This window comes from Lissotriton vulgaris, chromosome 1_1 (genome assembly GCF_964263255.1).
Source record: "Lissotriton vulgaris chromosome 1_1, aLisVul1.2, whole genome shotgun sequence".
Classification (NCBI taxonomy): Eukaryota; Metazoa; Chordata; class Amphibia; order Caudata; family Salamandridae; genus Lissotriton; species Lissotriton vulgaris.
Window position 1 is genome coordinate 538,310,170 of NC_141685.1, and position 144,179 is coordinate 538,454,348.

The following is a 144,179-nucleotide window of genomic DNA, read 5'->3' on the forward strand; positions in this document are numbered from 1 at the left end:
ATGCTGTCGGCATTATATACCAGAACACCGCCAACTGTTCCTGACAGGCAATATCCCGCAACCACTCAGCAACCCGGGGAGTTATAGGGGCACCCCAGCATATGGCTAGTCTACGTTTTGCGAGTAGGAGCATCATGGCCACCAAAGGCTGTCATCAAACTTCTGAGCTGCCAACTTCCCCAATTGCCCTTCAGCCAACTCCGTGCCCACTCCCAGACACCAGATTGGGCACAATCATGAACAATAACCTAAAACACATCCATCTGTCAACTACTGTTGATGTCTGCAGATGCCATCATCTATTGCTTAATATTGCTTGTTCTTGGTCAGATTCCTGGGTGATAAAGTAGCTAATATGGAAGATGGTTGTGAATAACCAAGAAGCAATAGGTGGGGTATAACATTAAGGAACACAATTCAAGTTTATCGTCCATCCAGTCACCCTATCAAGGGCCTCAAAAAATGCCTTGGAGGGGCAGTTACCTATGAGCAAAGACCGGAGACAAGTGGCATTTGCCACTCCAACAGGACAGAAGTATTGCCGAAGGGTCCTTGATAATTAACACGGTTACCCACAATTGGATCAGATATTGTTGGTCCATTTATACAGTAGGGATCAAGTACAACCCTGCGTATATTAAGCACCTTCATTATCTGCAACCGTAATAATTGATACACAGATATCGAAGAGGTTTAGTTGTGTGTGGAGCTTACAGTCAAGGGAAATACCTAGACGCCTGACCGAACATTACTTTACATCCCAGGTACAAATGTATAGTTTTTGTTGATTGGTGGAAAACAGTTGGCATGATTTGAGTCATAACATCCAACTGGTTACCATACTCTAAGTAACATGACTGGAAAGAAATTGAACATGTGTGGACAAGGAGAATATTGTATTCGGAAATGACATGCCCTAGACTGTAAGAAAATCTTAATGCATGGTAACATAGTTAGCCTGTCAGCTTGTGCACACCTCAGCGCGGCACTTTAACTCATGCCTGCGAAGTCTGCATATGTCCATTTAGAAGGAATGCGACAAGTCCTTCGTGAGAGTATGTAATATCTAAATATAGTCAGGGAAAGTTCCACCATTTGGACAGCAATGTTAACATTTTCAGTCAAGAGGCATTACTCATATACTAAGCTTACGCCATTTGTTCAGAATGCCAAAGTCTGCTGCTAGGAGAACTGAATCTACAGGAGTTTGAAGTTGTAATGATGCAGTTAAATATTATCAGGTGCAAACTTAGTGATGATTGAATTTTGTTTTTAATTTATAGATGAGATTTCTAAAAAGTGTAAATAACGGATATCCTGCAAGTGTTATTTTAGAAGAGGTAATTTCATTAATGTTTTTAGACTACACATAGGGTGGTGCCCACCATTACTATAGTTATTTTGTGTGATTAACTAAAATCACACAACACCACAAAGTATTGATAATGTTAGTAACACTATAAGGATTACGTTACTGATCCTCTAAGCATCTGTTCTTGGCATGTAGTGCTGTAGATTCACATATGCATGTGTAGATTTGCTCATGCGAAAATCTGAGTGTTTGCAAGTTTACTTTCCCTACAACCACTTTCTCCCAAATCTGGAAGGTGTACATCTGCCATTGTCAGGAGTACATTTCTAACATTTCTCAGGATGCGAAAACATTAGAGAAGAGTTGTTGAAAACCCTTAAAACATGCAAGTTTATTAGATTTGCACAGACACAAAAGGACATTCTAACCTTGGAACTATTGCTTATAACAATAAGAGTCTATATCACAGCTCTTATATAATGAGATTGCCACCATAGTTTGTCGCCGCACTACATGGCAGCAAAGGGACAAGTGGATTTTGTTACAAGACAAATAGCTTTATGAAGCAATCTGCCCCATGGACAAGTAGATATTTTATTAAATTCCACACCCCTGTCCAATGCACTATCCTATTTCCCACCCTATACCTGTCTCAATATATCTTCTACCTCAGCTTTTTGACTCATTTCAAACCTCTTTTCACTAATCTTTCCAATTCACTACCCTATTTCTCACCCTATACCTCTATCAATATATCCTCTACACCCACTCTCTCATTCATCACAAACCCCATACCACTACTATGATCCCAAAATAGCCCTTTCTAGATTCTCCCCTACTCTACCACTCCTTACACCATCTGACAGCTTTTACTATACTGATCCCATAAAAAAAGCTTTCCTAAACTCTTCCCCTCCACATCCCTTTTTACTCATCCCAAACCTCCCAATACTACTATGACCTCCCCCCCCCCAAAAAGTCAAAAACTTTCATTTTTCTATCCCTTTCAAGCTAAATAACTGTCCATTTCTCAAACTTCATATTTCACTATACTAATTCACCACTAATCCTTTATGGATTCCGGAGTAGTTTGCTGCTCGTCGAAAAAAAGCTTTTCAACACCTCATTAGGGGTAGCAAGCACTATATTAATGCAAACCTTTCTTACCCTCTTCTATCCCTCTGCTACCCTTCTCAATCCAAATAACAGACTAATATCTACCACTCAAATTGCTTTCATATTTCACTATACTTACTCACTACTAATCCTTTATGGGTTCCGGAGTAGCGTGCTACTCACCGAAAAAAACATTTCAACACCCCATCAGGGTTAACAAGAGAGATATGTATAATGTACACATTATGTATATATATATATATATATATATATATATATATATATATATATATATATATACATATACACATACATACATACATATACACACACACACACATAATGTGTATATATATGCACACAATGTGTGTGTATATATATATATATATATGCAGATTATGTGTATGTATATACACAAACACACACACACACCTTTGTCCCTCTTCGATCCCTCTACTACTGTTCTCAATCCAAATAACTGACTGACTAACATATACACCACTGAAATTACTTTCATATTTCACTATACTAATTCACCACTAATCCTTTATGTGTTCCAGAGTAGCACGCTACTCGCCAAAAAAACGCTTCCACACCCCATCAGGGGTAACAAGCGCTAAATAAATACAAACCTTTTCTCCTCTATCCCTCCACTATCCTCCTGGATCCCAATAATAGACTAACCTATCCACCACTCACATTACTTTCATAGTTCACTATACTAATACAACACAAATCCTTTATGGGTTACGGAGTAGCGTCCTACTCAACGAAAAAGCACTTAGATGGTTCGTCAGGGGTAGTAAGCGCTATATAAATGCAATTACAATACAATCAATCAATCAGGGGTTGATGAAGCGCGCTACTCACCAGACCAGTGAGGGTCTCAAGGCGCCAGGGAGGGGCGAGGTGACGTGGGGAGGTGGGGGGAGGACAGGGGGAGGGAGCTCCGTATCAGTCGAAGAGCCAGGTCTTGAGGTCTTTCCTGAACATGTGCAGGTTCGGCATGTGTCAGATGTTCACGGGGAGCTTGTTCCAGGTCTTGGCTGCGATGTAGGAGAAGGCTCTCCCGCCTGTTCTGTTTCTGCGAATGCAGGGGACCTCTGCCAGGGTGAGGTTCCTTTTGGGTACATGGAAGGATACTCCCTTGTTGAGGTATTTGGGTCCAATGTTGTAGAGGGATTTGTCGGCGTGGGTGAGGAGTTTGAAGGTGACCCTCTTCTCGACGGGGAGCCAGTGGAGGTCTCATAGGTGTTGGGTCATGTGCTCCTGGCATGGTGCTCCTAGGATGAGTCTGGCTGTGGTGTTCTGGATGGTTTGAAGTTTGTGAAGTAGAGCTCTGTTGACTCCGGAGTATAGGGCGTTGCCGTAGTCCAGTCTGCTTGTTATGAGCACGTCAGCGACAGTCTTTTGTCAGTCTGGGTGGATCCATTTAAAAGTCATGCAGACGATGCGCAGGTAGTTTAAACTGATGGAGGAGACAGCATTGATCTGGAGGTTCATGGTGAGGGAGGAGTCGAGGATGATGCAGAGGTTTAATGCATGGTCAATCGGAGTAGGTTGATTCCAGAGGGCGGAGGGCCACCAGGTGTCGTCCCAGGCAGAGGTGCAGGGTCAGAGTATGAGGACCTCGGTCTTCTCTGAGTTGAGCTTCAGACAGCTGTCTTTTATCCAGGCGGCCACGTTCTTCCATCCCTCCTGGAAGCAGAGTCTGGTGTCTTCGGGGTTTTTTGTGAATGAGAGGATGAGCTGGGTGTCGTCGGCGTAGGATACAATGCTGAGCCCCTGCTGTCTGACGATGGCAGCAAGAGGGGCCATATAGATGTTGAAGATAATGAGGCTAAGCGAGGATCCTTGGGGAACGCCGCAGTCGATCTCGGTGGGGTCGGAGAGGAACGGAAGGAGTCTGATCCTCTGGGTTCTGCTGGGGAGGAAGGATTGGATCCAGTCGAGAGCAGTTCCCTGTATCCCCGCTTCGGTAAGTCTGGCTGCGAGCATGCAGTGGGAGACTGTGTCGAAGGCTGCAGAGAGGTCTAGAAGGATGAGGGCTGTGGTGTGTCCTTGGTCGAGTAGCATGCGGATGTAGTCAGTGGCGCTGAGCAGGGCGGTCTCGGTGCTGTGTTTGCTGCAGAATCCCAACTGAGAGGCGTTGAGGATGGAGTTCTCTTCAATGAAAGTGATCAGCTGGGTGTTCACAAGTCTCTCTGGGACTTTGGCCGTGAAAGGGAGGAGGAAGATGGACCAGTAGTTTTTCAGGTCAGTGGGGTCAGCCATGGGTTTCTTGAGGGGTTTAACCTCCACCCTCTTCCAATCGTCTGGGAAGATGCGGAACCTGAAAGAGGCGTTGATGGTCAGTCCTAGTTCAGGTGTGATGGCGGCGGCAGCCCTGTGGAAAATGTGCAGTGGGCAGTGGTCCGTTGGGGATCCGGAGTGGGTTTTTTTCATGATAGGTGTGATGTGTTCAACGATGGTGGGATTCCAGGTCATGATAGTTGGCTTTTCGGCATCGTTGGGGTGGAGTCCGGCATGTGTTCGCTGAAATTGTCGTAGAATACAATACTTGCTTTGCATACTCCTGCCATCTAGTGTTGGGTCCGGATGTTTGCAAGTTGTTTTTCTTTGAAGTCTTTTCCAGTCACAAGGTAAGGTGACGACTCCCATCAGTGCTAGCACGGGTGGGAATCAACTCCATTGTAAGATTGTTTTCCTGCAAGAGGGTGAGAATGGAGTAAGTGCAGTATAGAGCTGTCCATGAGTGTATGATGTAAATAATAAGAACTGCAATGCCCATTAGTGTCCGGGAAGGCGGATGTGAATCTACAGCCCTACATGACAACAGGTGCTTACAAGGGTAAGTAACATACTCCATTCAAGGCCTGTGTGCTGTAGATACAAATGCTTTGCATAGACTGTATAGAAGTACTCTGTCAAAGCGGTGGCTAACCAGTGGGTGTTGCAGCTGTTTGAAATAGTGTTTTTAGCACTGCTTGTCCTACATTTAGCCTGTTGACATGCTAATACATCCACACAATGTTTGGCAAATGTGTGTGGTGTAGACCATGTAGCTGCTTTACAAATGTCAGCTGTGGGAATCTTGCCTAAACATACCATAGATGCTCCTATTTTACTAGTAGATTGTGCTCTAGGAGGTATAGATAAACTTCTTTTAGCTTTAATATAACATGTTTGGATATATTTAACAATCCATCTAGAAATACCAGATTTAGAGATAGGTGAGGGGGAGCGAAGGCAACAAAAAGTTATTTTGCGAAAATCTTTCGTTCTGTCAATATAACACAATGTTCTTTAGATATCTTTTGTATGTAGAGCTCTTTCTGCTAGCGAATCAGGCTGAGGGAAGAAAACAAGTAACTCTGAATAGGGTTGGGATAAGAAAACAGGTAACTCAATTGACTGGTTAATATGAAAGGCAGAAACTATTTTTGGACGTATTTTTGAGGTTGTCCAAAGAACTATTCTATCTTTATGAAGTAGAAAGAATGTTTCGTCTAAAGTAAGTGCCTTAAGTCACAGACACGGGTCCTAAACGTTTTGAATACAAAAAGAAGTGATAAACATAGACTTGAATAAGGACTATGTTGCTTTTTTTGACCAATGTCCAGCCAGACAGAGGAGTATTTATTGCCAGTATTAAATAACGATTAACAAGTAACGTGGGACACGACAAGAATCAAACAACTGGGCACAAGCCTGTACCAAGTAACAAGAAGACAGTACAGGGGAAAAAATTATTAACAGGCAAATAGAGTGGAGAGAAAGGTGGTTTACAATACAATGCAATCTTGTGTAAGCTCAAACCAACTACTGCAACACCAAATACATAATTCACAAGTGTAGTATAGTTTAAACAGTTGACGTGACGTTTAGACCCCTATCTCCAATTAATGACTGGGATCATCTTCAAGACTAACATTAATACTTTTGCCTGAGTGATTTGAGAGGCCTGTGAAAATAAACAGGAGAAAGAAAGGGGGAGAAAAAACATTTTATCTCGTCAGCTTTATTTACACTTAAAAATAGGCATGTCAGACATACTGCATTAAACTGTGACAGTCCGTGACCATGTGCTAAAGTGGGAAGTCATATCCAAGTACTGCGCGGTGAACTAGTGGGCAGAGTGTGTTGCGTGTGAATCAATTGTCACGCAGAAGTGGTAATTACTCGAAAGGGCACAGTGGTTATTGTGCTCATATTTCAACCGGTGGTGAAGTGATTCAGATGCAACGCAAGGGTGGTGATGATCGTGGGGCACAGAGGTTGTTGTGCTTAGATCTCAACCAACTGTGAGATAGTTTGTGGGATTCGGCAGCAAACTTGGATATATTGCGACGTGCCCCGCGTGGTTAAGGGGCGAAAAAGACCGTGAAGTGGTTTCGTTTCAGACACGGACCTTATAAGTTCAAAAACCATGACAGTTCGAAAGTGCGCGGGAACCCGGAGTGAACGATACAATGGAACCACGGGTGTAAGTGATTCGAGTCGTAGCCATGCTTTGAATGGCGATTGGGGCGGGTGGCCAGCTTCAACGAAGGGACAAAGTACAAATAAAATATTACCTTTCGGAATTGGGGCCTTTTTTTGGCTCGGTAGTGGGTGCGATCGAACGTCTGGTAAACGTTCTTTGAAGGGATTCAGCGCCCTGGAGGGAGAGAACATTGCGTGGTGAGCCGGAATGGTGACTGGGAGTGCCGGTCGCAGCTGGCAAGTGAGGGGAGCATTACCTGTGCGCGTTAGCATAGGAGCCAAGTCTGGTAAAGAACGATGGAGCAATGGCAGTATGCGGCTACAATTAGTTGCAGTCCGGTGCTTTAGACTCCTGTAATGGAGAAAAATAGCGGGGAATCAGTCTGCTGTCTCGCGACTGTCTACGAACAGGCAGAACAGACTCGGGAGAGATTCTGGGCAAGCTTACCTTAGTGATGTCTCGAAAGCGGGCGTTGTGGGTCCCTTCTATGGCAGCATGATAGCTGGTTCTGTTGAGACAAGGCTATGGGGAGCCATATAGTGGCGTGACTGGTGAGTTGAGTGAAAACTAACGAAGGACTAGCGGTGATCGATTTGTGTGGGCGCCATTTTTGGATGGTAACCAAAATTGGCAGACATCTTGGAGTGGGTGACGAAGTGATGAAAGTGGGTGCAACAAACCTTGAACAATGAGAATTTCAAATATTTTAACCATGTTATTGTAAAGAAATTGAAATTCTTACCTCAAACCTTAATGAAAGCAATAGCATTGCTTAGTTAGGTCAAAAAAGGGAACCATTACAGTTACATCAGCAATTTTACCAGACTTGTTGCAGAGTGCACTGGAACGATGGATACAACAAGTCAGGAGGTGTCAAGAGTCAGAAGAAGGGGGGCATCCACCTGTTGACCATGGTGGGATGAGGGTTAAACCAAACTGGTCCAATCCTCAGATCTGTTCAGGCCATCCTGTGCAGAATTAAACTGGATGATTGATTTAAGCTCTTCCTTATTGAGCAGTTGTCCCATGTTGCCACCTCTTGGCGGTAGTTACACAACCTTGGGAACTGTCCATTTATATCAGCTTCAGTATGTTTGGCAGCAGCGTAGTAGTCCACCAGTGGTGCATTCTGGGTGCCGCATCGAATGCGGCTCCTGTGTTGTCCAATTCGGATCTTGACCTTTTGAGATGTTTGCCCTATGTATACTTTCATACAGGGGCATTGGATCAGATAAATCACATTTGGTGTGTTACAATTGGAAAAAGAATGACTGTGGACAGTAATGTTATTGAATGTAAAACATTTTCCTTCAATTGTCAAATCACAGTTGTTACATCCACCACATTTCCAGTGGCCAACAATGGGGGACAGGCCCCATGCGGCATCAAGAGTAGAAGAAGATGGTGCAGATGGTAAAGCGGCCCTAACCAGGTGGTCTTTAAGATTCTTACTCTTTTTGAAGGCAAACAGGGGTTTGTCAATATTTAAGATGCCCGAGTTGATAATGGGCCATTGTTTGAGTATCGTTTTTCGCAACGGATGTGAAATGGGTGAGAAAGTGTTAACACATGCAATACGGTTCAAGTCTTTTTTTCAGTTTGGGGGTTAACAGGACTTCCCTGGGGCAATACCATGCTCGCTTAGAGGCGTTTTTAACAATTTTCTTGGGGTAGCCGCGATCTTTTAGTTTAGACGCTAAGACCGAAGCTTCTTGGAAGTAGTCGCTCTTGCATGAACAATTCCGCCGTATTCTCAAAAATTGAGAATAGGGCAGGGAGTCCCTTAAGGTCCTGGGATGATTGCTACTGTACGCCAGAAGGGTATTTCTCTCAGTAGGTTTGTGGAAGAGCCGCATTAGGAGGCATCCCTCACTGTGGAAAATAGTAAGGTCTTGGAACGATATTGAGTCATTGTTGATTGTGATAGTAAATGATAGTCCTGAACAATTGTTATTCATCCAGTGAAGCAATTGGAGCAGGCAATCGACGTCCTGTTTCCAAATGATGAAAATGTCCTCGATATACCTGCACCAAAACCCTATGCCTGTGAAGAATGGATTGGAAGGTGTGAGGATTACATTAGTCTCAAGTTGGTCCATGAAGAGTACGGCCAAATTTGGGGCAAAAATTGCACCCATGGAAGTAAGTGCCTTTGATTTGTTCATAGAAGTTATTATTGAACATGAAAAAGTTCTTTGTCAGATATATTTTGAGAAGTTGAAGGATGAAGGTAGTGGGAACAGGATGAGGCCGGGGGCGTTTGTCTAAGATTCTTTGAATGACCAGAAGTGCAGATGTCTGGGGTATGTTTGTGTAAAGAGACTCCACGTCCATGGTGCATAGAGTCTCTAAAGCTGGGTCAAAGGGGTGATGTTCAATCATATTGGTCATATTCATGGAGTGTCTGACAAAACATTGGGTTTCTGGAACAAACTCTTTTATGAAGAAATCAACGTATGAGCCCAATGGTTCAAGGATTGAACCACAGGCTGAGACTATTGGTCTCCCTGGTGGGTTTGTAGAGTTTTTATGCACTTTGGGAAGTGTATAAATAACGGGGATACGCGGGGTCTTCACATTAAGGAAATTAAATTCCTTTTTTGAGAGGAAACCAGAGCTCAATTCCTCTTTAGTAATCCTAAGGATCAGTGCCTGTGTCTCTTTGGTGGGATTGTGAGCTAACCTTTTGTAATGCTCTTTATTGTCAAGCTGACGGATCTCTGTGATATAGACTGTCTTTTCTTGGAGCACTATGCCGCCCCCTTTGTCAGCGCTTTTGATTATCAAGTTATCATTGGTCTTAAGTTGGTCAATGGCGCGCTTTTCTGTCAATGAGATATTGTAGGGGATGAATTTTTTCTTATTTTGAAGGTTAGAGAGTTCCTTCAGAATTACTTTCTCAAATGTCACCACTTCCGTGGGGATCATCCCAGCTTAGGGCAGAAAGATAGAGGGTGGGCGAAAGGGGGTATTCGCGTTGGTCTCTGTTGTGGGGTGCAGCTGGAAAAAAGCCTGGAGGCGTATGCGCCTGAAAAACCTCATGAGTTCTGTTTGTAATTCCATGAAGTTGGGTGGGACTGTAGGGACGAAAGATAAGCCCTTTTTGAGCAGAGAAAGCTCGTTTTCTGCTAGTGTGTGGGTTGAGAGAATAAAAATGGGGATGGCATTTGTATTTTGTGGCAAGCCTGCTATCACCATTGGTAGTAGTTGTTGCTTGTCTTCCGCTCGCCTGGGGGATTGTACCATCTCTGGGTTTTCTTTACTCAGTTGTGGTGGGTCCTGCGCTCCTCTCGCTAAAAAAGTATTCTGATGTGCACCACCCTTTCTAGCGGCACTGCTGCCTTCCCCTGGGTCTGAGCTGTCAGACGAGTCTGCAGATGTATCCGAAAAACCTACAAGATTTTGTCGCTTGTTATATCTGCCCCAAGGGCGACTGTTTTGGTATCGTGCGTAAGCTTTGTTTGTGTAGAAATCTTTGTGCAAATATGGGTATGTGGTCTCTATGTTATAGGATTTCAAGTCTTTTTTGATTTTATTTGATTTTTTATTTTGTTCTATACGATGGAAGTCTGCGACAGTTTTGTCAATCTGTTCCAACAGTTTTTTGGCGTCAGGTGTGGGATTAGAATCTTGTATCTGTTTTAGAATGTCAGCAATTTCTACTTCTAGGGATTTCAAAGTTTCTGTGGCGATATCAATGCCCAGGACTAGCCAATGGCGTGAGCAAGTTGTCCCTATGTAGCTAAAATTTTGGATATATTTGGGGTTGTCTGTAAAAATCCCTGGAATGTTGCTGACTTGTAGGCCCAAAGGGATGACTTCTGCTTTTAAGTAATCCGTCAGCATCAAAATCATAAGTTCTTGGCGGACCTGCTTTTTCTTAAGCTTTTCGAGCTGGTCAGGGATAGGAGTGTTTGCGGGAGTGGGTGTGTCTGGTGTATCGGAAAGCAGTGATGGACGTAAACAAAGTTGTTTAATGTAGTCGTCTGTGTACAGAGGTGCATGGGCTGACATGCTGGAGTGGTTGGAAGAGGGGAGAAACACAAGGGATGCACGGAGGAAAACATAGTGCTAGGGTTGGCCCACCCCGGGTAATTTAATGTTTGAAAAGAACCGGGGTCCTAAACTTTTTGAATACAGAAAGAAGTGATAAACATAGACTTCAATAAGGACTATGTTGCTTTTCTTGTCCAATGTCCAGGCGTGGACGGCTTCAACAAAGGCACAAAGTACAAATAAATCTCACAGTTGGTGGAGATATGAGCACAATAACCACTGTGCCCTTTCGAGTAATTACCACTTCTGCGTGGCAATTGATTCACACGCAACACACCCTGCCCACTAGTTCACCGCGCCGTACTTGGATATGACTTCCCACTTTAGCACATGGTCACGGACTGTCACAGTTTAATGCAGTATGTCTGACATGCCTATTTTGAAGTGTAAATAATGCTGACTTGAGATAAAATGCTTTTTCTCCCCCTTTCTTTCCCCTGTTTATTTTCACAGGCCTCTCAAATCACTCTGGCAAAAGTATTAATGATAGTCCTGAATATGATCTCAGTCATTAATTGGAGATAGGGATCGAAACGTCACGTCGACTGTTTAAACAATACTGCACTTGTGAATTATGTATTTGGTGTTGCAGTAGTTGTTGGTTTGAGCTTACACAAGATTGCATTGTATTGTAAGCCACCTTTCTCTCCACTCTGTTAATTATTTTTTCCCCTGTACTGTCTTCTTGTTACTTGGTACATGCTTGTGCCCAGTTGTTTGATTCTTGTCGTGTCCCACATTACTTGTTAATCGTTATTTAATCCTGGCAATAAATACTCCTCTGTCCGGCTGGACATTGGACAAAAAAACCAACATAGTCCTTATTCAAGTCTATGTTTATCACTTCTTTTTGTATTAAAAAAGTTTAGGACCCCTGTTCTTTTCAAACATTAAATTACCAGAGGTCCTCAACTACCTACACGGGTCCCCTTGTTCCTGATACTGTTAAGTCACAGACACAGCTTAGTGAAGTGATAGAAATTAAGAAAGCAACTTTCCAAGAAAGGAATTGCAGTGGGCAATTGTGTAATGGTTCAAAAGGTGGACCCATAAGTATTGTTAGAACAATATTCAGCAGTTTCAGGCAGAACTTTAGGTGGCATTTTTCTTTAAGGCCTTCCATAAAGGCTTTAATGGCTGGTACTTTAAATAGAGATAAGTAATGCCTAATTTGAAGATATGCAGCTACTACTGAAAAGTGTAGGAGTATGGGTGTGTAGGCAAGGCCTGCACATTGTAGATGCAATAGATAAATGATTGGTTGTACAGAAGCATCTAATGGGTCAATAGTTTGGGTATTACAGTATATAACAAATCTTTTCCATTTTGCTGTATAGCATGCTCTAGCAGTAGGCTTTCTTGCTTCTTAAAGAATTGTCATGCAAACTGGTGGTAAATTTAGGTATCCAAACTGCCTTAAGGTTCTAAATAGCTACGTTTTGCTTCTTGGGGTTTGGGTGTCTGATTTCTCTATGGTTCTGAATAAGGTTTTGAGAAAGGTGAAGATTCTGGTGTGGAACTACTGAGAGTTCTAGAAGTGTGGTGAACCATGGTTGTTGAGCCCATGTGGGAGCCACCAGAATAAGAGTGAGGGATGTTTGCCTGAACCAGATATAAAAGAAGGGGGAAGAGGCAGAAAAGGATAAGTAAATATCCCGGAGCAGTTCATCCATACGACATTGCCTTGGGATAGAGTGTCTGAGAACCTGGAGGTGAAGTTTGGGCATTTTGAGTTCTCTGCTGTTGTAAATAGATATATTTGTGGAAGTATGGGAGGAGAACTTGGGGATGGAGCGCTCACGCGTGAACTTGATGCCGCATCATGCGGAGGAGGCCGGCAAATTCGTTGTCAGTCCCCGGAAGGTTTTCTGCAGGCAGTTGGATTTTGTGATTTTTGCCCGACGCAAAATGGTCTGATAGAGGCGTGATAACTGTAGAGAGCGCCGCCCTGCATTTGTAAATAGTATATACCTGTCATATCGTCCATTCGGACTAAGACAACATTCCTTAACAAGTGAGGTAGAAATGCTTTTAGCGCAGGATGAACAGGTAGAAGCTCTAGGTAGTTGATGTGGAGAGTTGTGTTTGGTGTCCCAGAGACCCTGAACTGTTAGGACTTGTAGAAGGGCACCCCACCCTGTAGAGGATGCCTCCGCTGTGAGCACTATCTGTGGAATCGGGTCAACAAAGGGCTGCCATTTTGATAAGTCTTGGGTGTTCAACCAATGCAGAGAGCAAGGAGTGCAGCTGTCTATCAACACTAGATCTTTTAGTTGACCCTGTGATTGATTCCACTGAGGTGCTATGCATTCTTGAAGGGGACGCATGCTTAATCTTGCATGAGGTACTATTGCAATGTATGATGCCATCATTCCTAAAAGTTGCATGAAAGTTCTCACTATTAGGTATTGGTTGCTTTGGAATTGGTTGCTTTGAAATTGTACTAGCAGGATTTGAAAATTGTGAATTCTAACTGCATTGAGATAGGCTAAACTTGTTGGAATCTTTAAGATAGCTCCGAGATAGGGTTGACGTTGTGCAGGCTGAAAATGTGATTTTCACACATTGATTGTGAATCCCAATTGATGAAGATTTATTGTAAGCTGAGTCTGCTCTAAACACCCGGGATGTGTGTTGGCTTTGATGAGCAGTCATGTAGATATATGTTAGACATGAATTTGTTGTCTCCTTAGATGAGCTGCTGCTGCCACTACTACTGCTAGACATTTGGTGAATATTCCGAGTGCAGTAGTTACTCCGAATGGGAGAACTTTGAATTAATAGGGTTTTCTTGCTATCACATATCTGAGGCATTTGCGATGTGCTGGGTGAATATGGATGTGAAAGTAGGCGTCCTTTAAGTCTAGTGGTGACAAAGTCGCTTTACTGTAAAAGGGGAAGCACTTGTTGAAGTGTGACTATATGGAAGTGTTCTGACAGTATGAGTGAATTTAGATGCCCAAGATCGAATATTGTTCGTAACGAACAGTCCTTTTTTGGGATTAGGAAGTAAAATGAGTACACCCCTGATCCTTGGTGTTGTAAACGAAAACTGGTTCTACAGCTCCTTTTGTTAGAAGAGCTTGTACTTCTTGTTTGGGAAGTTGTTGGTGCTCTAGAGAGTTTGTGAATTCTGGGAGGATTGTTGGTAAGCTTCAGGCAATAACCATGTTGGATAATGTCCAACACCAATTTGTCTGATGTTATTTATTGCCAAATGGGAAGAAATTGATGCAGTCTTCCCCCCGACATGTGTATATTGATCAGGGAAAATTGTTATTAAGTCACTGCTTGTTGGGAGATGGAGAGGTACGTGTTGGTGTACCTCTACCGCTGCCTTAAAATAGTTTCTTCTGTAACCACCTTTGTAAAATCCTCTACAGGGAAAGGATTGATTTTTTGGTTTATAGGTAGATGTGTTGGCATTAGTGGAGGCACTTTTTGAGCCTCCCCTATAAAATGAGCAACGAAAGGAGCCTCTGTTATAACATGACTGTATTGCTTACATAGATTTTGCCACTTCTGTGTCCTTTTTCATTTTCTCAAGTGATTCATCCACTTGATGACCAAAAAACATATGTTCCTTGTCAAATGGAGTATTTAGTATTGTATGTTGTACCTCTGGTTTAAAACCAGAGATTCTTAACCATTGCGTGTATTCTGAGGAGAACACTGGTGTGGACTTCTCTGGCTGCTGTATCAGCAGCCTATAACACACCTAATGGAGGAATTAGATATTCGTTCTTCCTCCTATACTAATTACTGTCCTTTTTTCCTGTGCTCCTCTGGGAGATATTGAAGTAAGTCTTCCATTTTGTCCCAGTGGGCTCGATCATACCTAGCCATAAGACCTTGTGCATTGGCAATACGCCAATGTTTGGCTGTTAGTGCATCCACTCTTTTACCTAAGGCATCTATTAACTTGGACTATCTCCGGATGTGGTGCATCCCCTGTAGTTTGTGAATTTGCTCTTTTACTAAAGAATCTAAAGGAAGACAGCACTTGATAAAAAAATTGGGTCAAATGGTGAGAATTTACATTTTTTTTAATCCACCCTAGGTGTTATTATACGTGCCCTCGCTGGATCTCAGCATGCCTCATCATACCTTCTAACATAGGTAATGATTGTGTTGTCCTATGCAGGGTTCCTAGGGTTTCAAATAATCTTCTTCCAAAGATTCCTTGTGCAAACTAACTCCAACGTATGTGGCTGCTCTGGCAATTACCTCCTGATATGAGGTGTTATCGGAAGCGGATGGTTTAGCAGGGTATAGATCTGGGTCTGTATCTACAGGAGGATCTATATATAGTAGTCATCCCATGGATCTGGTGGTGGTTGTTTGCAAGTGTCATCCCCATCAGGATCTGTAGCTAGAGAGTGCTGTGGTGTAATGCCTAGTGGGTCTGATGGAGGGAAAATAGGAACAGACAAGGAGGGTGGAGGAGTTTGAGGAAAGTGGTGGTGAAGGCAGCTAGTAGCGATGTCCTCTTTCTTTTTAAGAACGGTTTTATATCAGAGTCCAGTGGTTTTGGAGGGTCTTCTTCGAGGGAAATGAGACAGATGTTGCAGTCTTCTTCCTTGCTCAAGAGACGAGGTGAACTGGAATGGAGTCTGTTCCATCAGCAGATTACTCAATGTTGGTCTTTTGAGTGAAAGAAACGGGCTAGGCCCGAAGGCTGCAGTTGGAGTTTTATCAATCCAACTATGAAAGTGTGATTTTTCAACAAGCACGCAGAGGATGGGAAGACGCGTCTGAAACAATACCGACGAGGGTATAGTGGGTTGCGAACTGAAGGGATCTCTCCGAACGGTCTCGAAATTGAGCACAACAAACCACACCTCTACCAAATGGCAGAAAAACAAAACAATCTAACAATGGAGTCGATGCCCATGCGCACTATCACCAAAAGGGGGAGTCACCTTATCTTGAGACTGGAAAAACTTTGAAGAAAAACAACTTGTAAGCATCTGGGCCCAACACTAGATGGCAGGAGTATAACAAAGCAGGTCTATCTACTGCACACATGTTTTGAACATGATTATACTTAAGAGTGTCCAGGTGTCCAGTTGTCCCATTTAGAGGGGTTTTGACACCAAGGCACTTTTAACACAGCAAACATGAGATCCATCACTCTGAAGAAGATGCCCGCCTCTTCCAAACTCTAAATAAGGCTTCAAGTGTTTGATGGTAAGTGGAGGATAAGTGATGCTTAGGCCATGAATCTGTACAGACAAGAAGAGTTGTTGCGACTCCATTACCTGCAAAACGATATAATCTGTTAAGCCCTGGTTCTGAAAGGACACTCCTCTCTCTAGCTTTGTTAACTGAGATTTGGGGGGAGTGGGGAGGAGCAGTAGACAAGCGGGCCTCCTGGAATGAACTTGGAGATATTGCCGATGAGACAAGAGAAGGGAACACTTTGGATAAAAATTGTTATCTGAGAGCACAAATTTAAGACTAAAATTCACACTCGAGGGAATTCACCTGGATAATGAGAAGCACCACACAAGTAGATTAATTACACTAAGCATCAATTTTAATCTGTTATCTAAACAGCCGGGACATGCACACAAATCTGTTCACACATCAGTTTTTGAAGTACAAGCATGGCCTAGTTGAAAGTCCTAAGCAATCAAAGATGTCGACTTGGAAGTCTGAGTGGGTGTCCTAAACAATTTTAGTGTTCAGAAGCACAACTGATACACACCTGGAATTCAGTCAATAACAGAGGATGGCAATAGGTTTTAGGTCCCATGTAATATGGGGGCTATCCCATTGTAAGCAGAATAGGTGGTAAGAAATATAACTCCCATGATGAAGATGATGAAGCATCTGATAAAACCATCAAAAGATCCGATGAAGAAACCTGTGCGATGTAGTCACAAGTGAATTTCTCCCATATATCCCCCTACCTAAACTGTAAAACTGAGCTAGGGGATTTTAGACTCCGAAAGATAAAGATGTGCCTCTACTGGGTTCTACTCTACATAAAATGATCCCTAGGTCCCTGGAGGACAGAATCCCCCCATTGAACTTTTGCAAAGCCATTATCAAAGTCTTGTTGAAACTTAAACGTGCTGATCGATTCTCATCATACAGACCAAACGCTCTCCTCAATACCTAAACTAAAATGCTGGTAAAGGCTGTGACTAAAAGGCGTCATCCGCTCCTCGGTGCATAAAGGTCAACGAGGTTTCATGCCTAGGAGATCCATGAGACGTAACATCAGCCTTTATAATGCATTGGCCCTTGCTCATAAAATAGGTGGGACGGGGGTCGGAGAGTTAGGGGCTAGGGATTGGTTATATTTGCAACCCTCCTCTGACTCAGTAGGTTGTGACTATTGCCTTGAAGTGGGCTCCAGGCTCAGAAAACTACTATTTTGCTTTATTCTAACTTCCCATTAACCCCTTGCATGCGTTGGACGGCTGGGAGCGTTCCGATTTGCGCACGCGTGAAATTCGCCCACACGGCGGGGGAATTCCAGCTGTGCCCAAAGGGTTAACGTTGTTCCTCTATTGTCCCCAAAAATTGAGAGCATTGGATTTGTTCAGAGAAATCAATGGCCAGCTGGTGAACTGGTTTAAGTTGGCTGTTTAGCCAGTGATGGAGTCAGCTGCAGATGTGTACTCTACTTCAAAGAGACAAAGTTTCAGATACTTTGTATGTTCATGAACAGAGAATCATCAGATACTGACCAGCAGGGTGTGGGCTCGAGGGCGGTCTTGGGGGAAATAGAATTCCAATATTAGACTTTAGGCATGAATCTGGACATTAGAGCTCTCTCCCTAGTCTATCATGGACCGCACAGATGGTTAAAACACTCTCTCTCTCTCCCATATTTGCCATTCACCATTCAGAACTATTCAGTATATCCAGCACTTTCTTATTCAGTATAGAGTCTCTTCTTAACACCCCACAGCAATCATCAGAGATCCGGTCTCTCTGCCTATGTTGTAAACCCCTCTGTGATCAGCAATTAGAAATGAAGAACATTACAATATTCAACCCTGCCTCGCACATGCTTATCTCGCTCCCAGTGTATCCAGCTTACAGAACAGAGAGGTGGGCAATGATCCATCTACTGCACTATTTGTTCAGAGGGAAACCTTACAGTCATGTATTGTAGTCACTTAATCTGAGATCAGATTATGGAGAAACACCCTTTGTTCTATTCATTTGGCCCACAGGTTAACCAGAGAAACTCTGCTGCAGTTTGGGACACTACTTCCACGGGTTGCTGCACTTTAAAAAAATGAATAAATACAAATTCCTCGATTCCCTCCTATATCTTGCAGTATTGCAGACACTAGGACACAATAAAGTTAGTAAAATTAGTTCAAACTTTGCAATAATTGTGGTGCAATGTGGCTCATTCCCAAAAAAATATAGAGCACCATTTTGACATTTCTAATCATGATAAATGGTATTTAAGAACAAATCAAAATGTTTTAGAAGGTAATAGATCAAGAGCAACATGAAGTTTCATTCGGTAAATCGTTTTTTAAAAATATGATCATGAGTACAGAGACAATTTTGAAACTGAAGAACTGTCCTGGATAAGGATTACTACCTCTGCTAAACAAATTACCATCTCCCCCTTCCTTGCACAAAAAACAGGCAGGATACATGTTTTCAACAATTATGCAAACACTAAGGAGAACAGCTAGTAACCTCGGCTGCTTAGACTGGTGTGTAACCTGAGTCACTCATTCAAATCCCATCAATTTGCCGTGGTATTATTACATCATTTCCAATAGCAATACAATGCATTCCATACTAACCAGACATTAAAATATTTTCAGTAACATGGATAGCAAAATGCTTGGGTATATTAAAGCTACAGACTGGAATGTGAATCAATTCCATTGTCCTTAAAATAGTATTTTTTGTAATGCCGATATGTAATTCACATTCATTTTACACCTAAGAATACTAAATACTGAATATCAACAAATGGGTTTAGGCTAATTTGTGAGATGCAAAATTGAACAGACACTTGGTGTGTCTTCAGTGGAGCTGGTTATTTAAAACGCACCGTGACGGAGAGCTCTAGGGTTGAGGCTCAAGGCAATGAGTTTCTCATGGTGCCCATCAGTGGGTCAAAAACATGATAAAAAAAAAATAACATGTATGTACCCACGCTCTCCGTTTTTTCTTTTTTTTACCTGAATACAGTCAGCGTAATGGCACCTCATGGACCCTCAGCCATTTCCGATCTCCAAATCCAGATCCAGATCTCCAGATCTCCAATCCCAGGGCTGGTCTCATGCTGCAGATGAGTTGCACCACGATTGACTGGAGCCTCGAAGCTCCAGCAGGCACTCGGGCCTGTGCCTGCTCTCCTAAGGCAGCTAGGTGGAGAGGTTTAAAGTGCACATGCGAGGCTAGCCGTTGCAAGGCAGACAGCCAAAGTGACATGCGCACTTTAGGCTGGAGGGAGCATCACTCCCCTGCTACCAGTCAGCAGCAATGGCCCCGCTCTGAAACTGCTTGGGCTAGAAGTAGTGAAAATAAAATGGTAATTAATTTGATTTTTCACCTTTGCTGCACTGGGGAGACACACATCCGCCCTAATGGGGGGAGGGTCCAACAATGTGTGTCCAGCCTTGTACGAAGCCGCTGACAGGAACAAGGATGAAGAACAGTGTGCCCAATTCTTCATGCAAGACGTATTCAATGGCTGAACTGATGCATGTGGAAATTAACAGTTTTTCCTTGTGTGGGGAAGCATGGCAATTAGTAACCAACTGGTATTTCTGTGATTCTGAAGACATAGTGAAATATTGCTGGCTTTTTATCACTTTAACTATAATAAAGTGGCAGGTTAAGAGGCACATCCTTAATTGAACAACTTTCAAATATACAAAGATATTATAAAACACAGAAGAGCTTTATTGCTTGAAGAATACAGCATATGAAAAAGCACACAAACTTCCAAAAGGATATGTTACAAGAATCTGACCAAAACAATTACACCATACATACTGGGTACAACAGCAGACGTCTCAACTCTGCATTAGAAAACTAAGTTGATGGAACAATACTTTTTTCTAAGCTTTAAAGATAGACCATTTTTAAATACACAGTGTAAAGGTAGGAATGATACAAATTAGAAAAGCCAACACTACATGAAAAAGTGGCTCACTGTACTTGATATTACTACCTTTGGTGCGGAGAATTTCACAGAAAACTCCATATGTCAGATCCGTTTGGGCCAATTCATGCAGAATCCACTGTATATATTTAACAAATAAAAGAAAAGTGTTCTCCCGTTACTGCATTAGATGTATTCAATATGCAGGTTGTCTCTTCGCTAACATTCCTAAAACGGCATCAAATGTTGAACCACCAAAGGCATGCAAACTAAAAACTCGTACTACTTACTATTCAAATGACTGACTTGCATCACAAATTAACTGTTGCGGCCAGAGCCTTAATGTAAGTTTTGTTCCAGTGGTCTGTCACATTCTGCAATGGTCTATTTTCAGAAAGTGATTTGCCACTCTGTGTCAATTGTAAGTAGCTTTAAAACAGCAGAAGATGAGTTTGTGGGTAGCAATTATTTAAGTATAAGTGGATGAGAGTAGTCTTCAGAAGCGAGATTCTTCAGTCGAAGGGTACTCCAGGCAAAGCACAAAGAGAACTTGTGATCTTCCTCTTCCTTTCCCAGTAGCATTTTATTTCCTCCCATTGCCTCGCTGGATCCTTTTTTATTTGGATTCAAAACCCCAATCAGGAAAAACCTGCATTTCAAACACTATGTTCAGGTGTGTCTGCATCCATGGTCTACATGGTATACTGATGGTAAAGCTTCATCAATGAGGCAGGTAACTCCCTTGAGCCCACAGTCCCTTTCCCAATACATGGGACAAGATAAGCGGGCTGGATTTCCGATATGGTACCAGTGCCACATCACGCAGGAAGGCCTGCTTTAAAGGCAACAGTACTCACACACCAGATGGGAGCTATAACACGGGCAAGTCGGCTGAAGTAGAAATGTCTAGAGGAAGAAAGTAATTCTCACTGGCATTCTCCATGTACTTTTCATCATGCCTTTAACTGCAACCAGGACTCCTATTTTAAATGAGAATATCGGTCTTTTTCACTGCTACAGTTACAGGCACTAATCAAAAAAGGGAATACAAGGATAGCAGGCTCAAGGTGGTGGCTAAACGTTTGAGTAGTTTCACAGCAAGAATCAATAACTACTGTACACAATTATTAAACGGAGATCACACTAGCATAACCAAGCTTGCAATGTCTGCTACCAAAAGTCCCCTGGGCAGTGGCACTGCCTACGGACATCACCATATATGTTTTAATTGATGCTGTTTTGGTCCACCAGCATGAATGGGCAGAGCAGATTTGTGAACGAAGAGCCCATACAAACGGAAATACTAATTTGCCTACCTTCTTTAATTTTAACACAAATACTATTTTCTCAATTTTAAAGGTCACTGCCTGTGGTGCCATTCAAACATGTTGAGTGCTTTAATAATACAGTGAAACCAAACTACTAACTAAGCAAAAAGAAAAAAAAAGGTTGGTTGTGCCATTGCTTAGGTCAATTAATAGAAAGTAGAAAAAACGCCAAATCAAAAAAAAATAAAAAGAGCCAATTAAGGTGATAAAAACTGAAAAAAGTGTGCCCTGTGTTTACTGTATATATGCTCACTGTCTTGCTCCCACCTTTAATGCTAAATTGTTTACAATTCCCAATGGAATCAATTCTGCTCCACCGAGGTCCAGCTATACATTTGAAAAACATTAGCATGGTAAGCATAAGCATGCATACATAATACCATCAGGTATTCAAAGAAGAGCCTGCCTTCCGAAATGGGTTCGCATTGAAACGGACACTGCCTAATTATTTCCAGACTAATAGATACAATAATAAAACACTGTCACTCCAATATAAAGAAGAATGAAATTTCTACAACTCTTATTTAACATACCTCTTGATAATCTGGTGAACGGCTCATTTATTTTCACAAATGTAGTAATGGAATATTTATTGCCGCATGTTATATGTATACTTATAGATGTACATTTATTACATTTAAAAAAAATGGGCGTTTAGAAAACTAAGAAGTCGAGCTAGCCTTCAATAACAAACTTCATTGATCAGATGACAAGGACCAGTTTCCTTATCCCACCCAGATCCCAACCCACAAAAATGAAATAATTAAAAAAGTTCCCGATGTAAGATTTTATAGTTTAGTTAAAAGGGAAGAGATGTGTGAACGTGTGTAGAGCTCCTGTATAAATCTTACTATATTTTATAAACGTGTATATTGAATGTGGTGTAACACTGTTTTTTTATAATCAAACAAATGACTCACTGCTATCTAAAATTTCCATAAAGACCATTAAAAATGCTTTCCCTGAAAGGATCCTAACCCTTCAATTTGCATTAGTTCAAAAGGAGAGTTTAGCATGAACAGCACGACAGCTGAGACTTAACAGTTGACATCCCTAGAATACCAATGGCCACTCCACCAAGATGCATAAAAAAATGACATAAGCATTCATGATTTCCTTTTTGCAAGAAAAAAAAAGTTGCAGGAGTTTAAAGAAATCCAATGGTGGAATTTCACATATCTTCATCGTCCTCATCCTGAGAAGATCCTGCTTGATTCGATGCGCTGGCAGAGGCGGCTGCGAGTTGGGCTTGTTGGGCTGCTTGCTGCATTTGTAGCCACTCTTGTTGCGCCAGTTCTGCTTGTTGCTGTCTTGCCTGGATAATCAAAACAAAATTATAACTAAAGACGAATGTAATTTCCCACAATGAAGGCATGTCGAATACAGGCACTTCCACCACAGAACACTGTAATCACCAAAGGCAAATATACAAGCTTGTGGATCGCATAGTACCACAAATCATTATATTCGTCCAGCAGGAAGGACCTCCTCCTCCCCCCCAAACAATTTATTATTTTAAGTTTGTCACCTTGTAATAAACAGGACTTTTTAGGTTTCGCCTGTCGAAAGCTGCGTACTGCGCAGCCTTTCGCACAGGCGAAATCTTATGTTAGAACAGTGTGGCCTTCGTTCCGCCTCTCTTCCATTGGCTAGCTCCATAAATGGAGGCTAGCCATTGGAAGAGAGAACTGTCCGTCATTTCCCGAGCCGATTGGTGGGCATTCCGCTGATTCTTTCCCTCTCCGCAACATCATGAAGACGTGGCCACTGTAGACGTGTACTTTTTTTATTTTTACACCGATGTTTGTGTTCATTGTTCGCCTTGTCCCTGTCACGCTGGCTGTTTCCTGACCCCCTCTCGCTGTCCATGTGCCCGACCCCCCCTTCCGCTCTCCGTGTGCCCGTTAACCCGCGCCCCCCTCCCGCTGTCCATGAGCCCGTTCACCCGCCCCCCTCCCGCTGTCCGTGAGCCCGTTCACCCACCCCCCCTCCCGCTGTCCGTGAGCCCGTTACCCCGCCCCCCCTCCCGCTGTCCGTGTGCCCGCCCCCCCCCATCCGCTGTCCCTGTGATATTTTAGTAAACGGTTTCTAGGAGACGATATTCATGTCAGTTGATATTCTGACAATGTATTCTAGTGCTACCATGCCTGTGTGTCTAAGCACTAACTTTTAGGCGCATGCTTGGTTGTGATCTGTTTATGCCGGAATCTTGCTGTTGTGCCGTTGCGCCCTGAACCTCAAACTTGTATGCCATTTCCAGGGGCCGATGTCTGGAGTAGCCAAGGATACCAGCTGCTGTGGTATAAATTGAGGACAGGGGCCTGGATATTTATACCCAGAAGCAGAGCTTGTGGCAGACCCAGAAACCCATTAACATACATAATGCCAGGTGGTTAGAAGGTCACTGGGGACTGATATAAAAGGACGCGCACTAATTGCTTTGATATGAAAAGTTTTATCTACTCTTAGGCTAACCCAGTTCGGCGCTTTGTTCCATTCCCGCAGACTGTTGTAAGGAAGAGATCTCTTTCAAGAGGCTGCCTGCTATCATTTGCTTTGTAGATGTTGGTTTACAGGCCTGCCTTAGAGTCACTGATTATACTGCAGCCCCATATGGCATCATTAATGACGAATTAAAGCCTTGCAAAGATGATTGCTCCAAGGATAGGTCAGAGAGGCGACCTGTTGCTGTTTCGGACTCCTACCTATTTCAGAGACAGAGGTGCCAGGCTGCCTACCTGGGGTTGCTGCCGGCCGGTCCCGGTGCGCTCCGGCGGGGGTTGCTCCGATGGCCGTGTGTGCTGAGTCCGGGCTCCACGCCCCTGACCCCGCGGCTTTAGATTCTTTTTCCTTTTCGTCCCTGTCCCTGCTCCGTTTCCCTTTTCTCGTGTGCTTTATCACTACCCTCTCTCTTAATTTCTTTGCACCCTTTCACTTTTGTCCTGCTCTTGCAGTGTGTCTTTTCTCCCCCTTTAATGATAAGGGTCGTTTTCGTTTTAGCCTTCTCTTCCGGTCTTTCCTGGCCTCTCCCAAGTCTCACTCGTTATGTTCTGCTAATTTTTCCCCGCCCTCTCTTTCACTGGCCCTCTTTCACACTTAATGACACGCATCTCTCCCTCTTTCTTATTCCTGATTCCCTCTCATGGCCATTATTTCACAGGAAAGTTCGTGCCGCATATCTTCTTAACTGCTCACCCTTTGTTACCAATCTAGAACAAAGCCGCCTGGAGAAGAATCAACACCGCTGTGTAATGCACAATAATTCCAAAGTAAAATACCGTGGCATCGGTCAGCACCTCGCCCCACAACACCCGCTGCAACAGGTTGTAACACCAAAACTTGTAGCTTGCGCTTCCGTTTTGTTGCTGTTTAGCAGCAGCCCTGCTACTGTGAATTCATGGATTGTTTCTTTCTCGTGTATTTTGATGCGGCGGCAGTAAACGAACCAGGCTCAGAGCTTCTGAAAACTTTGCGCCCTTCTGTCCTAACGCCGCCTGATAGGATCCGAAAAAGCAAACCGGTAACGTGATTAAAGGATGTAGTATATGATATGGTACTACCACTTTATTTATATTGATGGGAATACATTTATACGGTTATGATTGTGTTTGTGCTCATGTGTTTATTGAACATGCATACAAGTAAATATTTATGGCAGAGTAATGACAATACATGCGATTTTACCTTGGACACAGTGCAGCTGTTGTTCTGAATATGGTATTGGTATTAGCGTCCCAGTTTTTGCTTCTCAAAATCTGGCCACCAAGTTTATACCACTGTGTTCACCCTCATTTTTTCTCTATTCACATCTCCTCTTTTCATCCTTCCCTCGCTTCAATCTTCATCCTGCCATTTCCTCTCTTCCTTTCCTCTTCCATTACTTCCCAGGAAACTTTGCGCCTGTCTACCCTTCAGAGGACATTTATGAGTGCCTGTGAGCCATAAAGCACATTTCTTGTGCTTCATGCAAAACGGTCAACCACCAACCAGCCCTTCGATAAAGCTCTTGTTGAGCGTAGGTGCTTGTATTGCCCAGAGTGAGTGAGTGAGTGTGTGTAAATTGATACTTGTATAGAGCACTACTCACCCGCAAGGGTCTCAAGGTGCTTGTACGAATACCGCTGTGGAACCCATCCTGGCTTTCCCTGTGAGGCGTCCACTCCTGGGCACCCCCAAGGTGGAGGCCAGGCATCCTTAGCGTTGTGGGGGCCGTTGTGGAGATTAAGCAAGCTATTGCCCAGAGTTGCAGAGTGGGACTCCATGATTGGAATAGGCATCGAGGCGAGAATTATCAGGTCCGTGGAATTTTGAGCCCATGACCCACCGAGGCGGGGAATTGAACCCTGGTCCCGGGCTACCCCTCTGCATCAGGGTCTGCCGCTCTAACCGTTGAGCCACACTTCTCCGAGTGTGTGTCGCTCTGGGTGTGTGGTAGTAATTTCTGTCTGCTGAGCTCGTCCGTAGGGTACAATAGGTCTCACATTTGCAAGAGATTAAGCTAATGGCAATGTAAATGACAATGCCATTTAGTTATCTGTTTTCAAAACCAACACATAAATACAAATTGTCATTTACAATGCCAATAGCTCTAACTTTTCCAAAGGCGAAACCATTGCATTGTAAATGCTTGTTTGTTTTGATACTGATTACAGAGCTCACAACTGATACCCGAAAATGAATTATTGTACAGTGTAGTCCTTCTCCAAGGGAGTTTTGGAAAATCAACTTGAAACCTTTCCATCGGATAGAACTTGTAATGTATAAAGCACCATGAAATGAATAAACAAAGTTCAAGTAGGATCTTTCTAAAGACCGAACTTGAGAAATAGTCTAATAAAATAGTAGTATTCAACATAAATATTACCAACAAAAATACTTCCATCAAAACCATTGGACGCTTTTATATAGCGCTTACAAGGCCCTGGAGCATCACAGCACTTCATGAAGGTGTTATAAAACAGTACCAGAGGAGAACTACTACAGTGATGCAAAAAGGCCTTCTCAATAGTGGCCGGAAACTAAATAGAAATTGAGAAAGACGAGTTGCATACAAAGTAGAGGGGGCAAGAGCACAGCTAAAGCGCAAGACATGAAATTGAGCAGTAGTTCTAACAAGAAAAGAGTGGCCAGAGACACTATATATTTGGAAACAATCATGAACAGGTGAACAGATGGGGAAAGTAAGAGGTCAGCCATGACATGCTCAAGTAGGCGTAAAAAGAAAGGGTGGGGTACAGAGATGCAAAATGGAAAAACAATGTCGTTCTTGAAAGCATTAGGGTAAAGAGAATTAAAAGATACTAGTGATGGAATGTACTTAGATGCAGATTTGACAACCATACACATAGGAAAAGCAAATGAAGGTGAAAGCAGAATAAACAAGCATTTACAATGCAATAGGTCTCCAGCATTAAAGTTTGAGTTACTGGCATTGTAAATGACAATGCTTTGCATGAATTTTTTTTTAGTTGCAATTGGTATATAAACATTGTTTGTGAATGGTTAGCTGTGAGGTGAGGTTAGAGGTGGTTGGCAATGAAACAACGCCTGTCACTACTTCCTGGATGGGGAGGAGGGAGTATAGAAGCCCATTTGGTAGTGAGATGGGAGTGTCATAAAGCTAGGGAGAATATTTTCTCTTTCCAAAGACCATGACAATTGATTGTGCCAATGTTTGTTTTTAACTAGCCTGTGTGACTACAAAAGTTATCCAAACGTATGCAAATGCGCCAACCCCACTACACTGAGGAATGTTTCCTGTGCATTACACGCAAAAAAAAGCCCAGGCCGATTCCTCACCCTGCTTATTTCTTATTCATTTTATTTTGTCCATTCTTATATCCTGCGAGCCTTTAAAGGTGTTCCTTTAAAGGTGTTAAGGCAGAACTATCATAAATGCACCAGGACTTTTTCAATGGGCAAGGCAAGGGTTAATTTCTTCCCAGATGTAATAATGGAGGGAGGTTTTTATTTTTCAGTTTAAGGCGATAGTTCAGAAAAAGGAGATTCCAGGGGACATTGTTGATCCAACAGCAGGTGGTCAACAATTCTATTCAGTCTTTATCTTCCTGGTTCTTTCTTACCTCCCATGTGGCATTTAATGTAGGCTTTCCAAAGTGATCTAACTTCTGAAGCAGTGGCATCATCTGTACTTTTGTGTAGTAGCCCATCTCTTTATTTATTATGACATTCTTCTAACAATGAGATTTAGTGTACTATTGTTTGATGTTCGACCGTTGCATACCTTCGGGAGGGTACCCTAAAATGGCACAGGGCTATTTGATAAGTGGTTCTGAAATTGCTGCCAAGCTATTATATCTGACTCAGAGCTACTAGGCATCACAAATTGCCTCTTCCATACTTTAATCCAATTTTTAGCTTTGAAACTCCATTTTATTCTCCTCAAGCTGCCCAGCCCTTCATAGGATCCTACTGCTTTCAGCTTTCCCCTTGGGTGCTTCAAGTTAGTGATACCTATTGTCAAGGGGAAATACTTGCGTTTGCACCTTTTCAGTACGCAGTTCACTGCAGATTACTCCCAACTGAGGATGGACCCCAAAGGCAAACAAGAGGAATTATTCGGCCACTGGAATTAGTGAGTCTAACAAAAACAATGTTTGTGTGGCAGGAAATGCCCCCGGAATCCCGCTGCGGCCGCACCGGAAGTCAGGCAAGGCCGCCTGTGACTGGGGAGGGGCTGCGTCCGGACCGGAAGAGGAGGCAGGCGGAGTAAATGCGTCTCACGGAACGGGCTCATGTGAGCAGTGGAGAGCCCCGGGGCCGCTATCAGGAGGTTGCGCAAGTGTTGCGGGGCTCCCTTGACCAAGAGGGAGCCCCGGGAAAGGAGCTGGCAATAGCCGCAGCGTCAACTCTGCGGAGGGTGCACGAGGCACATGCCCGGTGCCTGCCCCTGCCGCGTGCTGAGAGCGGAGTCCCCCAAGATTCGCCCAGTAAGTTAAAAAGGGCTGGGGAGCGGGGGGGGGGGGGGGGGGGGGGGGGGGGGGGTGTGTCTCGGTGCACGTGTGTGTGTGTGTGTGACGGCGGAAGGGGGGCTCGGTGCACTCGTGTCTGTGTGCACGCGTGTGTGTGTATGTGTGGGAGGGGGTGTGCTCGTGAGTGTGCGCATGCGTTAGCAGGGGGAGGTGTGGCTGTGTGCCTCTGCTTCCCAGGAGAGGAGACAGGAGCTGGCCACAGCGAGCACGTTCGCGTGGCCCGCTCCATTCCCCAGCGCGCGGCCAGCTCCTATCCCCTCTCCTGGGAAGCAGAGTCGCTCACAATAGGTCTCTGGCGAGACCGCGCTTCGCGCGGTTAACGCGGAGACCTAAAAAGCATGTGTACCAAGAAAAAAGCTTGGGAGTAGTTGCTATGCTGTGTTGGACAGGCCACATGACGGGCCGCTCTCCCCCGGCTCGACCAGGCCCGAGCCCAGTCATACAAGCACCACACACCACCATTGTACGTCCTACGTCCCCTCAGGGACACCTGCCCTCGAACATGATCACCTCATGGGCCCGATCCACTGCCGACCCATGCGCTCAGCCTGGGCCGCCATCTTGGACACTTCATCACGAGGCCGCCTGGCCCCCGATCGACCTCAACCCTGGGCCTAGCCCGGCCTCAGACATTCCGGCACCACCCTCCACCCAGGAGGTGAGCGAGCTACTTGGCAGGTCAATGGGAGAAAGAGGTGTCGATGGCTCTCCCCCGGCCAGTGCCGCTCGCCCATCGCCTCCCCGGGCGCTGGCTCCACCCCCCCGCTGGGTGTCTGGACTCCCTCATCCCGGACCTCCCGACCTCCAAGTGCGAGGGTCCGGACATCAAAGCCCGCCAGCCCTATAACTGGGGCAGCTCCAGAGCAGGAAGGCAGTTGTATCTTGGAGTCGAGAGACGTAAAGAGGAACTCACCCTGGACGGACTACTGGCGCTGCCGTAGCTCTGTCCTGTGCACCATCGTCCTGCCTGTTGGCGCTGCCACAGCCGTCGTAACCTTCATCCTTCATCGTCGTCCGGATCTGCTGGCGAGGCCGCGGACCGTTGTAACCGTCATCTGCATCGGGACCTGCTTGGCTTCTCCACGGCCCGTCGACCATCCGTCATCCATCCCGGGACCTGCTTGGCTTCTCCACGGCCCGTCGATCATCCTTCGTCCATCTCGGGACCGGCTTGGCTCCTCCACGGCCCGATCAGCAAACACACCGAGCTCGAGGATTGAGAGCTATTTAACTCATTGGCAACTAAGACTGTCCCGCTACCCCTTTTTCCTCAACCAGAGATCAGAACCGAGGGGACCCCTGAGTCCAGACCTCCTTGTATCATATCAACGTAACCTAAGAATTGCCTATAAAGTCTCGTTAACCTTCAATCTTGTGTGGTGTCCGTCTGTGGGGGGGGAAGTTACTTATCTGTACAGTCGTTGGAGACGGCTCTCCCTGGAGACCTCTCCCCGTAATCTCGGCCGACCCTCCCGGTCCGTCTAACATTGGTGGCCAGCGGCGCGATCCGAATCACCGCATAACGTACAGAGAGTAGCTCACCCCACAACGAACAACAATGTCAACTAAAGAGAGCGGATCAACTGAGAAGTTCCAAATGGAAAAACTCGAGGAATACAGCCATCGTGAACTAAAGCAGTTCTGCATCGAACTAGGTATCGCTACCACCGGACTAAGTACCAAGGACGATTTCAAGCATGCCCTAGAATCTTGGGCAGAGACCGGGGATGTCGAAGCCCCTGAGCAAAGCACCGCGAAAAATACCAGCACGGGCCCTGAGGGGCAAAGAACCAGTCTCTCGCAAGACGAGATCCAAGAAAGAGAAAAAGCCCGACTACACGAACTCGAAATGGCCCGACTCAAGATGGACATAGAACTCAAATTGGCCGAGCAAAAAATAAACTTAGAGCACCTTCGCCTCCGAGAAGAAAGAGAGGAGAAACAGAGGCAAAGGGAGCTCGAGGAAAAAAGACTAACGTACGAGCACGAGCGGAACCTAGCCGAGATCAACCTGCGCAAACAGAATAAAGAGTTAGGGGTGCCTGACCGACCGTCCACCCCAGGGACCACGGAGAAAAAAGTGCACATCCCCAAGGATGTGGTCCGAGAATATTTTCGAGAAGACGACATCCAGCAATGGTTTAAGGCCTATGAAATCGCGATGACTGCGCACCGGATCGATAGAGCCGACTGGGGAGCCGGCCTATGGGGCAAATTCCTTAATGAGGGCCGCGATACTCTGTTACAGCTCCCAGACCACCAGATGACCTCCTACGACCATATGAAAGCGGCCCTCCTCACCCGCTATGGCCTCACGCCCGAGATGTACCGTCAGCGGTTCCGAGACTGCACACGCATTCCAGGTACAACTTGGATGGACTATGTAACGTACTTTAGCAGAGCCTTCGAAGGCTGGATCAGAGGGAACAACGTCACGACCTACGAGCAGCTGTTCAATCTGATGGTATGGGAGCATCTGTCCAACAATTGCTTCATTGAACTACGCCAACACCTCCTCGACAGCAAGTTAACCGATCCCCGGCAGCTCGCAGCCGAAGCTGACCGGTGGGAGATCACCAGAGTGGGCCGGAATGGGTCCTACGAGCAGAACAGGAACAACAATGGTCACCCCCGACCCAGAGGAGGAGGAGGGGGCCAAGGACGAGGAAGAGACAACACTCCGGCCGCCCCCACTACCAGCACCACCCCCCCGGCCAACCGGGGCAGCACCCCGGCGCGACCGGGATACAGAGCCAATGTTACATGTCACCGATGCCAACGAGTCGGCCACTATGCAAACGACCCAAGCTGCCCGCAGTATCAGAGTCCAAGACCCCGCCAGGTGGCCGCCGCGGCACTAGGGGAAGAACAGATCTCCGAGGAACAAGAAACAGACGAGCAAGAGTATCAAGAGTGGGAGCCAGCAGCCATGACTCTCGCGTGCTTAGGGGGAAGAGACATGGTCCCGCGGGTCCCCCTACCCGCTAACACCCAGAAGTACAGCCAATGGGTGAGCATCAATGGACAACGGGCCGAAGCCCTTCGAGACACCGGGGCCAGTGTGACAGCCGTCCGCTGTCATCTGGTGACCCCAGAACAATATCTACCGAACATTCTCTGCCCTGTACGATCCGCCGACAACTCAGAGAGTCTGTGTCGGATGGCCTGCGTCCCCTTTGAGTGGGGAGGGGTCTCCGGCATGCTGAAGGTAACGGTCCGAGACGACGCCCCCGTGGACTGCCTCCTCGGAAATGACCTGGAAAGCTCCCCGTGGGCAGCCGTGGAGCGAAAAGAACACTTGGGGATGTTGGGCGTCCCAGACTGGGCGTGCGTCACCACCCGGTCCATGGCCGCCCGTGCCAACCCTCACCCCGAAGAACCAGAATGGCCGGCGCCACCGCCCCCGGTCGCCCCCGCCGAGACCCCCGACCATGGTATCCCCCTCGAACTTGCCCAACCTTCCGACCTTGCTAATCTTGACCAGTGGGCTCAAGAAGGGGGACCCACACAAGAACAATTTCGTCAGGAGCAGGAGACTTGTCCCTCCCTTGAGGGACTCCGACAACAAGCGCTCGCCCAAAGCGCAGGGGATACCTCCGGAACTCATTGGGTCTACTGGGACAATGACCTATTGTACAGCGAGCAACGAATCGCCGAGCTAGGGGCCAACCGAGTACTAGTGGTGCCCCTCCGCTTTAGAGACTTCCTGCTAAATCTGGCCCACGATGTCCCCCTGGCAGGGCACCTGGGACAAGATAAAACCTACAGCCGCCTAGTGACCCACTTCTTCTGGCCAAAAATGAGAAACGATGTGCACCAGCATTGCCGATCTTGCCCCACGTGCCAAGCCAGTGGGAAGAGCGGCCGCAAATTAAAGGCCCCCCTGCAACCCTTTCCAGTAGTCACGACCCCATTTGAGAGGGTCGGAATAGACATTGTGGGACCCCTAGACCCGCGTACAAGACAAGGCCATCGCTTCATCCTGGTACTAGTGGACCACGCCACCCGCTACCCTGAGGCTATTCCTCTCCGGACCGTGACAGCCCCAGTGGTCGGCCGGGCCCTGATGGGGATCTTCTCCCGTGTGGGGTTCCCCCGAGAAGTCGTCAGTGACAGAGGCACAAACTTTATTTCCAAATATATGAAGTCCCTCTGGCAACAGTGTGGGGTCACCTACCGCTTCACGACCCCCTATCACCCCCAAGGAAACGGACTTGTTGAGCGGTTCAATCGCACGCTAAAAGGGATGATCGGGGGATTGGAAGAGCCCCTCCGTCGCCAGTGGGATGTGCTGCTGCCGTGCCTCCTCTTCGCCTACCGGGAGGTCCCACAGAAGTCCCTAGGCTTCAGCCCATTCGAGCTGCTCTATGGGCACCCAGTACGGGGGCCACTCAGCCTGATCAAAGAAGGCTGGGAGATGCCTCCGGCCAAGAGTCCGCCCGATGTCTTCCGGTACCTCCTCACCCTCCGCAACCAGTCCCGAAGGTTCAGAGACCTAGCAAAAGCCAACCTAGAGACAAGTCAAGAGGACATGAAGAAATGGTATGACCAGAACGCCTCATCTATTGAATTCGAGCCGGGGCAACAGGTCTGGGTAATGTCCCCCACAGAACCGTGCGCTCTCCAAGACAAATGGACGGGACCCTTCAAGGTAATCGAGCGCAAGGGTCCTGCCACCTATCTGATCGATATGGAGTCCGCCCGGAATCCGCTCCGAGTCCTCCACACCAACAGACTGAAACCCCACTTTGCGCGAACAGAACTCAGTCTCTTGATGGCCACAGACAATGGGGTTGAAGACGACTCCGAACCTCTCCCTGACCTCTTGCGGACCCAGGAGCAAGACGGCTCCGTGGATGGGGTCCGACTCTCGGAGTCCCTCACCAGAGAACAACGCCACGAGTGCCAAGCCCTCCTATCACGATTTGCCAGTCTGTTCTCCCTCACCCCAGGTGTCACTTCCTGGTGTGTGCACGATGTGGACACCGGAGACAACCCTCCTATCCGCCACCGGGCCTACCGCGTACCTGATCGGGTACGGGCCTGCATCCAGGCGGAAGTAGCTAAGATGCTCACGCTCGGGGTCATCGAGCCCTCAGACAGTCCATGGGCCAGCCCGGTCGTACTGGTCCCCAAAGCGGCCGCCCCCGGAACCACACCAGAACTCCGGTTCTGTGTCGACTACCGGGGCCTGAATGACGTCACCAGAACGGACGCACACCCCATCCCCCGGGCAGATGAACTGGTCGACCGAATGGGCGCTGCCCGCTACCTCAGCATCTTCGACCTGACGGCAGGTTATTGGCAGATCGGCCTCACATCCCGAGCACAAGAACGTTCTGCCTTCTCCACCCCCGATGGCCACTATCATTTTAAGGTCATGCCCTTCGGCATGAAAAATGCCCCAGCGACTTTCCAACGGCTCGTCAACCAGGTCCTGGCGGGGCTCGAAGAGTTCAGCGCCGCCTACCTGGACGACATCGCTGTGTACAGCCACCATTGGACCGAGCACCTCCACCACCTCCAAGCAGTACTACAAGCCCTTCAGCGAGCTGGCCTCACGATCAAGGCCAGCAAATGTCAAATTGGACAAGGGTCGGTGACCTACCTCGGACACCAGGTGGGAAGCGGCCTAGTGGCCCCTCTACAGCTGAAGATTGCCGCCATCCAGAACTGGCAACCCCCTATCACTCAAACTGAGGTGCGAGCCTTCCTGGGCCTCACGGGCTACTACCGAAGGTTCGTGAAAGACTATGGTACCATCGTGGGGCCTCTCACCGAACTCACATCAAAAAATCAGCCCAAGAAAGTGAACTGGACCCCAGAGTGTCAAGCGGCATTCGAACAGTTAAAGGCCGCCATGTGTTCCGCTCCTGTGCTCCAGGCCCCAGACTACAGCCGGGAGTTCATCGTCCAGACGGACGCCTCCGACCAGGGCATTGGGGCAGTCCTGTCCCAAGTGAACACCGAAGGCCTTGATCAACCGGTGGCCTTCATCAGCCGGAGACTCCTACCCCGGGAACAACGCTGGAGCACCATAGAAAGGGAAGCCTTCGCTGTGGTATGGGCCCTCAAGAAGCTCCGGCCCTACCTTTTTGGCACCCACTTTCGGGTACAGACTGACCACCGACCCCTGCAGTGGTTGATGCATATGCGGGGGGAAAACCCAAAACTGCTACGCTGGTCCATCTCCTTGCAAGGTATGGACTTCACGGTTGAACACCGGCCTGGGTCCGACCACGCCAACGCGGATGGCCTGTCCCGGTTTTTCCGCCTCGACGAAGAGAGTCCCCAAGAGGATGGGTAACTCTCCCCGCCTTCAGCTGGGGGGGACGCATGTTGGACAGGCCACATGACGGGCCGCTCTCCCCCGGCTCGACCAGGCCCGAGCCCAGTCATACAAGCACCACACACCACCATTGTACGTCCTACGTCCCCTCAGGGACACCTGCCCTCGAACATGATCACCTCATGGGCCCGATCCACTGCCGACCCATGCGCTCAGCCTGGGCCGCCATCTTGGACACTTCATCACGAGGCCGCCTGGCCCCCGATCGACCTCAACCCTGGGCCTAGCCCGGCCTCAGACATTCCGGCACCACCCTCCACCCAGGAGGTGAGCGAGCTACTTGGCAGGTCAATGGGAGAAAGAGGTGTCGATGGCTCTCCCCCGGCCAGTGCCGCTCGCCCATCGCCTCCCCGGGCGCTGGCTCCACCCCCCCGCTGGGTGTCTGGACTCCCTCATCCCGGACCTCCCGACCTCCAAGTGCGAGGGTCCGGACATCAAAGCCCGCCAGCCCTATAACTGGGGCAGCTCCAGAGCAGGAAGGCAGTTGTATCTTGGAGTCGAGAGACGTAAAGAGGAACTCACCCTGGACGGACTACTGGCGCTGCCGTAGCTCTGTCCTGTGCACCATCGTCCTGCCTGTTGGCGCTGCCACAGCCGTCGTAACCTTCATCCTTCATCGTCGTCCGGATCTGCTGGCGAGGCCGCGGACCGTTGTAACCGTCATCTGCATCGGGACCTGCTTGGCTTCTCCACGGCCCGTCGACCATCCGTCATCCACCCCGGGACCTGCTTGGCTTCTCCACGGCCCGTCGATCATCCTTCGTCCATCTCGGGACCGGCTTGGCTCCTCCACGGCCCGATCAGCAAACACACCGAGCTCGAGGATTGAGAGCTATTTAACTCATTGGCAACTAAGACTGTCCCGCTACCCCTTTTTCCTCAACCAGAGATCAGAACCGAGGGGACCCCTGAGTCCAGACCTCCTTGTATCATATCAACGTAACCTAAGAATTGCCTATAAAGTCTCGTTAACCTTCAATCTTGTGTGGTGTCCGTCTGTGGGGGGGGAAGTTACTTATCTGTACAGTCGTTGGAGACGGCTCTCCCTGGAGACCTCTCCCCGTAATCTCGGCCGACCCTCCCGGTCCGTCTAACATGCTGGGAGAGGTTAGATGATTGAACGAGGAAAGAAACTAGTAGGCACAGTTATAGAAATAAAAAGCCAGTTATGAAAGATCAACTCCAGATTTCCTCCACAAGCCCCCAAGAGTGGAAAGTGCAAAATAGAGTAGAGTTATCAAGCATTTCAAATGCTGTAGATAGCTGGAAAACAGAAGACAGTTTGCGATGATGAATAGTTGGAATTTATTTGCTAAAGAGTATACAGAGTGAAATGAAGGTCAAAAGAGAAGAGATTGACTTATACTATTATGCGGCACAACTACAGCCTGCAGCACAGTGGTTTGCGGACGCAGACAGCTGGGAGACGCGCCTCTTGGCGGGCAGAGCGAACGTGCAGATGTTACAGGTCGTACTGATGCAGGGAATGGGAGCGGACGACACTCTGCCATATGTGGTACGCCACACTGCAGACACCTGGCAGCGGTTTGTGGAGAGGGTACTACGGCGGGCCCCCTTCCATAGGGAGCTGCCAATCTGGATCCTGGCCCCTTTAGTTGCCATGGAGGAACACATGTCCTTTCGCAACTGGCGGGCGGGAGGATGCGAGACCCTAGCTGACCTCTACCCCAACGAGTCCTTCCTGTCTTTTGAGCAGGCGGAGGAGACCTTTGGGCTTGGAGGGGGGCAATACCTGCACTACCGGGGACTCCAGGATGTGGTGAAGGTTGCCTGGCCCCAGTTCCCAGACACACCCCGATGTCCCACACTCTAAACATCCTTTTTTCCTGTGGTAAAGGGCGTTGATTGAATTCTCTGCTATATTCGGCTATGAAACAGGACTCCACTCCACCAGTTCCGCCTTCCTGGGGGGCATGGGAGGCAGATCTTGGTGCCGCCCTGGACATGAGGCAGCAGAAGCGAATAGGGAGCCTCACGCGCAAGGTATCGTGCAACGCACGTTTCAAATTAATGCAATTTAATTTCATACACCGTACCTATCTGACTCCGATATCATTGAAACACATCTCTGGAGACAGGAGGGACAGCTGCCCCAGATGTGGCGTGGGGGGAGCGGGCTTCCTACATTTAGCCTGGGACTGCCCATTGGTCAAGAGCTTCTGGATGGGGGTAGTAGAACGCATAGCCATCACCACAAGCCTTCGGATAGTCATGAATCCCCTTCATTGTTTGCTGGCGCTGGTTCCCAAGCCCAAGAGAAGGAACATTTCCTACAAACTATTGCAACTAATGTTGGTACTGGCTAGGCGTAGGGTGGCGATTAACTGGATGGGACAGAGGGCCCCAGAGGTGCCCACCTGGCTTAAGGATGTGAGGGAATGGTCCCTGGCTGAGGAAACGCATATGCAGCTTATGCGCAGGGATGAGAAACTGCAGGATGATTTACTCGCTTGGCGAACTATGTGTCCTTCAGAACTGGCAGAAAGGGGGCAGTCATCCCAGAGTGACTCCGATGGGGCGAGCGACGAACTGTTCTCGCCAGTGAGGTCGGGGTCTGACGGGGAGGGCGGGGGTGGGGGTGACTACTAGGGTTTATTTATTGCAAGGGATTGAGTGGTGCTCGGCTGCTTCCTCATGCTCTCTTTTTTAGGTCGAGGACCGACAGCTGGTTTGCCAGCCGGAAGTCGGGAGAATTAATGTCTTTCAGTGGGTGCTTTAAACACGCCTCTCTCCTCGTCTCTCCTCCATTGGCTGGCTTCCTAAACGGAGGCCAGCCATTGGAGGAGAGAGGCGTCCCTCGAAAGAAGCTCCGTCTCTTTCGGATTCAGGGCAGTGTTCGTGCTGTTCTTTCTACTTTTTAGCCACGCCCCTTTTTAGAATGCCGAACACGCCCCCGATTCCGAAAATGCTCGGAAGCTTGCAAATGCCATTTTATTTCGCAGTGAAGGCGAGCTGTTGCTTTCCTGGTGCAGTGACCGTGCGAGGCAAGCCACGGCAGCGCAGCACCCCCCGGGCAGCTTACCCCAGCCGTTGCTAACAGCGCTAGAGCCCGCGAGCCTGAAGGCAGCACGCACAGAGTCTCGCGCTCCACCCCGCCCATTGTCGGCGCTGCACTCCAGCCGCCTCGCGCTGCTTTCCTCCCTCCTTATCCTCTGGCTGAACTCTAATCGGCTGGGGGACAACGCTGCCTCCAAGACGTGGGAATGTGGACTCCGCTCACTGGTCCTTATACTAGCGCCTAGAAGCACACACTGCTTGGGTTGACCGGAGCCACAACAAAGTGCGCTCTAATGAGGTAAGGAACATCTTTAGCTGTCATTTCCCGCATGTAATGCCCCCTGTTCTGTCGTGTTTGCTTTCCTGCCCCCAGTTCCGTCATGTTTGCCCCCAGTTCCGTCGTGTTTGCTTTCCTGCCCCCAGTTCCGTCGTGTTTGCTTTCCTGCCCCCAGTTCCGTCGTGTTTGCTTTGATGCCCCCAGTTCCGTCGTGTTTGCTTTGATGCCCCCAGTTCCGTGGTGCTTGATGCCCCCAGTTCCGTGGTGCTTGATGCCCCCTGTTCCGTGGTGCTTGATGCCCCCTGTTCCGTGGTGCTTGATGCCCCCTGTTCCGTGGTGCTTGATGCCCCCTGTTCCGTGGTGCTTGATGCCCCCTGTTCCGTGGTGCTTGATGCCCCCTGTTCCGTGGTGCTTGATGCCCCCTGTTCCGTGGTGCTTGATGCCCCCCGTTCCGTGGTGCTTGATGCCCCCCGTTCCGTGGTGCTTGATGCCCCCCGTTCCGTGGTGCTTGATGCCTCCTGTTCCGTGGTGCTTGATGCCCCCTGTTCCGTGGTGCTTGATGCCCCCTGTTCCGTGGTGCTTGATGCCCCCTGTTCCGTGGTGCTTGCTTTCCTGCCCCCTGTTCCGTTGTGCTTGTCTTCAATATTGCGAAGGAAAGTACTTTCAAATACCCGTGTTCCGAATACTAGTTGCAGAAAAGCATAGTGCCTCTGATTTACTAGAGCATAATGTTGCTCTCTCCACAAGAATGCGGCCTCGCATGGTTAAACTGGCTGCTCGTAGTTCATTAACGTCACTTTCGGCAGAGTTGGGAGGGAGCAGAAGGGTTCGCAGTTCTGGTTTACAAAGTATCACTTTTGATCATTACTTCGCAGTGCTATTGATTATGGAAGTATTTCATATCAAAGTGTCCTCGTGAAAGAAATACACTTTTTCGAACTGTGATTTGACTTCATGGTGTGTCGCATTTTCCATGGGCCAACCTGTTTAGGGCTGCAAGAGCCGGGCGCCTGGCTCGGGCTCATCGGCTCGCCTGTCTCTCTACCCGCCTATGCCTCTCACTGCCCCCCTGCCCATGCACCCCCTCTGCACAGACGGGCCACGGTTCTTGAACCTTCCAGCTCCTCACAGCACCCCTCTACCCCCACTGGTCTGCACATTCAGCACAAACTGAGAGCTAAAGGAGGAGACCTGCAGGTGGAGCCAAACCAGGTCTGGGCGGACGGGCAGTGGGGATACTAGCTGGGGAGAGCTGTGGAGGGGTCCTGATAATGGAGCTCATCAAAGAACCGATACTGCAATGAGCTAAAGGCAAATGAATTAACTCTCACTGGAACCAAGTAAACATGGTGAGAAAACTCCGGCACTAAAATAACAAGCCTTCTGGTTCTGCACGGCCTGGCATCCCTCCCAGCCCTTCTCGTCCTACCAAAGAAATTCAGCTCATATGCGGAAAAGCAATTCCGGGTTTTAGAATTGGCGCTGATCGAGCGAGCTTTCAGAGATGTCCCCACCAAGGAAGAAGCAGACATCGGGGTTGGGGGAACCGAGGTGCCCTGTGTTTTTTTAAGTCGAGGACCGAAGGCTGTTTGCTTTCCTGCCCCCTGTTCCGTCGTGTTTGCTTTCCTGCCCCCTGTTCCGTCGTGTTTGCTTTCCTGCCCTCTGTTCCGTCGTGTTTGCTTTCCTGCCCTCTGTTCCGTCGTGTTTGCTTTCCTGCCCCCTGGCTGTGCTTGCTCCCCTGCCCCCTGGCTGTGCGTGTGTGGCTCTGGGTGTGTGTGTGTGTGCGTGTGTGGCTCTGGGTGTGTGTGTGTGTGTGTGTGTGCGTGTGGCTCTGGGTGTGTGTGCGTGTGGCTCTGGGTGTGTGTGTGCGTGTGGCTCTGGTTGTGTGTGTGCGTGTGGCTCTGGGTGTGTGTGTGTGGCTCTGGGTGTGTGTGTGTGGCTCTGGGTGTGTGTGTGTGTGTGTGCGTGTGGCTCTGGGTGTGTGTGCGTGTGGCTCTGGGTGTGTGTGTGTGCGTGTGGCTCTGGTTGTGTGTGTGCGTGTGGCTCTGGGTGTGTGTGTGCGTGTGGCTCTGGGTGTGTGTGTGCGTGTGGCTCTGGGTGTGTGTGTGCGTGTGGCTCTGGGTGTGTGTGTGCGTGTGGCTCTGGGTGTGTGTGTGCGTGTGGCTCTGGGTGTGTGTGTGCGTGTGGCTCTGGGTGTGTGCGTGTGGCTCTGGGTGTGTGCGTGTGGCTCTGGGTGTGTGCGTGTGGCTCTGGGTGTGCGTGCGTGTGTGTGCGTGCGTGTGTGCGCGTGTGTGTGCGCGTGTGTGGCTCTGGGTGTGCGTGTGTGTGGGGCTCTGGGTGTGCGTGTGTGTGCGTGCGTGTGCGTGGCTCTGGGTGTGCGTGTGTGTGCGCGTGTGTGGCTCTGGGTGTGCGTGTGTGTGTGTGCGCGTGTGTGGCTCTGGGTGTGCGTGTGTGCGTGTGTGTGGGGCTCTGGGTGCGTGTGTGTGCGTGTGCGTGGCTCTGGGTGCGTGTGCGTGTGCGTGGCTCTGGGTGTGTGTGCGTGTGCGTGGCTCTGGGTGTGTGTGCGTGTGCGTGGGGCTCTGGGTGTGTGTGTGCGTGTGCGTGTGTGTGGGGCTCTGGGTGTGTGCGTGTGCGTGTGTGTGTGTGTGTGTGCGTGTGGGGCTCTGGGTGTGCGTGCGTGTGTGTGTGTGCGTGTGTGGCTCTGGGTGTGTGTGTGCATGTGTGTGCGTGTGCATGTGTATGTGTGTGCGTGTGCATGTGTGTGCATGTGTGTGCGTGTGCATGTGTGTGCGTGTGCATGTGTGTGCCTGTGCGTGTGTGTGCATGTGTGTGCATGTGTGTGCCTGTGTGTGCGTGTGCATGTGTGTGCGTGTGCATGTGTGTGCCTGTGTGTGCATGTGCATGTGTGTGCGTGTGCATGTGTGTGCCTGTGTGTGCGTGTGCATGTGTGTGCGTGAGTGTGTGCGTGTGTGTGGGGCTGTGTGTGTGTGCGTGTGCATGAGTGTGTGCGTGTGTGTGGGGCTGTGTGTGTGTGCGTGTGTGTGAGTGTGTGCGTGTGTGTGGGGCTGTGTGTGTGTGCGTGTGTGTGCGTGCGTGTGCGTGGCTCCGGGTGTGCGTGTGTGTGCGTGGCTCCGGGTGTGCGTGTGTGTGCGTGGCTCCGGGTGTGCGTGTGTGTGCGTGGCTCCGGGTGTGCGTGTGTGTGCGTGGCTCCGGGTGTGCGTGTGTGTGCGTGGCTCCGGGTGTGCGTGTGTGTGCGTGGCTCCGGGTGTGCGTGTGTGTGCGTGGCTCCGGGTGTGCGTGCGTGTGCGTGGCTCCGGGTGTGCGTGGCTCCGGGTGTGCGTGGCTCCGGGTGTGCGTGGCTCCGGGTGTGCGTGGCTCCGGGTGTGCGTGGCTCCGGGTGTGCGTGGCTCCGGGTGTGCGTGGCTCCGGGTGTGCGTGGCTCCGGGTGTGCGTGGCTCCGGGTGTGCGTGGCTCCGGGTGTGCGTGGCTCCGGGTGTGCGTGGCTCCGGGTGTGCGTGGCTCCGGGTGTGCGTGGCTCCGGGTGTGTGTGCGTGTGTGTGGCTCTGGGTGTGGGTGTGTGTGTGGCTCTGGGTGTGTGTGTGGCTCTGGGTGTGTGTGGCTCTGGGTGTGTGTGTGGCTCTGGGTGTGTGTGTGGCTCTGGGTGTGTGTGTGGCTCTGGGTGTGTGTGTGGCTCTGGGTGTGTGTGTGGCTCTGGGTGTGTGTGGCTCTGGGTGTGTGCGTGTGTGTGGCTCTGGGTGTGGGTGTGTGTGTGGCTCTGGGTGTGGGTGTGTGTGTGTGGCTCTGGGTGTGGGGGTGTGTGTGTGTGGGTGTGGGGGTGTGTGTGTGTGGCTCTGGGTGTGTGTGTATGGCTCTGGGTGTGTGTGTATGGCTCTGGGTGTGTGTGTATGGCTCTGGGTGTGTGTGTGGCTCTGGGTATGTGTGTGTGTGGCTCTGGGTGTGGGTGTGTGTGTGTGGCTCTGGGTGTGTGTGTGTGTGGCTCTGGGTGTGTGTGTGTGTGGCTCTGGGTGTGTGTGTGTGGCTCTGGGTGTGTGTGTGTGGCTGTGTGTGTGTGTGTGACTGGGTGTGTGCGGCTCTGGGTGTGTGTGCGTGCGGCTCTGGGTGTGTGTGCGTGCGGCTCTGGGTGTGTGTGCGTGCGGCTCTGGGTGTGTGTGCGTGTGGCTCTGGGTGTGTGTGGCTCTGGGTGTGTGGCTCTGGGTGTGTGTGCGTGTGGCTCTGGGTGTGTGTGCGTGTGTGTGTGTGGCTCTGGGTGTGTGTGCGTGTGGCTCCGTGTGTGTGTGGCTCTGGGTGTGTGTGCGTGTCTCCGGGTGTGCGTGTCTCCGGGTGTGCGTGGCTGTGGGTGTGCGTGTGCGTGGCTGTGGGTGTGCGTGTGCGTGGCTGTGCGTGTGCGTGGCTGTGGGTGTGCGTGTGCGTGGCTGTGGGTGTGCGTGTGCGTGTGCGTGGCTCTGGGTGTGGGTGTGCGTGTGCGTGGCTCTGGGTGTGTGTGTGTGGCTCTGGGTGTGTGTGCGTGTGTGTGTGTGGCTCTGGGTGTGTGTGCGTGTGTGCGTGTGGCTCTGGGTGTGTGTGCGTGTGTGTGTGTGTGGCTCTGGGTGTGTGTGCGTGTGGCTCCGTGTGTGTGTGGCTCTGGGTGTGTGTGCGTGGCTCCGGGTGTGCGTGGCTCCGGGTGTGTGTGCGTGGCTCTGGGTGTGCGTGTGCGTGGCTCTGGGTGTGCGTGTGCGTGGCTCCGGGTGTGCGTGTGCGTGGCTCCGGGTGTGCGTGGCTCCGGGTGTGCGTGTGCGTGGCTCCGGGTGTGCGTGTGCGTGGCTCCGGGTGTGCGTGTGCGTGGCTCCGGGTGTGCGTGTGCGTGGCTCCGGGTGTGCGTGTGCGTGGCTCCGGGTGTGCGTGTGCGTGGCTCCGGGTGTGCGTGGCTCCGGGTGTGCGTGGCTCCGGGTGTGCGTGGCTCCGGGTGTGCGTGGCTCCGGGTGTGCGTGGCTCCGGGTGTGCGTGTCTCCGGGTGTGCGTGTCTCCGGGTGTGCGTGTCTCCGGGTGTGCGTGTCTCCGGGTGTGCGTGTGCGTGTCTCCGGGTGTGCGTGTCTCCGGGTGTGCGTGTGCGTGTCTCCGGGTGTGCGTGTGCGTGGCTGTGGGTGTGCGTGTGCGTGGCTGTGGGTGTGCGTGTGCGTGGCTGTGGGTGTGCGTGTGCGTGGCTGTGGGTGTGCGTGTGCGTGGCTCCGGGTGTGCGTGGCTCCGGGTGTGTGTGCGTGGCTCTGGGTGTGCGTGTGCGTGGCTCTGGGTGTGCGTGTGCGTGGCTCCGGGTGTGCGTGTGCGTGGCTCCGGGTGTGCGTGGCTCCGGGTGTGCGTGTGCGTGGCTCCGGGTGTGCGTGTGCGTGGCTCCGGGTGTGCGTGTGCGTGGCTCCGGGTGTGCGTGTGCGTGGCTCCGGGTGTGCGTGTGCGTGGCTCCGGGTGTGCGTGGCTCCGGGTGTGCGTGTCTCCGGGTGTGCGTGTCTCCGGGTGTGCGTGTCTCCGGGTGTGCGTGTCTCCGGGTGTGCGTGTCTCCGGGTGTGCGTGTGCGTGTCTCCGGGTGTGCGTGTCTCCGGGTGTGCGTGTGCGTGTCTCCGGGTGTGCGTGTCTCCGGGTGTGCGTGTGCGTGCCTCCGGGTGTGCGTGTGCGTGGCTGTGGGTGTGCGTGTGCGTGGCTGTGGGTGTGCGTGTGCGTGGCTGTGGTTGTGCGTGTGCGTGGCTGTGGGTGTGCGTGTGCGTGTGCGTGGCTCTGGGTGTGGGTGTGCGTGTGCGTGTGCGTGGCTCTGGGTGTGGGTGTGCGTGTGCGTGGCTCTGGGTGTGGGTGTGCGTGTGCGTGGCTCTGGGTGTGTGTGTGTGTGGCTCTGGGTGTGTGTGCGTGTGTGTGGCTCTGGGTGTGTGTGCGTGTGTGTGTGTGGCTCTGGGTGTGTGTGCGTGTGGCTCCGTGTGTGTGTGGCTCTGGGTGTGTGTGCGTGGCTCCGGGTGTGCGTGGCTCTGGGTGGGTGTGCGTGGCTCTGGGTGTGTGTGCGTGGCTCTGGGTGTGCGTGTGCGTGGCTCTGGGTGTGCGTGTGCGTGGCTCCGGGTGTGCGTGTGCGTGGCTCCGGGTGTGCGTGTGCGTGGCTCCGGGTGTGCGTGTGCGTGGCTCCGGGTGTGCGTGTGCGTGGCTCCGGGTGTGCGTGTCTCCGGGTGTGCGTGTCTCCGGGTGTGCGTGTGCGTGTCTCCGGGTGTGCGTGTCTCCGGGTGTGCGTGTCTCCGGGTGTGCGTGTCTCCGGGTGTGCGTGTGCGTGGCTGTGGGTGTGCGTGGCTGTGGGTGTGCGTGGCTGTGGGTGTGCGTGGCTGTGGGTGTGCGTGTGCGTGGCTGTGGGTGTGCGTGTGCGTGGCTGTGGGTGTGCGTGTGCGTGGCTCTGGGTGTGTGTGTGCGTGGCTCTGGGTGTGGGTGTGCGTGTGCGTGGCTCTGGGTGTGCGTGTGCGTGGCTCTGGGTGTGCGTGTGCGTGGCTCTGGGTGTGCGCGTGCGTGTGGCTCTGTGCGTGCGTGCGGCTCTGTGCGTGCGTGCGGCTCTGTGCGTGCGTGCGGCTCTGTGCGTGCGTGCGGCTCTGTGCGTGCGTGCGGCTCTGTGCGTGCGTGCGGCTCTGTGCGTGCGTGCGGCTCTGTGCGTGCGTGCGGCTCTGTGCGTGGCTCTGGGTGTGGGTGCGCGTGGCTCTGTGCGTGCGCGTGGCTCTGTGCGTGCGCGTGGCTCTGTGCGTGCGCGTGGCTCTGTGCGTGCGCGTGGCTCTGTGCGTGCGCGTGGCTCTGTGCGTGCGCGTGGCTCTGTGCGTGCGCGTGGCTCTGTGCGTGCGCGTGGCTCTGTGCGTGCGCGTGGCTCTGTGCGTGCGCGTGGCTCTGTGCGTGGCTCTGTGCGTGTGCGTGCGTGCGTGTGGCTCTGTGCGTGTGTGTGCGTGTGGCTCTGTGCGTGTGTGTGTGCGTGTGGCTCTGGGTGTGTGTGGGTGAGCGGGGCTCTGGGTGTGCGAGGCTTAGGGTGTGCGGGGCTCTGGGTGTGTGCCTCACACACACACCCAGAGCCCCACACCGGGAACAGAGGCACACACAGGGAACAGAGGCACACACAGGGAACAGAGGCACACACAGGGAACAGAGGGCAGAAAAAACGCTCACAACGAGGGAACAGAGGCCAGAAAAGCAAGCACAACAACGAGGGGGCAGGAGAGCAAGCACAACAACGAGCAACCGCAAGCTGCTCTTTAGAGTAGTAATTCATTTCATAGACAAGTAAATGCATACTCCATTGCAAAAATGACTTTATTTAGGACGTATTCCTTAGTATTAGACACAAGGGGAAGGATGGCATGCCTTAGTGTTACTTTGAAAGTCCCCACATTAGAAGAGAACAGAACGTAAGTTATATTCCATTCGCATTCTTCTGATTGCATTTTTCTCCTCTCGCCAGTAGGGTTGCAGTGAAAACCCTAAAACGCACTATTAGAGCCATATCGTAAAGCCAGTAGATCGTAACCTGACAAGAGTCTGTCTTTAGCAGAGCGTTGCCCAACTGAAAATTAATCTTTTAGAAACAAAAAGGCTTATTTGTTCGACGTTAAATAAAGGTACAGTTTACCCTTCCAAAATAATATATGAACGCTCAATGACTGCCAATCTGTATGCGGGCAGCATTAAGTTCTCTTCACCATATGGGTCTAGGGGTCTGCACATGCTCAATGTCCTGCCGCCCATAGTTGTAACCTCCCTGTAGAATGGGCAGCCAGAACAGTAGAGTGTAGCAAGCCCCATATTCCCAACAGGATGTTTTCTGTTTATCTGTACGGCAGTAAGTGAATCTGGAGCCTTGATGCATCTACCTTCAGTTGGTTACTCTCATTGATTGGGCGTGGCTCCATGTGCTGGGGCGTATGGTGAGCTTTTCCGAAACAATACTTTGCTGTAAATCACACCTAGGAGCCAATTTACTAAATAGGTGAGTTTTTTCTCTAATAAACTCATTTGTCATTACATAGTTTATAATAATAAAATAGCACCTGAAAATGTGTGCCGGTGAACTAAAATTGTGAAAGTCCAAGGAGGTATACACTCGAACACTTGCATGGTTTGTTTTCCCAACCCCCTGAGTACTCGGCACATAGTTTGGGGACGCCCATTTATATTGACACACACTGGTACCAGTACAATTTTGAATATTCCACCCATTTGGCAGATTTTTCATTTGCGAGATCTCTCAAACGGTAGAAAGTCGTATAGATCTCGATACTGCCCACTGGCATCAAGGACTGTAACACAGACCCTCAGCTGGAGACTTCCCCACTCTTAGGAGAATAGACCTAAATGGCATAATTTATTTTATTCTTGTATTTCTTATGGTGCGCACTCGGTTCAAGCGCTTTAGAGTGCTTTGCATGAAAACAAGACATTTTTCTCCAGCCACAGTGAGGTTAAATAATTTGCCCCAAATCAGAGAATATTAAGCCAAGGCCGGAATAAGCCACTGACGTTTGAGAATCTTGCTGTGCATTAAACGCACACAACTCAGTTAACAAAGTGACACCTGAACTTCAGCTAGGACAAATAAAAATGCATTATTGTAGTGAACGCCTGCCATAATAATGTTATCACTGCAGTGGGCGTTCATAATGATCTCAGTTCAGCGCCCCTCGCGTTCTCACATCGTACCTTCAGGAATGGAGAGGGTGTCTGTCCGGATCTCCTCACGACGTACTGCCCGCGAGCCGTCAGGTATCAAGAGCGTACCACTAACACAATTAGAGCACCTCTAGCTGCCAGGGTCCGCGCCGGCTCGTCGCGGAGCTCGCAGAATGGCGAGGAGGTGAATTAGCCTAACTCAGTTTTGTTCCTCGTGAATGCAATACTCGGCGGTTGCCATGGTGGCCGCTCCATCAGTATACAGATGGAGATATTTCAATCAGCGGCGCTAATGACTCGCCGGCCCTGCGCTATCTGGCCTTAGCGCGATACCTGTTGGAAATGGCGATGCGCAGCGCCTCCAAGGTGCTTCACGGGGGAAGATGCGGGCGGAATGTCAGCCATATGGAAATAGCTCCCCTAATTGCTTCAATTGGCCTAGGACAGCAGATAAATTACACCCAAGGTGGCAGCAGATTAGAACCAAACCGTCCTTGCAGGATGTACTGAACATGCATGCAAATGGTGAACACCGTCGGCTTTTAGAAACTTACCCCCTCATTTCTGCAAGTATTGGTTGGGGCGACAGGAGATCAAACAACTATGCCAGGAATTAGGGGTATGAGAGGGACTGGCAATAATGTGCGACTGTGCCGCAGCAACTGAAGCCGATTAAGAACGATGCGCTGGACATCCAGCTCCGCGTCTTCGAGGAGCACAAGGAGGAGGACATGATGGAGTTCGCGCATCGCTTGGAAGACATCCGGTCTGAAGTGGAATATCCTTTCATGGCACTGAGAGAATCAGGGATTTCATGTCTCACGCTGCCTGCACCCGCCAGTCGGCCCTCTGATTGGTTAATAAGGAGCACCAATCAGAGGGCTGACTTGAGCGTGCAGGCAGCGTGATGAGGGGCGTGCGCTCTCCCGATGACGCCAGGGAGAGAAAGAACAGCAAAAACACACCCCTCTATACCTTGAACTGAGTGACGCCCCTCTCCTCCAACGGCTGGCCTCCCTTTAGGAAGCCAGCCAATGGAGAAGAGGGGCGGGTTCAAGCACCCATACTTGTAAACATGAAATCTCGGCTGCGCGGCACTGCTGCGCAGTGTACGCTAGGCCGAGACCTAAAAAGATGGACTAGGAGGGTACCCTGAGTAATTACCAGTGGTTGAGAGTTCACACATCCCATTTGCACTTTTGTTTACCCCTCTTTTCAAAAAGCAAATGATTGTAGCTGGGTGCATTAACAGTAAGTGCCTGATAGCAATAGTCTTGATGCTGCGTACAATCGTGAGACTACTGATGCCTGGTACTTAGAGCCTGAACTGAAAAATCATAACATACTAAGAGAACAAGACCCGACCGGCAAAACTAAAAGAAACAATATCCCCAACCCGTATCTGTCTGCTTTCCTATGCGGTGGAGATTGTCAGAAATTAAGTTCCGGGCAAGTCTGTCACTAAACCCATGCGCGGCTGCTGTGGCCCTCGAACTGAGATACTCAAGGTTTTCTGCAGGGGTGTTTTCCTGTGTGTGGTTGGGGTGAACTCTGCCCTTGCTGCCGTGTAGCTGCTGCTGGTGGTGGTGGTGGTGCCCGAGGCTAATGTACCTGAATGGTGACGGCACAGCCCACGGCCTTGCCCAGAGGGGAGGGGCGGCCGAAGCAGTTAGGATGACTCGGCACACGGCCACCCCGTGCTGACAGACTGGAGGCAGCATGTGGGAGGGCGGGCACGCCCATCTCCTTCCCTGCAGACGAACTATTGACTCTTCCATTCTGGGTTCCTACTTTGCACTACCTCAGTATCAGAAAAAGTTACCATTTAAAATCCCCCTTCCCCGTACGAAAATGCAAACATTGATGAAATCTTGTTTGAGACCTTGATGACTGCTGTTTGATCGAGTTTCTCTGCTTCACCCACTTTTACACAAAGCGCCGTGTCCATGCAGAGCACCCCGAGTTACTCCCCTCTCAACCTGCTAAGGGTCAGAATTCTGAACTTTTCATTCCAACAACCCTCTGCTTTAAGTCACTCGTTTAATAAATGAATTACATGGAGTTCGTCCGTTTAAAGTAATAATTAAATACATATTTATAGCAGAGTTCCTTAAAACTGGCAGATCTCTGCATTTTTATATAGCGCTGTGTAACTACCATGCACTGCAAAGTATGTAAACGTTTAAGAGGGAATATTGAGACAGAAAAAAAAAACACCACATGATATCCGGGCATCAAGTTGCAAAGGGTTGGACAATAGCCTGGGGCATAAGAAGGAATCTAAAGTAGGCAACCTCGGTAATGGACAACCCCAACTTCAGACTTCTAGAACTCTGCACCTAGCGCTTTTTGATGGAGTTCGCGCATCGCTTGGAAAGCATCCGGTCTGAAGTGGACTATCCTTTCATGGCACCGAGAGAATCAGGGATTTCATGTCTCACGCTGATTGCACGCGCCAGTCGGCCCTCTGATTGGTTAATAAGGAGCACCAATCAGAAAGCAGACTTGAGCGCACAGGTAGCGTGATAAGGGGCCTGCTCTCTCCCGATGACGTCGGAGAGAAAGAACAGCAAAAAACACACCCCTCTATACCTTGAACGGAGTGACGCCCATCTCCTCCAATAGCTGGCCTCCCTTTAGGAAGCCAGCCAATGGAGAAGAGGGGCGGGTTCAACACCCCATACTTGTAAACATTAAATCTCGACTGCGCGACACTGCTGCGCAGTGTACGCTAGGCCGAGACCTAAAAAGGGATAGAGACTTACCTAACTTGCATCACCAGAGTTCTTTGCTGGAGTTGAATAACATGTTTTTGAACTTGTATTCTAGCAAGCTCTTGAAAAGGTGCAGTAAATGGATATTCTTCCTAGAGAAAAGCCAGGCTTTAGCTCAGGAATGAGCACAAGCCATCCATGTTTTTTTCCTATGATGCGTCACTGCAATCTATGGAAGAGCCATCTACTGATATTCAGTGGCTTAGGAAGGGGTGTGCGGGTCGGTGTCATCATGAGGGGGGTGACAACAAAAATTCCGCATCAGGTACCACCTGACCTTGCTATGCCACTCCTGATATTCCACCAGCATAAGTGGCCTGGTTGAAAGTCCCATATAATAACTGGACTACTAGAGAAGGAGGTTAAAGCGAGCTCTCAGAAACAATGTCAATTTACAACCGGTTGAAACCGACCTGTGTTCTTGATCACATACTCTTTAAATGTGTACCTCTGATTTTTCTCAGATCCTGGCTCTGTCTGCTCATACGTCTCTCACTAAGCTGCCCTTTTGCTCTCATCAGCTCTATTTTGTGTGTACGACTCAAGTGTTTTCCTACATTCCATGTTAACATTCCCCTTCTAATATTCCGTCTGCTGGACAAATTCAAACTTGCTATGCCTTAGCTTCGAATGCTCAATCCCGTTTTCATTCCTCTGCTTGCTCCTAAATACTGGAATGAGATATAGCAGAGGTCTTCGAAGTGGGGGCGGGCCCTCTTGGGGGGCCTCAAGTGATCCCAGGGGGCACCAGGCTGTGGCCAAAAGAAGCATTATGCTCACAGCAAAGCTTTGTTTTAAGCAGGGAAAGAATGAGCTGCAGTAAGCCTCTCTGTAATTGGCCATCACTAATATCCTTTGTCATTTAATTCTTACTGGGAGAGGGTTTCAAAAGGGAAGGGACTCCAAATATTCTTCTACACTCCCACTCCCATTTCTAGTAATCACACTGTGGGTATTTTTACACGTTAGTAGGCCTGCCTGACCAGAATAGTATGTTTGCCAATCATGTATATCGCTGCATTTTTATAACAGTAAGAGAATTTAACGACAATGTTTGAATAGGTCTCCTCCTTAAATGAGTCGAGACATATTTAAACATTGCCAATTTATGTAATAATTATGAAATATTCTGAGGGGGGGGGGGGGGCAAATAATTAACTGTGGGGGTGCAACATTCAAAAGCTTGAAGACCACTGATCTATATCCTTCTGTGCGCTGTGTTTCTACACTTCAAGATTCAGCAAGAAGAATTCCAAGACTAATGGGGCTAATAATAAAATAAGAAACGTAAGCTGGTAGTTTTGTCAGAGAAAAGAATGCTATAAGACTGGTCAGACAGTAGAGAAAGCAGCTTTGATGCCTTACTACCATTCAAGAATTAATAATTTAAAAAAGCCAAGATTAGTTGCACAACACTTTATTTTCACATCTTGTTGTTGGCTCCTGTGCACAGACCCAGGTTACTGCAGCACAGTTTACTGACCTTTGCAAATAATTCCTGCTGCTGCCTTAGCAATTCTTCTTCGGGAATGCCAAGGTTTTCCAAACGTGAACTGGCTTTCCTTCTTTTTAAGGCTACAGTTTTGCATTCTTGCAAGACGTCTTTCACCTCGCTGATGTAGGAGCCGAAGCCCAGACTTTCTAATGCTAAGAAATAAAGAAAAAAAGACAACATCACTAATTTTGCAACCGAGAGAAAGTACAGTACAATATTAACTTTGTCATGTAAAGGGATGACGCACTGATGAAGCATGTTGAAAATATTGGCGTAGCAGCAGGCAGCGAACTAGGCAGAACAAGCAGTTGGGTGAAGTTAGTACTCAACACAGTTGTAGCACAGACGTGTATTAAGACATACAAAGCGTTCCCATTTTGCTAACAGCACTAAATAAAAGGCACCATCAACCCAATTACACAGTACAAATAAGGTGACAAAATAAAAAGGATGGCACGTTGGTAGGCTTATCACGGATGGAAAGTCTGCCAGGAAAGCAGGCTACAGCTAAACTAGATGAGATGATTTTACTTTCACATTCTCGTTGTGTAAGCCCATCAATTCCACAGGGAATGCACCATTATATCCTTGACCTAGAGATTGAGCGGAAGCCCAGGACCAACAGCTGAAGAAGAAAATGGACTCTTTCGCTTAAAGATTTCGTATTCTATAGGGACAACACCAGTCCCGCCAGGGAGTGAGGTACCCCATGATGACAACGAATGAGGAGCTATTACTAGGCAGGTGATGTGGTACACTTCCACCCTAGGGCTCCTTGCCTGCGTTAGGGCAATGAGGTAGCACGTTATCGCAACTTACTCAGAGTACTTTTATATTTACTATACATTAATGAGCTTCACTTCTTTCTTCCTCTGCCCCGTTACACTCGCCCTTAGTGCCCACCGCATTGAAGACATTGTGGTACAGTCGTACAATATGAAAAACAATCCGAAGTGATCTCTGGGCGACGAGGTGAGGAGCACAGAAAAATACGAACCAATTAGGAGGTGCTGCAGCTGCCAAATTATAGAGATAGAGCTTTGGGTACAAGCTGGGATCATACAATCTAAAGTTTAGATCGGTTAATGTTTGCGATTGACTATTTCACTCCTGGGATATTTGTGCATCTCTGTGCCTGAACTAATAAAAAAAAAAACACACACACACATTCATTAGGACGATTCTTCAAAACCCTACATATACCTTTGGTCTTTGTTTGCACCAGTACAAACTATGTTTTTTGTTTGGCACATTCAGGACTAGCATGTATTGGTATAGTCTCGACAGCAACATCTCACTGCAGTCACAAGATACAAAAATGAAAAAAAAAATCCACATTTTCCTTCTAACAAATTTGCTTATTAATTTCGTTGCATTTCTCAAATGGACAAACATAAATCTAGACACGCTTAACAAGGAAATGTGAGGGAGATTTTGACTTTGTGCCTATACAGGAGGAGGCCATGCTGTGAAATGGGGGCCCTCCTAATGCAGGAGTTTGCCACTGCCAAGAAGGGATTGGGCACCAGCAAACATCCGGTGGCATCTTGGACAGAATTGGTGGCACAACTGCACGCTGGTGGAGACCCGCAGGCAAGGTGCATTAGCTGCGAACCCTTGACATGCTGAATCTGGCCCATGCAGCTCCAGTAGAGGACCTGCATGGGGGGGGATGGGGGGGGGAGGCAAGAGCTTGGCCCACAGGCATGGCCATGCCGGATTTCACTGTACCAGCAGAGATCAGGTTTCATCCTAGTGGTCTTCTCTCTTCCCCTTCACCACCCAGGTCGCGGCTGAGAGACTGACAGAAGGCGCACCTGAAACATGAAGGGAGAAGGACCTGGGGCTTTAACTGCTGGTGCTTAGACCTGGCAGAGGCAAGGGGTGAGCTGCTCCAGGAGAGGCAAGGGGTGAGCTGCTCCAGGAGGAGCAAGGCCACCACAGAGCTCCAACTGGATACGATTCACTGGTGGACATGGCCAGGTGGAGGAGTGCTGGGCTCCGAACATGTCCAAGCAAAAGTGGACCCAAAGTTACCCCTGAAAGATATGGGCCCTTAAGACTTAGTTTGGCAGCCTGGCCGCTGGCTCAGAGTAGTGCGAGTTTGTCAATAGTGCATTTTACGGCACAGCAGAGGCAATTCAGTGAAGACCAGTGAGTTTTGTGTATATATGTGTTTTTAAACAAAGATTATGTTGTGCTTTATAGTATATGGTTTGAATATCACTATATAGTCCTGGCCTGGGACTGTCAAATTTTAAATGTATTGTGATATGAATGAAATTTTTTATCTATACTACTATAATAAAGGAAGAACTTTCAGCCTTCGAGGCGGGTAAACTCGGGAACCACAGCGCCAATCCACACACCCGATACACCGTTGGAATCGTCAGGGTGTGTAGATGGTTATAGGCTATATAAATAAAAATAAAAAAAAGTTATTTAAAAAATGTACAGTAAAAAAAAAAAAAAAAAGTAGTCCCTCCGAAGTAGCGCCGGCCACGACATGTGTGCTCACATCAGTAGCGCGGGGAGGAGCGGCGTCCAGGAGCGCGACGAGGAGCAGCGGACATGGCGTGGGGGAGGAGCGGTGACGTGAGGAGCAGCGGACAGGCCAGCGGCGGTGCAAGGAGCGGCGGCTGACGTAAGGGAGCGGCGGACATGGCGCGGGGGAGGAGCGGTGACGTGAGGAGCAGCAGACAGGCCAGCGGCGGTGCAAGCACCAGACAGGCGGGAGGAGCGGCGGCTGAGGTAAGGGGACCCATGTCGGGGCAGGCGGGGGACGGGCCGGGCGGGGGCCCGGGCTGCTGGACAATGTCGGGGCGGGGAAGCCTGTTGCTCCCGGACAAGGCCGGGACGGGCTGCTAGTTTATGAATAAAATTGTATATTTTCTTAGATTTGTATTTTTCCAGATTTGTCTTTTTTGATTGCATCCCTTGTGTCCACTGTCATCCCACTGGTGTGATGCTTCATGTATTAGTGGTGTGGTAAGTGTGCATTAATCCAAATGGGTTTTTCTTTGACTTAGGTCTTTTGTGGCACCCCTCCTTTTGGTTGGTGGGTCCCTCTCTCTTACTTTGAGACAGTGCCATTAATCAAAATATTTTGTGCAAACCATAGTATCTGGAAATACAGACATTAGGCTTAAAGCCAATGGAGCTAGGCATAAAGGTGTCTGGTAACAATGTGGCTTTCAGCAGATCATGATGATTTTCACTAATCAGAAGTAGCTCTCATAACACAAAAGGTTGGAGACCCGTGCACTAGAAATTATCGTCTGGGCCTTCAGATGGGACTCACGCACTCTGGTGAACTTGATTGCAAGGCAGTTCTCCTGTCAGTGGACTTTGAAAAGCATCTGAGACTGTTCACTGGCCCTTCATGTATCAGGTTCGCTTGAAGCAGGCCTTTATCCCTAGCTGCTTGATATATGTTACAGTGCTCTACGAGAGTGCATGGGCAAAGGTTGGTTGAACAGAGTAGTCTTCTCCCTTTGCCATTGGGTGTACCATGTACCAGGCGTGTCTGCTCTTGCAGCTTCTTGTTGCTTTAGTGATTGAGGCCTTGGTGAAGAGGAGCCGCATGGATGCATAGGTGGCTGGTTTCCAATGGCGCAGTGGACTTAAAGATAGGGTGTCACCATATGCAGGCAAACTGCTCATTAAAGTCCAACAGTCCACAAAGACTATTCCATGCCCCATCCAAATACCTCAAATCTGTAGGGAAGCATTTGGTCTGCTGATAAATTGGGGGGAATCTACCTGACATCATGCTGCTGTGAGATACTAAACTGAGTTGCATTTGATCACATCCAATATTTTTGGCATGACAGTTATTAACAACGTAAACCTGTGCTGGGATCTGAACGTCGTCCCACCGCTCCAGCACAATAAACGTGAAATAACGGAATGGGAGAAGCTGCTTCCAACTGTAGCGGAATGGGGAATGCTCTACAAGATGGTTACACATCCGAGCCTTCTCTAAGTTACACAAAACAACCTTGATCAACTCGCAACACAATTCTTTCAACTCCGCAGAACAATGCTCAGCCATTTCCTATGGAGTGGCAATATTCAGTTTCTTTCGAAAAGCATGTGCAATCCACCATTGAAAGCAGGCTAGTATCCCAGACAAATGCAAAAACCACAGTTGGACAAAATGCAGAACAATGTCATACATTCACCCCAGTACAGAGATCTGGGCCTAAATCCATCGTTTTTTTGCACTCCACAGCACCCCTGTTCAGACATGGCCATATGCAAATCAGCCTTGACTCTGTGTCTCATGGGAACAGTCCAGCCCGAACTGCCAAGCCACGTCTTTCCTGGACCGGAATCAAGCATCCTAGGACCGGTTTCTGGCTATCAGCCGTCTTCAGCCAGGATAGGTGGACTCCAGTGGTGTGGAGAGCATGGGACTCCCGTCTGAGCATACCCATCCCACTCGGGGTGACAAATGCAAAAACCACAGTTGATGGACAGAATGCCAGAAACTGGTCCTAGGAAGCTTGTTTCCGGTCCAGGGAAGGCATGGCTTGGCAGTTCGGGCTGGACTGTTCCCATGAGGCACAGGGTCAGACTGATTTGCATATAGCCGTGTCTGAACTGGGGTGGCAGAGTGGGCTAAAGAACGGTGATGGATTAAACCCAGATCTGTAGACTGGGTGTGAGTGTTTGATTGGTTCTGATGCTCCGTCCACCACCACCCCCTTTTGTACCGCTTAGTATCCCAGACATACAGCAATACTATTGGTCTCGCAGACATACTAAACAACTGGCTGTGACAGACTAGAATTTGCTGTGCAGATTAATTTAAATTTATTAGAATATGACTTGCACACCTTATTGTACAGTATTCCTATTTAATGGTGTCTCACCCACTACTAGAGCAGATTAATATGCTGGAACACAGCCCATAACCAAATCTAACTGCTGGGAAAACGGACTCATGATACCCAGTTGTTGCGTGGAGCACTTGGAACCCTCCTGGGATAAACTTGAGGCAGTGCAAGAATTTAGTCCTTTAGAAACTAAGATCACAATAGAGCAGCTGGGTGAAAAAAGGAATCTCCCAAATGTATAGATCCTTGCTTCTTAATAGACTGGATCCCCTTTTGAGCCTGAGCCCAAAATCAAACATAATGCAGCATCAACAGGCTTTTAAGAACTGTCTCAAGGTTGTCCAGCAATTACCCGAAACTAAACTCTAACAAGACAGATTATAGTAATAGGTAACCAATAATCCTTCGGGACAATTCTTGGTGGCTCTAACCAATAGCGTTACTTCTCCCATCGGTTAAACAAGCATTAAATATCTATAAACTCATCTTCTTTGTAGACGACACGAAGAGTACTGGTGCTAGATTCTTCCATCACTACAGATTTCTTGAAGGAAATCAATTGTACCAGCAGTTTTTTCCTGCAAAATGTAGACTGAAATTCACCTTTGCTTTCCTATTTCCTCATTTAAACTTATTCAATCACTTCAGAATATAGCATTATGACTTGTGCTCGGCCTCTTACAGAATACTAAAATATGAGGTCACGCCATCTATCTATTAACTCCCTACTAAAGACAAGATTTTGTTCTAAACCCTATGGATTTGTCATTAGGCTGTCATTAACTCTGGTCCTTTGTTCATTAGGTCTTGCTTCTCTACATACTAGCCCTTAAGGTTTTTTAGATCCACGTCAGCCAACCTCCTAAAGAAGCCCTGCATAAGAAGATCCAGGATGGGAGTCTGAACCTTCTAGGGTGGGCGTCTGATCCTTCTACTGAATGCTGCAGCATGAAACAGTCATTAATCGCATGTCAGACCTATCACCACCTATGTCAGTCTTCAAAGAGCACTGGAGATATGGCTCATTTCACTGCCTTTTTTATTAAAGCAACATACACCACGCCATGCAATTTTCCCCTTGCTCTCAGAAACAGTGTAGAAGTCATTACAGAATTATTGAAATAAAATAAAAAAAGAGGCTATAAGTCTTTGGGCAATAAAAAACTCTAAACTAAATCTGAAAACTTACATCAAAAGTAACGGCCAGCAATAAAACAAAACAAAAATAGCTAAGGATAAAAACCAGTAATAACCGAGAGAAAGGTGAAAAATATGAGCTGGATCATCTAATCTATGCAGAGTGGTAAAACAGTCTGTTCTCTTCAAATCCCACTATGCTTATTTATTTAGGCCAACTTATCTATGGCACATGATTTGCCTTGCACAATTCGCTATGGAACCCCAAACAGACTTCACAAAAGAAATGCTAAACATATTGTGACTTACTACAAATCGGTTTCGAATTTCAGATGTGGAAACTTTGCGTGGGTTAATCTTCGTGATTTAAATCCGTTCTACTGAATTAATTTTAACATCAAAGCTCACTGACAACCACTGGCTGCGGAGTGATGGTCAAGGCTCAAGACTTTTGTATTATTTGATCTCCAGTAAACAAGGACAAATAAAGGAAAGACGGGGGCGCCAGGTGGAGCACAAGCAGAATTGCCGCACTGGAGTGAGGCTCCTGCAGCTGGGCACAATAATCCGACCAAAAATCCTGCCAGATGGTCCCAATCGGTAAATAATTGCAGCAACGGAATGACTGTACACCCGTGCTTTGATCCTGAAAGTTTGGTGTAAGTGGGGTGCTGCTAACTCAGGTATGGTGCCACTGTGAAGCCACCGCTGCTGAGAACCTGAGCGCCTGGAGCTGCTGCCGGGCAGAACCGACCACGCAAGCACTGCGGCACCCACGTGGCGGCTGGTACTCCTATTGGCAACAGTCCTCAATCCTGGCACAACAGACAACTGCGGCGAGTGTGCAGGCAACTCATCACTAGCGCGTACCACTGTGCTGAAGCCCACGCTAACCCGCAGTGACGGATGCCCCAAATATTCATGAGCCCTGCTGCTGCTACAACCATCCCGGCTCACCAGCTGGCGCCGCTCCACTACTGTCTCCTGTGACTGGAGAGCAGCCACACGTGGAGAGCGCTGGTGGCCTGCCGACCGCAGCGCTGTCTGTGCTGAAACTCAACGGTGCTTGGCCCTCCGCCTAGCGACAGCACGTCAGCGTAGTGCAGAGGCGCACACAGCAAGAAATAGCGCACCATAGCACACCACCATATGGAGGGGCGAGCAGGCACAGAGTACCAATCGGCTGGCACTGCCCCTGCAGCCACAAAATACCAAACATGGGGAAGGAACACATGAAACAGCCGCGACTGAAGGTCAAGGCATGGAAGAGCAGTCGCATGCAGCATGAAGATCCTGACGCGGCCAGAGATGCACCCGCACCAGATGATGACATGAAAGCCATACTCCTGGAAGTACACCAAAGCCTCACATCCATAGCGGAAATAATGGATGCCATGAGTAATCAGATGGACGCCATCGTACATAAGCTGGAGGCCATGAAGAACACGGAGCGGCGCATCTGACACTGAAGACACCACAGCCCATCTCCAGGCAAACGTGGCACACATGGACAAACTACTGAAGATCGTCGCAGCGAAAAATGAAACCTTAGAAGCGCAAAGTAGAAGGAATAACATACGGGTCCTTGGTATTCCCGAGAGCACCAACACTGGGAGGATGGAAGAGTACCTAGAAAAGCTACTGCACGGCACAATTGGTGCTGAATCTTTTCCTGCCATAAAACCATATGGAATAAGGAATGGCAAGGGGTTTTTAAAGCGTACATTTGCATGCGAGAACCTGTGGGTAGGGAAGGCAGTGAGAAGGATTTTCTGTCTGTAGGAAGCACCATATGCTGCTGCCCCAGTAAAAAGAAAAAACAAGCATTGGAAATGCAATAGGTCTCGCAGCATTAGAGTTAGTGCTTTTAGAATTGTTTATGGGTTTTTTTGTAAATCTTTCGCATTTTTGTTTCCTGTAGCCAATGCTAAAGAATTAAAAAAAAAAAGCCATAAACATTTCTAAAAGCTCTAACTCAAATGCTCCGAGACCTATTGCACTGTGTGAGGGTGAGTGAGGGTGAGTGAGGGTGAGTGAGGGTGAGGATGGGTTGAGGGTGAGGATGGGTTGAGGGTGAGTGAGGGGTTGAGGGTGAGTGAGGGGTTGAGGGTGAGTGAGGGTGAGGGGTTGAGGGTGAGGGGTTGAGGGTGAGTGAGGGTGAGGGGTTGAGGGTGAGTGAGGGTGAGGATGGGTTGAGGGTGAGTGAGGGTGAGGATGGGTTGAGGGTGAGTGAGGGTGAGGATGGGTTGAGGGTGAGTGAGGGTGAGGATGGGTTGAGGGTGAGTGAGGGTGAGGATGGGTTGAGGGTGAGTGAGGGTGAGTGAGGGTGAGTGAGGGTGAGTGAGGGTGAGTGAGGGTGAGTGAGGGTGAGTGAGGGTGAGTGAGGGTGAGTGAGGGTGAGTGAGGGTGAGTGAGGGTGAGTGAGGGTGAGTGAGGGTGAGTGAGGGTGAGTGAGAGTGAGGGTGAGTGAGGGTGAGTGAGGGTGAGTGAGGGTGAGTGAGGGTGAGTGAGGGTGAGTGAGGGTGAGTGAGGGTGAGTGAGGGTGAGTGAGGGTGAGTGAGGGTGAGTGAGGGTGAGTGAGGGTGAGTGAGGGTGAGTGAGGGGAAAACCGTGCACGGGGGAGACCGCAACACGTGCGGGAAGGGCAAGAAGCACACAATGGAGAACACACGAGAGAGAGGCTGTGGAGATGCACAATGTAATGTAATGTAATGTAAATACCAATTTATAACGCGCGACAATCGCTCCAAGGAGCATCTAGGCGCCCAGAAAGGACCACCAGATGTTAGGTAGTTCCTATGCTTACTTGACCGAGACCCGAATTACACTAGGCTTTTGGCAGTCGTATCTTGTAGATTAAAGATCCAGGTTTTTAGGTGTTTACGGAAATCTATTTCTTTATCCAGTGATCTCAACTGGGGGGGGGAAGGGTATTCCATGCTTTTGCTCCCAGTACCGCCAGGGATTTACCCCCTCGAGTTTGAAGTCTGAAACTTGGGACAGTAAGCAGGTTGGCCGTTGAAGAACGCAGTGCTCTGGTTGGGCAGTATCTGCTGAATTTTTTCCTCAGGTAGGATGGGCCTAAGTTGTGGACAGCTCTAAAAGTAATTAAGAGTACTTTAAACAAGACCCTTTTTATAATAGGCAGCCAGTGTAATGCCTTAAGGGCTTTGGTTGCAGATGATCTTTTCGGCCACTTTAAAACCAACCTCGCAGCTGCATGTTGCACCATCTGAAGTTTGTGTGTGACCGCTTTATTTGTGCCAGCGTAGAGGCTATTACAGTAATCGATGCGTGATGTTACTAGTGCAACCGTAACTGTTTTCCTTGCTTCAAGGGGCATGTTGGACAGGCCACGTGACGGGCCGCTCTCCCCCGGCTCGACCAAGCCCGAGCCAGTCATACAAGCACCACACCCCACCATTGCCCGTCCTACGTCCCCTCAGGGACACCTGCCCCCGAGCATGATAACCTCGTGGGTCCGATCCACGACCGACCCACGCGCCCAGCCCGGGCCGCCATCTTGGACACTTCGCCACGAGGCCGCCTGGCCCCCGATCGACCTCAACCCTGGGCCTAGCCCGGCCTCAGACATTCCGGCACCACCCTCCACCCAGGAGGTGAGCGAGCTACTTGGCCAGTCAATGGGAGAAAGAGGTGTCGATGGTTCTCCCCCGGCCAGTGCCGCTCGCCCATCGCCTCCCCGGGCGCTGGCTCCACCCCCCTGCTGGGTGTCTGGACTCCCTCATCCCGGACCTCCCGACCTCCAAGTGCGAGGGTCCGGACATCAAAGCACGCCAGCCCTATAACTGGGGCAGCTCCAGAACAGGAAGGCAGTTGTATCTTGGAGTCGAGAGACGAGAGAAGAACTCATCCTGGACGGACTACTGGCGCTGCCGTAGCTCTGTCCTGTGCACCATCGTCCTGCCTGTTGGCGCTGCCACAGCCGTCGTAACCTTCATTCTTCACCGTCGTCCGGATCTGCTGGCGAGGCCGCGGACCGTTGTAACTGTCATCTGCATCGGGACCTGCTTGGCTTCTCCACGGCCCGTCGACCATCCTTCATCCATCTCGGGACCTGCTTGGCTTCTCCACGGCCCGTCGACCATCCTTCATCCATCTCGGGACCTGCTTGGCTCCTCCACGGCCCGATCAGCAACCACGCCGAGCTCGAGGATTGAGAGCTATTGAACTCATTGGTAACTAAGACTGTCCCGCTACCCTTTTCCTCAACCAGAGATCAGAACCGAGGGGACCCCTGAGTCCAGACCTCCTTGTATTATATCAACGTAACCTAAGAAGTGCATATAAAGTCTCGTTAACCTTCAATCTTGTGTGGTGTCCGTCTGTGGGGGGGAAGTTACTTATCTGTACAGTCGTTGGAGACGGCTCTCCCTGGAGACCTCTCCCCGTAATCTCGGCCGACCCTCCCGGTCCGTCTAACATTGGTGGCCAGCGGCGCGATCCGAATCACCGCATAACGTACAGAGAGTAGCTCACCCCACAACGAACAACAATGTCAACTAAAGAGAGCGGATCAACTGAGAAGTTCCAAATGGAAAAACTCGAGGAATACAGCCATCGTGAACTAAAGCAGTTCTGCATCGAACTAGGTATCGCTACCACCGGACTAAGTACCAAGGACGATTTTAAGCATGCCCTAGAATCTTGGGCAGAGACCGGGGATGTCGAAGCCCCGGAGCAAAGCACCACGAAAAAGACCAACACGGCCCCTGAAGAGCAAAGAACGGGTCTCTCGCAAGACGAGATCCAAGAAAGAGAAAAAGCCCGACTACACGAACTTGAAATGGCCCGACTCAAGATGGACATAGAACTCAAATTGGCCGAGCAAAAAATAAACTTAGAGCACCTTCGCCTCCGAGAAGAAAGAGAGGAGAAACAGAGGCAAAGGGAGCTCGAGGAAAAAAGACTAACGTACGAGCACGAGCGGAACCTAGCCGAGATCAACCTGCGCAAACAGAATAAAGAATTAGGGGTGCCCGACAGACCGTCCACCCCCGGGACCACGGACAAAAAAGTGCACATCCCCAAGGATGTGGTCCGAGAATATTTTCGAGAAGACGACATCCAGCAATGGTTTAAAGCATATGAAATCGCGATGACTGCGCACCGGATCGATAGAGCCGACTGGGGAGCCGGCCTATGGGGCAAATTCCTCAATGAGGGCCGCGATACTCTGTTACAGCTCCCAGACCACCAGATGACCTCCTACGACCATATGAAAGCGGCCCTCCTCACTCGCTATGGCCTCACGCCCGAGATGTACCGTCAGAGGTTCCGAGACTGCACACGCATTCCAGGTACAACTTGGGTGGACTATGTAACGTACTTTAGCCGAGCCTTCGAAGGCTGGATCAGAGGGAACAACGTCACGACCTACGAGCAGTTGTTCAATCTGATGGTATGGGAGCATCTGTCCAACAACTGCTTCATTGAACTACGCCAACACCTCCTCGACAGCAAGTTAACCGATCCCCGGCAGCTCGCAGCCGAAGCTGACCGGTGGGAGATCACCCGAGTGGGCCGGAATGGGTCCTACGAGCAGAACAGGAACAACAATGGTCACCACCGATCCAGAGGAGGAGGAGGGGGCCAAGGACGAGGGAGAGACAACACTCCGGCCGCCCCCACTACCAGCACCACCCCCCCGGCCAACCGGGGCAGCACCCCGGCGCGACCGGGATACAGGACCAATGTTACATGTCACCGATGCCAACGAGTCGGCCACTATGCAAATGACCCAAGCTGCCCGCAGTATCAGAGCCCAAGACCCCGCCAGGTGGCCGCCGCGGCACTAGGGGAAGAACAGATCTCCGAGGAACAAGAAACAGACGAGCAAGAGTATCAAGGGTGGGAGCCAGCCGCCATGACTCTCGCATGCTTAGGGGGAAGAGACATGGTCCCGCGGGTCCCCCTACCCGCTAACACCCGAAAGTACGGCCAATGGGTGAGCATCAATGGACAACGGGCCGAAGCCCTTCGAGACACCGGGGCCAGTGTGACAGCCGTCCGCTGTCATCTGGTGACCCCAGAGCAATATCTACCGAACATTCTCTGCCCTGTACGATCAGCCGACAACTCGGAGAGTCTGTGTCGGATGGCCTGCGTCCCCTTTGAGTGGGGAGGGGTCTCCGGCATGTTGAAAGTAACGGTCCGAGACGACGCCCCCGTGGACTGCCTCCTCGGAAATGACCTGGAAAGCTCCCCGTGGGCAGCCGTGGAGCGAAAAGAACACTTGGGGATGTTGGGCGTCCCAGACTGGGCGTGCGTCACCACCCGGTCTATGGCCGCCCGTGCCAACCATCACCCGGAAGAACCAGAATGGCCGGCGCCTCCGCCTCCGGTCGCCCCCGCCGAGACCCCCGACCAGGGCATCCCCCTCGAACCTGCTCAACCTTCCGACCTTGCTAATCTCGACCAGTGGGCTCAAGAAGGGGGGCCCACACAAGAACAATTTCGTCAGGAGCAGAAGACCTGTCCCTCCCTTGAGGGACTCCGACAACAAGCGCTCGCCCAAAGCGCAGGGGATACCTCCGGAACTCATTGGGTCTACTGGGACAATGACCTACTGTACAGCGAGCAACGAATCGCCGAGCTGGGGGCCAACCGAGTACTAGTGGTGCCACTCCGCTTTAGAGACTTCCTGTTAAATCTGGCCCACGATGTCCCCCTGGCAGGGCACCTGGGACAAGATAAAACCTACAGCCGCCTAGTGACCCACTTCTTCTGGCCAAAAATGAGAAACGATGTGCACCAGCATTGCCGATCTTGCCCCACGTGCCAAGCCAGTGGGAAGAGCGGCCGCAAATTAAAGGCCCCCCTGCAACCCTTTCCCGTAGTCACGACCCCATTTGAGAGGGTCGGAATAGACATTGTGGGACCCCTAGACCCACGTACAAGACAAGGCCATCGCTTCATCCTAGTACTAGTGGACCACGCCACCCGCTACCCTGAGGCTATTCCTCTCCGGACCGTCACAGCCCCAGTGGTCGGCAGGGCCCTGATGGGGATCTTCTCCCGTGTGGGGTTCCCCCGAGAAGTCGTCAGTGACAGAGGCACGAACTTTATTTCCAAATACATGAAGTCCCTCTGGCAACAGTGTGGGGTCACCTACCGCTTCACGACCCCCTATCACCCCCAAGGAAACGGACTTGTTGAGCGGTTCAATCGCACACTAAAAGGGATGATCGGGGGATTGGAAGAACCCCTCCGTCGCCAGTGGGACGTGCTGCTGCCGTGCCTCCTCTTCGCCTACCGGGAGGTCCCACAGAAGTCCCTAGGCTTCAGCCCATTCGAGCTGCTCTATGGGCACCCAGTACGGGGGCCACTCAGCCTGATCAAAGAAGGCTGGGAGTTGCCTCCGGCCAAGAGTCCTCCAGATGTCTTCCGGTACCTCCTCACCCTCCGCAACCAGTCCCAGCGGTTCAGAGACCTAGCGAAAGCCAACCTAGAGGCCAGTCAAGAGGACATGAAGAGATGGTATGACCAGAACGCCTCATCTATTGAATTCGAGCCGGGGCAACAGGTCTGGGTAATGTCCCCCACAGAACCGTGCGCTCTCCAAGACAAATGGACGGGACCCTTCAAGGTAATCGAGCGCAAGGGACCCGCCACCTATCTGATCGATATGGAGTCCGCCCGGAATCCGCTCCGAGTCCTCCACACCAACAGACTGAAACCCCACTTTGCACGAACAGAACTCAGCCTCTTGATGGCCACAGACAACGGGGTTGAGGACGACTCCGAGCCTCTCCCTGACCTCTTGCGGACCCAGGAGCAAGACGGCTCCGTGGATGGGGTCCGACTCTCGGAGACCCTCACCCAGGAACAACGCCAAGAGTGCCAAGCCCTCCTATCACGATTTGCCAGCCTGTTCTCCCTCACCCCAGGTGTCACTTCCTGGTGTGTGCACGATGTGGACACCGGAGACAGCCCTCCTATCCGCCACCGGGCCTACCGCGTACCTGATCGGGTACGGGCCTGCATCCAGGCGGAAGTAACTAAGATGCTCACGCTCGGGGTCATCGAGCCCTCCGACAGTCCATGGGCCAGCCCGGTCGTACTGGTCCCCAAAGCAGCCGCCCCCGGAACCACACCCGAACTCCGGTTCTGTGTCGACTACCGGGGCCTGAATGAAGTCACCAGAACGGACGCACACCCCATCCCCCGGGCAGATGAACTGGTCGACCGAATGGGCGCTGCCCGCTACCTCAGCATCTTTGATCTAACGGCAGGCTATTGGCAGATCGGCCTCACACCCCGAGCACAAGAACGTTCTGCCTTCTCCACCCCCGATGGCCACTATCACTTCACGGTCATGCCCTTCGGCATGAAAAATGCCCCAGCGACTTTCCAACGGCTCGTCAATCAGGTCCTGGCGGGGCTCGAAGAGTTCAGCGCCGCCTACCTGGACGACATCGCGGTGTACAGCCACCACTGGACCGAGCACCTCCACCACCTCCAAGCAGTGTTGCAAGCCCTTCAGCGAGCTGGCCTCACGATCAAGGCCAGCAAATGCCAAATTGGACAAGGGTCAGTGACCTACCTCGGACACCAAGTGGGAAGCGGTCTAGTGGCCCCTCTCCAACTGAAAATTGCCGCCATCCAGAACTGGCAACCCCCTAACACTCAAACTGAGGTGCGAGCCTTCCTGGGCCTCACGGGCTACTACCGAAGGTTCGTGAAAGACTATGGTACCATCGTGGGGCCTCTCACCGAACTCACGTCGAAAAATCAGCCCAAGAAGGTGAACTGGACCCCAGAGTGTCAAGCGGCCTTCGAACAGCTAAAGGCCGCCATGTGTTCCGCTCCTGTACTCCAGGCCCCAGACTACAGCCGGGAGTTCATCGTCCAGACGGACGCCTCCGACCAGGGCATTGGGGCGGTCCTGTCCCAGGTGAACACCGAAGGCCTTGATCAACCGGTGGCCTTCATCAGCCGGAGACTCCTACCACGGGAGCAACGCTGGAGCACCATAGAGAGGGAAGCCTTCGCTGTGGTATGGGCCCTCAAGAAGCTCCGACCCTACCTTTTTGGCACCCACTTCCGGGTGCAGACTGACCACCGACCCCTGCAGTGGTTGATGCATATGCGGGGGGAAAACCCAAAACTGCTACGCTGGTCCATCTCCTTGCAAGGTATGGACTTTACCGTTGAACACCGGCCTGGGTCTGACCACGCCAACGCGGATGGCCTGTCCCGGTTTTTCCGCCTCGACGAAGAGAGTCCCCAAGAGGATGGGTAACTCTCCCCGCCTTCAGCTGGGGGGGACGCATGTTGGACAGGCCACGTGACGGGCCGCTCTCCCCCGGCTCGACCAAGCCCGAGCCAGTCATACAAGCACCACACCCCACCATTGCCCGTCCTACGTCCCCTCAGGGACACCTGCCCCCGAGCATGATAACCTCGTGGGTCCGATCCACGACCGACCCACGCGCCCAGCCCGGGCCGCCATCTTGGACACTTCGCCACGAGGCCGCCTGGCCCCCGATCGACCTCAACCCTGGGCCTAGCCCGGCCTCAGACATTCCGGCACCACCCTCCACCCAGGAGGTGAGCGAGCTACTTGGCCAGTCAATGGGAGAAAGAGGTGTCGATGGTTCTCCCCCGGCCAGTGCCGCTCGCCCATCGCCTCCCCGGGCGCTGGCTCCACCCCCCTGCTGGGTGTCTGGACTCCCTCATCCCGGACCTCCCGACCTCCAAGTGCGAGGGTCCGGACATCAAAGCACGCCAGCCCTATAACTGGGGCAGCTCCAGAACAGGAAGGCAGTTGTATCTTGGAGTCGAGAGACGAGAGAAGAACTCATCCTGGACGGACTACTGGCGCTGCCGTAGCTCTGTCCTGTGCACCATCGTCCTGCCTGTTGGCGCTGCCACAGCCGTCGTAACCTTCATTCTTCACCGTCGTCCGGATCTGCTGGCGAGGCCGCGGACCGTTGTAACTGTCATCTGCATCGGGACCTGCTTGGCTTCTCCACGGCCCGTCGACCATCCTTCATCCATCTCGGGACCTGCTTGGCTTCTCCACGGCCCGTCGACCATCCTTCATCCATCTCGGGACCTGCTTGGCTCCTCCACGGCCCGATCAGCAACCACGCCGAGCTCGAGGATTGAGAGCTATTGAACTCATTGGTAACTAAGACTGTCCCGCTACCCTTTTCCTCAACCAGAGATCAGAACCGAGGGGACCCCTGAGTCCAGACCTCCTTGTATTATATCAACGTAACCTAAGAAGTGCATATAAAGTCTCGTTAACCTTCAATCTTGTGTGGTGTCCGTCTGTGGGGGGGAAGTTACTTATCTGTACAGTCGTTGGAGACGGCTCTCCCTGGAGACCTCTCCCCGTAATCTCGGCCGACCCTCCCGGTCCGTCTAACAGGGCAGAAGATCAAAGAACTTTCTCAGTCCCTTTATTACCCCAAAGCACATGCCTGCCACTCTAGCCGCTTGTTGTCTAAAAGACAGGTCAGAGTCAAAATGCACCCCCAGACTACGGGCCAAGTTGGTTGTATGAGGTGGTATTTCAGCTTTTTCTGGCCACCATAATCGTGGGATGAACTCATTATTTGGGCCTATAGGCATGATCTCTGTTTTGCCTGTGTTGCATTTCAGAAAAGCGAGTAAGAGCAACACGGGTAGGGGGAGAAGCACAAGGGGGAGAGAACAGCGCAGAGGGGCGGGGAGAAGCACAAGGGAGAGAGCAGCGCAGAGGGGCGGGGGAGAAGCACAAGGGGGAGAGAGCAGCGCAGAGGGGCGGGGGAGAAGGACGTGACGTTTTGACATTTTGCAAAGTGCAAAAGGAATTGTAACATTTTAACTTACGTACTCGAGATGCAGTTTACTACCAATTATACTGCATGTATTTGACGGAAAAAACGTACCTCCTATAATTAAAACACTATTCAAACAATCCTACAAAAACAAAAAAATATGCACTGTACAAATAAATTACATTGCTTTTCATTTTAGAAGATAGGTAGTACAGTATTGTATTTGCATAAGTATAGTACTTACTCCGACACCCTCCCCCATGAGGAGTTGTAGGGCTTTTCGCTGAGGAGCGCACAGCTCTGGAAAGTGGAACCCAAGATAAAAAGTTAATCCAGTGGTTATAGTTGGTTCTTGGGATTAGTCATGTACATAAAAGGAAACTCTTTCATGCATTTCCTCCAGTTTCTTTATGGAAGGTTATATTAAGATGAGTTAGGAATGATGATCAACCGATGTGGGGTTATGCGAGTTCGTTCAAAGGGTTTGTGGGATAAATGGATATGCTAGAGTTGACTAGGTATTGTTAGGTTTCAGGTGTGTAGGAGATGCTGCATTTGAGAGTAAGGATGGAATATTATTATGCTTCATGATGTTGTATGCATAGCCATTATGGCGTCTATTGTCCGATTTATGTTACAAAGATTGCATCTGCTATATTATCACAGTGTAAGTTATATGTTTATTAATATATTAAAGTAGTCCTACTACTTTACAACCTAAAAGCTAGCACGTTCCCTTTTTATGTCTCACTCTCAACTGTAGCGAAAGACATGAACGTCTCAAGACCACCCACATACTGTGTGTTGCCAACTAACCCAAAACTGAAGTGGGTGAAATAACAACAGCTAATTTATAATCGGTTGCACTGCAATGCATTGATGAAGTCTAAAAGCACTGAAACACATTACTATTACCTTGATCAATGGTACTATGGTAGTATACTCAGAAAATGATGAGGAGATGTACACTGTTCTCTAAGGGAGGTGCTGAAACTTGCTATGCTTTCACAATAGCGATATAAATAAACATAGTCATCTCATCGTTACACTTTAGAAAGAACGCATCACATTAGTTTGCTATTTATTAATATTAGCCTTCGCTAGGAAGGTCGACACTCCCGAACCTGGGACTTACCCCGTCCTCAGATGGTCTTTCAAAATCACAATTCCCTATGCCTTGCTTCCGACTCCTAAACATTGCTCCTAAAACTGAAGGCTGTGGGAACCAATCCAAAAGCAAGTTTACAGGACTGACAAGCTAAAGGGCTCCACTAGGCGGAGCCGGGAGACGGACAAGGTCCATCATAGCCTAGAATTGGTGGAAGTCAGAAAAGATCCACCCCGGAAACTAAGTTCCCAATCTACCGGAGGTGCCCGCCCCCACCTTTGCGGAAACAACATTTTAAAGCGCCCCGGAAATAATTGCTATAGCGTACTCTGTCTCTGTTGTGGATCTTTAAAAGAGGTGTTGTTTTAGGTGTCGACGATCTACTCTCTGATGCATCCTCGGTTGCCCAGCAAGAGCGTTTTGTAAGCGATACCGGCAGTGAATTTTGACGGGCCAGGGAAATGCAGGGGCGGTGTCCGATAAAGAAGCCCAGATCGCAGGGTGACTCATCCTGAAAAGCAAAAGTGAAACGTTTGCTTTCGTTTCCAAATGGGCCACTAAAGCCTGAAATAACTTGCATAATTTGCCTTTTTCTTTCAGGCAACGTAGGAAAAGTCGGCTGCGATCTTCCTGCGGTGGGGAGAGAGCAGCGCAGAGGGGCGGGGGAGAAGGACATGAGAGAGAGAGAGAGACGCATACCTGTGTGAGACAGCAACAGGGAGCGTTGCGAGTGGCATACAAGACGGAGGGAAGAGAGGGGAGGGGGGAGGAGAAATGAGACACGGCGGGAAGGGGAGGGGGCGGAGCGGGTAAAATAAACAAGACGGAGGGAAGAGAGGGGAGGGGGGAGGAGAAATGAGACACGGCGGGAAGGGGAGGGGGCGGAGCGGGTAAACAAAGACGGACGTGCACGCGCTTTTAAGCTCAATGCGCATGCGCATTGAGCTTAAAAGTCACGGGCACTGCAAGGAATCGCCACGATTCCTTGCAGTGTGGATAAAGAGTGGATAAGTCCCAATACTCTCGCCTTGCTCGATGCGCATGCGCATCGACAGGCGAGACCTAAAAAAGACAAGGAACAAGGCTTGGCATGGAGGGTAGTATTGTTCTCCTGCACACTGAAAAAAAATATGGGAGTGGAAAAACTAAGCCACCCGAGTCAGTCAATGCAAAATACCTGCAACAATTTCACTTAGTCAGACTCAGAATCGGGGCCATATTGCTATAAAAGTATAAATCCAATGTAGAGTAGACTACTATTTTTAACCACCGCAAAATTTAGCATGAAGGGTCAGGTGATCAGTTTTCTGCTTTGGAAAATAACAGCCATAATTTTATACACCAATATGACCTTATTGTAACAAAAACACAATGAAACAACCTACTTCTATTTTCATTATGATTTTTTTTTTTAACTCAGAGGCATCACGCAGATAAGCGTGGCACACATGGATTACCTACTACAATCAACAATGTCTTAGGGTAGAATTTTGTACCTCAATACTTTTGTCATTTCTAAAGTCTACAGAACAGGGATTACGATTTGCCTATTTACTTGTATGCAACTTGTTGCCCATTGAATATTGGAAGGTGGCTTTGTCGGGATTCAAACTAATGTGCAAATTACACCAGATGTCAGCAGCAGGTGATTTACTCATCCAGCCACCTTGCTGACATATTAATTCTCATACTTTACCTCAGAGGTAAAATAGCAGGTAACACTGCTGCTGCAGTAACCAACTGTGCACTAGGTAGTCCACGCCAGGCAAATGCTAACAGGCATTAGCTTTTTCACAAATACAATACGGTTGAAGGATGGGTCGCAAGAGTAGAACACCTTGATAAACAGGTTAAGTTGCTTACTGGGGCATTTAGAACTGGACAGGTATGTAGGTAAAAGACGCCCGAGTGCTTCTATCGAAATCATGAGAAGACCAGAATCTTCAAAAAAAAACTGCTGACGGTATGAGTATAGTTCAAATTACATCACTTACTACAAGCGTCAAGCAAAAAATATCTGCATCAACGTGTATGTTAAGGTGCAACAAAAACATTTAAGGCAGAGATATGAGCCCTCACCCATCCTTCAAAACAGAACATTTAAGAACTCAAACAGATGGACCGCTTTGTGCTATGACACTTCAAGCATGTTAAGAATAGAAAACGTGTTTGAAAGGTTGCCATTACTTCAATATTTCTTGCTCTACAAAATACTACACCGTAAGCCATGTGCAGTGAGGGGGGTTTATCTCCGCCAGCGGCACACACCCTCTGAAGGAAATGTCAACCACATAAAAATTGCAATGCCCAGCTACATCAACAAACTTAAGACGGCACTCTGAATTTTTTTTTTTTTTTTTTTTAAATCAGAAACTATCCAAAAGGTAACGACGAGTAACCTAATCAAATTTCTACACCCATAATTTTAAACTGAGACAGTATCTGATGTGCAATGCAGACACTTGGTATATTCCGCCATTCAACAATATTGCATCAGGCCAGACTGGGCCCTGTATACAGCAGAAAGAGCCATGTTTTGTGTGAGACAGCACAGTGTTGTAGAAAGACACTGTTTACCAGTCAGAGAGTGAGTTCTCAAAATAATATTTTTTCTCGTAACTAAGCATATAAAGCGAGCCCGTCAGCTTGCCCAGTGCAGCTACAACCACCAACTCCCCCATAGCAGAATTCTTGCATTAGAGGGAAGGCATGCGATCGGATGTAGGAGCGCTCATAACAGAATATTCTTTTACAGTATAAGGAGAAATACACATTAAAGAACATATTCATGGATACAATAGCTCCCTTCTTTAAAAAAGTAACAACATTAGCATAATAAAACATACAAAAATATTTGTAACTATAATAAATGCACAGTATGCAATAATGCACAATAAATAAACTATCCCCTCCCCTGAAAAAATGTTTTAACAACTAATACAATAAAATACTATATATCAAAACAAATGTACATATCAAATCCCTGTAAGCATCCTGGTTTCTAAGACACAACCATGCCTGTTAGTGATGACTTCATGATTTGATTTGCAAGTTCATCAAAGTTCTGATGATGTTTTAAGGATAGGCTTTCTTGATAAGGCTCAGCACATGCAGCCGAATCAGAAGAACATGAACTAAAATTTGGCACTTCTTGTTGTCAGCCTCTTACATCATTTTGCTGAGAAACATAAAAAGGAAATAATCCATCACTTGGAATTCCCACTTTTCTCATTATAACATCTTTTTGAAAATCAAGTAGTGGAATTACATTCCCCTTGGACCACACACGTCCATCAGCTAACTGTACAGATGTCCAAGCAACCTGGATTACTTTTATTGGACCATTAAAAAAGAAACTCAACTTTGGATTTTTTATATCTCATATTTTTAAGCATTACCCAAGTCCTTGTAACAATCTCGGTTACCTACTGTTCAAGTCTGATCGCAGTATTTTTTCATTTTATCCTGTGAATCTTCTAGCGTTAACATGTATTTTTTTCGAATCCACTTGCTCATGTACACTTCAAGAGGATATTATCCAACCATCTCGGAAACATACCAGAACGAGGACTCCTACCCCTCAAAGAAAAAGGTGTTACACCAGTGACAGTGTAAGGAGTATTAGGATATGCCCATGACTTGTTTCTTACAAATTCTTCTACATCCATTTCACATGTTACAGCCGTTTGAATCACTTCCTTAAGCAATCTATTAATCCTCCCAACAGCTCCATTGGAATTTGGACTGTATAATGCCACAATACAATGTTTTATACCAGGGTTCTCCAAAGTTTGCCCTGGAGGGCTGGATCCATGCCAGATTTTTAGTATTTCCCAATTTAGATGAATGTAGTTATCTTAAAAATCATGCAAGGATCCAGCCATCCAGGACAGACTTTGGAGAACCCTGGTTTATACCTATGTTCCTAAGAAAAGAATCAATTTTTTTCAGGAACCAATTGTACCCCGTTATCAGTTACCAGTTCTAAAGGGTAACCATTCAGAACGAAGACTCAGTTTAAAAATTCAATAGCCAGCTGTGTGCTTATTTCATGTACAAACTCATATTAGAGTCAGTTAGTAAAATAATCAGTCAGCACTATCATAGGCTTAATAATGAACAAATGGGTCCAGAAAAATCTAATGCCAGCTTACTCCATGGGCAATCTGGAAAGGGAGTAGGCACCAATAGAGTTTCCTTCATCTTCCAGGGTTTGTAGAAAAGCAAACATTCTTCACATGAGTCTACAAAATCCTATACAGGTTTGTAAATATAGGGCTACAAAAAATGATGCCTTAACATTTATTTCTGGAAGCAGTTCCCAAATGCCCAGAATGCGCTAATCTAATAATTTGAGATCTTAGATTCTTCAGTGGAACACATTTGCCAGCTATCAACAAAAACCTGGATTCTATAGTAAGCAGAGATGCCATTTGACCAAAAAAAATTAAATCTCCTTGTAACTGCTTGAGTGGTGGCCACCCCTTGTAGACATAATCTCACACTGTCAACAAGTTAATGTCCTCTGTATATGCCTTATTCCACTTCTCCACACTAATAGTTACTTGGCACATGCCAACTACGTCAATACCAGGTACTACAGATTCAGAACACAAATTCACAGACTCTTCCATTTCTTTTTGTTCCCTCGGGGGCATTCTTGACTAACAGTCTGCCATGAGATTTGTTCCCCCTGTTATGCATCTAATCTCAAAATTGTATTCTTGCAACAATGAAATTATATGCATAAGCCTAGAAGAGGCTGCAGTCTTTTGTCTCACAGAAAGTACTTCAAGGGCTTTGGATCTGTGCATAAAACAATTTTTGTTCCCCAAACATAAGTCTTGTATTTTTGAATTGCCCCTGCACATGCTTAAGCTTCTCTTTCAATCATACCGTATCTTTTTCCACTTCTGGGAGTACTCTTAAAGCAAAAGCTAAGGTATGCTCCTCTCTGCCCACCCTTTGGCAAATGACTTCACCCAGTCCTACAGCACTAGCATCAACAAATAGGACACATGTACATCCATTGATAAAGGTTTTCAAAGCAGGTACATACATGCTTTTATGATATTCCCAAACACTTTGAGGAGTCTCCTCCCAAACAAATGTTCCTTTTTTTCCTTAAATGTTTCTGAAGGGGCTTCATGAGAGTTCACACACTCTCACAAATCTAGCGTTATAGTCACTAAAACCCGATAAACAGTTTAAGCTGCTCCTGGTTTTGTGGACACTGTACATTTCTCAAGGTCTTAATTAAATATTCCTTCGGTCTAATGCTTTCTGATGTTATACAATGACCTAAATAATCAACAGTATTAATTAAAAATGTGCATTTATTACGTGATACAGTCATAAAATAGACAACACTCTAATATGCAATTGTGCTAATCAATGGATTTGGCAAAAATTAAAATGGTATCCTGAAAGGCTTGTACCCCAGGAACTTCCTTAAGCAGACACAACATTAACTTCTGAAAAACACTAGCAGCAGACGCTTGGTCAAATGGTAAAAGTAAATATTTAAATTATCCGAACGGAGTAATGAATGCAGTAAGCAACTGAGATTCTTTCTTCAAAAGGCACCTGATAATATGTCGCTTTAAGGTCGATATTTCTAAAATGTTTTAGTCCACGAAAAGTTGTTAATACTTCGTGTATTTTAGGCAGCGGTGACAGTCCACAACTATGTTTTTATTTAATGAGTGTAAATCATCACATAAGCGAATACTGACATTTTCTTCTTTGCTATCACCATAGCACTTACCCATTCCGCCGCATTCAAACGTTCTATGATTTTATCAGCATACAATTGATCCAAATGCTTTAACTCCTCTCATTATTACTTTTACCTCCATCTTGTACTTTTTTGACCACACTTACATTAATACTCCGATTTATCAGACACGCCAGCATTTTCCAATATTTTTACAGACTGAACCGAACGTTCAATTCCCTTAGCTATTTTTATTGTTTCTTGTAATGTGGGATTTGTACGGCATAAAAAATGCTCTTGAACTTTCTTTATATTACTATTCAATAGAATTTTAGATCACACCTCACGTGCACAACATACCTCCACTGCTCCCATACCCATGCGAACCCAACGGCTTCTTCTAAAAAGATCTCCGACAAAGAGCCCTGTTTACGGTGAGCCCGTCGGGCATTGCAGCACTGGCCTGACAAGGAGCAAGGCCCAATGGTGAAGCATGACAACTTTCGGGGTGTGTGAGGGTAACATGACAAAAGACTTATCTTTTCCTCTTCCCCCTTCATCCTCACTTTAGGAACTGCACTCCCCTTCGTTAACACGTTTGCTTTGGAGCCACGTTTGCAGGACCTGCTTAAATATCAGCTCCCAGTCCCACCTCTTTTTTTTCAAAGACTTTATTGCATAGACATTTCCATTAGCTGTCCCCTTCACTTCCAGACCCGTGTTAAACCCTTTGTATTACAGACTTGTCATTTATTGAATTACCAGGAACAGTGTCATCACAGAGACTCAATTATGTAAACGGAGCACTGGAAGGTGTTGTATTCCTATTGCCCTTGTTCTTCTGAGGCCCGAATCAATGGGCCAAAAAGTGTCGACCCTACAGCACAGAGGAGTCTGACAGACTATGACTGGCATACAAGAAAATATTATGTGGAGGGTTAATCTACCCCTCCTAGTGTGTATTGGACTACCTCCTTTCCGGATTTCTTTTGGAAGGATTTTTCTGTTTGCGATTAGCAACAGTATTTAGTAAGAATGGGTAAGAAGGAATTGTAAATCTATATGTCAAGTCAAGTCAAGTCAAAGAATTTATATAGCGCACTACATACCCAGAGGGTCTCAAGGCGCTAAGGGAGGGGAGAAGGATTACTTGTCAAATATCCACGTTTTAAAGTTGCTTTCTGAATGCTAGGTGGTTCTGGGTAAGGCGAAGGTAAGTGGGGAGTGAGTTCCATGTTTTAGCTGCCAGGTATGAGAAGGATCTGCCTCCCATGGTGGTCTTGTTGATGCGAGGTACGGTGGCGAGGGCTTGGCTGGAGGAACGTAGTTGGCGGGAGGGGGTGTAGAAGGACAGACGTGAGTTGAGGCATTCTGGCCCGATGTCGTAGAGTGATTTGTGTGCGTGGGTTAGCAGTCGGAAAGTGATCCTCTTATTGACGGGTAGCCAGTGGAGGTCTTTCAGGTGACCAGAGATGTATTCGTTACGCGGGATGTCTAATATGATCCTCGCTGAGGCGTTTTGGATTCGTTGGAGTTTCTTCTGGAGTTTAGCAGTAGTACCTGCGTAGAGGGTGTTTCCGTAGTCCAGTCGGCTCGTGACCAGAGCATGGGTGACTGTTTTTCTGGTTTCGGTGGGGATCCAGCGAAATGTTTGAGCATGCGAAGAATGTTGAAGCAGGATGAGGATACGGCGCTGACTTGTCTGTTCATTGAAAGTGAAGAATCCAGGATAACGCCTAGGTTCCGTGCGTGGTCTGTCGGGATGGGTGCTTTTCCAAGGGCTTCCGGCCACCAAGAGTCGTCCCATGCCGAGGGGGATGTACCTAAGATGAGGACTTCTGTTTTATCTGAGTTCAGTTTCAGACGGCTGTGTTTCATCCATTCGGCAACTTCTTTCATTCCTTCATGTAGGTTAGTTTTGGCGGTGCTGGGGTCATTGGTGAGAGAAAGGATCAGTTGAGTGTCATCCGCGTAAGAGATGATGTTGAGGTTGTGTTGGCGAGCGATGGCCGCGAGGGGGCTCATGTATACGTTGAAGAGGGTGGGATTGAGTGAGGATCCTTGTGGTACGCCGCAGATGACTTCAGTGGCCTCGGACTTGAATGGTGGAAGGCGGACTCTCTGGGTTCTTCCGGTGAGGAACGAGGTGATCCATTCAAGAGCTTTTCCTTGTATTCCGATGTTTCTGAGGCGTTGTAAGAGGGTGCTGTGGCAGACTGTGTCGAAGGCTGCAGAGAGGTCGAGGAGGATGAGGGCGACTGGGTCTCCATTGTCCAGTAGAGTTCGAATGTCGTCTGTTGCTGCGATGAGGGCGGTCTCAGTGCTGTGTTTTGCTCGGAAGCCAGATTGTGAGGAGTCGAGGGATTTGTTGGCTTCGAGGAAGGCGGCGAGCTGGTTGTTGACAGCTTTCTCGATGACTTTGGCCGGGAAAGGAAGGAGCGATATGGGGCGGTAATTTTTGCGTTCGGTGGGGTCCGCTGTGGGTTTTTTCAGAAGGGCGGTGAGTTCAGCGTGTTTCCAGCTTTCCGGGAAGGTGGCGGAGTTGAAGGAGCAGTTGATGACGTCTCGGAGGTGCGGTGCTATGACGGAGTCTGCTTTGTTGAAGATGTGGTGAGGACATGGGTCTGTGGGGGATCCTGAGTGGATGGAGTTCATCAGGCGGATGGTGTCCTCAGTGGAGATTGGGTTCCAGTCGTTAAGGGTGTTTAAGGGGGAAGAATGTTCAGCATATGGTTGGGTGGGTTGGTCTCCGGGTTGGTTGTCGAAGCTGTTGTGGATGTCTGCAATTGTTGTGGTGGAAGAATAAAGCCAGGGAGTCGCAGAGGGCTTGAGAGGGGGTGATGTCGTTGGAGTTGGCCGAGGGATTGGTAAATTCCTTGACGATGTTGAAAAGTTCCTTGCTGTTGTGGGCGTTGTTGTCTAGTCGATCCTTGAATGCTGTTTTCTTGGCCTTCCGGATTAGTTGGTGGTGTGTGCGGGTGGCGTTTTTGAAGGCGTCCTTGGTGGTAGTGGTTGGGTCTTTTTTCCAGGCCTTTTCAAGGGAGCGGCAGAGTTTCTTGGACTTCTTAAGATCATCGTTGAACCATGAGGCCTTCTTGCTGCCAGGTTTGCTTTGACGTTTTTTCAGTGGTGCTAGGATGTCGGCGGTGTTGGATAACGATAGGGTGAAGTTGGCGGAGGCTTGGTCTGGGTTAGAAGAGTGGGCTGGGGTGTTTAGAAGGAGCGATGAGGAGATCTGGTCGATGGTGATTTTGTTCCAGTTTCTTTGCAGAGTTGGTTGGAGGTGGTTGATGGGTTTAGGCTTGTTGTAGGTGAAGTGAACGCAGCTGTGGTCAGTCCAGAGGAGATCCGTAGTGTGGCTGAAGGAGACATGATTGCTGGAGGTGAAGATGGGGTCGAGTGTGTGACCTGCGATGTGGGTGGCGGAAGTGACCAGTTGTTTAAGTCCGAGGTTGGCAAGGTTGTCCAAGAGGGTGGTGGTGTTACGGTCGTTGTTCTTTTCAAGGTGAAAGTTGAGGTCTCCCAGAAGGATGTAATCTTTGGAGGGGAGCGCGTGTGGAGTGATGAAGTCCGTGATGTCTTCACTGAATTTTGCGCGGGGTCCAGGTGGTCTGTAGAGGAGGGTGCCTCTGAGTGTGGTCTTGGGGTCGATGTGGATCTGGAAGTGAAGGTGTTCAGAGTTGGCGAGATTGACGTCTGAGCTGGTTGAGATGTGGATGGATTTCTTATGGACGATAGCGATTCCTCCTCCTGTGTGGCCAGTACGGTCCTTGCGTGTGATCTTATAATCTTCAGGGATGGCAATGGTGATGTCTGGGGCGGAGGAAGCGTTCATCCATGTTTCTGTTAGGAAGGCGATGTCTGGAGAGATGGTGTCTAGTAGATTCCAGAGGTCAATGGCGTGTCTGGGGACCGATCGGGTGTTGAGAAGGATGCATTGTAGGTGGTTGGGGTCGGGAATCAGCGGTGTGGTCGTAGCGGAGATGTTGTCGGTGCCGATGAATTTGCAGGAGTAGCAAGAGAAAGGTCCATGGGTGTGTCCAGGAGCGGCTTGGACGCAGTTGGGGGTGCGACCGGGGTTAAGGGATTGATAGTACACCTGTAGTTGGTATTTGAGTTATAAAGAAAGACGGTTCAGGGATCAAGTAATAATTGGTAGGGACTAATTTGTTTTTCCCTATAGAAATAGTTATTTATTTATTTCTCTGCCTTATTTTTTTTTCTTTGCTTGGTGAATAGCTTCCAGCATCTATGTTATCAAATAGTTTTGAAAAGCATGAAACCATATTTTCCTCTCCAACACTGGGTTTCCTGGATTCATTAAAAAGTGCGAAGGTTGCTGCACATGCCTCCCACTGGCAATTATGAACATGGACTCTTATTAAATATATGTTTTTAAACTAGAAGAAAGAATGTCTCATAGTGCATATACATTTAAATACCAGCTCTTGGCCCCTCAGTCACTTGAAGCGCATATCTGGTCAGACCAGTTTAGTGAAACAGCCATGGTGGACCCAATTGATGGCAAAAATAAGTACTTCGCCTTAAACACCGTGAAAAGCGCAGTGCTCAGTCAAAAGCGATTTCGCTCAAGCGATCGTATGATAAGCGCGCCTCAGCCCAACAGCTCATATCGCAGAGCAATTAAACAATCCCAGAAAACTCGTGTGCAAACACTAGAATGCTGTTTCACAAAAGCAGATACTTCTGCTCCCAAGTTGGCCTCCAGTGCGTTGCATGCATCATCGCGCCATGTACCATAGAAAATGGCCACCAACTAATTTTGTTGCCAGACTTGTCCCAGGCCTTGCCTGACAAGATGTTATGCTTCGATCATGCAAACTGCCTGACTTGTGAAGATTGCCTAGAGCAACCACGTCACTACAGGGTCTTAAGTAGTCAGGAGGCCAAGTTCTCCTCGATCCTTCATGTAGTAACAGTCCACTTAAGGACTTCCCACCAACACCGATCCCTCAGACAGAAGGAATTACTTCACTGATTACCTCACAGCGATGGAGACACCAATGGTTGCTTGCTTCCCTTCTAACAGTGCAGATGAGCCGCTTTTTCCACTTCAATCATCGCCAATATATTGTGGAAAGACATTGTTTACGAGTCAGAGAGTGAGTTCTCAAGAGAATATTTATTGTAGTAAATAAGCAAATAAAGCAAGCCCTTTTGCTTGCTTCCATGCAGTCCAGTTCCAACAGTCAACTCCACTTTAGCAGAAATCTTGAGTTAGAAGGCATGCAGATGAAGGAAAACTCCTAACAGAACATTATTTTACGTTATAAAGAGCACTACACATTAAAGAACACAACACACAGCCTTTATTCCTGGACGTGAGCTACCGAAGCACACGGGGAAAGCAGGGATACTTTGGTTGGTAGAAAGAAGTCTTAATCCGGACAATTTGCACAGACCTAAATCATTAAAAATATCATCAGTCATAGACTTCTCCTAACTTGCCTATGTCTACGTCCTACAAAGCATGAAGCCATATAAGAATGGTATCTTGCATGCAAATAATTAGAATGGCAGACTTATACCTGCTGCTCAGCCAGTGTAACAGTGGTGACAGAATGTTGGTATGTGGAATGTTGGTGAGTGTGTGAGTCAGTTGGTGGATGGGCTGGGCAGCAGGAAGGCTGCTCCTGGTGGGGCTCTGCTTTAAATCTTAACATCTGTTCCTGAATAAATCTACTTAACCAATCGACCTTGAACCAGACCATCATTTTTATTTACTACATATTAGGGCAAAGACTTTGAAACGCCCTACGTGTACAAGTGGACTGAAAGAGAAAATTTCAAAATCAACTGAACCTACTTGGAATCTACTGAAAGAAGAAAGAAACCTAAAGATCCTTGGAAAGTTTTAGTGCTGGAGAGCACAGTATCGCCCTTTAGCCCCACCAGTGTCCTAACCCACCGGAAGGTCCAACAGCCAGGGCATGATGAAACTATTTACATCCTCACATGCGCTTTCAAGCAACGCCATTCCCTGTATTCTTCTAAGGCCTTCATGTACTGATATAATCAAATCTTAATTGTTCTTTACAAGTGGTGATGCTGCGTGCCATGATGTACTGAACCTACTTCTGCAAGTGGTGGAAGCACAGACGCCAGGTCCCAACAGTGTGATTTTGTTGCAAGTGACTAGGGAACACCTGGACTTCTACCAACCTGTTGGTATGTGATTTGTTTTTTACACTTCGTGGACTTAGCAATACTTAAAGCTTGTGCTGGTTGTATCAAAAATCTTAAAGCTTGTGCTTGTATCAAAAATCTGAAATTTTGGTTTTACCACGTTTTGGCTGTTAATTTTTAACTGTGTGTGCGCAAGCCCCAACAACTGTGCATGCAGAGGCCGCGCGAAGGAAAGCATTGTGATGTCAGCTAAGGAATTCCTGTTTCCATGCACAGAGCAGATGCCTCCCTATGCCTTCAAGAACTTTCATGCCACGCTCCGAGGCTGTTGCTAAGGAATCATCATGAGGGCGCAAGTGGAAGTCCAGCGAGCCGCAAGCCTGTGTTCGCCAGTGAAGTTACCTGGTCAGTGGCGTCGCATGAACTCCCTGCGAAGAAATCGGCGGCGTCACAGCGGACATCCTGGAACGTGACACTGCAGAGGAAGTGTGTGCTTGGAGCCACCCGGCACGCAGTAAGACTACGTGCCGCCATCTTGTGTTTGGATGCGTTTTTTCAGGCCAGCCGTAAGCATAGGGAGCTTCCCGCGAGGGGTGAGAAACATGGGAAGCATATTGAGGACTCGTCTCGACGTTGGATATTGACGTCTGTTGCTCCGCTTGTTAAAGAGATTAGTCAGCCTCACGACTGTTACCTCATCGCGTGGTGTTTGGGGTAAATTTTCCCACGTTAAGCTGAGGAAGTCTCCCGCCTGGGTTTCCTGTTGTGCCTGCATTAGACTGTGAGCGACCCTTCTCGTTTGGGTTATTTTGCATTATTAGCTCACTCATATGATGGCGAGTGTCCAGTCAGCAACTCGGCGATGCCATCATTAACTTTCCCTGGTGTTCTGCATCAGTTGACATTTCAAGGAATCAACTTAGCGTTAACCTGCTGTTTTGGATAATTAGATGAATTGTTTTGTTTCTCCATTCTCTTCTGAGGTGTTTTTAGATCATTTCATTGACTGGTCTTTGGGATGTGTGGGTGACTTACATCTTTGCTGTGGGGATAGGTTTTCTTTCTTCTTCAACAGATTTTGCAGATGTTGGACCCTTGTTAAATCCTATGGTGAGCTACTTACTTCATGGTCTTAATGCTTTACTGTTGGTTTCTTGTACGTTCTGCATAGGTCTTGAGTGTGTTCTGTGTGCGCAGCTTGTGTTTCAGTTGAGCATTCCTTTTGACATGTGGGATGGTGCTTTATTGCCCACCACTCGGTTCATGTTGATTGTTTTCCTTACTACTTTATGGGTGTAGCGTTGTGCGCTTTACATCTTTTGTGTGGATCGTTTACCACCCTAACGTCTAGATTAGGTGAAGGGCTGAGTAAAAGCCAGATGTGTGAGGAGTGTGTGTTTTGCTAGGGTGTGCCGTTTTACCTTACCATTGGATTGCGAGTAGCTCTGTACACTTGTACTTGTTCCGTGTGGAGCCCTTTCCACACGTACCACCCTAACAAAGGTTTTGGGTGTAAGGCAATCTTTTATGCCGTTGGTTTGGTGTCCCACACGTACCGCCCTTACTTCGGCTTTGGGTGAAGGGCTGATTTCAAGCCAGATTTTCATCAGTGTATGTTTCGTTCCTAGTGATTGCTGTTTCTCTTATGATTTGCTTGGTGTAGTGTGAACACCTTTACAGGTTCCATGTGGAGCGCCTTTTCACACTTGAAACCATGCTTCAGGATTGGGGGAATTATCATAGTTCTTGTTGTTGAATGGTTTTCTTCTACACCTTGTGGAAGGCATCCCCCTTTTTTTTCTTACTTTTCTCAAGTTGGCCTGGCCAGCTAGCATGTTTTAGGTATCTTGGTTTATTTGTGGTTTTCAGTGTAGTAGTCCATGGATTTTGCTGTGGTAGAAAGGGAGATGGTGCATAAGGTATTCCTCTTATAGCACTTGTGTTCCTTTTCTTCTCTATTTTTATTTCTTTTGCATGAAATTTTCCACCTACAATCTTTATGCTTACACATCAGATTGTTGCTATGTTGCTTATTTGTTGCAATAGTTCTGATATCATTCTGTTGCATGCTATTGTTCCTATGTCATCCTTTGCTTGCATCAGTCTTCATTGTCATTCCGTTTAGAGTTTATTTGAAATTAATATAAAGAAAGGAGATGTGTTATATCTGCTGCTCAGCCAGTGTGACTGAGGTGACAGAATGTTGGTGGTGAAAGGTTGGGGAGTGTGTGTGAGTCAGTTGGTGGATGGTCAGAGCAGCAAGAAGGCTGCTCCTGGTGGGGCTCTGCTTTACATCTTAACATCTGTTGCTGAATAAATCTACTTAACCAATCTACCTGGAACCGGACCATCATTTTTATTTACTACACAGACACACTCAAATTCACAACATAAACCTGTAATCACTCTGGATACAGTCATTTGCAATATACATTTGGTACATTATGATCAGTATTTGGAAATGGTAAAAACGCAACAAAGTAACGCTGCACCTATTCAAATAGTACGCCTTGTTCTAACAACAACCCAAGAATCTCTTAACCTCAAAGAACTGGACATGTTTAGGGTCCAGCCATCGGTACAGACATAAGGAGAAAGGACAACTGTGAATGGATGCTTAGTTGGGATGATAAGCAACACTTATGGCAAACCACAATGTAGGGAAACCACAGCAGGAGAGAAACAGTTCAGCAACTCCATAGGCCAACGAAGCATCACAAACAACAGCGCTGTGGCCCTCAAACAAAAGACTGTGGCCTGGAGCCACTGAATCAAACCACTGTCTGGTCTCAGCCTGGGTTTAAGTAAGATTTTAAACAAAAGGGATAACGTCTTGCATTAGATTACATAGTTCTCTCTGGATCAGGCTAGATAGTGTGTCAACTAAGTGCTAGACCAGCACCAAAGAAGTCTGGTCAACGGTGGAAGAAAAGATTTATTGTTGGTAAAGACTGAGAGTATGCTCATAAGGCAGAACCAGCACTCATCTGCCCTGCGGATGTAGCAATGGTTCTTGGCTCGTTTTCCTTTGTGCCCATAGCTTTGTGAAGAACGGAGCAAACCACGGTCAACATTTACAAAGGGTTTCAGCATTCACCTACCATCTGAATAAGTATATCTGAGGGTTTGAAAAAGCTCAAATAATTTCACACACGCACTAAACGCATTTAGTGATTTGGAAAAGTGTTTCCGCTTTCAGCGAAAACAAGCTACATCAACTTCATGCTCTCCTTAACCCTTTCCTTGCTGCAGTCGGCCATTGGCCGACGGCAGCACTACCTCCCCAGTGCTGCCGTCGGCCAATGGCCGATGCGGCCCCACCCGCGCACGCTCGCACCGCGGCGGAATTACCGCTGCGGTTAACGGGTTAAAATGGCCTGTTTCTTTACAAACAACATGTTTCTCCCCTGGCTTAACTACAGTCAGTGGGATTAGAAGCTATTTTAGTAAAAGGTGGGTGCTCATCCTTGCCTAGTGAGGGTACACCAACTGAGCTTTCTTTACCGTCCTTCATTGCAGAACAGATCTTTATGCCATTAAACTATATTAAGGAAGGTTCTGGAGTTCTCTGAAAAGCCCAAACTGCTTTGAAGGCTTTTAAATCAGACTACTGAATTATGGAAAAAAACTGTTGTTTTAAAAGTATCAGCTTTCAAGCATGACATGACAGAAAAATATGATGACGTGTGCCACCTTTTTAAACTTTAGTGGCAAATGAGTGGATACAATGGGGTTTACTGCAACACTGGCCTGCTGTTGTGGGCCCAGCAGAGAGACAAACAAAGCCCCGACGTAAATTGTGCTCTCCTGTAACAGAAAAAATGCAAAATCGTTCAGGTTTATAAGAGTTCAGATCTAGTGTTCACACTTAGAACACTGGAAAGAGAGTATAAACTAAACAGCAGAAATTGAGTGATAAGTGATACAGTGCAGCACTAAGAAGGATGGAAACGCTCTTGTACAGCCTTTCTGGGAGAACTAGCAAATGAGAAACTTACATCTAAAGTGTCTATACGGTTGGTCAGGGAAGTGTTGCGACGTTCGCAGCATTATTTTTTAGCCTCCTAGAGACCAAGTCATTTTGTTTCCAGCTCAAAGCACAGTGGATCTTTTGGTGAAGTGTGGGTTCTATGTAAAGTGCAAGCCAATCACAATGTCAATACAAGGACGCTTCTTCAACTTTCTGTACGAGGGGCAGCAGTAGTGATGGTCTCAATTGATATATTACCCATAGATAGCGATACGGTATTATAAGCAGCACAAGCTGTGTAGGAGACGTTACAGAGCAGATGCCTTCACAAGTAACACGGAACAAGCAAAAATACTCTCCACATGGAATAATGCTGTAGAATATGAGGGAATAAAAGATGGGTTCCGGTATTAAAACACAAATTATTCACTTGAAGCTTTCAAATACTGTTTCATTGGCTGGTAACTCTACCCAGCTATTACACTTGTGTTACGGTGCTAGCTATGAATGGAATGTGGAAGTGCAGCGTAAAAATGTGGTGTAGTGTACTACGTTGAACACTGGAAAGAAATTGCTGGGAAGCAGAATGAACAACAATGGAGTAACGCGGATGATGTAACTAAATCTACAAAGATTGTGGAAAATTATTGTTGGTAGCTCACCAACAAAAGGGGATGTGGTGGATGATGGTTTGGGTTTTGCATCTCACAGTAAAGCACGTATTGCCAGTCACATGTTTTTTTAATTTCACGGATGTTTTGGATATTCACAAGCTGTGGAAAAAAGCATCCCAATGGACCAGGACTAAGCAGTTCCAAACTCGGTTGACACGTTAGATTGAAATTCTGAGTCAAATCATTCGATGTCAGGTGACATTAGTAGTAAAGACACAATGTACAGCCTGAGCAAACAGTATTAGAAGATATTCCACAAGAAGATGCAACTAACCTCCAAAATGGTTGGAAGATTTCCTATGTAAAGGGGATGGTGGAGAAGTGTGGCTCACTGGTTAGAGGAGGCAGACCTGGGAGCAGAGGTCAGCCTGGGACCAGGGTTCAATTCCCGGCTCAGAAGGGTCTTGAGTCCTAAAATGTCCATGGACTCCACAATTCTCACTCCGGTGCCTACTTGATTCACTGGTTCACACTCTGCGACTCTGGGCAATAGCTGGCTTAATCTCCACAACGGCCCCTCGCGGCGGGATGCCTGGCTTTCACCTTGCGGATGCCCTGCCGGGGTTATCTCACAGGGGAATACCAGGACGGGTTCCCTAAGCAAGCACTTAGAAACCGCTTGGTGATTTGCGCTATATAAATTCCTGTACATTTACATGGTGCAACTTAATAGTTTTTACATTTTGTTTTTCTTGTGGGGTACTGTTCTCTACTTTGTATGTTGCATTTAACTACTGTTTTTGTTATTTGAGTGTGTAGAAAGGGAGAGAATCTGTTGTGGTTCAAGTTTTGAATGTGGGAAGAGACTGTGGCATGTAGGGTGCTGTGATCAAAATGTATTATTTATTTATTTATTTAGAAGTTTTCTATAGCGCTAACAAGACCCGAAGGTATCAGAGCGCTTCACAGTAGAGGACATGAAAAAGAGAACAACATGAGACAAACCCAATAAAAGCAATCGGCGAGAGATGAGACGAGAAATGGGGTATGAGTTCAAATAGTTGGGGAGCGGAGCAGACTGACTGCGGTGCGTGCATTGTGTGGCTCCTCTGGTTGCAATAAATTTCGCCCAACCTGCTTCCATTGTCATGCTGTTATTGATGGGCAATACATGACATTTCCCTAGTTGTGGGCTTGTTTGGAATCATATTTGAGGACCAATCTGCCAACTCACAAGAACCGTATTCAGGGTGGGCTATTCTTCATCTACCACCAGTCATGGGTAGGGGCAGTCAGTGACGGGAAATGAGTACAGCGAAATATTAATGGCATTTAATCTGGTTTCATTTGTAATGTCTGATCCACATTTAGACACTTGAGTTTCCTATCAACATGATAACTTCTATGAGCCAAGAGCATATAGGAAAGCAAGAGCGTGCTGTTCTGATGACTGTATAACAATTGCCTGCTTTCACCTCTGCATACTAAATTGAAAACTATGAAACTTTATAGTAGACCTCGAGAAATCTACCCGCCCACTCGCAAAATGTTTAGGGCTTACTGGCCCATTCTGGCAAGCTGACATAGAACATGTGTTATGTTTACTCGTTAAGTGAATGAATAATAAATATGCCTTTAAATCTTGTTTTCATCTGGTCACATTTGCTCTGTGTTCAGAGACAGAGGTCGAATGCCAGCTATGTCTTCGGACAATTTGCTGTTTCTTTTACCTTAGAGGATGGGGTTTCCTTTTATTTTTTTGATTTTGTGAAGTGAACTGTCAGAGAATCGTGCCGTACAAAAAGTGTGCAATGAAGGTCTGTAGGATGTTAGGCTTTTTAAAAGAACACAACATATTAAAGAAAGCTTTTAAATGATCTGAAGAACATTTCAAAATATATTTCAGTGGATATGAAAGCAATTTTTTTGTAATTCTTTGATAAAAAACAAACAAAAATTAATAGGATGAACATAGATCAGAAATCCTTTCTTGGTAATGTGCAAATGACAATTTATTTCTGAAACACAAATTCCACAGTTTATACGCTATATGGTTTTATCATTGAAACTATACGTCAGTGGGAAAGTTGGTGGTCATTTCAATGGAAAATGTGCTCTTTGTAAATGACAGCACCAACTACTGCATCATGCTTTAGCGATCTATTTATCAAAAGGCAGTTTTTAAACACGTTCAGAGAACTACTTCTATCCCCGCCCTGATGAAAATGCTGTTAGTGAATTAAGAGGCAAGTCACGGGTCATGTGTACCATATGTGCGAGCTTGATACCTATTATATATGGAGCAAACGTTTAGTCTATTAAATCAAATCAAACAGATTTTTGTAAAGCAGCAATGCTTAACTCCCATATTTGAAGGTGCTCCACAAACCACTATACATTAACAACGAATCCTCTGAAGAATTTACGCTGTTAAACTGAGTAAAAATAACACCCAGTATTATGCCAGTTCAGGCACTAAAATAGCAGTACTGTGTGCTATACTGGAATCAGAATGTATTATTTATGAACCAAGTACATATGATATTGCGTCATGTAAAGAACACAATATGTGACACTGTACCACCATACAAGTCGCAGATATAGACGTATGACAACTCCACGTAAAGAAGTGAGTGCAATAACGCACTAATACTATCCTTCAGAGCACAGTTGAACAAACTATCCATAGTAGGATCCCCTCCCAGCCAAGAGATTCGATGCAGAGCAGACCATTTAAGACTCACTACTGCTTCGACCAAGAAAAGGGATCGTACTTCCCCGCACTTAACTCCCACCTTTCGACAACGATCCATAATGCCCATCACTTCTGGAGACTTGTGGCTACTATACTATTCACAGATGACAAGTGTACACATCAAACGTGATGTTTAACAAAACTGCACTATGTAACTTATATGCAGCCTGGGTTTAAAATGCACTGCATGCAAATAGTTCGTATGTATATATCAAGGGCTGGTTAAAGGCATTACATGGCATGGGGACAACTGGCAACTACACATACTACTTCATCAATTTGTAGTTTGATTTGCAGGTCAGACCATCTGATCTGCACTCTAGAAACACTATCAATTAAAACGAAAACGTTCACACTCAATCGGTTTAAGAGCAGTGCTGTGAGTTGCCCCACAACACAGAAACAATAAAACAGTAAATAATACAAAGACTTATCTCGTGACCCCGTACAGATAGCTACTAGCGCAGTTGAAACAAAAGAAAGCACTCATAGGTACACTCCATAAAGAGCACCAGAGAGTGCAACATAGAGAACTGCGACTCTGCATTGAGGGTTGTCCCCTTGCCATAAGCATCAGGGTGGCATAATGAGCATCAGGGGGGCTAGCCTACATCCTTGACTAAAAAGCGATTAAATCAACCCAGATCTGTACCTGGGGATGAATGTTTGTTTTACTCTGCATTCCGTCTATCATATGTTCTCTTTGCTTGTGTTTATACATCCTTGAATAGAGCCTGTGCCCAAATCGCAAATGTAATTTATGTATCAAGTGCAGATGAACAGGCTATACCCATACGAAACAATAAAGAAAGTAAGTAGATGATGAAAAATACTTTTATAAAGTACACCCGTTCCTCATTCCAAGCTTCCCCTGGTCTCACTATAGACCCCGAGCCTCACCTAGGATGACATGTTCGGGGGAGATAGTCTTCTTCTCGGATTTGTTGCAGATCTCGTTAGCTTCGCTGGAGATGAGGTGGATGAACTCGGTACAGCAGTTCACCACCAGCTCGCGGGCATCGTTGGCTACGCGCACGTTAGGCAGAGTCTCTTTAATCATCTTGTTGATGGCGGCCCGGGGGATCGTCAAGTCATCATCGTTTCCGGAGGAGGAGGCCATGCCGGGGCAGGAAAGATAGGCAGCTTATCGGGGCTTGGGCGAGGGGTAGTAGCAGCGGCCGCTGGGCGGTTCCCACGCCTGCTTTCTTCGATTGTCAGCAGGCGGCGCTAGGGCCACAACTCCATTATCAGGCGGCGCCTCAGCAACACCCTAGCGCAGCTCCCTTTAATTCATTGACCCGGCGGCTACACGCGGGAGTAGGGCTGGAAGCTCCTATCCTTTTCGCCGGAAGTATTGTCCGAGAGCAGCGCAGCGCAGTTACCTTCCACTTCCGGTGCTCCATTCCGCAAGCGCTCTATTACAGTTACCATGGAGCCGAATGTAAAAGCCCAGCCCATTTATGACGTAGAAGTACGTTCCTTGCCTCTCACCCTGCCCATTTTTTGCCTGACGTTTTAATGGCCGCCACAGCTCATACGCATGCTCAGTGCAATTGTTCTTAGCGCGCAAGTGACGTCGTGAGCCTGTTAGATCTATTGAGAACACCCCCGTCTGCTGGAGCCGTCTCCAGTACGTCAGGAAGTTGATGGGGTTCGGTGATCCAGTAATTGTTTATTTATTTATTTATTTATATTTTGCGTTTTTTTATAGCGCGGACTTTACCCGAAGGTGTCAGAGCGCTTCACGAGCGCTTCACAATAGGAACAGCAGTGATACATGAGAAACAATACTGCACTAAATGGCAGATAATCCGAACACAGGAACAAATGTTACGTTATATGAGGCAATGGTGGCACTTTTGCATGTAGCAAAGGCAAACCAAATAAAAAAAAGAGGTAGCAAATGATACATTACACGAGGGAAAGTGACGTGTGCATGTTACAAAGGAGTACACAATACAATTCGAAGTATAATACTGCAATAAATGGCAGACACTCAAACCATAAGAACACATTACGAAGGCACTTCTATAGTCATGTAGAACAGTTCAAATTTCTAGTTCAAAAAACTTTATTGTTTAGTTAATTAAAACCATAACAAATTTCCTTTGCACTTCTGAAACAATGTTTAAATATAAAATTAATTAATAATAATATTCAAGATTTGCATCAAGGTAAAATCCATGTAGAACAGAATTTCCAAAAATGGAAGGACTTCCTTCAGATAATAGAGAGGGCGTGAATTAAATTTGGAAGTGTCTTTGAAAGAGGAGAGTTTAGAGGTCAGTTTTGAAGGCCTGGGAAGAGGTGGTGGTCCGGAGCTGAGGCGGAAGTGAGTTCCAGATTCGCACCGCGTTGCCTGAAAGGGATCGGGCCATCAATCTTTCCTTCTTGAAAGTGAGAGGTTCAAGCAAAAGATTTTCCGCATTACATGATGGTCTAGAGCCTCCAGAGAGTTTCAGTTTATTTGCCAGGTAGCGATGTGAGGAGGAGTGCAGGGCTTTGTGGGTGATACAGGCAGTCTTGTAGATCGATCTTGCCTCAATGGGAAGCCAACGGAGGGTGGATAAAATGGATGTGATGTGGTAGCTTCTTCTGGCCCCATGTATGAAACGAGCTACTGAATGGAGTGTAGATTTAAGGGGGGACAGGTGGGACTTGGGGAGGCCAATAAGAAGAGAGTTGCAGTCATCCAGTCTGGAGAGAACAAGCGATTGGACCAGGGTTTTAAAGTCATGCTCCGGGAAGAAGCGAAGAATCCCCCAAAGAATGCGCAGTTGTTATCGAGCAGACGTTGCAATGGAATTAATGTGGGAGAGTAGATTGAGTTTTGTGTCGAGTATGACACCAAGGGATTTTGCGCTGCCGACAATGATGGGTTTATTGTTAAGTAGATTCATCTGATCCATCCATGATTGAGCCGGGGGAGGAGAAAGGGAGGAGGAGAGGAGGAATTCAGTTTTAGAAGGATTCAGAATCAGTTGATGAGTTAACATCCAGTTTTGAATGGAGTCAAGAGTAGAGCTTAGGATGGAGAGATCGTGAGTGAAGGCCACCTTGAGGTAGATTTGAGTGTCGATCGCATAGAGATGATAGTGGATCCCAAATTTACTTAGGAGATTTCCCAATGGTTCTAAATAGAGATTGAACAATGTGGGTGCAAGTATAGAGCCTTGAGGAACACCTTGACCTACCGTCAAAAGAGATGAAAGACTATTCACTATTTTGATCTTTTGGGATCTATCAGAGAGGAAGGAAGCAAACCATTTAAGCACAGTGCCCTTCAAGCCCATTCCCTGTTGAAGAGTGTTAAGGAGAGTGTTGTGATTGACAGTGTCAAAGGCTGCTGAAAGGTCAAGGAGAATAAGAAGACAAGACTCCCCAGAATCATCGTCATCAATGACTTGCAGCAGGGCTGTGTCAGTGCTGCAGTTTTGAATGAAGCTTGACTGAAAATTGTCAAAAAGATCATTGTCCTTGATATGACGAGAGAGTTGTTTTGCAACACATCTTTCTGTGATTTTCGCAAGAAAAGGTAAGTTAGTGATGGGGCAGAAGTTGTTGAGGTCGTTCGCATTAGCAGTGGGTTTTTTAAGCAGAGGGGTGACCTGCCCAGTTTTGAAGGAAACAGGAAGGGAGCCTTGACAGAGGGAGAGGTTGATCAGTGGTCCAATAGGACAGAACATGGGTATAGAAGTCAATGGCAATGGCACTAGGGAAAGGGTCAAGAGAATGGTTAGAAGGCTTTGTTTCCAGGATGCATTTGAGGAGGGCATCTTCGGCGATGGGGGTCAAAGTTCTGCCAAATGGCTAGGAATTTGCGCACCTCCGGGGGGTAGGTTTGGCTGAGCTGATCCACAAGTGATTTCACTTTTTCAGCAAAGAATATAGCGAATTCCGCTGCTTTCTTTGTAGAATCCTCCAAGTTGGAGGTTTGGGGAGAGCCGTTTGGATTCTTGATGAGATCGAATAGTTTTTTGGGTCTATTTTTGGCTGAGTCGAGGAGGGTTCTGAAGTGGGACACTTTTCCAATGAAGATGTGCTTGTGGTACTCGGATCTTATTGAACGAAGCGTGGCCAAATTATCGGTGGAGGGCGCTTGTCTCCATTGTTTCTCCAGGAGTCTTAAGTACATCCTTTCTTCATAGAGGGTGTTGGACAGGCCACATGACGGGCCGCTCTCCCCCGGCTCGACCAAGCCCGAGCCAGTCATACAAGCACCACACACCACCATTGCACGTCCTACGTCCCCTCAGGGACACCTGCCCTCGAGCATGATAACCTCGTGGGTCCGATCCACGGCCGACCCACGCGCCCAGCCCGGGCCGCCATCTTGGACACTTCGCCACGAGGCCGCCTGGCCCCCGATCGACCTCAACCCTGGGCCTAGCCCGGCCTCAGACATTCCGGCACCACCCTCCACCCAGGAGGCGAGCGAGCTACTTGGCCAGTCAATGGGAGAAAGAGGTGTCGATGGTTCTCCCCCGGCCAGTGCCGCTCGCCCATCGCCTCCCCGGGCGCTGGCTCCACCCCCCTGCTGGGTGTCTGGACTCCCTCATCCCGGACCTCCCGACCTCCAAGTGCGAGGGTCCGGACATCAAAGCACGCCAGCCCTATAACGGGGGCAGCTCCAGAACAGGAGGGCAGTTGTATCTTGGAGTCGAGAGACGAAAGAAGAACTCATCCTGGACGGACTACTGGCGCTGCCGTAGCTCTGTCCTGTGCACCATCATCCTGCCTGTTGGCGCTGCCACAGCCGTCGTAACCTTCATCCTTCACCGTCGTCCGGATCTGCTGGCGAGGCCGCGGACCGTTGTAACTGTCATCTGCATCGGGACCTGCTTGGCTTCTCCACGGCCCGTCGACCATCCTTCATCCATATCGGGACCTGCTTGGCTTCTCCACGGCCCGCCGACCACCCTTCATCCATCTCGGGACCTGCTTGGCTCCTCCACGGCCCGATCAGCAACCACGCCGAGCTCGAGGATTGAGAGCTATTGAACTCATTGGTAACTAAGACTGTCCCGCTACCCTTTTCCTCAACCAGAGATCAGAACCGAGGGGACCCCTGAGTCCAGACCTCCTTGTATTATATCAACGTAACCTAAGAAGTGCATATAAAGTCTCGTTAACCTTCAATCTTGTGTGGTGTCCGTCTGTGGGGGGGGAAGTTACTTATCTGTACAGTCGTTGGAGACGGCTCTCCCTGGAGACCTCTCCCCGTAATCTCGGCCGACCCTCCCGGTCCGTCTAACATTGGTGGCCAGCGGCGCGATCCGAATCACCGCATAACGTACAGAGAGTAGCTCACCCCACAACGAACAACAATGTCGACTAAAGAGAGCGGATCAACTGAGAAGTTCCAAATGGAAAAGCTAGAGGAATACAGCCATCGTGAACTAAAGCAGTTCTGCATCGAACTAGGTATCGCTACCACCGGACTAAGTACCAAGGACGATTTTAAGCATGCCCTAGAATCTTGGGCAGAGACCGGGGATGTCGAAGCCCCGGAGCAAAGCACCGCGAAAAAGACCAACACGGCCCCTGAAGAGCAAAGAACGGGTCTCTCGCAAGACGAGATCCAAGAAAGAGAAAAAGCCCGACTACACGAACTTGAAATGGCCCGACTCAAGATGGACATAGAACTCAAATTGGCCGAGCAAAAAATAAACTTAGAGCACCTTCGCCTCCGAGAAGAAAGAGAGGAGAAACAGAGGCAAAGGGAGCTCGAGGAAAAAAGACTAACGTACGAGCACGAGCGGAACCTAGCCGAGATCAACCTGCGCAAACAGAATAAAGAATTAGGGGTGCCCGACAGACCGTCCACCCCCGGGACCACGGACAAAAAAGTGCACATCCCCAAGGATGTGGTCCGAGAATATTTTCGAGAAGACGACATCCAGCAATGGTTTAAGGCATATGAAATCGCGATGACTGCGCACCGGATCGATAGAGCCGACTGGGGAGCCGGCCTATGGGGCAAATTCCTCAATGAGGGCCGCGATACTCTGTTACAGCTCCCAGACCACCAGATGACCTCCTACGACCATATGAAAGCGGCCCTCCTCACTCGCTATGGCCTCACGCCCGAGATGTACCGTCAGAGGTTCCGAGACTGCACACGCATTCCAGGTACAACTTGGGTGGACTATGTAACGTACTTCAGCCGAGCCTTCGAAGGCTGGATCAGAGGGAACAACGTCACGACCTACGAGCAGTTGTTCAATCTGATGGTATGGGAGCATCTGTCCAACAACTGCTTCATTGAACTACGCCAACACCTCCTCGACAGCAAGTTAACCGATCCCCGGCAGCTCGCAGCCGAAGCTGACCGGTGGGAGATCACCCGAGTGGGCCGGAATGGGTCCTACGAGCAGAACAGGAACAACAATGGTCACCACCGATCCAGAGGAGGAGGAGGGGGCCAAGGACGAGGAAGAGACAACACTCCGGCCGCCCCCACTACCAGCACCACCCCCCCGGCCAACCGGGGCAGCACCCCGGCGCGACCGGGATACAGAGCCAATGTTACATGTCACCGATGCCAACGAGTAGGCCACTATGCAAATGACCCAAGCTGCCCGCAGTATCCGAGCCCAAGACCCCGCCAGGTGGCCGCCGCGGCACTAGGGGAAGAACAGATCTCCGAGGAACCAGAAACAGACGAGCAAGAGTATCAAGGGTGGGAGCCAGCCGCCATGACTCTCGCGTGCTTAGGGGGAAGAGACATGGTCCCGCGGGTCCCCCTACCCGCTAACACCCAGAAGTACAGCCAATGGGTGAGCATCAATGGACAACGGGCCGAAGCCCTTCGAGACACCGGGGCCAGTGTGACAGCCGTCCGCTGTCATCTGGTGACCCCAGAACAATATCTACCGAACATTCTCTGCCCTGTACGATCAGCCGACAACTCGGAGAGTCTGTGTCGGATGGCCTGCGTCCCCTTTGAGTGGGGAGGGGTCTCCGGCATGTTGAAAGTAACGGTCCGAGACGACGCCCCCGTGGACTGCCTCCTCGGAAATGACCTGGAAAGCTCCCCGTGGGCAGCCGTGGAGCGAAAAGAACACTTGGGGATGTTGGGCGTCCCAGACTGGGCGTGCGTCACCACCCGGTCTATGGCCGCCCGTGCCAACCATCACCCGGAAGAACCAGAATGGCCGGCGCCTCCGCCTCCGGTCGCCCCCGCCGAGACCCCCGACCAGGGCATCCCCCTCGAACCTGCTCAACCTTCCGACCTTGCTAATCTCGACCAGTGGGCTCAAGAAGGGGGGCCCACACAAGAACAATTTCGTCAGGAGCAGAAGACCTGTCCCTCCCTTGAGGGACTCCGACAACAAGCGCTCGCCCAAAGCGCAGGGGATACCTCCGGAACTCATTGGGTCTACTGGGACAATGACCTACTGTACAGCGAGCAACGAATCGCCGAGCTGGGGGCCAACCGAGTACTAGTGGTGCCACTCCGCTTTAGAGACTTCCTGCTAAAGCTGGCCCACGATGTCCCCCTGGCAGGGCACCTGGGACAAGATAAAACCTACAGCCGCCTAGTGACCCACTTCTTCTGGCCAAAAATGAGAAACGATGTGCACCAGCATTGCCGATCTTGCCCCACGTGCCAAGCCAGTGGGAAGAGCGGCCGCAAATTAAAGGCCCCCCTGCAACCCTTTCCCGTAGTCACGACCCCATTTGAGAGGGTCGGAATAGACATTGTGGGACCCCTAGACCCACGTACAAGACAAGGCCATCGCTTCATCCTAGTACTAGTGGACCACGCCACCCGCTACCCTGAGGCTATTCCTCTCCGGACCGTCACAGCCCCAGTGGTCGGCAGGGCCCTGATGGGGATCTTCTCCCGTGTGGGGTTCCCCCGAGAAGTCGTCAGTGACAGAGGCACGAACTTTATTTCCAAATACATGAAGTCCCTCTGGCAACAGTGTGGGGTCACCTACCGCTTCACGACCCCCTATCACCCCCAAGGAAACGGACTTGTTGAGCGGTTCAATCGCACTCTAAAAGGGATGATCGGGGGATTGGAAGAACCCCTCCGTCGCCAGTGGGACGTGCTGCTGCCGTGCCTCCTCTTCGCCTACCGGGGGGTCCCACAGAAGTCCCTAGGCTTCAGCCCATTCGAGCTGCTCTATGGGCACCCAGTACGGGGGCCACTCAGCCTGATCAAAGAAGGCTGGGAGTTGCCTCCGGCCAAGAGTCCTCCAGATGTCTTCCGGTACCTCCTCACCCTCCGCAACCAGTCCCAGCGGTTCAGAGACCTAGCGAAAGCCAACCTAGAGGCCAGTCAAGAGGACATGAAGAGATGGTATGACCAGAACGCCTCATCTATTGAATTCGAGCCGGGGCAACAGGTCTGGGTAATGTCCCCCACAGAACCGTGCGCTCTCCAAGACAAATGGACGGGACCCTTCAAAGTAATCGAGCGCAAGGGACCCGCCACCTATCTGATCGATATGGAGTCCGCCCGGAATCCGCTCCGAGTCCTCCACACCAACAGACTGAAACCCCACTTTGCACGAACAGAACTCAGCCTCTTGATGGCCACAGACAACGGGGTTGAGGACGACTCCGAGCCTCTCCCTGACCTCTTGCGGACCCAGGAGCAAGACGGCTCCGTGGATGGGGTCCGACTCTCGGAGACCCTCTCCCAGGAACAACGCCAAGAGTGCCAAGCCCTCCTATCACGGTTTGCCAGCCTGTTCTCCCTCACCCCAGGTGTCACTTCCTGGTGTGTGCACGATGTGGACACCGGAGACAGCCCTCCTATCCGCCACCGGGCCTACCGCGTACCTGATCGGGTACGGGCCTGCATCCAGGCGGAAGTAACTAAGATGCTCACGCTCGGGGTCATCGAGCCCTCCGACAGTCCATGGGCCAGCCCGGTCGTACTGGTCCCCAAAACAGCCGCCCCCGGAACCACACCCGAACTCCGGTTCTGTGTCGACTACCGGGGCCTGAATGAAGTCACCAGAACGGACGCACACCCCATCCCCCGGGCAGATGAACTGGTCGACCGAATGGGCGCTGCCCGCTACCTCAGCATCTTCGATCTAACGGCAGGATATTGGCAGATCGGCCTCACACCCCGAGCACAAGAACGTTCTGCCTTCTCCACCCCCGATGGCCACTATCACTTCACGGTCATGCCCTTCGGCATGAAAAATGCCCCAGCGACGTTCCAACGGCTCGTCAATCAGGTCCTGGCGGGGCTCGAAGAGTTCAGCGCCGCCTACCTGGACGACATCGCTGTGTACAGCCACCACTGGACCGAGCACCTCCACCACCTCCAAGCAGTGTTGCAAGCCCTTCAGCGAGCTGGCCTCACGATCAAGGCCAGCAAATGTCAAATTGGACAAGGGTCAGTGACCTACCTCGGACACCAAGTGGGAAGCGGTCTAGTGGCCCCTCTTCAACTGAAAATTGCCGCCATCCAGAACTGGCAACCCCCTAACACTCAAACTGAGGTGCGAGCCTTCCTGGGCCTCACGGGCTACTACCGAAGGTTCGTGAAAGACTATGGTACCATCGTGGGGCCTCTCACCGAACTCACGTCGAAAAATCAGCCCAAGAAGGTGAACTGGACCCCAGAGTGTCAAGCGGCCTTCGAACAGCTAAAGGCCGCCATGTGTTCCGCTCCTGTACTCCAGGCCCCAGACTACAGCCGGGAGTTCGTCGTCCAGACGGATGCCTCCGACCAGGGCATTGGGGCGGTCCTGTCCCAGGTGAACACCGAAGGCCTTGATCAACCGGTGGCCTTCATCAGCCGGAGACTCCTACCACGGGAGCAACGCTGGAGCACCATAGAGAGGGAAGCCTTCGCTGTGGTATGGGCCCTCAAGAAGCTCCGACCCTACCTTTTTGGCACCCACTTCCGGGTGCAGACTGACCACCGACCCCTGCAGTGGTTGATGCATATGCGGGGGGAAAACCCAAAACTGCTACGCTGGTCCATCTCCTTGCAAGGTATGGACTTTACCGTTGAACACCGGCCTGGGTCTGACCACGCCAACGCGGATGGCCTGTCCCGGTTTTTCCGCCTCGACGAAGAGAGTCCCCAAGAGGATGGGTAACTCTCCCCGCCTTCAGCTGGGGGGGACGCATGTTGGACAGGCCACATGACGGGCCGCTCTCCCCCGGCTCGACCAAGCCCGAGCCAGTCATACAAGCACCACACACCACCATTGCACGTCCTACGTCCCCTCAGGGACACCTGCCCTCGAGCATGATAACCTCGTGGGTCCGATCCACGGCCGACCCACGCGCCCAGCCCGGGCCGCCATCTTGGACACTTCGCCACGAGGCCGCCTGGCCCCCGATCGACCTCAACCCTGGGCCTAGCCCGGCCTCAGACATTCCGGCACCACCCTCCACCCAGGAGGCGAGCGAGCTACTTGGCCAGTCAATGGGAGAAAGAGGTGTCGATGGTTCTCCCCCGGCCAGTGCCGCTCGCCCATCGCCTCCCCGGGCGCTGGCTCCACCCCCCTGCTGGGTGTCTGGACTCCCTCATCCCGGACCTCCCGACCTCCAAGTGCGAGGGTCCGGACATCAAAGCACGCCAGCCCTATAACGGGGGCAGCTCCAGAACAGGAGGGCAGTTGTATCTTGGAGTCGAGAGACGAAAGAAGAACTCATCCTGGACGGACTACTGGCGCTGCCGTAGCTCTGTCCTGTGCACCATCATCCTGCCTGTTGGCGCTGCCACAGCCGTCGTAACCTTCATCCTTCACCGTCGTCCGGATCTGCTGGCGAGGCCGCGGACCGTTGTAACTGTCATCTGCATCGGGACCTGCTTGGCTTCTCCACGGCCCGTCGACCATCCTTCATCCATATCGGGACCTGCTTGGCTTCTCCACGGCCCGCCGACCACCCTTCATCCATCTCGGGACCTGCTTGGCTCCTCCACGGCCCGATCAGCAACCACGCCGAGCTCGAGGATTGAGAGCTATTGAACTCATTGGTAACTAAGACTGTCCCGCTACCCTTTTCCTCAACCAGAGATCAGAACCGAGGGGACCCCTGAGTCCAGACCTCCTTGTATTATATCAACGTAACCTAAGAAGTGCATATAAAGTCTCGTTAACCTTCAATCTTGTGTGGTGTCCGTCTGTGGGGGGGGAAGTTACTTATCTGTACAGTCGTTGGAGACGGCTCTCCCTGGAGACCTCTCCCCGTAATCTCGGCCGACCCTCCCGGTCCGTCTAACAGAGGGATTTGTTAAACCAAGGTGCTGAGGGAGTAGGCCTTTTCTTTTTGCTTTGGAGAGAAGCGATGTTATTGATTTCGACTGCAAGGACTGTGTTGAGGCATTGGGAGGTGAGTTTGTTATCATCTAGGTTCGGGTCTTGCCTTGGAAGTGATAGCAAAGCTGATTCACAGAGGGTACAGAGGTCAATATTTTTAGTGTCACAGAACCAGGAGGTAGCCCTCTTAGCAAGTGAGCATGTTACAAAAGCAAACATTATGTTACATGAGGCAATAGTGACAATTGTGCATGTATAAAGAGCAAACAAAATACAATATATGTTAATACTCCCAATTTAAGCAAATGGCACATGCATTTTAAGCCAGAATTTATGTTTGTTGTGTTCCGTTTCACTGCTGACAGGAATAAACTCTAACACCGATTGAAGTAGTAGTTAAAAGATCTATTGATTTATTTTTGTGATTTTATATAGCGCGTACTAGGCCCGGGGCATCAGAGCGTTTTACTTTAGAGTCAATACTGAACGGTAACAAATGGATAAGACAAGGGATTACTTCTCAGAAGAGTGATTGACAAGGTACCCACTTCTCGCGAGGTGGAAATGCATATACGCTCAACACATTGTTGTAGTATGCTTCACAGCCTGGATGACTGCGTGTGAGAGTGTTGGAGTGTGGAATGTTGGAGTGCTTGAGTCAGTCGGTGACGGGCTGAGCAGCATAGAGGCTGCTCCTTATGGGGCTCTTCCTTTGTACAACGTACCACTTGAATAAACCTACATGAAAACTACCTTGGCTGGACCATCCATCTTATTATTACGCACAACCATAGAAATAATAAATATAGGTTGTTAACCCAACGGTCCTTCGAAATGGACAGCTTTGAGGTCCCGTCATTAACAGTGCATTAAAAACAAGCACTGGCAAAGCCAGTAGGTTTCGCCTCTGCAAAATCTATTGGTTTATTTTATTTTAGCTGTGTGGTATCGCACTGTGGTTGTATAGTACGTTCAATGTTTTTTCTAAATTGCTATGAAACAGCCATAATTATTTTGTTCTTTATTAAAGTGTGAGAAATGGTATGAACTTTAAATTAAAATGTGAAATGAAAGGGAAGTAGCGAAACGAACAACTGCTGGCTGAAAGTATTATGACATAGCGAACACTGCACTTGTATGGGGTTGAGGGTGCTTAATATAGAGAATGGGATGGGTAGTGGTAGGTAAAAAGAAAAGTCAGTGCCGGCTTTTGGGCGGTGCGAGCAGTGCCACCGCGTGCCAAGGTCAGGGGGCGCCAATTGTGCTCTAAAATTAGAGCCAGTGGCATTGCTAAAAAACCTGCACTGTTGTATGCTATTGTCCCTCTTTCTTTTCCACAATGTTAATCGACGTAGAAATAGAAGAGAGAAAACAGTGTTAAACAGATCAGGAGGCATACTTTTACCCATACACTGCAGTAAAATATTTGTTTGCTTAGGAGTCATAAAATAAAAGGTTTCTTGTGAACGTTTGTGGATTTTATTTAATTGATCTAGGCACATAGAGCCTAACTTCGCTCTCTACTGGCACTATCAGTATGTCTTCTTATCGCCTTGATTACTAGAGACATTCTACACCAGCTACATTTTTTGTAATTCACTTTCAATTTGTTAATTGAAACTAAGTAAGTTGTAGGTAAAAGCACCTTCTGCTGCATTCTTTTCTTGTAGCAACTTTCAGGCAACAATAAACATGTCACAATAACTCAGGTGATTACGTTCAGGGGAAGTTTTAATTCATTGTCAGGTAGCACAGAAGGTTAATATGCCTGCTGCAAAGAAGGTGCACCATGCTCATCACATAGAGCAGATAATGTAAATAAGTCAGTAGGTTACTGCTTTTGTCAGAGAGATCCTATTGTTACTTACAGTTTGTAAGTTAAAAATCTTAATGTAGAACAGTGAGCAATTTACTGTCAACAAAGAGCTGCATGAAAACTGCATGGTATAGGTTACAGCATTATGATTTTTCCTTAGTGTTTCATTAACCTAATGTTGCAAAATGGGTTCATTTGGGCAGAAATCAATTCTTATTATTAAAGAGAAACCCCAACCAGAGTGTTAAGTTTTATATTTTAAGTTTGTGCTTCTCCAGACCAAGCACTCTTAAACTATATTGCCTACAAGTATGGATGACATGACTCCTATTGTAATCCTCTGTATTATGTAACGTTTCCCATAAACTGATTGACACATGTATAATTGATTCAGGGAAGAGGTGTGGCGAAGCGGCCAGGGTGCCTGACTCCGCACCACAGGGTTCACGGTTTGATCTCCGGCGGCAGGTTAGCCCAGCCCCATGTTACTCTGGGCAATTGCTTGTTTAATTTTCCTGATGGCCCCCAGCACCGGGACACCTCTTCGGAGGTAGCTGTGCACTTTACAAATGCTGGTATTTCATTATTTGATTTCAGTGGTGTAGTAAGGGTAAGAGGTGAGGGCGGTCCGCCCGAGGCAGCACGAGTTTTGGCGGTGGCGGCCTCCCCTGCTGTTACCTGCTGTCTCAGGGTGGAAATCCCCCCTCACTCTTCAGTCAGCCGCAGCAGGGTGGCATATGTAGTGACCATCACGGGCAGCCAAAGGGCTAGCATCACCATTGGATTGATTGTCTCTGAGTAATATGTGTGATGTAAAAGGGTCTGACATCCTGCACTAGTATGAATGGTGCTATAAAATGAATTAATCTATCTGTGAGAGAGTAGTTATGGAGACGTGAGGGGCACTGTTGAAGAGTGATAGTGAGGGAATCCCTGACGGAGGTGGTCATTGGGGCGCCAACAAACATTGTTGCACAGGGTACCACCAGCGCTAAAGCCGGCCCTGAGTAAGGTGGATAATCTGCAGTGTGATAGTAAATATACGTCATGTTTAGTGGAAAGGACTGTTTAATTTTAATTTATGAAATAATTTAATTTTAAATGATGTAAAAGATTGTGATTGATTGTGATTGTTGCACATCTAAAAAAGGTGAATGGCATTTCCTCCGAAACATTGCAAGTAAAGAGAGACTGGAAGAACATTTTTGTATCTCAAGGGAAACGGAAAAGACAGAGTATGCTTATAACAGGCAAGCAGTTCCATGAGTTTGATATCGTGTCCTGAGCTAGGAATGAATGCTCTTTCTTTTTAAAACCACAGCAAAAGTGTGACATTGGAGCTTTTTTTTTGGCACAGTAAATCTGAAAATTAAACTTAGGTTGTGGGTGAGGTGCGATTGCAAATATTCTTTAACATTGTCTGACTTACAAAATGAAAGGACGCATGGTTGGAGGTGGAACAAAGGTACATTTGAAGCTAAATGTAAATGTTGACCCCTTGATCACCCATTGGACACACATAGGCTAAAATGAGTAATGGGTAACATATTCCCAAGTACCTTGCACACATTCTGTGTTTCTGCAGTCACAACTATTGTTTAAAGGTGTTTAACAAAAGAATTTAAAGGCAGCATTGTTCGAGATGGAATAAAGGTAATAAACAAGCCCTCACATGCAAGGTCCATTTTGATTTAGTTCAGAAAATGTGCTCCACATACTGCTTTCAAATTCAAATAAAAAAACAACTTTATTTCGGTCAGTAAACCATAAAAGTGAATGTGCAGTGTAGTAACAATTCACTAAAACAATCCACAGGAGCACAGGCTCAGAATCCAGATTCCTAGTTTGTAATTACTGTCGAATGAGCCAGCACCCCGTAAAATAGACAAAAATATATACAAATATAAGACATTGATAAAGCAAGTATGGAACGTATGCAAACTCTAAAAACACTCTTAAAACCATAGATAGTAAGAATAAATACAAATTAAGCAAGTCCAGTTAAAACATTATAAAATTATGAGTTTAGCCTATGGATAAATATTCAAAAGCGTTTTGAGAACACACCACATAGAAAATAGAAAGCGCAACAACGCAAATACAATGGGCATTTAGTGCTGTATTTCAGCAATCTAAATGCCTCTACGCAGTGTTGTATTCCCAGATTTCTGCATAGCTGAATCAACCAGCGATGCCTAGCTTTCCCAAAGCCAGGGTTGAAGAAGGATAGATGCAATTCTGGTACCAGCAGGAAGACCCCATGCCTGAATTGTAAGTATAGTTTCCTAGCTAGGGCAGGTTAGATATCATCCAAGGCAGGTTCTAAACTTTACTGATCTGTAATTCTCAGGAACACTGCAGTTAGAGTGCCTGATGTTGAGTTCCCCTGAAGGTGAGCAAGTATGCTCTCCCTATAGCTCCGTGCCAATTTCTTCCTAGAAATTAGGGGGCAAGCTACCTCAGGGTTGTACCATGGGCTCGCTCTACCCACAACAAAAGGGATGTCCCTGATGTGAGCTATCCAAGGTAGTTTTCCCTCTCCTTAGAGGCTCCAATCCCCCTTTAGCTCTGCCCCATATTCAACCAATTCCAGGGTTGCCCATAGGCGACGCCAGAAGGGGCCTGAGAGCAATATCATCTGCAATTAGCCTTACCCTAAGATCCAAGCAGAGTGGTGTAAGGGGGGAGCTAAGGGGAAGACCAAATAGCTGCCTGACAAACATTTTCCCACTCTTAGTGATGTTTCGAGGAGAACAGTGCTCCCAAAGTTCAGCCCCATACATGGCAGCACCCCTTGCTTGAACTTTGTATATTTTGACAAGTGGTCCAATAGGTTTGTGGAAAGAGTTCCTAAATAACTTGGTCAAACCCCCCATGGTCAGTGCTAACTTCAAACATGGCTAAGGCGGATCATTATTCTTCCCTGATACTCAAGGCTCCTAATAGCTCGAGAAGTATTTTTAACATCTTAAATAGCTTGACCAGTCCGGAGTGTGCGAAGAATGTGATACCTCCCTCCCAGTAGCTTTGTGAAGACCTAGCTAGGTTCTTCAAAGTAAAAATTAATACTATTATCAATGATATGGGAGGGGGCTAGCATCCCTCGGGGACAGTGGACTTGGAGATGGGTAGAAGTGATAACGCCGTCTGTGTAGATGGCGAGGTCCCTAACTGCCTTTCTGAGTTTGTACCCCTAGGACTGGATGACTTTGATAGGGTGGCCAGTGGTGTCCATTCAGGATCTCCACTGGATCCTGTGCCTTTTAAAATCTGGAGTAAATTTAAGGCGGAGCTATTCCCACTCTTCGATTGGTTTGTAACCAGTCATTGTCTAGTGGGGTGGTCCCAGTACAGTGGAAACAAGCAGTGGTGACTCCTCTGTTAAAGAAGCCTTCGCTCGATCCGGAATGCCTTAAGAACTTTAGGCCCATCTCCCTCTTGCCTTTCCCTGACAAAGTCGTGGAAAGAGTGGTGAGTAGCACTCTCTCCATGTATTTGGAACAACACGACCTGCTGGAGGAGGTGCAGGTTGGGTTTCGGACATCTCATGGAACTGAAACTGCTCTGGTGACTGTGATGGACGAACTTCGGACAGGGGCAGTCAGCTGTGCTGGTTCTGCTCGACCTGTTTGCCGCGTTTGACACGGTCAACCATGGGATCCTGCTGAAGAGATTGAGTGAGGTTGGGGTGAGGGGAACTGCCCTGAGGTAGCTATGGCCATTCTTAGGGGATAGACAGCAAGCGTTATCCCTACCCATTTTCAATCTACCTACTCATCTATTTCACATGGCATTCCACAGGGCTCGGCCATCAGCCCTATTTTATTTAACATCTACATGAAACCTCTGATTGCTGTCATCAAAAAGCATAACATTAACATCATTAACTATGCCGATGACACGCAGTTGGTTTTCTCCGTTGAGGGAGATCAATCAATATCAACAGAAGTGTTTCATGACTGCCTGCGTGATACGGCCTCTTGGCTTAAGGAGAACTCGCTGCAATTTAATACAGATAAGACAGAGGTACTCTACTGTCCGAGGGACAGAATTCCCTCTGCCTTACCTTGTAACTTTTGGCCAGCCAACACCGCGACCACGGTTCAACCGGTAAAGAAGGTGCGTAATCTTGGCATCTTGTTTGACTCTAAACTTACTCTTGAATCGCAGTTCAGGAAAACGGTGACCTGTTGTTTGGCCATTATTTTTTTTTTTTTTAATTTTTTGAAAACCTTTATTGTGCCTGAATAGAAGAACAAATACGGGCCTACAACCATCAGGCCGGCCACGAAACATCATCAGCACAAGTGCAAGCAATACGGTCCCCCCTGCAGCTGCAATAAGACTAGCAAGCATTGAACTTTACATTAGAAAGAGCCGTACCGCCGGGGGAGAGGATGAGTGAAGGTTAATTTTTAAATTTTTTAAGCGTTTTCATCAAAAGAAGGCAGTGAAGGAAAAATAATAAGAGGATTCGAGTCCGCACAGTGTCTTCACGCTACGGGCAGGCGACGTTATATTCTGAAAACATCAACGAAGGTCAACATCAGGTACATCGTGGAGGTGCAAAACAGTGGCAACAATCTACTAACATTCCTGCACCCCAAACATCGTCGCTCCAACCCTACCAACCCCAACCCAGTCCCGGAAACGAACCAGAGTCTAAAGCACAGAGAATAGAAAAGGAAGGCCCATAGAACCAAGAGTATATCAAATTACCCCACCCACCCTGCAACATTGTGGAGGCTACGGCCTGCCCCCCCCCCCCCACAGAGCGCCTGTCGCCCCAGAAAACCCGAAATATAGACGAGGAAGAATAAGGAAGAAATGAAAAAGAAAAAGAACATTAATACCTTTGATATAGGGAGCGAGAGAGAGAAAATCAATCTACATTCCCAGAAAGAAAGGGGCGGGGAGGAGCTCACTCGTTACCAAAACACCCGAAGATCCCGGCCCTCCCGAGACCCACAGTTGAAACATCGGCCATTATTAAAGCATCAGTACAGTATCAAATAATCCTGCAATGCGAATGTGGAAAAAACATCGTACGATATGCGCCCATTAAAACGTTAGTCAGATCCAACCCCATCCCCTACAGCCAGCAAAATCAGTCAGCAGTGAGAGAGCAGCTTAGCCCTGGCCCGATCGTGGATGGAACTTCACGTCAACTACATCAGGAGAGCCCCTCCCCCCGTGCACATCAGGATAACATGGCTGCCTGTGAGAAGAAGCAGGATCCCAAAATGGCCACCGGCCATCAATACAAGGTCCTTTGTCCACCATGATTAGGTCCGTTAGGGCATCAGAAAAGTACAAATTCCACGGGGAGAGGAGTGAAGGCCCCCAGTCAAAAGTCAACACGTAGGATAAGAGTTGCTCAGCAGAGTCACCCATGAAACTCGGCGGTGCAGGCAACAAGAAGGCAAGCCCAGAGGGAAGGGGAAACAATGTAGCAGTCGCGGAACTAAAGGGCTGCCAGTCGTCGGCTCCGATTGAGACATCCGCAAGGCTAGCTGCAGAGCAGGCACAGGGAAACAATGTAGCATCGTGGGGAGGCAAAGGCAAACACTCACTCGGCTGGGGGCAAGCGCTGCGTTTGCGAGTCACTGTAGACATCATGGCGTCCAGCTGATCACCCAGTGCTTGGAAGCCATCAATCATCTCCGAACGGAGATCACGAAGAGCAGCCAGGATAGTGCCGTAGGATAGTGCAGGTTGATGTTCTCTTAAGGCGGGTGCCAGCGCCGGTGGTCGCAGGTCAGTGTACCGCTCCGGCAGGGCTCGGCTGTCCACGGGCAGGGGTATGGAGGCACTCCCTAGCCGCGGGAGAACAAAGGGAGTCATGGCGCCGGTAACAAAATAGCGGATCTGGGGAGGGTGCAGTAGAAGCGAGTATCGCCGAGGAGCTTCAAGACTACCAGCGGCAAAGGCAAATCAGGCACACCTCCCACAAGACGTCTCGCACCAGGCTAAGCAGCGGGAAGAGGGTCAATCGTCTGCGCTGAGTTAGGTCGCCAGGCACCGTGCACCGCTCACCTTCCCTGCGGAGCATAGAGAACACCATCGACGGGCACCTCAAAAGCGGCCGTTCCGGTACAGGCGTAGTCCGCGATGGACGTCAGCAGCAGTGCGGTGGTGATTGCCGCAGATGGGCAGGCGCCGCCACTGAATCATCTGCACTGTCCAGCCGAACAGACCACATCCGAGCATCCAGGCGCCGCCGACGAGCGGCCATGCAGGCGAGGGTCCGGGGCGGGAGTCGTACATCAAGTTTCTCCAGCACCCGAGAGCGCTAGAAGGTCGAAAGAGGAACGATGCACTCAGCTCGTCCCCACACGCATTCCGCCGCCGGATTCAACCAGGAAGATTGTCAGGATATCGTTGCGGAGCTCAAGGGCCGGCGGAGCCGGGCGACTACACGTCCGCTCCGGTCGCCATCTTGGCTCCTCCCCTGTTTGGCCATTATTAGGTCCTTGCGGAAGATCCTTCATCTGCTTCCATCTCACGCTCGGGCCTTGATAGTTCGTAGCACCATTCTTAGCAGGCTTGACTATTGTAACACATTGTTTCTTGAGTCACCTAAGTTTTTGCTTGAAAGGCTGCAGAGGATCGAGTCGATAGCTGCCAAATTGTCCTTGGGGTGGCCTAGAAGATCTGCCTCCTCAGTGGCTATGGCGGAACTACACTGGCTTCCTTTTGCACAGAGAGTCCAGTTCAAGTCTCTCTGTATAGTGTTTAAAGCTCTACATAGGGTGTCTATGCAGCGAAAGTTCAAGTGGTATGTGCCTGCGAGATGTCTCCGCTCCTCTGCGGCTAAACTGGTGGCAATGCCGAGATTTAGGAAAGTCAGGGCAGGTGGGCGAACCTTTGGGTATGCTGCTGCCAAGCTTTGGAACCAACTCCCTCTGGAATTAAGACAACTTAGTGATTTGTGTGCCTTTAGAAGAAGACTCAAAACTTGGCTGTTTCCTAAAACTTAGTCGGTTGTCTGGTCTCTGTTCATTTTCATGTCCCTCCTTGTGTTGAGTCAACAGTGCCAGGATTTTGGTGGTAGTGCACTTTATAAGTTAAATAAATAAAAATAAAAATAAACTGTAGGCTGGTTTTATTGATTTGGGCTCCCCAGTCAATTTATTCTGTTAAAGTAACCGCAAGGTACTCAAATACAGACACCTCAAGCGGAATGCCTGGTAGGCAGGGGTTTGGTCGGGTTGAACTAGCTGGATTGAAGACCATATATTTGGTTTTCTAGGTGTTAATCTCGAGCCCCCTGCATTTGCAAAAGGCATCGAAGTTGTTAAGGATCCCATTGGTGATTTAGTCAAGTCAAGTCAAGTCATAGAATTTATATAGCGCACTACATACCCAGAGGGTTTCAAGGCGCTTAGGAAGGGGAGGAGGATTACTTGTCAAATATCCACGTTTTAAGTTGCTTTCTGAATGCTAGGTGGTTCTGGGTAAGGCGAAGGTAAGCGGGGAGTGAGTTCCATGTTTTAGCGGCCAGGTATGAAAAGGATCTGCCTCCCATGGTGGTCTTGTTCATGCGAGGTACAGTGGCGAGGGCTTGGCTGGAAGAACGTAGTTGGCGGGAGGGGGTGTAAAAGGACAGTCGTGAGTTGAGGCATTCTGGTCCGATGTCGTAGAGTAATTTGTGTGCGTGGGTAAGCAGTCGGAAAGTGATCCTCTTATTGACGGGTAGCCAGTGGAGGTCTTTAAGGTGACCAGAGATGTGTTCGTTGCGTGGGATGTCTAATATGAGCCTGGCTGAGGCGTTTTGGATTTGTTGGAGTTTCTTCTGGAGTTTTGCGGTAGTACCTGCATAGAGGGTGTTTCCGTAGTCCAGTCGGCTCGTGACCAGAGCGTGGGTGACTGTTTTCCTTGTTTCGGAGGGGATCCAGCGAAATGTTTTTCTGAGCATGCGAAGAATGTTGAAGCAGGAAGAGGATACGGCGCTGACTTGTCTGTTCATTGAGAGTGAAGAATCCAGGATGACGCCTAGGTTCCGTGCGTGGTCTGTCGGGATGGGTGCTTTTCCGAGGGCTTCCGGCCACCAGGAGTCGTCCCATGCAGAGGGGGATGTACCTAAGATGAGGACTTCTGTTTTGTCTGAGTTCAGTTTCAGACGGCTTTGTTTCATCCATTCGGCAACTTCTTTCATTCCTTCGTGTAGGTTAGTCTTGGCGGTGCTGGGGTCATTGGTGAGGGAAAGGATCAGTTGAGTGTCATCCGCGTAAGAGATGATGTTGAGGTTGTGTTGGCGTGCGATGGCCACGAGGGGGCTCATGTATACGTTGAAGAGGGTGGGACTGAGTGAGGATCCTTGTGGTACGCCGCATATGACTTCAGAGGCCTCGGACTTGAAAGGTGGAAGGCGGACTCTCTGGGTTCTTCCGGTGAGGAACGAGGTGATCCATTCAAGTGCTTTTCCTTGGATTCGGATGTTATTGAGGCGTTGTAAAAGGGTGCTGTGGCAGACTGTGTCGAATGCTGCAGAGAGGTCAAGGAGGATGAGGGCGACTGTGTCTCCATTGTCCAGTAGAGTTCGGATGTCGTCTGTTGCTGCGATGAGGGCGGTCTCAGTGCTGTGTTTTGCTCGGAAGCCAGATTGTGAGGGGTCGAGGGATTTGTTGGCTTCAAGGAAGGCGGCGAGCTGGTTGTTGACAGCTTTCTCGATGACTTTGGCCGGGAATGGAAGAAGCGAGATGGGGCGGTAATTTTTGAGTTCGGTGGGGTCTGCTGTGGGCTTTTTCAGAAGGGCGGTGAGTTCAGCGTGTTTCCAGTCTTCCGGGAAGGTGGCGGAGTTGAAGGAGCAGTTGATGACGTCTCGGAGGTGCGGTGCTATGACGGAGTCTGCTTTGTTGAAGATGTGGTGAGGACATGGGTCTGTGGGGGATCCTGAGTGGATGGAATTCATCAGGCGGATGGTGTCCTCAGTGGAGATTGGGTTCCAGTCGTTAAGGGTGTTCACGGGGGGAAGATGATCAGCAAATGGTAGGGTGGGTTGGTTTCCGGGTTGGTTGTCAAAGCTGTTGTGGATGTCTGCAATCTTGTTGTGGAAAAATGAGGCTAGGGAGTCGCAGAGGGTTTGAGAGGGGGTGATGTCGTTGGAGTTGGCCGAGGGATTGGAAAATTCCTTGACGATGTTGAAAAGTTCCTTGCTGTTGTGGGCATTGTTGTCAAGTCGATCCTTGAAAGCTGTTTTCTTGGCTTTTCGGATTAGTTGGTGGTGAGTGCGGGTGGCGTTTTTGAAGGCGTCCTTGGTGCTAGTGGTTGGGTCTTTTTTCCAGGCCTTTTCAAGGGAGCGGCAGAGTTTCTTGGACTTCTTGAGATCATCGTTGAACCATGAGGCCTTCTTGCTGCCAGGTTTGCTTTGACGTTTTTTCAGTGGTGCTAAGGTGTCGGCGGTGCTGGATAACCAAAGGGTGAGGTTGGCGGCGGCTTCGTTAGCGTTACAAGAGAGGGCTGGGGTGTTTCGAAGGAGCGATGCGGAGATTTGGTCCGTGGTGATTTTGTTCCAGTTTCTTTGCAGGGTAGGTTGGAGGTGGATGCTGGGTTTTGGTTTGTTGTAGTTGAAGTGAACGCAGCTGTGGTCAGTCCAGAGGAGGTCCGTGGTGTGGCTGAAGGAGACTTGATTGCTGGATGTGAAGATGGGGTCGAGTGTGTGACCTGCGATGTGGGTGGGGGAAGTGACTAGTTGTTTAAGTCCGAGGTTGGCGAGGTTGTCCACGAGGGTGGTGGTGTTGCGGTCGTTGATCTTTTCAAGGTGAAAGTTGAGGTCTCCCAGAAGGATGTAGTCTTTGGAGGGGAGCGCGTGTGGGGTGATGAAGTCCGTGATGTCTTCACTGAATTTTGCGCGGGGTCCTGGTGGTCTGTAGAGGAGGGTGCCTCTGAGAGTGGTTTTGGGGTCGATGTGGATCTGGAAGTGAAGGTGTTCGGAGTTAGCGAGGTTGGCGTCAGAGCTGGTTGAGATGCGGATTGATTTCTTATGGACGATAGCGATTCCTCCTCCTGTGTGGCTGGTTCGGTCTTTGCGAGTGATCTTATAGTCTTCAGGGATGGCAATGGTGATGTCTGGTGCGGAGGAAGCATTCATCCATGTTTCCGTAAGGAAGGCGATGTCCGGAGAAATGGTGTCTAGTAGATTCCATAGATCAATGGCGTGTCTGTGGACTGATCGGGTGTTGAGAAGGATGCATTGTAGGTGGTTGGGGTCGGGAATCTGTGGTGTGGTCGTAGCGGAGATGTTGTCGGTGCCGCTGAATTTGCAGGAGAAGCAGGAGAAAGGTCCATGGGTTTGTCCAGGAGCGGCTTGGACGCAGTTGGGGGCGCGACCGGGGTTAAGGGCTAGGAGGGTGGCGGCATCGTAGGTAATGCGGGAGGGCTGGGCAGCGCGAGGGGCAGGGGGTCTGGCGCTGGGCGCGGTCCAGGCGCGGACGGGCGTAGACGGGCTTACCTTTGGCTTACCTTCGGCGCGGATTGGGCGCGGTCGCTGCGCGTGAATGCTGCGCGCGGGAAGAACTGTCATATATGGATAGTGGAGGGGGAGGGGCGAGGGCGGCTGAGCTGGGAGGCGGGTCGGGCACACGAGGACGACAACAAACAAACAAAATGGAGGCGGGGGAAGGAGCAGAGCGGAGCGCTATTGGTAAATGCGCAAACAATGTAAAGAAATGACTAAATTGTAAGCTAGAGCGCTGATTACACAAAGCGCTAAACAAAGCACACAGCAGGCGAAATACTAAAGCAACTTTGAAAGTGATTGATAATCAGAGCAGCGCTACGATACCAGGGAAATGACTAAATTGTAAGCTAGAGCGCTAATTACACAGAGCGCTAAACAAAGCACACGGCAGTCGAAATACAAAAGCAACTTTGAAAGTAATTGTTAATCAGAGCAGCGCTACGATACCACGCGTCAGCCAGGGACACAGGGAGCGACCACTCAGTCCGTGAGGAAGAGCGAGTCACAGCGTCTACAGGGCGAGGAGCGCTATAATAAGTCAGTGGGAGGGCGGCTGAGCTGGGAGGCGTGTCGGGCACACGAGGACGACAACAAACAAACAAAATGGAGGCGGGGGGAGGAGCAGAGCGGAGCGCTATTGGTAAATGCGCAAACAATGTAAAGAAATGACTAAATTGTAAGCTAGAGTGCTGATTACACAAAGCGCTAAACAAAGCACACAGCAGGCGAAATACTAAAGCAACTTTGAAAGTGATTGATAATCAGAGCAGCGCTACGATACCAGGGAAATGACTAAATTGTAAGCTAGAGCGTTAATTACACAGAGCGCTAAACAAAGCACACGGCAGTCGAAATACAAAAGCAACTTTGAAAGTAATTGTTAATCAGAGCAGCGCTACGATACCACGCGTCAGCCAGGGACACAGGGAGCGACCACTCAGTCCGTGAGGAAGAGCGAGTTTAGAGAGCAAATAGTATTGTCGGCGAACATTATTGCCGGCACTCTACAGTTCGCTATCTTGGGCGCATCAATATCCTTCCTCGCATTCAGTGTCTCTACAAGTGGATTTATGAATAGGCAGAAGAGGGTGGGCGCGAGGACACAGCCTTGTCTGACTCCTCTATCTATGGGTATGAGTGCGGTGAGTTCTCCATGTTTGCCAAAGCTGATTTGATCATAATTGCCTTCATGTAGCTGCTTTAGCAGGTGGCATAAATAGTTTGGGCCCCCAGATCACTTAAATCCACCCACAGTTTGTCTCTTGGCACCAGGTCAAACGCGGATTTTAGGTCCATTAAGATTAAGTAGAGACTGCCGCCCTCTATGATCACCGTTTTCCAATACAGGAGTTGGAGCCTAAAAATGTGATCTATAGTAGACTTCTTTTCCCTGAAACCAGCTTGGAATGGACTCAAGATATTGTGGTCATCCATCCAAGCCTTGCGACGAACCAGCAGTACACGAGCAAAGATTTTCTGGCTGACGTCGATTAGACTTCTTGGTCTATAATTTGTGGGAAGAAGTGGTGAGCTCTTTTTGTAAATCAGCACGATTTCCGCTCCTACCCAGGTTGCATGGATCACCATTTCCTGCAGTATGGCATTACATAAGGTCCACAGATAAGGGCCCCAGTTTGTTGGTTCTGTTTGAAAGAGGTCCCCTGGAATCTTATCTAGCCCCGGAGCTTTAGACAGGGCTACTTTACTAATGGCGCTGGTGATTTCTTTGAGGGTTATCTCGTGGCCTTGATACAGGATTTCTGTGGTAATTGGTTGTCATTGGCTGTAGTGGCACCCACATTCTTCATTCTTGTATAAAGGGCCTCAAAATGTTTCTTCCAAAAATCAGCCGGAATGTTGGGTTCTATAGGCTGCTTCCCTTCACTGCTGTCCGTGGTTACTATGTTCCAGAAAGCCTTCATGTCATGATTAGATACGCCCTACTCAGTAAGTCCCACTTGTCCCTCTCCTACATTTGCTTGGTTTCGGTGATGGTGTTTTTATATGACGCCATCTTTTCTCTAATTAGGGACCTGTCCTTGGTTTCTATGAGAGGGAGCTTAGCCATCTGACAGCTATCACTGAACCAGGAGTGTTTGGCCTTCTGATGCCCTCTTATTTTATTAAGTGGAAAAAAGTGTCAGCCAGGGTGGATGTCAATGTTTTATGGGTCTCAGTGGCTCGCATAAGGGAGATGGATACTATCATTAGAAATAGAGTGTTCCACTGCCATTAAAAACAGGATAATAGATTCATATAGGGTGGCCAGCCTGTCATGAAATTGATATATAACTGACCACCGGATTGTTCTCCTTTAGTTGGTGAGTGTTAATCTTTCATCTGGCGTAGTTTTTGGCCCAGAGGCAACGTCAAAAGTCAGCATCACCGCCCCCAGGATCAGGGCGTTGTGATCGCTGTTGTGTCGGGGAACAACCACAAAATCAACCGCCCTGTGCCACAACCTCATGTCTACCAAGATGTAATCTAGAATGGAGGAATGCCCTGCTCTATTAAAAGTGTGGTTCCCAGGTGAATCCGATTTTGTACGACCATTACATGCCCTTAGAGAATGATTTAGAGTAAAAGATTTAATCTTCAGCGGAGACCAGACCTTGGTTGGCAGGATGTTTGGCTCAGGAATTGCCAAGTGAAGATTCTCTTCACTGGGAGTTCCCCCATTGAGACCGTTCAAGAGCTCAAACTGTCAGTTGAAGTCGCCACCAATAACTACCAAAATGTTGTTTGGAATGGTGGATATAATGGCAGTCATTTAGTTGATCGAAGGTCGGTGATTCTTTGCTATTGCTTACTGGCCTGGAGTAGACAGTAAGCAGAGCAATTCAGACCTTTGGTGTGAAAGTAAGAAGAAAACACAAGATATAATTTGAGGAGGACTCTAACTGTTTTGCTGTGCAGCCCAAGTGAGAGCTTACCCATGTACAGAGTCCACCCGATGGCCTACCCTTTCCCCTAGTGGTGGCCAGCTATTCTGAATGATGCAAAGCCCAGTCTACAAATACCCCCCAGTCAGGATTGTCCAGTTTGGTGCTAAGTCCCGCGACATTCCATGATAGAACCCCCATCTTGGTTGGATTTAGAAGTCTGCCTGTGTTTAGAGTCTGGGTGTCTGCTTCTGGTGGTCTAGCTTCCCTCTGATGTGCGCTTGCCCTCTTCACCTTAGGTTTAATGCTGGTGTCACTCTTTTCAGCTAGGGTGTTGGGGGAAGTGGGACCACTGAAATAGCTAGACCATTAACCTGCACCACGGCTTGAGGTGATCCCATGGATGGAATATTTTAAAGGGACATTAGTCAGCTGCCCCCTGTAAATTCCTCCAACACAACTTTTAATCTTGTCCCAGTCTAACTGCATTACGCAGGGGTTCACCTTCCCTTCACCAGCCCCCAGCCAAAGTGTGGTGCCAGGATAATGGAACTCCCTTAGATAGGACGGTCCACTCCCAGGGTTGCTCCTGACAAGTGGATGTCTCTTCCTGGTGATGCAGTAGTTTGAGTCAGTCAACCGCTTCTAGGACCCCAAATCTGTTTGCTGTCAGTATGTTGAATAGCAAGGGTCTGGGAGGTTGGTACCACAGACTAGTTAACTGATGATTCTGGTTCCACAACCGTAGCCCCTGGCTTATTTGCGCGCTGGTTGCTGGTGCTTGCCCTGGGGTGTAAAAGTAGCCTAGCAGTAGAGACCTGATGCCCATATCCTGCTGATAGGGATTCAAGCCTAGAAGGCTTTGGACAGTCATTGGGTTTTTTAAGTTAACCACTATGCAGTCCCCTTGCACATCTTTCTGTATGTTACCCACCCAGCTAACCCTACTTATCATGAGAATCTCGCCTGCGTCTTTATAGGCAAATTGGCTCTGCCTGGCCAGCCAGAACATACATTTGTTCCTAAGTTCAAGGCGAGTTTCCCTCTGCTCTGTTTTAAGCTCGGGTACGCCTGCTAGGACAATGACATATGGGGATGAGGCAGAGGGTAGATTGATGGGGGGCAAGACTGTCCTTGCTGCCCTTACCTCTATGCCGGATACAAAACCAATCCCCTCCCTGCTACTAAGCCCCTTTCAATGCGTGCAATCTCGCTCAGTTAACATGTTAGGGTGTACAGTATCTCCGTTCTTGGCCTCAGGGTTGACCCAGTTGGTATCAGTAGTAGGAGTGGAAATTTGGGCATATGGGGGCTCAGGCCTGGCTCTAGATATTACGGGTACAATATTTGCCTGGCAGCTGGCATCCAGCCCCCCGGCGATTGTTGCTGGACTACCTGTCCTTGCTTTTAGCTCTCCTGCCAACTTGTCTACAGGTGCTACCAAGGAGCTAAGCTCATCTTTTACAATAGATCTAAACTGGACCTGTAAATCCACCACCAAGTTCGTCACTGTGGGAGTGCGGGTCTAATATACAGGCGAGGAGGCTGGATGAGTTTGCGAACAGGCAAAGTTTTATTTTGAACAAGAGTAGTGTCAGGTAACACAGATGTCCGGGCGTCACAATAGTCTTCTTCCGGTGAATCCTCTTCGGTATTTGGCGATGGTCCGGGCTCCTCGTCTTCGGAATCGAATGGTGTTCCCCGGAGGCTCATAAAAGAGGAAAGAGAGGAAGCCGTCAGAACACTAGTTTACCTTTTATCAAGGAAGTTTTAACCTGTCACCGCACCTCGGTTGTGTTCAGTGCAAGGCAGATGTGGGCGTAAAGTCAAGAGTAGGGAAGTAGTGAGGGTAAGGAATCATGGAAGGGGAAAGAAAATCAGGAATCCGGTGAGGAGCCCACGCCTTAAAGAAATGCCTTTAACTTTAACAAACAAAGATTCAAACATAGATTCAGGTTGTCTAGACACATGAGGTCAATGACCACTATCACGAGTCAAGTTCAGGTTTTCAGCGGTTTACAGCTAAAGTAGCGGTGGTATTCACTCAACAGGACTTATTACTCCACCCGCCACCCTCCGGTACCTTCCCGCCACCCTCCAGTACTTCTCCCCACTTCCCAGTTCACGTGGTAACCCCTAACTCACCGGTCCCTGCCGCAAACTCTCCTGAGTCCGCGGCCGCTCTTCAGCGTCCTCCGGTGGGATCCACCACTCCTCACTCGAGGGCTCGTCTGATTCCTCGTCCTGGGTCTCTCCGCTCCTGGGCTTCTCCATGCAGTCTCCTCCGTACAGTTTCTCTCCTTGCGCCGCTCCTCCCGACGTCTTCTCCCGCTCTCTTGCTTCATCTGCATGCCCGCCCCTGTCCTCGCAGTCCGCTGTTTTCATTGGTCTCCTTTGACCACTTCCGGGGTTGCCGCCGTCCTCTTCCGGGTTCTGCCTTTCAGCTCTCTGTAGGGAGAGGAAAAGACGACATGGATCCGGATTGGGCGTTGCTGTCTCGGAAGTCCGTTCATGAAGATTATCGGCCCACGGGACCGCATCGGTGAGTACTTCCTCACAGTCACCCAAACTGGGTAGTGCAGGGCCACGTGCGCCACTTGTGGAACAAGACAAGGTCATCTAGGGTTGCTCCATTTGCGGGTGACCCATCGTCATGCTTCTTCCGTTTGTCCTTTCCCTGAATACTTGCTTGATTTTCCCACTTTTTGCGGGGCCTGGGATATCGTCCGCTTTGCGCAGGTGAACATTCAGCGCATCGCTCGCCTTTGTCAGTGTGAAGCCACTCGTCAGTGTGCTGAGACAAGGGAGGGTTCGTTTCTGCGACAAGGGTGGTTCGGGGGGAATCTGAGCCCGTCGGAGAGAAATGTAAGTCAGGAGTTAAAGACAACCACATTTCGGTCAGTTCAATTTCAGTTGCCCCCACACCTATGGCCCTCTGTGGCATCCTGTCAATTGAGGTTGGGGGCAGGGATGATGTGAGTTGCGGTGGCGGAACATGCTTTTTATCAAGACAGATTAATTTCCCCATTGTTACTAGTTTGCTCAGGGCTAGCAGTAACCACTGTGTCAGGACAGTGCCTACCAGCGGCGAGGCAACCTGCACTGACACCCACACCTAACTGTAGAGCCAGGCACGGCCCTGGTGCTCACTAGGCTTGTTGTGCCTGATAATATCGCAAAACAAAGCGCTATACCTTGTTGATCCTTGGCCTAGTCCTTGTCCAGCCCTTTTGCTCCAGGCGCAGATCTTCAGACAGCAGATACGTGGGGGTGGCCCAGCCTCGTTCGTGCACGGACGGTGCAGCGGGAGCCCTGGCCCAGTTTAGTATGCGTCTCCGGGCGCGGAACAGCTGCGACGACGGTGTCCGCTGAAGCCGCAGGTCCTGAAAGGGCATGTTGTCCTGCCTCCACCACCACAATAAACATGGCGTCCCGTGCAGCGGAAGCCCTGGCCCAATTTAGCATGCGCCTCCGGTCACAGAAAAGCTGCGGCGTCGTTGGCGGCTAAAGCCGCAGGTCCTGACGGGTTTTGTAATCCTGCCCCCCACCACCACAGTAAACACGGTGTCCCACGCAGCAGGAGCCCTGGCCCAGTTTAGCATGCTCCTTTGGGCGTGGAACAGCTGCAGCATCGTTGGCGGCTGAAGCCGCAGGTCCTGACGGGGTGTGTAGTCCTGCCCCCACCACCACGGTACACACGGCGTCATACTGCTTTCGCTTGCAATGTTAAAAGGGGGGACTTAATTATTGTTTTTTACATGTCCACATTAACTCATTTGCACCACAATCACAAGAAGCTGTGTCACAGGTGGGACTTTAAAAGCGTTCCCCAGCTTTAGAGGTCACAGCACTGCATATAATGAAACACATAGCAATGCAGATGAGTGGCCTTTGAAGATAGAGGACCCGTAAAAGTCTAGCTTCAGCGTTGGAAGCACATTTTCTTATGTCAAAGGAAATGGAACACGACATACTGTGTATGACAAGCGAGCAGTTCTTCAAATGTGATAATGTGTGATTGAGTTAAGAATAAACAAACACGTTCAATATTCCCTCACAGTCACACGTTAAACACATAAACTCAGGCAAATGAAAATTGTTCTTAAAAAAACACAGTACGAATGTGGCCAAGATGTAGTTGCAAACAATGGGGAAAGTTAAATAAACAAGCGAACACAGACAACAAGAGGGTGCAGACGACAGAACCATCTACAAAAGATGCACTCTCTATAGTGGCTAACAAAATGAAGCAACCTCTGAACTCAATGAGGGCTTTCTTGTGAATGGCTGAAAACTTAGTTCCAATTCCAATTCAATTTAAATGCTGTCCAAGGATGGGAATGTAAGAGGGAGCCGAGTGTCTGGTTAAATACATGTTTTTCTGGTCAAGAGAATGAAGGAGATACAGACTATGATGTTAGGTCATGTGTTCCTTTGTAGTCCTTCACAAAACTTGACTAGTCATCTGTCAGTTGCTTAATACTGTACTTTGCTGTTAATCTGGTACTAAGAAGGTGAAATCTTCGCCCAGATAGTGTAAAGCCATTGAAGGTGACGGGTTTCTGGAGCAACCACATATGGCCAAAAGAGAACACCAAAAATATTTTTTTACAAGAGGAAAGGAAGCGCCAGAAAGACAATATGTCATGTTTCCTGGGTTCTGAAATCATTGCATGACATGGAATGCAAGAAACAAAAAAACGAAATAATCAACAGTGAGCCATTACGAGCCTTCCAAATGACCACTTAGGTAGTATTAGACACCCATAAATACAGATAACAGCAGCTGTATCCACTAAACAAAAGCTATATTGCATGCAACTGCTCAATTTGAAATTTGTCCAAGTAAAGGGGCTGTGAGCGGGAGTGGAGTGTCTGGTTAAAGACATGCTTTTCTGGTCAAGAGAATGAAGGAGACACAGACCATGAGGTGGTGAGTGTGGCTACCCCCAGGGTGAGACCCTCCAAACAAGGGACTGTGTTATCCCAAGTAAACACTAGGTGTCCCTTTTCTCTAAAGTCTTCGGCTCAAAAGAGCATACCCTGAATACAGGCCCGAACACAATAGTTACCTGCAATCCAACTGTCGTGTAGTTCCTAGGACCCCCCCCCCCAGGACCTGCACATTTTGCAGGACCTAAACTGAGGGCTTGGTGTGAAGACGGACTGGACACCCCACAGGATAAGTCAGCCGTTAGACCTGCTAGCTCTTCCGTGCCATAATCACCCCTCCGTACTCTACAGTGTGGTAGGTAGTTCCTGGCATTCACTGAACATGACAACCCCGATTGCTCGGGTATCGTGGAAAAAATATGATATCTTTCGCTCAGTCAATCATGCTTGCTTTTCTCAGAATACATAGAATGACAATTGGAACGGTTTCAAGATGTATTTATTGATCAAGCATCAGTCTAGCATGAAACATGTTAGCTGCGACAATCAGAAAACAGGAGATGACAAATGTAATTGCTAGTACCAATACCATAAAAAGTAGATACATTTCTACCATATTACTAATAAGATGAATAAAATTATATTACATAGAACAAAAGCGTTGGCTTACTCCTACGATGCGTATCCTACCTAACCGTGCACATCCTAGAGGTGTAGGTGAAGCATGTATGTGTGAGTGCTAGGATATGTCCTAATGGAGCCTAATCGAACCTAATGGAACCAAGAATTCTCCGGGGAAGTGCTAACCCCTCACTCGATGGTTCTGAATGAAGGACCTCCTCTCTGCATCGAGGATGGCACCCTGCTCGGGATGTCAGGTATCTGCCTGTCGCAGAATCAGCCTCAGAGTCTAGGGCCGGCCTGGAAGGAATTCTTCCTCTGCTTTGGTAAGGGGGAGTGATAGTCTTTTATTCTAAAGTTGTCACTCCAGGGTTTTTCTAGAATCAATATGTTTTGAAAATATTCGCTAATCCCCTGCTAATCCTTTTCTAAACAAACATGAGCATATGCAGCTGGCTGTTGGCCATGAATGAAAAAGTGGTGACCCTTGAAAGGAATAAATCTACCGTGCCTGGGGACATGTTTTGTGTACGTCAGGTACAGGGATTAAGATATGGTTCCAAAAGCTACTGGGTGAAAGTCACCTATGTAAGACCGTTATGTCATGTGGATGGAACGCAATGTATGTAGTCGGAATGTACGTGATGGAACTAACCTAAGGGACATGACACACATTCCTCATAAAAAGGTCAACAAGGTCAGCTAGGTAATGATAGTAAACGCATAAAAGGCATAAAAGTCCTTCATATTAAAAGCATATTTAAAAAGCATTTAAAAGCTGTCTATAAAAAGTAAAGTCTATAGTGAAAGTAGTCTTCCCTACAAAGTGTTCAAAAAAGGTCCAGTATATATTTGGATATATTGTCATTTGTCTGAGCACCTTGAAAGCCACAACGTTCATATAGAACGGAGAAGAAAAACAAAGTCTGTCGACCTTCAATTTAGGACAGGTTTAAAAATTGCCCAAACGGTTCCCAGCACAGGAAAGGCCAGATTGTTTATGAATCCTACATTGAAGACTCAACATCACTGTACATGGTATCTGCAGGAGGCAGTCCCTCCAATACCTCTAGTATGATATCAAGTGAGCAGAGGTGGTCATCGCTGTTTCCCATGGCAGCTGTCAGGGAAGAAGCAGATGCCTGTGTGCCTGAGGCTGATGCTTGCACATCCATTGTAGAGTCGTTCCCTGGTCTACCAGTAGCTGAAGCGTCCAGTGGAGGCTCTAGGAATGCCATAATCAACATGGAAATATGTAATGGGCTGGCCCCACGCATGTAGGAGGTACAAGTAGACGCTGTAGACGTGGCCAGGTAGAAGTAGATGAAGTTTATTAAGTTCCTAGAAGTGGATACAGCAAGCCCCAAACTGTGCACACAGGCCCATAAAGGCTCCAGGAGCATGTCTATTTGTCTGCGGTGCAACCAATGGAAGTGTTAGACAGGGGTCCAACACGCATCAGAATCCACAAAAGAGGCAGCAGAATACTGCTAGAATGCAATCATGCCAGGCCGGTCTGAAAGTCAGAAACCAATGCTCACTCAGCTCTTGAAGCAGAGGTAACTCCAATAGGAACACTAATCACTCACGACAATGTCCATCCAGCAGTGCTCTCTTCGCGTCTTGAGTAATGCTGACATCCATTGCGAAGCAATAGAAGTAAAATCAGGATGCCCGCTACCAAAAGCAGGACCAAATGAATCCTTCCAAAAACGCTTCCAAGTACGGAGTGTATGAAAGAAAGAATCACTCCGAAAATGGTTTGATAGGTGATTAACAGACCTGATCCAATGCTCTTAAATAAGTGTACAATACCACTCATATCAGACATGTTAAAGATACAATGGACCATTTCCCCAAAATGAAGAGGGAAGTTTTTACAGACCAACGCCTGTATCTGCCGAAGACCTTGCCACTTGGAGATCAAAAGTCTCTCGGGCTGAGGTTAAGGTCACATTATGCTGGCATGGCTTTCAGTCTCCTCAGAGAATCAAACCCTATGTTGGATACATTCAGAGAAGTCCACAGTGGTGCCTCTCTAACTGTGCGAGCTGGGGGAAACAATACTTGCTTACGACAAACAACCCTGTAGTTGACAGTCAATAAATAAGCAATGCCGGGCATCATTCTACAACAACCATGGCCAGTCAGCATTAAGTAACTCCCATTTGAAAGTAACTCAAATACCGGATGAATTACAGTAGCTGGGGAACCCTTAAGGTAGCAGGACAAGTTCGCTATTGCCTCATTACATGCACCGCGCAGCGATATTTCTTTACACACTAAAGACCCACTTAAGGCCTTTTCACAGTTTGAACCACTCAGAAAAACTTCCTTGTCTTTGTTCCTGCACCTATAGGTGTACAGTAACTCCCGGGTTTCTCGTATGTACCCTTCGCCCAACGTTTCATATCTGCTTACTGGATAATATCTCAGGCAGTATTCAAACTGGAATGTTGTGATTAGCAGTGTGATATAGCCATGGATTAACCATTCTGTAGATGGTGATTCTGCTACAGTAAAAGGTAACTTCTCTAGTTTTTCAATGAGCAGCATGGTGTACTTCGCATCTCTGCGAGCCAAGGTCAATTGTCTGTCGGTCAGGTAGTAAGCCAACACAGATTTGTGTCTTTTATGTATTGCCATGGAACGTGGCCAGAACGCAATGATTGAAGCGTCCAGGGTAGAAGCATAATAGCACACAGCTGTGATTGCCCATGTTTAAAATAGACAAATCATGTTCAATTATATCGATAGCTGAGGACACAATGTTGCCCAGTGAACAAAAACGAGACGAGAGAGTGGTCATGCCATTGTCTACCACATCTAAGGCTTTTTCTAAGTTAAATCTATTGATTTCACAAAGTCTCTCAGCAGCTTCCTGTTGGGAGATTTCCCACAGTTCATTGTAGATGGTGTACACAAAGCGTTTCCTACGTGGTTTCTAGGGACCTAACAAGAAATCCCTAAGATCCATGTTGTCTGATAAAATGGTCAAGTGTTGTTTCACCTGTGATAATGTTGAGGTCTTTAGCCAATCTAGGCACAACTTCCAGACACTATATGAAGTCACTACCCCTAGGTTATTATGTGTACATAGCGTGGGTCAGGCCTATGGATACTAAACACTTCGGTTGTACCCCTGAATCTTGAGTGACACCTATTCGTGTCTACTGGCCAAACCAAACAACCCTCCCAATCGGGAGCTGATGAATTGTATGTACTTGTACCATGTGTCCCTTCACTTCTTAGCATGTTATTTGTGAGAACCTTAATAGGTGTGGGTGAAGGGATGCTTGGTGTTTTCAGGTCTTTGCTTTTTGCAAAACCATAACAGGTAGTCTGTTGCAATGTTCTGTTCAGGAAAATCATTTGTAATGGTATTTGGCAAGCTCTAAATAATTCCTCAGTTCTCTGAACCTGCCACTTTCTTGTTCCCGAAATGGATTTTGTGTCTACGGTGTCTCTCCAGTAGTCGAAACCCTGTATAAACAGTTGGGAGATAAAAGGTGCTGGGTATATCAGCTTAGTATTTGTCAGCATAATATGTTTTGCTGTTGCATTTGTCATTGCAAGTTTGTAATAAAACGATTCTCGGTGTGATGTGTTGTACCCTGAAAAGTATGCAAACTTCTGTGTGAATGTGGCAGAACTACCCTTTGGTGGTGTCGGGCAGTGTTCCTATTGATGGTAAACATTAGCGGCGCATGGTACACTTGCTCTTTGCAAAAAATGATGACCATAATTCTGGTAATAAAACATGGTAACGCAATCAGTTGTATCTTCATACAATTCCCTATAAGAAAATGCAGCAGATTATTCTAAATCTGTGAGCATAGTATTTACAGTTTCAATGTCCCAATCATCAGTGAGTGTACTGGAGGTGATGAACTCATTTAAATAGAGATTTTAAACAAATATGGATTTTTCAAATGTTCAGTGGGGCCATATACACCACATGATATGTTGTCCCAAACAATATCATCAGTTATTAGAATTGCTGTAATGTTCACCAGGGACAAGTCTCTCTGTTCACTATGTGATGACGTATGTGCTTTCAGGACCAAGTTCACGGATTGTACTGCAGAGAGTTCTGGGAGAATATGCCTGTTCAGAAGAAGAAAAAGACAGTCACTGTGCCTATCCAAATCAACAGATATGCTACCCCTATTGCGAACCAAATATGCAACCAAGGTGGCACTAAGTAACTTTTTTTGAGCAAAAGATAAAATAGGCAAAATTTTTCTTTCTTTGAAGAAGGTGGCGTTTGATCAGGTTCACTTGGATCTGAAGAGAAATCATCGAAGTTGATGAAGTAGCCAGATGCAGTTCGATCTATCTTTGGTAGCTCACCAGGTTTTGTAGAACTGGTTGATGTGTTCTTTGAAGGCACATTAATGTAGACATCATTGTTGAGCCGAATTGCAACTTGCATTTTTGTTTCTCGATGTTTTACAATTTCAACTGATGTAATTTGTACTCCATTATTTGTTGCTCAATCACTCTGTGTTGCAGAGACTTGAAAGGTTATTAGTGTTTCCATCTGAACTTCCTGTATAGTAGCAAGAGGAGATCTGTGGCTACTAAGGATCCCACACAGCCTACTGTTGACCACATGATGCGGTTTGATCAGATCAATGGAGACAAATCTTTTTTCTTTTTTCCCGGCATTTTTTCCCGGCAAAAGGCAGAAGAAGTACTGTTCTTGTACCCACTACCGATAGGACAGGTACAGCTGTTCTGTAAGATGGCCCAAACTCCCTTCTGTCCACGATCTTTTCCCTGACCAGGTCCCCAATCTGTGGAACCCAGGCAGGTCTTGCCGTAGCTGGTTTCACTTCCCCAGTGGCGGTGCGTTTGACTTGCACGTTGCTTTGTAGTGCTTGGAATTCATTGAGTTCCTGGAAAACAGCCAAACAGTCATTCAGTTCAAATGGTTTTGCATCCACCACTGTGCTGGCACAATCGAGATCAGGTACCCACATTCTTGCCCCAAACAGGATTTCATAAGGGGTATGGCCTCCCAAGGACTTTCTTGGCATGTTGTTAAGTGCCCTCTGGACCCCATATAGGTGCTTGACCCATGTACCGCCCGCGCCTAATACCCTTGCTGTTAAGGATTGCTTTAGGTCCTGGTTTTTCCTCTCCACCACTGAATTTCCCTCGTGATGGTAGGGGGAGGAGTACCGCAAGGCCACACCCATGCTTTCCATAGCTGCCTTGTAAGACCTAGAGCTAAACGCAGGACCACAGTCGGAATGTAACTTGCCAATTGTGTATGTCCTGATGAAGACTAACAAATCCTTTAAAATAGTTCGAGCGTCAGCTGAGCGCTGGGGCCAAACCCACAGGCATCTAGTGCATGAATCCACTGCCACCAAGATGCACTTGTAAGCCCCATCAGAATTTAAGGGGCCGTAGTGGTCCAAATAGACACATGCGAGTGGTCTGTCTGAAATCAGTAATGGTGTTTGTGGAGGCCTGTGAATGGTTAAACCCTTCATCTGCTGGCATAGTCCTTCATTTGTTTTTTCAGCCTCGACCACCTGTAATGCTGCTTCAATAATGAAATTGTCGCAGAGACTCCTGTGTGTGCTGATCCCAGACCCTCGTCTATCCCCCACTCCTGGAATTTGAGCATAACATGTGTTATGGGCATCTAACTTGTAGGAGTACTTGAGTGGAAAGCCTTTTGGCAGGACGGATGAGCCGTTCTTTGAGGCATTAATAGCGACTATTATATCTCTGTCTATTCTCTTGTGTGAACGAGTGATTGGGGCAACGGCAGCAATTCGCACTGTCACCTTGGCGGCTTCATCAGCCAGTGAATTCCCTTCAACGTGTATGCCAACACGCTGATGACTCAATGTGTGATTAACTTGAGCCCGTGGCAGTGCTGCTTTCAGCTTACCCACTTGTTCTCATAACAATTTTATCGTGCTACCCTTGGCGTCACTAAATCCATTCGGGCTCCAGTAGTGAAGATATTGATTGTAAGATTGCACACAGTAAAACGAATCGCACCCAATCAGTGTGGGGAATTCCTGATCCATCTACTGTAGAGCCAATATCAGGGCTTTCAGTTCTGCCAGCTGCGCGGCACAATCCCCTAGAGATTGCGTAGTCGTATTGCTGGAGTGGAATTTACCATCCCGCATCCAACCTTTCACTATAGCGCAAGCAGCACTATACTGCAGGTTAACTTCCTATGGCAGGTTGCACAGTACCGTCAGTATAAATGATGTATTCATACTGATCTAGAGGTAAGATTTAATTCAGTAGAGGGTATTCTTGTTCATATTGCAGGAATGCTTGTGTTCTAAGTCTTGGTTCGTATCTGTATTCTACATCAATTGCAGTGAGAGAATTAGCCCATGATATCCATCGTGGATGCAATGCCTTCGCATTTGGAATGTTGGCCTGAGTTACCGCTCCTAAAGTCAGTATTGGAGTAACAACATTGATGTGTTTACCCTGTACTAGTGTTCTTTCTCTCATTATAATGGTCTGTACAGCTGTCAGAATTTTTTCAGTTGCTGCAAATCGATTTTCAACATTTGTATACAGATGAGATTTGTATGCCACAGGGACTGTCTTACCTTCATTGAACGTGATGTAAGTGTAGCCTGATAACCCTGGGACAACCCATATTACCAGGTTGCGGACGTTTACTCATGTCTGCAAGTGTTTTGAAGCTATCATGTCAGCTTGTACTGAACGTAGAGTGTCAGTATGCTGTGAAGTGTGGCCTGATAAAGTCATGGAGAGGTTTGACTCTTTCTGCGTAGTCTTGAATGTATGTTCTGGCGAAATTTTGAAATCCTGATATGGATTGTAAACCTTTCAGAGTTGTAGGAGGCTGTATTAGCGCACATTTTTCTAGAAAATCTACGGCTGGGCTATTGCCTTCACTTGACAACTCATATCCCAAGAATAGGAAGCTGAGTTGGGCAATCTTTGATTTCTTGAAGTTAAATTTGTATCACAAATTGGCAAAACCAACAATTATGTTGTTCACCCTGCACAAGTGATCAGGTAATTCAACGTCAGTCAGATAAATATCATCTACATAGGACACTGCTTCTTCATCGTAAGTTTGTAATAGCTCTGATACCCTTGCCGAAAAAAGCCCGGGCTGTTCTTATAGCCTTGGGTCAGGTAACAAAATTTCTCTGATTTCAGAGGGCAGAAAATGCGGTCAAATATCAGCTTTCAGGAGCTTTATTTTGGCATACGAATCCATTCGAGATATCTAGTGTTGTTTTAGTTTTAAATGTGTTTTATTAATTTTTTCAACACAAGCAATGATAGACATCATGATACAATATAAAGGCTGCAGGCACATACAGCTGGTGGGACAGACGAACATGTCTTCCCTCAGAACGAGATGACAATCGAGGTGGAAATGCCTAAATGAAATATGGATGTCAGAAAAGCGGCTAGTGACCGCTATAAGAAGATGCGATAAGGAAATCAACAACCAAACCCACCCCCCCAACCCCAAACCCGTCCCCCCTCCGCCACCCCATCCAGTGTGCCAAGTACCGGCAGAAAGTTTATCAGTAGGCCAATGTTGACCGGTGTAAAGGACCAGGTGTTCAATGAGGGTCACGTGGAGCATCAGTGAGGCGTAGAACTCGAAGATACTTAGGGCAAGTGACTTCATTGAATTCTGTGGCTAGAAGAGACAGCAGTGGAAGCCATGTTTTACGGAAAGTGGTAGTGGAGTTTGTGATCTGGCTTGTATGCGTTCCATTCCAAGGGTGAACCAGAGTTTATGTAGCCACCCCATGCGGGTGGGCTTGGTGGTGGAGCCCCACAAGGATAGGATGTGCTGTGTAGCTGCTTGCAGAGCTATCACCATTTGGCGACCCTTCATCGATTTTAGTGGGAAGGTGAGTGCGTTGGGCAGGCCGAGAATAGTATAGGCTGAGAACCTTGGGATATCTGTATCAAAGGTGGAGTTGATGTCATCCAAGATTGCCTCCCAGTAACTCCGGAGTTCTGGGCATTCCCAGAGAAGATGGGTCAGTGTGCCTTGCGCCCCGCAGCCCCTCCAGCACAGCGCGCTACGCGCTGAATTTCCTTTGTGTAAGCGGACCGGGGTAAGGTGCCAATACATTGCTAGTGTCACCGCAGCCTCTCTAGCTGCCATATTACGTGTGGTGTGTGAGGCCCTATAGTATACCTCCCTCCATTCTTTAGGAGTTAGCGTCCTCCCTAGCTCATCCTCCCAGCGCCTCTGACCCGGTGTTTTATCTGGACTAGGTGGCGGTGTGAGCATCTTGTAGAGTTCTGAGATGAGATGTTTGTCTGTGTCCTTAGTGATAAGCCACTTCTCGAAAGATGTCATTGGGCGCCCTACCAGTGTAACAGTGGGAGGGTTGTTGAGCCAGTGTCGAAGCTGAAAGTATTGGTAGATGTGGGGGTCGTCTATCCCGTATCCTTGCTTAATATCGGAAAGAGGGAGAAAACCCTGTGTGTCAAAAAGATCTCCGGCGCAGCGACACTCGGTGCCGCGCCATTGTGAGAATGCACGTGGATCGTTGCCCGGAGGAAATTCCGGGTTGTCTAATAAGGGAGTGAATGGGGACGGGAAGGTCGTCAGTTCCCGCTTGAGGGCAACACCATCCCAGACCTTCAAAGTCGTGCGGGTAATAGGGGATTTAAATAAGTAACGTGGCCGGTGTTGTTTGGTAAGGAATGGGATCCTCCAAAGTGGGGTTTGAGGCATGGCCCTATCCTGGAAGAGCCATCTTTTCTCCGATTCGGGCCTGTACCACTCCACCAGATAGCGGAGCTGAGAGGCTTGAAAATATTGCAGCAGATTCGGGATGCCAAGGCCCCCCTCGTCCATGCTCCTAAATGCCTGCTGTTTATGGATACGCGCTCGCTGACCTTTCCAGATGAAGTTGTGGAGATCAGCCTGTAAGTCCTTTAGGGTGCCCGCAGGAGGCATGACCGGGACGGTCTGAAAAAGATAAAGAATTCTAGGCAGAATGGACATTTTCACCGCCGCAACCCTCCCTAAAAGAGAGTGAGGTTGTTTCGACCAGCGTGCGAGATCTGACCGGATCTGGGTAATTAAGGCTTTGTAATTAGTAAGGACCGTGGAGTCCGTCGAGGAGGTAAGAGTGATTCCCAGATATGGGATATTTGTGGAGAGTTGAAGACCAATTCCCCCGGCAATGGCGGGTTCATTGGACTGCGCGTTCTTGCCCAGCGGTAATATCAGGGATTTCCCTCTGTTAACGCGGAATCCCGAGACGGATCCAAACCTGTCAAGCTCCTCCATAAAGGCGGGTATAGAGCGGGCAGGGTGGTCGAGGGCCGCTATGACGTCATCAGCGTATAAGCTTATCGTGTGGGGCTCACGGCCAAAGGTACTGCCATGAATGTCGGGGTTATCCCGGACCTTCTGTGCCAGAGGTTCTATGTATAGTGCAAACAGAAGGGGGGAAAGGGGGCACCCCTGTCTGGTGCCGTGTTGGATCTCGAATGGGTCAGAGCGCAAGCCGCCTAGCCGTACCCTGGCTTGAGGATGGCAATAACAACTAGCAATCCAAGCTTAAAATCTATCCCCTAACCTGAAGCGCTGCAGGACTCGTTGTGAGTAAGGCCATTCCACGTGGTCAAACGCTTTTTCAGCGTCAATACTAAGTAGCGCAGAGTCCGAGGATTGGAAGTGGGCCTTGTCGATTAGGTGCAGTAGCCTTTTGGTGTTGTCACTACACTGTCGGTTGGACACAAAGCCCGATTGGTCTGGTTCCAAGATCCCCGGCAAGCAGGGGCCAAGACGCGCAGCGAGGATACCAGTGAAGAGCTTCAGGTCGAGGTTCAGTAATGAAATCGGGCGGAAGGCAGAGCAGTGCGTGGGTTTCTTACCCGGTTTGGGCAATACTACCACCTCAGCAGCCAACATATCCGGGGGAATGGAGCCCGGGCCCTCAACGGTATTAAAGAGGCGGGTGAGCACCGGAGCCACCTGTGAACTAAAGGTCTTATAAAATCCTGCCGAAAAGCCGTCGGGCCCTGGGGATTTAAGCAGGCGTAGCCGGGATATGGCCGCCAATACCTCGTCCTGGCGAATGGGGGCTTCTAAGGCATCTCTGTTTGCCTGGGAGAATTCTGTGATCGCCGTTGAATCTAGGTACGTCTCAATATCCTCGGGGGACGTTACCTCAGCCCTGTACAACGAGGCATAATAAGATCGGAACGCCTCGGCGACCTGGGCATCCTCCATGAGGACCGCACCAGTGTTTGCCATGAGGCCAGTGATCTTGGAGCGCTGGGTCTTTGTCCTCAAGGTGCTAGCCAGCAAACGACCGGTTTTGTTACCACCGACATAATAGGTATGACGGAGGCGGAGGGCGGCGAATTCAGCCCTGTCCGTGTCCAGGCTGGCTAGTTGGGCTCTGGCCGCTTTTAACTGTCTCCACACTCGGGGAGCGCAGGTGCGACTATGAACTCTTTCCAGTTCTAAGACCTGTGCGGTGAGATCATCTCGTTTAGCTTTGCGGTCTTTGGCCTCAGCGGAAGCTATGGCGATAAGTTCGCCCCGGACGACAGATTTAAGAGCCCCCCACAGGGCCGTCACAGGTATCCCGGGCGTGTCGTTGACGGCTAGATAGTCATTAATGCAGTCGCTGATCCTTTTGGTAACCTCTTGGCGCTGCAGTAGGGTTTCGCGCAAGCGCCATGAGCCTCGGGGGTGAGGGGGGCGCCCGGATCTTGATCGACAGCTCTACCGCGTCATGATCCGAAATGGCCGCGGGTATTATGTTAACCTCATCTAGAGTTGCGAGCAATTCCGAGGAACCCAGGAAGTAATCGAGCCTGGCATAGGTATGCTGTACGTGTGAGTAAAATGGGCACTGTGATGCTAGTGGGTGAGCGGCTCTCCAGAAGTCCGTCATACCCCTTTCCTTTAGCCATGCAAGCCCCCTTGTCGAAATCGCACCAGTATCCCCATATCTGCCTCCTGACCTATCTGTGTGGGTATCCATGACTATATTAAGATCCCCGCCCAGGAGTAAAAGCGAAGCAGAGGATTGAAGTGACTCAGAGATTGCGCTCTTTAGGAACGTCTCTTGACCCGTGTTCGGGGCGTAGATAGAACCAATCTGTGAGGTGTGTATTACCAATCCGGAATGTGTATGCCAGGAGGCGGCCCTTTATGTCCCCAGTTTTGTCCCCCACCTTTCCTTTGAAGTGTTTCGATATCAGAATTGCCACACCTGCCTTCTTCGTGGTGAGAGAGGAAAAAAACTGCTGTGGGAAGGCACGGGATCGCATTCTATGCCAGTCTTTGGGCAGGAGATGAGTCTCCTGTAATAAGCAAACATCAGCACCAGAGTGTTCAAGGTAAGAGATAACTGCCCTTCTTTTGATGGGATTGTTCAACCCCTTCATATTGAGAGTTAATACTTTCAGCTTGGTGTCAGCCATGAGAAGGTGAGTGTGTAGTATAGCGCAAGATTGGAGACATTACTAGGCTGTCCATGAGAGAGCCCTTTTGGCACACCGGATCCCACCCTCGGTCCTTTCCGCACCCCTCACGCCCCTCCCTCCGGTGGTCCCCAAACCCCCCCCAAACCAAGTCAAGTTGTAAACATTCCTGACCAGAACCCACTCCCCACCCCAACCGTGTTCCCCTTCCCCTCCCCCTTTGCCCCCCTTCCTCCCACCCCCTTCCCAACAACTGAAACCCCAACTTCATCATAGTCCTGGGCCTATCCAGACAAAGTTCAGGACCACAGAGTTTTCTCGTGGAGGAGTGTGTGGCAGTGGAACCCCCGTTGGCTCCCCCCATTTCCCCCTGACCTGCAAATTCTGGAGCGGATAGATCCCCTTGCACAGCAGCAGCCCGTAACAGTCCTTTGTGTCATTACACAGGCCCCTTAAGCTCATTCCGGTGCTGCCGTGTCCTTGGATACTTCCTGGGTGGCTGCAGCTTTCTCCTGCGCCACCAGTTGGGGGTCCGGCCTCAGGGATTTCTTGTGTTTGTTCCGGCGCCTGACTCGTTGCCATCCATCTCCTGAAATATGGGGGGATGACCCTGGCGAGGGGTGGCCGGCCCGGTCGTTTCCCCCCGAGGACTCGTCGAGGTCTATTCCCAGGAGTGCGCACGTGTCTTGCAAGGATCGGAGCTGATGTAAGGATCCATTCCATTTAAAGATTATGCGAAAAGGATGGCCCCACGAGTATGGAACACCCTTTTCTTGCAGGAACGATGTGACCGGTTTGAAGGATTTCCTCTTCTGCAGGGTGATGGCCGAGAGGTCCTGGTATAACGATATGGAGTGACCTTGGAAGGTTAGGGGCTGTTTCTTGCGGGCTTCCTGAAGAATACGCTCTTTCAACGGAAAGTCGGGGAGGAATGCCAGGATGTCCGGGGGGGGGGAGCAGAAGCACGGCACGCCAGACCCACCCTGTGCGCTCTGTCAATGCGTATGTCCAGGCCTTCATCGTCCCCCAAAATGTCTCTGAATAAGCCCTGCAGGAAGAGAGCGACGTCTGACCCTTCCATTTTGAGTGGCATGCCCCGGACCCTTATGTTATTTCTTCGGGACCGGTTTTCAAGGTCTTCTGCGTGGACCTGTAAGTCCATCTGCTGGTCTTGGAGGCGCACCACCTCCTGCTGCAATTGTGCTATTTCTTCACCCTTGGAGAGGTCAGTTTCCTCTACTGCTGCCACTCGTTCCCCCAGTCCGTCCACGTCCCGGCGTAATTCCTTGAACTCCCCAGCCATGTCCTGTTTCAACGTTTGGAAGTCATCTCTCAAGGTGTTAAAGAGAGTTTCTAGGAAGGACTTGGTGATGGGGGTGTCCGTGTTATCTGGTTCCGGGACGGTCTTCGGCGTCCCCATGTGCGCAGGGCTTTTGTCTCCTTTGGGGGCGCCTTTTCCCAGCACCTCCGTTATCGTGCGGCCTGTCCGGCGATGGCCCGTGGCCTTTGTGCTTGGGGATAGCGGCCGCAAGGGCCCCCAACCGCGTCCCCAGCAATGGGAGCAGAGTCAATATGTAGGGGTTTAGCTGCAGCTGGAGCAGAGAAGGGCCCTGTCCGTCTGTCCAGGCCCCACGAGTGATATAGGCGTTAAGTGGTGTCCTACGTCTCTGCAATGGGACGCCCAGCCGGTGCCTGTCTGTTTAGAATGTCAGCCTCCACACTTCCCCCGTGAGTTGGCTCCGCAAGTGCGTCCGATCCTGGTTCTCCGTCACCGGGCCCCAGGTCTCGGCGCGGCCTTACAGTACTGCCCCCTAGTGCGATTCTCCGGCTGCAGCCTCCGGTGCTTCAATCGTTTAATGTCTGTTATCGGCAGCCAGGCCCACTGGTGGCGACGCTAGGCCCACAAGCCGGGGGCTCAATTTTCTCTCTAGGCTGCCAGGCACAACCCCCGTTCCTAAGCAGTGCGCACTCACCGGGGATATGGCGCGGGCCGTTATATCGCTCCTCTCCGCGGGCAGATCCGCACCTTCTCCTGGCTCGCTGGGGCAGCGACAGTGCTAGGGGGAGACTCCACCACAGAGCGAGCCTCCGGGCCAGGCCTCCAAGCCGGGGGCTCGAGTATCGCGGCAGTGCCGCAGCGGCGACCCCGGTTCTCCGTCGCTCCTTGCAGTGGCGGAGTACATCCAGATGATCTCCGCGGCTCAGCGCAGCCTCCCGCGACGTCCCGCTCCGGGGTACAAGCCCCTCAGCGGGCCAGGGGCACAGCCACTGCCCCCGGCAGCCGCGCGCCCTTGTTTACAAAATGGCAGATCTGGCCTCCGCCGGGGAGGAGAGTTCACTCACGATCGCCTCAGGACACCAGCAGCCGCCAATGACAGCTGGAGCAGGTCTTCAGGGCTTCGGACCACCAGCGCTTACTTTCTGGGGGCCGCTGTGAGGGGTACAGGCGAAGTAAAAGTCAGGATGGGGGATTTGAGCCGGGAGCCTCACTCGGCAACGTCCGTCCCGGTCGCCATCTTGGCCACGCCCCATCTAGTGTTGTTTTGTATTTCTTCTGCACAATGTTTTTCATTAATGCGGCACTGTGTATGTTCTGAACTGCAAATGTTTTTGTGCATGTGTTCAAATGTCTGTAATCTAAAACCAAACGATATGTGTTGTCAGGTTTCATTACGGGAAATAAATGGTTCTTAATTGATGAGGTGCAAGTTTCAATCACACCTTGGTATTCAATTTAGTCTAAGATTTCTTTGACCTGTTTCTTCGCTTCATTTTTAATAGAGTACTGTCTCTGTGGAGTTAGAGTATTTTTATTGGTATTTCATGGTGTTTAGACTCCACGTCCCACCCTATATGGTTGCTGTATAATGCCGGAGCTAGCGCTTGCGCCCACTCCCATGCGTATGAGTGTTTTAAGGAAACAGGAACGAGGTCGGAGAAAGCAGGCAAAATTACGCTTTCCCCCTTTGGGCAATCCATTATAAATTTAGGCGGCCAATGTTTATCTGCTAACAGGATATCATATACAAATGTAAAATTTTCCCCAAAAAAGAAGTTTAATTTTTTTGGAGATGTCTCCCTCTATTTTGATATTAATTTTATGTAGTCTGTCAGGGACACTCACTCACTCAGGTTCTGGCGAGCTATTGTTACTTCTGCTGCACTGTCTAGCATTATCAGAGCCCATTCCCCGTTCAAAGCTGAGTCCTCAGTAACCGGGCATTTCTATCCTTTCTTTCTCATTGTCTAGGCATAGGACTTTCCACTAAGGTAAAATATACCTACACCACATACATGACGCTGGCATGTTGTTGAGTTCTTTTATTTATTTTTTCACTCCTATAAGGTCCGGATGAATCGCAGGTGATTTACCCAATTGCGAGAAACATGTTGACCAATTGTTCTTCAAGGCTTTTCTAGGGTCACTCTACCTAACGTGGTGACACCTAGCGAGCCATTTTCACGGTTTTAATTGTAGTAGGGGGACCTCCAGAATAAAGTTGTTTCTGGCACCCCCTGCTGCATTTTAATCACTACACCAGGCTTACCTGCTATCCTGCCCACACACCCGCACTTCACCATAGGGCTGTTGGATACAAAAGATCTCCGCTAAAGAGCCCCTCTTTGAGGTGAGCCCGTCGGGGATTGCACCGCCCCCCGACGAGGAGCAACCGCCAATGATGAAGCATGACACCCTTTTGGGTGTGTGAGGCAAATACATCCAACAAAATGGATGCCCAAAGGTGCAATACTCACACCTTCGGTCACGCCAGCTTTACCTAACTTTCCCCTCCTTTTAGGAACAGTGCAGCACCCCTCTTGTTGAATTACTTGTACTAGATACGGGCACATGCTGTGACTGGACCTTCCACCTTCTTAAGTGGTAATTAGTGTCCGTTGATCCATTGATCACTCTCCCCCCTTTTTTGATAATTATCCTGATACCTGTCAGGTTTCCTAATGTTTTCACGATCCCTAAGGTTGTACCTCTTTTCAGAGAACTCCCGTTGGGGAGACCCACCCCTTGATCCTGAAGTCTTTCTGTTATCATTATTTTTAGGTTGACTATTATACCATTTCTTTGTAGAAGAAGTGGGTCCTTGCTTTGAGTTGTCTTTTTCAGAACTATTCACCACTAGTGGTTTCCCGAGTTTCGCTCCCAAACTATCTCTGCCTAATGAAGCATAGATATTGTTGATCATTTTTTGGTAATGCCCGCTCCTGATTTGCAGGAGTTGTCTCCCTTAGGCGTTGGCGTATGGCCACCGCTGCTGCTTCCCCCTTTATGTTGCTCAGCATAATTGCCAAGACTCGGTCAAAATTACCTATCAGTTTCATCCCCAAGTCCAGGGCAGGTCCTATCCCGTACTCATTCTGTATCTGTTTTAATACTTCAGGAATAACTGATATGGTTGAGGTACAGTATATTCTAATGTATACTGCAGCAAAGATGTTTCCCCAGGTGGTAAAATCCTCAATTGAGGGAACCATTCCCATTGGCAAGCAAATTGTTAACATTCTGTGTATTTTCTGTGGACCCGTACAGGGAAATACTGCTTCCAGCTGTGCTATATTTTTAGCAATCCAGAATAGTACTTGATCCCTGCTTGATGGAAACACACCCATTATTGCTTTTAATCTTTGTGGACTAATTACTAGTGTGTGGGCTCGGTCTGGACTATCCCAGGTGGAGTAGCTCTTGCAGGTTGTAATGTGAGTGTTCACATGACAAACTTGTCAATATGTCTGTATAGCCTGATCACTTCTTTGTAAAGTGTACGCACTTCCCCTACTGGGAGTGTGTCTATCTCAGGATGTGGAGTGTAAGCCGCTCCTCCTATGCTGTGCAGACTTAGTCTTACGACTGAAGTTGAGTGTTTTAGGGAGCCTTTAAACCAGTTTTTATGTTGCTGGTAAGTTAACAGGACTTCAGTGTCCTCGTATGGGATGTATTCTTCATGTGGATCCACTTCAATGTATTCATGTAATATGTGTGTGGGTGGATCTGCAGGTGGGAATTTTACCCAGGAATAGAATACCTCTGATCCGAACACCTCATGTGCCTCAATCACGAAGGTAACATGGCCATGAATGAAAAAGTGGTGACCCTTGTACAGAATAAATCTACCGTGCCAGGGTACATGTTTTGTGTATGTCAGGTACAGGGATGAAGATATGGTACCAAGAGCCTGATGTCGGAGAGACAGAAGTAATCTACTGGGTAAAAGTTCACCTATGTGAGCCCGTTATGTCGTGTGGATAGGACGCAATGTATGTAGTCCGTATGCACATGATGGAACTAACCTTAGGGACATGACACAACTGCCACCCTGGAATTAAGCAATTCCATAAAAGTACCAGATCTTAGCCATCGAGAGCAGCCCACTTGGAATGCCCCAGGCCCTGACAGAATCCCCTCAGACCTTTTTAAATCCCTCCTAAAATTCTGGGCACCCTTAATTACAAATGTTATGAAAAGCGCAATTACAGGCCCCCTGGTTAAAACCTGGCAAGGGGCTGTCATTGTACCCATCTTCAATAAGAGTCCGCCTCACTGCTATTGCCCGATATCTCTCCTAGATAGAACAGTTAAGATTCTATTAAGGTTACTACTGGCCAAATTGGAAAGCTGGGCTATGGAGTCACATAGACTCCCAGACCTACAGTTTGGCTTCCGTCCAGGGCTAGGCACTTTTGAACAATTTTTGTACCTTTGCCCGAATTTCCATCAATTACCAGGGTTAAACGGCTGTGTCCTGGCACCTTTTCTCTTTCTAATTTATATTAATAAGTGTGGCTGAATGGTTAGAGTGGCAGACCCTGATGCAAAAGTCTGGCCCGGGACCAGGGTTCAATTAACCCCTCGGCGGGTCTTGGGCTCAATTTCCTCAGACCTGTTAATTCTCGCCTTGATGCCTATTCTAAACATGGATCCCACTCTGCAACTCTGGGCAATAGCTTGCTTAATCTCCACAATGGCCCCAACAACACTAGGATGCCTGGCTTCACCTTGGGGGTGCCTAGGGGTGGGCACTTCACAGGGAAAGGCCAGGAAGGGTTCCTCAGCGGTATTCGTACAAGCACCGAGATGCCTCCAGGTGGTTGTGCGCTACACAAGTACCTCTACATTTACACATTTACATTTAATTATCTGGGTGAGCACCTATAATGACTGGAAAGGACCTGCCAGAGATCAACAAAAGAGAAATTCCTGTGCTGCTTTTTGCAGACGATACCGTTCTTATCATACGAACTACGAACGGTCTCCAGATTTTATTAGATGCTTTTAATAGTTTTATGAGTAGACTAGGACTAAAAGCAAATTGAACAAAGTCATTTGTAATGAAATGCAGTCCCAAACTAGCCAAGACTAGAAAGGTTTACTTGGTGGGGAAGAAATCATGAAAACTCTGCATTTCAGGTACTTGGGAATTCCGATCGACGTAGATTTTAATTGGAAATTCCTCTTGGACGTAAGAACTTGCAATTCCAACGAGCAGTAGATGCTATTATTAGATTCTCCAAAAGGCTGGGGCACAAACTACCTAGAGAAATGCTTTGTATTTTTAAAAGTAAATGCATGTCTGTCGCCACTTTTGGTGCAGGCGTATGGGGGCATATTAGTGGCAAATCCTTACAAATTGTGGATAATACGTTTATAAGGAGACTCCTGGCAGATCCACATTCTACCCCAATGGTATTTTGCCATGAAGAGGTTGGGCATGATTATAAAAAAGATTATATCAAGCTACAACCACCCTTGTTATGGCACAGACTCTGGAAAAAAGACAAAAGCCCAAATTATGCAGAACAACTGCTTGGATATTCCATGTCTCAAGTATATTAAACAAGTTTCAAAAGACTTGGTGCCCCAGCATTTTATCTTAACCTGGACAGTTTGTCGACTATTCCCCTAACTCAAACTAAAGCACTCTTTAATCAAAAAATACAAAGATGCGAGACAGAGATTAGGGGGAGAGGGTTAGAAAACAACCTTAGGGTTTTTCCTGCTTGCCCGCACTTTACTTACAGGTCATTGTAAATGAGAGGCACAAGTTCCTTCTGACACAGTTTTGTCTCCAAACTATGAACTTTCTGCTAGCTTTCCCAGTAAAAGGCACATGGCTTTCAGCTCTCCCCTGATGTTATTGTGAATTTCCAGCAGAACAGAGCCCATTGCACTTTTTGCTTTTTTGCACATTTTACACTTTGGCCTATACTACGAGCACTAAAAATCAGATCTCATGCAAAGGCCTTTGCTTATTTGCACTGCTTGGGAAATGAAACAGTGATACATGCTGTTTTAAATTACATTTTACGATTTCAAAGTATTTGATTATAATTTTTTATAAGCAAAGACATTAGCATTTCTGTTACAAGGTTAGCCATTCGCAGTTTGTATAACAGTGTCTTCAGGCACTTCAACACATATAACTAACCCCACATGACGTGACTTACTGAGAACAATTTAAGTGCAATAAAGTTACGATCTCATTACTGAATGATTCGCTCATCACACAGGTGTCTTTTAACACTTGTTTTAAGTGCTTTTAGAAAATGTCTCTCTCAATTTTATGAAACTTAATACTGAATGTGGTTTTCTTTTATTTGCTCAGTTGAGCCAAATTAAGTATTTGATGATGATGATACTAAGAAGGTGAAATCTTTGCCTAGATAGTGTAAAGCCATTGAAGGCGACTGGTTTCTGGAGCACCCACATATGGCCAAAAGAGAACATCAGAAATACTTTTTTTACAAGAGGAAAGGAAGCACCTGAAAGACAATATGTCAAGTTTTTCTGGGGTTCTGAAATTATTGCATGACATGGAATGTAAGAAACAAAATAACTAAATAATCAACATAGAGCCCATATCAGCTTTACAATTGACCACTTAGGTACCATTAGACACCCATAAATACATATAACAGCAGCTGTACCCACTAAACAACAGCTATATTGCATGTAACTACACAATTTGAATTTTGTCCAAGGAAATGGGCTGTGAGAGGGAGTGGAGTGTCTGGTTAAAGACATGCTTTTCTGGTCAAGAGAATGAAGGAGAGAGAGACCATGAGGTGGTGAGTGCTACTGGAGTTTCCAAAGCGTGAGGTCATGTATTCCTGGGTGGCCCTTCACAAGGCTTGACTGGTCATCTGTCCGTTGCTAAATACTGTACTTGGCTATTCATCTGGTACAAATGAGGTGACATCTTTGCCCAGATAGTGTAAACGCATTGAAGGCAGCTGGTTTCTGGAGCACCCACAAATGGGCAAAAGAGAACAACAGAAAAGCTTCAATACAAGGGGAAAGGGAGGGCCTGAAAGCCAAAATGTAATTTTTCCTGGGGTTCTGAAATCACTGCATGATATGGAGTGCAAGAAACAAGGTCCCCGCCGCCCGATGATACAGAGACAATCTACCCCTACCCACCTCTGGGGCATTTTCTGCCCCCACTGCAGGGGAACAACTGGAATACAGTGGATGGGGGACTTACTGTGGGGGGTCCCATCCTCCCGGCCACACAGGTGGAGTCCTGATGCCAGCACCCAGGATCATATAGTTCACAACTCTCACCCACTAGGAGGCCAGAAGTAGCGCCACATTCCACCAGTGAGCTGTTTCCTGCATTGGTCACTTGTGCAATATTTGAGACCGCACTCCACACTCTTGGCTGGTGTTCTGCAGGCCCAGGATTTCGGACTTGGTCCCAGGACAATGTTGTGTGTTCACGAACTGTACCTATGTAGGTAAACACGGAATTGCTGCGCTGCAGGTGATGACTCTGGCGCTGTGATAACCTGTTATTCCTTCTCCCTGCGGCTTCCTTGGGGCACTCAAGGATACTGCCTATCACAGTACACAGAAAGTTATGGACCCTAAGGAACACAAACACCAGCAGACCGGGGAGGCTGACGGCTCCTCCACCGAGCACACAGAGGAATGTGTGCCCCTCACAGCACTAAACCCGCCAGTGTGCAAACTAGATATCATTTTGAAGGAAATTAGAGACCCCAGAATGTCGATTGAACAGCGCCTGAGTACCCTGACTACAGATCTCGGGCTCCTGAAGACGAACCACAATAAACTTGCTCACACCATTAAAACACGACAACTGTGGTGGAGGAGGTGGTCCTGCAGAAAGAGCAGGCAAACACATTGGCGCATCTCCGACAGGTAGCCACACTACTCGACTGTGTGGAAGATGCAGAGGGATGCACGTGTCGCAATTACGTGTGAATCATTGGCCTACCTGAAGATTGTGACGGATCTAACCGAACCCTCTTCATAGAAAATTGGTTGCAGGACCGGGCGATCCTGAAGGGGTTCACAGAGATATTCTGTGTGGAGAGACTGCACAGAGTCCCCTCGAGGGAGCCGATCCTTGGGGCACTGCCGGGCCCCATAGTGGCCCACATCCTCAACCATAAAGACCGAGATATTGTCCTAAGATGTGCAAGTGAAAACGCACCCGCTCTATGATAATGCACACATTTCTCTGTTTCCTGAGTATACATTGTTGGTTCAACGCCAAAGGGCCTGTTATCAGGAAGTGAAAAAGCATCTATGATCTCTAAATCTCAAATACCCTTTGGTTTACCCAGCCCGGCTAAAGATCCTTTATGATCAATGCAGTCATTTCGTTACAACTCCTGAGCCTGTCTGGGCATGGCTCAAGTATACATTCCTGGGGCGGACCCCCAACGGAACGCAGGGCAGCTTCTGCCCCGGCGGCCACCGAATGGGAAGAAGCGGTGAATAAAGACACCTTATACGAAACCAAAAAAGACCCCGTCCTAAGAGCAGGTGCAGGATAAAAGACGGATAGCGATACAGGCGGCAACCGCACTCCTGGATGCTGGGCTGCAGTCCACAGAGGAGTCATCAGCAGACACCACAGTGCCTTCGGACTCTGAGAACAGTCTAAAGCCTTTTTCCTACTATAACTCCGCAGATGTCACATGAACTATTGGGTTGCTAATTATCTACCACTTTATACATGATGATAAGGTCTCTTACGATTGCATGACCTGTACTTTCATCGATTACACATATGGAAAGTAAGAAAGGTTATGCATGCAAATGAACAGGTGTCACACCTCACACTGACACTTCCCTTTTTTATTCACAATACTGTTTCTGATCACCAAAAATGCACTCCAATAACTATGGCTGGTTATTAGGTTCCATGAGCAGCTTTGCACCAATAAGAGAAGTCGCACAGCCAATGGTTGAGACGGAGGTCTCATTGCAAAATGTTACCCCACTAGCAGAAGCACACTGTTTACTAGAGTTCATTCGGTTAACTTTGAGGGTTTGGTCGGACAAAGTTTTCATGCCGGACCTTGTATTGGTATTTTATAAGTTTTTGGGATTAGTTAGTATAGCTGGAAGGCCCTTCTTTGCTATTATGAGGACGCATACTTCCAATACCCCATGTATGAGATGGGGGCAAACCTTACCATATGCCCAAATGGCTGCTACAAGCTTATACAACATAGTGACATGGAATGTCCGGGGTATGGGCTCTATACAGAAACGTAGGCTAGAGGCACAACTGTCAGCACAGATAGTACTCTTACAGGTGCCACATATCACTAACTTCGAAGCACTGAAACTTCAAAAGAAGTGGAGGGGTCAAATATTTAACACATTTTATTTGGTGTTTGCAAGGGGAGCGGTGGTTTGGATCAAGGCGGGTTTACCGATTGAAGCTCTTAAGAAACGCATTGACAAAAATAACCATTATGCCCTCCTACGGGTGACTAGATGGTAGGCCAGTTGTACTGGGATGTGTATATGCCCCAGCCATGGAGCAGGATAAATTCCACACACAACTTACCAAAGCACCTGCAGATTGGACTAAGTACCCATGGATTCTCGGGGGGGATTTCAAGGCTGTGCTGGATATATTCTTGGACCATTCACACCCTCCAATACCGGGCACAGCTTCCATTCGACAAGCTACGGTGCTTTGCACATGGGTCCAAGGATGGGCTATTGTAGATGCCTGGCGTCGTAAAAACATTGGCATACTCGAATATTCCTACTACTCCCGACCCCACCGCACGGACTACATACACGGCTAGACCATATCTTCTGTACTGCCACCCTGTTATCCCAAATAACACATACAACGTATCTTGGGAAAACGCTATCGGACCACAAACCCCTAGAACCTACTTTGTCCTGGGGTCAGATCCCTACACCGGTCCCCACTTGGAGGCATAGCCACCAATTGCTGGAGAATGGGGTGTTCCGAGACACCTTAAACTTCATCCCAAATAACTGAGTGCAAAGCATTTAAGTTGTCATCAGGGGCGCTTCGATAAGTGCGTGGGAAGGGTACGGCAAACAGTCCATAATGAACTGAAGACAGCAGAAGCGATGCTGGGTGAGCTGGAACGGGCAGCAGTGCTAGATGCGCAGCATGCCGGAAAGCTCCAAGATGCGCGCATCAATTCTGCAGAGCTCCTGGAGCATCTGCGCGCTGTCGATCACCAAGCGTACACACAGGAAATACACACGGAGGCTGGCAAATCGGGCACACTGTTTGCCCAGATGCTGAAACCAACCCCGTCATCGACCCCCATATCAGAAATTAATATTCAAGCACATGCCCACGTCACTACACAGTTAGAGATAAATACTGCATTTCTTGCTTATTATGAGTCACTATATGGGGCTCCACCTGCTAAAATGCCTTGATGGCTTACCGACAGAATTCTATGCTGCATTCGCTACACAGTTAGTCCCCTATTTAGAACGACTATATCGGGAAGCGCTGCATAAAGGTGCCTTAACCCCACCATGGAGCAAGCACTGGTGACCTCACTACCGAAACCCTGTAGGAACCCCACTGAAATGATGGCTTATAGGTCCTTATACTTATTAAATACTGAATATAAAGTACTGAGCAAGGTACTGGCCCTTCGGCTTCTTCCACTACGGCCACAACTTATACATACGGATGAGTGCAGACTTGTACCGGGCGGGAGCACCTTCCTAAATATACATAGACTTTACCACATCATTGATGCAACCCCAGATGAGCTGTATGCGGCGAGCTGTATCTCACTCGATTATTCCTTACGCTCCTATTATACCCCTGTTGGGACTTCTTACTCCAACAGACACGTTGACACATCGCAGACTACAGACTTGGGAACACGCAGGTTTAACATTGGTTGGGGAACTGTTTGGGGATGGTATGCTGCTGAATCATGATGACTTTATACACGAACGGGGTCTGCCAGGCTCACTGTTCCTTACCCATGCAAACATCATAAGTTACATTAAGTCACATTGGGCACTGAACCCACCACGCATGAATTTGTCCACTCAGTAAACTTAATGGGAAACAGAAGGCACCTTATGAAGTGGTTGTGTCACGGCCTACGCACACATGTGGCAGCCCCACTGACACTCCTGCAGGAGAAGTGGGAGCGGTAGCTTGGGAAGGACCTGCAGGGCAGGGAATGGAAGGCTATATTTGAATTTCCAAAGAAAGTCTACCGTAACGCTAGGTTCAAATTCATACAGTTTATGATACTTTACAGGCCCTACCTCACACCGCACTGATTGCATGCCATGTTCCAGACGGTGCCTGCAACATGTCCAAAATGCACAGAGCAGGACGCAGACCTCTTACACATGATATGGGCATGCCCTACGCCGACTTTTTACTGGCCACAAGTAGGCTCAGCATTGCAAGAAATGATTGGTGGGAACTATTGTAGGCTATGATGTATCCAAAAGCGGCTAGTAGGA

General features: G+C 48.5%; 1 protein-coding gene across 1 annotated transcript; it reads right to left on the minus strand.

The window, feature by feature from the left end:
• Nucleotides 1-19,847: 19,847 nt before the first annotated feature.
• DR1 (down-regulator of transcription 1) lies at nucleotides 19,848-89,485 on the minus strand. The gene is made up of 3 exons (XM_086953917.1): nucleotides 88,943-89,485; nucleotides 50,953-51,116; nucleotides 19,848-22,713 (listed from the first exon to the last, which is right to left on the minus strand). The coding sequence occupies exons 1-3, from the start codon at nucleotides 89,160-89,162 to the stop codon at nucleotides 22,570-22,572; spliced, it is 528 nt and encodes a 175-aa protein (XP_086810043.1). The 5' UTR covers nucleotides 89,163-89,485; the 3' UTR covers nucleotides 19,848-22,569.
• Nucleotides 89,486-144,179: the final 54,694 nt, after the last annotated feature.

Coding starts and splice junctions, on each gene's coding strand:
- DR1 (XM_086953917.1), bottom strand. CDS start 89,162: ATGGCCTCCTCCTCCGGAAACGATGATGACTTGACGATCCCCCGGGCC. Junction 51,117..88,942: donor CCCCGAACATGTCATCCTAG/GTGAGGCTCGGG, acceptor TTTATTTCTTAG/CATTAGAAAGTCTGGGCTTC. Junction 22,714..50,952: donor AGCAGGAATTATTTGCAAAG/GTCAGTAAACTG, acceptor TTGATTATCCAG/GCAAGACAGCAACAAGCAGA.